Genomic DNA, 144,179 nt, shown 5'->3' on the forward strand with positions numbered 1-144,179 from the left:
ACCTACCACTGGCTGCTACAAACCTCAGTACGCTCCGGGGCAGGGAAGAGGCTGGGGAGGAGGGGTCCCGGGGCTGCGGGTCTCCACCCCCACCCACCCTTGTGGCCTCTATTTACACACTTTTATAGCAAGTGGTGGTCGATTTACGGATGCGCCTATTCGAGATTCGCACTTGAGATTCGGTTCCACCATCAGTACCTCCATTCAAAAGTCCGCCGGGCTCTGCGGCTTCGGCGAGGACCCGCAACCCGGGAGAAGGAGTCCGCAGCGAGCGCGTCCCTTCACGGCGGCCGGCTCTCCGCAGAGAGAACGCTGTGCGGGACAGCGCGGGGACAGCGCCCCAAGGGCCCGCAAACCAGCGGCTTGCTCCAAGAACCAGTGAGATTCAGCCCTGGCGGGTTGTAACCGCTCACCGTCGCCCTGGGTTCCTTCTAGCCGCAACTTGAAGTTCTTTTTGCCCTCTTGAAATAGACTTTCTTCACCTCCTCCCCCCAACAATTTCCTCTGACCTCGGAAAGCGCTATGTGCTTCACTCCACCTTCTGGAGTCAGAAAATTTGGAAAAAGTCCAGCTCCCCTGAAAAGAGGTTTAAGAAACACGGACACAAACTTTGGTGGCTCCCGGTGTACAAAAAGGAAACGAGAAAGTCTCCCCTTGACAAATGGCACTATTTTATATAAAATCAGGTTGAACAGGGCTCCATTCTAAGCAGCTCTCTCCTTTGTACTAGGAATGCAGACGGGCACTCTCCCCTCTGGGTGGGCAAGCGGCCGTCCAGACGTTTCCCGATGTCTCCAGAGGTCAAGCCAGCCTTTGGGCTTCGGGCCCAGCCAGAGCTGCCTGCTTTTCCACTTGTGCCTGAACTTTTAAAGGGACCCTGCAGACCTCGCTCCCCACACCCCGGATCCTGTCTTCTGAGTCTGCATTAATTAGGGGATTGGGAATTGGAGTTGGGGAGCCGGAGTTCACGTCAAAACTGTCAAAGGAATTGGGGGAAAGGAGGAGAGAGAGAGAGAGAGAGAGAGAGAGAGAGAGAGGTGGAGAACTCCACTGCAGGAAAAATGTAAAAATTGTAAAAGGAAAAGGGGGAACTTGAAGCCCAGAAGTCATTGTTTCCTTTATTTCAAAGGGAAAACCTGCCCGATTCTCATCCTTTTGATTGATTAAGGCCCTGAATACCTCGCGGTCCCCGAGTGACAGTTCCTGAATAGATGGGAGCGAATAAAGCGCAGAGCAGAGCGCGGGGCTGGCACTCGGGGGTGTAAAGGAGGCGAGTTCGCTGGCACTTACCAAGTTATAAATAAAAGGCTGTGCACAATGGTACCTTCTCTAAGGACAGACAGTCTTTACAACACTCCTGGCGTCATATCCTGCTGGGGACACTCCAGCTCCTAGCCAAGACTTTGCTCCTTTTATTTTTCCAGCAGTTTAGTCTGAATACCATAATAAATTCCTGAGGACAAACGCTGCAGCCAGCCGGGCAAAACTTGAACATATAGACGCATCTCTGCCGGCGCGTTAAGATCTATACATCGAGGTTTAGGGCTGGGACTTCCCAGAGAGGGTTTTTCAATCAAGAAGACATAGTTTTTCTTCTGTTCTCATCCCCAGCCCTCGACTAGCTGTCCTGGGATCTCCCCACATCTGCTAAAGCTTCACAGTCCCCCTGCCCCAGACGGAGGAGTCCAAAGAGCCGATCAGCACAGCCCGAACTCCTCCTGGGACGAGCTCCACCACGGCGACCCCCCTGACGAGCCTAGGCCGAGGGCCACTGCTCCGAGGGAGGAAGGCTGCACGTACTGGGGGCTCCCAATGCTTTTTTATGGAATTGCGCCCCCTTCGGTGGCAGTAAGGCAAGAGAAATGTGTGTGTGTGTGTGTGTGTGTGTGTGTGTGTGTGTGTGTGAGAGAGAGAGAGAGAGAGAGAGAGCCACATGTAGAAAAACATAGGCACAGACACCCAGAGGGGAACAGAGTCAGAGACAGAGAAAGACACACGGAGTGCAGAGAGAGACAAAGAGGGAAACAGGCGGTCAAGGAGAGAAACACACAGAGTGACAGAGAGACAGGGGCTTCTGCCCGCTCTCAGCAGCTGTCATCTCCCTAGTGCCGTCTCTCTCCGTTTCTACGGCTCTGTCCTCGTCTCCTGGGGAAGGAGCTCAGCGCGGGTCCCCCTGGGGCCGGCCGAGGCCTCGGCACCTCCGGGGATGGGAAGAGAAAGTGGCGGCTGTCGCCCAATCAGCGCGTGTCTCCGCCACCCGGGACGGTCTCCCCGTCGGCCAATCGCAGCTCAGGGCTCCTGACCAAGCTTTGGGTGAAAGAACTAATAAATGCTCCCGAGCCCGGCTCCCGCACTCGGTGTCACGACAGGAGGAGACTCCGGCGGCCGCGCTCCGGCCCCACCCCCTCCCCTGGCTCCGCGCGGCGCCCCGAGACCCCTCCCCCGCGCCCCCAGACTCCCGCGAAACTTCTCCGCCCCGGGCTCGAGACCCCGGACGCAGTGGCCTCCCAGCCTGGTGCCGTCCCAGCCTCTCTCCGGACGAGACGCGAGCAGTGGACTTCCCCGCGGCCCTCCCTCTCTCCGGCCTCTTTGGGGAGGGACTCTCCACGTTCCGGGGAGTTCCCGAGGGTCGCCAGCGCCGCGCTCGCCTTCTTCCCTCGCCTCCACCTGGATATAATTTCCCAGCGAAGCTGCCCCCAGGATGACCACGCTGGCCGGAGCTGTGCCCAGGATGATGCGACCCGGCCCGGGGCAGAACTACCCGCGCAGCGGGTTCCCGCTGGAAGGTAAGCGAGGGCCTGAGCCGCGTCCCGAGCCCGGGGCCGGGGCTGGGCCTGGGCCGCTCGGCCCGACCCGCTGTCCCCGCAGGCTCCCTGGGCGCGCCCGGGGACACTTTCTGGGAACCCCCGCCCCGGGAAGGGACTGTTGGGGCGAGATCTGCACCCGATTTTCTCTCCGTAACCGGAGCGCGTTTCTCTCCGCGAGCCCCTGCCTAGCTCGGCGGCCGGGCCTGCGCCCGTCGGGACCACTTTGCCCTGTTGTTTTGGAAAAGCCGTGGTGGGGAAAGAATGAACCGGCCTCTGAGCACCACAAAGCAACTTCTCCCCAGTTTTGTGCCCCCAAAGACTTCTCAGAATTGTCCCGGCTTTGCCTGTCTTTGCTAAGTTCTGGGAAAATTTGCTTGCCTGAGCAAAGTTGTGGCGGCGAGGCCGTGCGACATCACGCTCGGGACTTTTCGTATTAATTAATTATCTGCGGTTTCCTTCTTCTCAAGCGGCATCTTGAAGTTTCCATGATCCGTTTGGGAAGCTGACTTGGCGTCAGCGTGAAGGTTCCGGCGACCCTGGGGACCCAGGCGGCTTTGCAAGCCCGGGCCTTCCCGGCAGTTTGAGAGGCTGGGGCGCCACCGCCGGCTGCAGGTCCGGTGGCTCTGACCTGTCGCCCTCGGTCCAGAGTAGCATGTAACAACCAGGCCAGGGGGCCTGCGAGCAGGTCCGGCGCGCTCCCGGTCCCGAGACGTAACAGGTGACACGCGCTGCCTCCCGCGGCCTCCTTTCGGGACCCTCTTTGATTCCTGGCTGCTGCACTCTTGGTTCGAACTCCCAAAGGCTGGCAGGCCCTCCGGGTCCCCTTAGACAGGGAGTCTCCCTAGCTGGGCAAGGTTCGGCGCGAGCTGAGTCCCAGAAGGCCGGAGCCTGGGCGAACTCCTGTCGGCCAGGGGGCTGTTCCCGGAGCAAGATACCCTTTCTGTCCGCTGCAGGGTCGCCCGGGGTCCCCAGCGTCGCCACCTTTCCCGGGCCGAAAGGGAAGACAGTTCCTCTGGAACAAGTTACTTTGTCCTGGTTGTTCCCTTCACACAAGATTATGTGGCCCTGAATTGCTTAACACTTTGGACAAATGTGATGGAAAAGGTGGCCTGGGCTGGGAGCTGTGTGTGCGTCTTTCCGGGGCTGAGGCTGAAACATTCGGACTGACTCTCTGTACCCCCGGAATGACTCTCCCTGTGCCTCTCTTTCCGCCTTCTGCCCCCAGTGTCCACCCCCCTCGGCCAGGGCCGGGTCAACCAGCTCGGCGGTGTGTTTATCAACGGCAGGCCGCTGCCCAACCACATCCGCCACAAGATCGTGGAGATGGCCCACCACGGCATCCGGCCCTGCGTCATCTCCCGCCAGCTGCGCGTGTCCCACGGCTGCGTCTCTAAGATCCTGTGCAGGTACCAGGAGACGGGCTCCATCCGTCCCGGGGCCATCGGCGGCAGCAAGCCCAAGGTGAGCAAGGGCGCCGGCTCGGGAAGCTTCTGGGCCAGCTGTCTCCGGGTGAGGGGAGAGCGAGCTGGGGCAAAGGACTGCCCTGTGGGACTCTCCAAGGAGCTCTTTTTCAAGCCTGGGGAGGTGTGCGTGTGCGTGTGCGTGTGCGTGTGCGTGTGCGTGTGTGTGTGTGTGTGTGTGTGTGTGGTGGATTTAGGGGGCATTCAGTTGCTGCCTTAGCCAAGGTTCCTTGATAAACGCTAGGGGAAAACTCCAGCCCTCTTGTAAAGAGGATAGAGCATTTGTTCTTGTGATTTCACTGCCCTGAGTCCTGTAATTCCACAACACATTATTCTAATAGCCGAACACCGAGCTGTGCGCGTCCTGTCCACCTGTTGCTGATCTCATGTACCCAGCTCCCTCCTACTCCACTGCCCTTGACAACACTAATCCAAGGAGCCACTTCTACTGTTTATTTTATTTTTTAAAGTAAATAGTTTCTCTCCCAAATGCCACCCCCAATCCCTTTCAGTCCGAATTGTCTTCAAGCAGTCAAAAAAGCCGGGTGATTTGCTTTCTTTGTAATGAGCCAATGACTTGGCTTTTTGAAAGCAGTTGGGTGCTATCTTCAAATGTTTTTTGGTTCCCTTTTGAAAAGGAAAAACGGAGAGTCCTCCTGGCTGGGGCCGAGTGGGAGAGGGTCACATGGGGTCTGCCCTCCCTTCTGGATGTGAGGAAAAGTCAGTATAATTTTCTGGTGGCCACAGGACAAAAACAAAAGGAGAGTTTTAAAACTTAAGACTCTTGAACATCTTCTTCACCTCCTCCCTCCTCAATGCTCTTGGCAACCTCTCTAAGAATCTTTGGAAGTTCTTTTAATTGGAAAAAAAAAAAAAGAAGTAGTTTCTCAAATTATCCCTATTTAATATTCACGCTACTAATCTTTGCAAACCTAGACGCTCACCTTCTGCATTGCATTTTGCTTCTCACTTAGCTGGAAGCCTGTGCTCCCCTAGAGAGGCAAAAGTTGCACCTCCCACTTGACTTCTCTTGCTTGTTTTTCAAGCACTTCTCTCCTTTTAGTTTCATTTTCGTGTAAGGGTCAGAAAGTGCATCCCCTCCTTTTCATTTACCTGGATTGTCCGAGCTTATCTGGGGGGGAAGGGGGTCCCCGGGTTTCTCCGGGAGAGGATGACTTTCTTTCTGGCCCCAACCGAAAAGGAAACTGCCATAGAGAGTTGGGATTCTTTTGCTAAAAAAGGGGCCCTTCCCAGGGGGTGCCCGAGGGAGCACCCTGCCGGGCTTGGAAGCGGTGGGGGCCGTCCTGCTTGGCCCAGGGGGCTGGGTACCAACACCTGCCTGCCTGTTCTCTTAAAGCAGGTGACAACACCTGACGTGGAGAAGAAAATTGAGGAATACAAGAGAGAGAACCCGGGCATGTTCAGCTGGGAAATTCGAGACAAATTACTCAAGGACGCGGTCTGTGATCGGAACACTGTGCCTTCAGGTACCAGGCCCACTCACGGCTTCCTTAAGCTCGGCCTTCGCTCGCCATTTCCCGGGCTGGCCATTTCAGCGATAATGATCGATCCGGGCTCTCAGGAGGCTGCTCCACCCAGGGCCCTAAACTATTCCCAGACCAGGAGCTTTAGAGGGAAGGATAAACTGTTTGTCTCGGGGTTGACACCGATTCGGAGGTCTCCCCAAAGAGGACTTCCGTCGAGGAAACAGAGCAGGAAACCAGAGGCGGAGGCCGAGCGTTTATTAATATTGATGTTCTCTTTTAAAGAGAAACAAATGTCTTAGTAACCGCGACCGAAGGGAGCTGGGGCCGGGCCCGCTGAGGCTTCGCCGTGTCCGCCGAGGAGCGGAGGTCCCGCCACCCGCCGGCAGTGTCCCCGAGGGTCCCCGGGGCCACCCTGCGCCCCGCGGCAGCCGTGGGCGGGGGAGGGAGCAGCGGGGCGAGCGCAGGCCCAGCGCGAGGGCGAGCGGGAGAGTTTGTTTTTAATTAAACGGAAACTCCGTCCTCCCCCCCCCCCTGCGAGAACGAGTTATTTCAGAGCATGGATTTGTTTACCACGCTGGAATCTGGAAAAAATAAATGGGGAGGAGAGCGCATTTTCTTTTGATTTTTACTATAGGAAACGGTTCTGCAGTTGAAATGGAAACCCTTTAGAGCCTCAAAAAAAAAAAAAAGCTGAATTGCAGGGGAAGGGTCCGCGGCGGTCCTTCCCCCCGGAACGCGAGCCGTGGGGCCCGCCCAGTGCCTTCAGGTGGCGGCGGTGCCGGTGGGGGCGGTGCGGGGTGGGCTGGCCGGGAGTTCTCGCAGGCGGGAGCCCCGCAGCCTGGTCTGCAGAGTCGTGGGGGCGGTGCGGGGTGGGCTGGCCGGGAGTTCTCGCAGACGGGAGCCCCGGAGCCTGGCTGCAGAGTCGAGCAGGGAAGTGCTTCCTGCTGGGAGAGAGGGACGGAGACCGCGGGTCCCGGGCCTCGCCTGTGGGGCGAGCGTCCCCGGCTCCAGCCCCCCTTTTTCTAGATGCTGATTCTGGGGTGGACAGGAGTTTGAATGGGAGGCTGAGGGGATGGGAGGAGGAGGAGGAGGCCCCTGGAAGCAGGAGGAGGCCCAAGCGGGCTGGTCCGGCAGCGGCTCCAGGGCGCGGACTCGGGGTGGGGGGCTCCCACCTGCTCAGCCCCGCGCTTCTCAGGCGTTTGCGCTCCCTCCCTCCTTCCGCCCCCAGTGAGTTCCATCAGCCGCATCTTGAGGAGTAAATTCGGGAAAGGCGAAGAGGAGGAGGTCGACCTGGAGAGGAAGGAGGCCGAGGAGAGCGAGAAGAAGGCGAAGCACAGCATCGACGGCATCCTGAGCGAGCGAGGTGAGCGGCGGCGCGCTGAGGGCCCGCGCCGGGGGGCAGTGGCCTCTGGCGCTGGGGGCCTGGGGGCCGGAGGTCGGCCCAGGCCCGGCTCCTGGAAAGGGCTCCTCCGCTCCTACCCACTGCAGCCGGGGAAGGGCCTGCAAGAGAGAGACGCACTTGCAATCAAAACAAAAATCTCCGTTCTGTTTACTTTGTTTTGCAAATCTTTCTCTAGCATCACCTCCAGCCCCAGGGAGTCTAAAACTTCTAATTGCGCTGTAGGCGCGGGGCCACCGTCTGGCCTTCAGGCGCAGGGGACTCGGCTTCTCCGAGCGGTTGCGAAGGGTGTGTGTGTGTGGGGGGGGGACAAGTCTGGGACCCTCTCGAGGCTGAAGGTAGTTTGCACCCTCTGGAAAGGCCTGGAGTTTCACACGTCAGAGGAGGGAGTGGGGAGAGACAGAGAGACAGAGAGAGAGACTTTGAAAACTCTGATAAGCAGAGAGTCCTCAGAGCTGTCGGCTACCTTATATTTATATAAATATATATATATGTGTGTGTGTGTGTGTGTGTGTGTGTGTGTGTGTGTGTAGGTGCAGGTGGGTTGCTTTTTATTTGTTTTACATTTGTTTTCGAATGCGGCGGGGTTGGATTTTGTGTGTGGGAAATAAAATCCGTCTCAGCGCTGGGTTAGAGACCGAGGGGGTCTGGGTTCTGGGTCCGCAGTGCTGGTCCCCTCTTCGCCGGAGGGAGCAGACCACCTGCTCCTTGTTGGCTTCGACCTATCAGCATCAAGAGAAACTTTCTCCCCCCGATCCCGTAAGTGAAGCCTGCTTCCCTTTCACATGCTGTGAGTCATCTTCTAAAGGCCCCTTCTCCCCGGAAAGAAAGGCAGCCCCTTCCAGCTGAACGAGGGCGGATGGCTGCGCAGAGAGGAGGCTGAGCAGATTCGCGCCTCAGCAGTTTGGCCTCGGGAGTTGTTGCCGCTTCAAATCCGCGAAGGATCCGCCGTCCCTCCGTGCCTGTCCCCCCGGGCACTCCCTTATTCGGGGCTTGGAATTTGAAGGGCTGAGTTTTGAGTTACTCTAGAAGGTCAAGCGACTCTTCAGGTGACCTTGGAGCAGTCACGCACTGGGACCAGCTGGGTCCGTGGCCCTCAGCCAACAGAACTGTGGATGGTCCTTTTTTTTTTTTTTTTTAAAACCTTCCTTGTCCAACCCCTGGGCAGACTGCTGAGCTGTTACAATGCAAAACCTGTACTCAACCTCTAAACGACACAGATTTAGATGTTACAAACCTAAACGGCTGTTTTGGGGGGACAAACAGAAGCCTAGATGCTCTGGCACGGGTAGGCAATCAAGAGATAACACCAGAAACCGTGGCAGGTTGCTCCCCTCCTTTGAAAGCAAGGGGTCTCACACGATCTCAGCCTAAACCCCTCCTTTTATCGGGGTGCCGTTCCTTTTCTAGTCTGAGAAGACACCCCGCTTCTTCCAGGCCTAGATACAGCATGGAGGTGCTGGGGACGGAGGGAAGCAAGAAACCAGCCAGCACAAACCCAGCGGGACCCTTTGGGCAATGGGCCGGGAGCCCAGAGGGTCCCAGCGGCTGGAGAAGGGGGGTGGGGGTGGGGAGAGGCCCAGTTTTGCTACTTGTTGCCCGAGGCGCCGGCGCGGCAGAGGCAGACCCGAGGCTCAATCTTAGCACAGGCAACCGAGGCCCAGGAGACAAAACGCCTCAAATGAGCTGGTCAAACATTTGTACAACTTTTCCAGCTTTTACAAAGAAGGCCTTCTCTACACAATCTACACTTGGAGATGAACTTGGGAGACAAAGCCCGGAGAGTCCATTGAAACTCACACTTTAGCTCGGCTCAGACAAAGCTCCGGCTCGCAGCAGCTTGATGTGAACAAAGGAAGGCAACCTTTTTATAATTCAAGGAGAAAGGAAGAGAAAACAGCCCCACAAAGGGCCGCGAAGAGACATTATGGGCTGGCAATGAGGGATGAATTATTCAATGAGCCCCAATAGCCGCTGCGCCAGGAAGTTTTATGGACTCTCTCCAGCGTGGAAAAAGTGGCCATTTCACCTACAAAATGTTTCTAGTCTTTTGGGCCGTCTAACTGGAACGGCTGCTATTCAAGAGCAATTGCTGCCATTTTAAAAATCAGAGTCTTCTCCCCAGCGGGAGCTGCACCGTGGAAAACATACACGCACACACCTAGGAGGCTGAAGCCTAATTTAATTTGGGGTTGTCAGGCTGATGCAGCGTCCGGCTCTCCACCGCCTCTAGCTCCCTTTCCAGGTGAACCCCGGAGGGCTAGAGAGGCCCAGAGAGAGGACAGTGAAGTGTGGTTTGAAGGGAAGATTAGAAACCTCAAAAAAAAAAAAAAAAAATCCCCTCTATTGTTTGGGCACCAAACGTCACAGGTCACCCCACTTGTAAAAGAGAATGAGTGTTGATAAAGGGTTCTGAGCGCCCTGGCGGAGGAGCAGAAAACTGGCGGGAAGGGGTTCGTGGGAGCCCTGATGAGGGCGGCGCGCTCTTTGGAGGTTCCAGCTTCCTTGTGAGCCCGGAGGGTGCTGCTGCTCCTGGCTTTCTAGGGGCCATCTTTCCGCTGTCCGACGCTAGGAGACAAGGGAGAGGCATCGTGAAAGAGGTCGGAACAGCCTTCGTTCTTTCCAGGGTCTTGTTCTTTCTCCTAGATGCCCCTTATACCTCCCCAACTTGTTCCGCTTGTCCCTCACGCACTCCTAACAGCAGCGCTGCAGGCGGACCGCGTGCGCTCACGCCCGTGCGCCCTCGCTGGGTCCATCCTTCCAACTTCTTTGCGGGTGGGAAAAGGGAGGCTTGCGCGGCCAGGAAACACCCCCCTCCCGGGTCCCAGTCCCTGGCCGACACGGAGATCCGAGCGGGAGCAGCTCAGGGAGCCAAACCCCAATTGCAGCATCAGGAGCTGTGGGTACGGCCCGCGCTCCGGCCACTCAATGGGCGCCTCTGTTCCTCCCCCCGCGCGGCCGAGCGGGCCCGCGGGCGCCGCCACAATGGGCCGCCCCCCATCCTGCGCCCTGCGCCAAAGCGCCGCGCCGCCCCTCCCCTGCGCTCCGGCCGGCTCGCAGCTTAGCTCGCCGGGCTGCAGCCGACTCAATTGCCTCCTTTATGTCCTTCTCACTTTCATCTAGACACAGCCCGCCCTCCCTCCCCTCTCCTCCTTTTTTCCCCCTCTCTCTTGCCTGAGGCTCACATTAGTGAAATTTCTGCAACCTCCCCCCATTTTTTTCTTATTTTAAAGAAAGCCCTTAACACAAAAGCAGTGACTAATCAATAGAAACTGCTCCTTCATCTCCTCTTCTTCCTCCTCCTCCTCCTCCTCCTCCTCCTCCTCCTCCTCCTCCTCCTCCTCCTCCTTTTTCTCCTCCTCCTCCTCCTCCTCCTCCTCCTCCTCCTCCTCCTCCTCCTTCTCCTCTCCCTCCTCCTTTCACTCCTCCTCCAACAGGGTGACGCTTTTCCTGTTTGTGAGTTTTGGGAAACATTTTTGCTCTCTGCCGTAATGGAATTAGAGGACAGATGAGGACTGTAAATGGACACGCGACTGAAAGACTGTCGCTTAAATATTTAGATGCAACGTTACAATTACTGACTTGTTGCAGCGGCTTTGAAGCGGCGCTCGGGGTTGCAGGGGGAGAGAGGCCAGATCGCCAAATTGATGTTTTGATTGGGTCTGGAGATAGACTTTCACAGGACTTTCCCCTATCTATTAATAAAATCACCAGTGAGCGTGGGAGGTTCGCAACCATTTCAAAGGTTGAGCTAGGAGACCCCAAGCACAGGTCGGTTGGAGCCTTATGCTTTTTTCACATCTCTTCCTTCCTTTTTGACATTTATGAAAAACAGTACTGCTTCTTGTGTTTTTTTCTTTTCTTTTTTGATTTGAGAAAGTGAAAATGACAAAAGTCTTGCTCGAGTCCCCACCCGTTCTCTTTGTAAACTGGAGCTCTTCTAAAAGGAAGGAGATCGGCGTTAGTTGTCTAGCGAGGCATAAGATCAAGCAATTAAAAACGCAGAAAAGTTTTGAAAAGTCCTTGAAGTGTTTCGTTTCCAGTGGGATCGTGGAAAGAGCAGCGCCACTAAAATCCAGGGGGAGAAGGCCGCTTCTTGCCTCGAGTTGGCAGGGAAGGACGTTTAGGCGCGAGGCGCGGGGGTGGCGGAGGAATTTCCCACAGATTAAAATCGTGGGGTGTAAGATGTTAGTTTTGAGGCGTCGGAACCTTTGTCAAGTGGACAGCCCCCCTCCCCCCCCCCCAGTCTATTTGGCAGAAGCACGAATTTGACCCCAACGTCGTCTTAAGTCTTCAGAGCAAATTCCATATTTTCCGGAGTCCTTGCTACACTCAACAATACATTTTAAAATGCACGGGGAATATTAGAACTTGAATTAACTTAGAACACACCACGCTGCGTCCTTTGCAAGCGCGTAGCGGTGGCGATTCTCCCGTTGAAACGGGTGAACAAGCAGCAGCGTGAGTTCGGACGTCGGTTTTTCTTACTCGCTGGTCTGTTTTGTCGGGTTGACGGCTCTCTGTTTACTTTCTGGCCTTATTGAAAACATGCTGACTTTCTCATTAATGCTTGAAATCGTATGTTTATTTGGGGACTTGATTTGATTGTTGAGAGCACCGGAACGGGGACGCGGGGGGCTTCAAGTGCGTAATAATCACTGCAGGGTGATTTAGGAGTCCCCAGGGCTGCGCAGTAAACCCGCCGGGGCGGCGAGGCGGAACCGGCCAGCGCGCCTGGGCTCAGGGGAGCGCAATGTGCGGAATCGATCAGGTGGACAGGAGCGTTGCCAGGGCGCCCAGTTTCATCATCCACGGATATAGATGGTTTGAAGACAAAACCAAAATCCTTCCTAGCCTCTTAGCCTCGAAGTGAAATGTTTCAGTTGTACACAAAGTAAATAACCAGTGAAAAGAAAAAGCTGCAACATCAACAGATACACAAGGGGTGTGTGTGTGTGTGTGTGTGTGTGTGTGAGAGAGAGAGAGAGAGAGAGAGAGAGAGAGAGAAAGAAATTAGAAAGAAAGAAAGAAATTAGAAAGAAAGAAAGAAATTAGAAAGAAAGAAAGAAATTGCCCAGGCTGGGGCAGAGAAAGTTCTGTTCGTTGGGTTTCTACAGCAGGTAACTTCTGTATGCGGGTAAATAAAAGATTAGAGAACCATTAAGAATGTAGATACAGAACTAACAAGATACTAAAAAGTAATTAAGCAGTCACTTTAATGCCTTATCTCACTGGTTGCTTTGGGGTTGTTTTACAACTAGGAATTAAAATCTGAAAAGGAAGTTTTCAGCAGCTCTGGCCAAATATTGATTAAGTAGCTGTTTGTTGATACCATTGTTGCGCATTAAAAGGCCGGGATCGCGGCCCCTGGCTGGCCGTCTTCTATTGTGAAAGATTCTTAACCGCTGAGATCAAAGCGGGATCATTGCAACTTATCTGTCTTGGAAAATCCTCCTTTTCCTCTGAAACCTCTAAGGAGGATTGACCAAATTCTCTTTCAGAAATATGAACCGAAACCAGTTAGATGTCGTGGGTTTGTAGAGAAGAGATTCATGGGGTGTTTTTAATTATCCTACGGTGATTTTTTTTGTTTAGAACTTAGGCTAAGATGGCGACTTGATCATCAAATAACTTTTCATTTGCGGGAGGTGGTGGGAGGCCTGGAAGCTACTATCTGCATGTGATAAATTTCTGAATGTGGCAGTTGCACTGGAGTTGCCTTCCTAGCTGTGTTGGTGTAAAGGAAAGACGTCAGACTTTTTATTCGAAGCTAGGTAGGGAATAATTAAATACACAGGAAACCGAGAGTTATAGGGACTACATTTCTCTACATGTGTTTCCATGATTTTTGTCTTCATAGATGTTAGATAAATCTCCTGTATATTTAAAAAATCTCTGTAATGAAATGTGTTTGTGTGTATCGTTTGTGCATCAATAGAGTTTATTTACAAGTCAGTCACCATGAATTATGCTGGCAGCAAACTATATCCAGTTGCACAAAATACACGTTTATTGGTCCAATGAATTGCACTTTCTAGACTCATCAGAGGCTGAGGTAACAGCAGTCTCTGATCATACTCAGCACTGCTGTTGAATGCTAGGGAAAATATTTCCCAGCAGTCTCTGATCATACTCAGTACTGCTGTTGAATGCTAGGGAAAATATTTCCCGGCAGTCTCTGATCATACTCAGTCCTGCTGTTGAATGCTAGGGAAAATATTTCCCAGCAGTCTCTGATCATACTCAGTCCTGCTGTTGAATGCTAGGGAAAATATTTCCCAGCAGTCTCTGATCATACTCAGTCCTGCTGTTGAATGCTAGGGAAAATATTTCCCAGCAGTCTCTGATCATACTCAGCACTGCTGTTGAATGCTAGGGAAAATATTTCCCGGCAGTCTCTGATCATACTCAGTCCTGCTGTTGAATGCTAGGGAAAATATTTCCCGGCAGTCTCTGATCATACTCAGTACTGCTGTTGAATGCTAGGGAAAATATTTCCCGGCAGTCTCTGATCATACTCAGTACTGCTGTTGAATGCTAGGGAAAATATTTCCCAGCAGTCTCTGATCATACTCAGTACTGCTGTTGAATGCTAGGGAAAATATTTCCCGGAATGATTTTTTTTTCTTTGCTGTTGATTATTAGATGATTAGACTTTTTTTTTTTTGGTTTAAGAATTCAATATATTTGTATAGGTTTTTCTTTTTATTATGAGAGCTAAAATTCCTACTAGGGCTTTTTTTGGAAATAGCATCTCTGTGCTTAATTTGCAAATTTCAATGAATCACTTATGGAATTTATGCCAGATCCAGGCTTTGGATATTCAACAGTGCATCATGGATCTGCCTGTATGTGGGACTTCCAGAGTCCCAGCCTCCAATTATGCTAACTTAGGTACTAAATAATTGTGCATTAGACTTCATTTTTATTTCATTTTATTGTCTACTCCTTTTACTCACTCTTGAACAATACGTATCTTGACATACGAAGTGAGAATCATTAGTGGATACTTTCTAATGTTTTCTATTATTATCTCCCAATTAATGGATGATCTACTTATGCTCAGATGTTCTTTCATACAGTCCCCATCCTTGAAGAACAGAGCGACAGCTTGAAATTGGTTAAGCACAAGTGTGAATCAGCTCAGATCTGTCATGGTTACCTTCTCCTGGGTCCAGATGCAGCATCAGAAAGTTCTTTGTTGAATATTCTACACGTATGTGTATATTTCATATACTCACACAGTTGGAGAAATCACTGTGTGTTCATGCACTGCCAGGGAGGACAGCAGAACTGAGCTACAAGTTGGGCCTGATCTCAGTCCCAAGCAAAATAATTGACATAAGAACCAACTTATGTCAATTATATCTCAATAAAAATGAAAAAAAATAGAAAATTGATTTTATTGTTAAAAAAATAGAAAAGAACTGGCTACCTTCGCTGAGGACCTGTTGTGATCAGAGAAAGTGAAAGGGGATTTCAGAACCGCCCTTCTGTTGGAAGATGCACACCAGAGAGTTTCTTGCCCTGTTCCTGCCAGTCTCTGGTAGAGAGAGTGCATGGCTCCGCCTTCAGCTCTACCATGCAGTGTTGGTCAAACACTGAGCTCCAGCAGCATTGAGCTTTCGTTGGAATCTGGACATTTCCCCACTAAGAAAGCTTCTACTCAAATGATCTGTGTTGGGATCATGCTCCTAAATGAACAGAAAATATGTTATTTCCAGATTGTAATTGGAACATGCCCTGTTATCAGAATGTCCATTAACATTCTAAAACCTCTATTTAAAAGGGATGAGTTAGAAACTTTGCCACTCTCACTGGGGAGATGAAAACCATGGGAAGTATTCGTTGAAGACACTTGAGTCATACTGGTTTTATGAATTCTTACCTTCAATGTTTTTATTTTTCTTCCTTTCTAATAAAAACTAAAATACCAAGAAAAGATGAACAGATAATTTCTGCTATGAAAGTGGCCACTTCTTTTTTTTTAAAAAAATTATATCTTAATATAGGACAATGGTGTAAACTTTAGAATTTGATTGGATGCACATTTCGCCTAGAAAGGAACATCCTGAGAAAGAGTTTGACCTTGCACATTACGTCCAGCAAAGTGTGTGGCATTTAACTTTTTTGCTGCAGGATTTTAAGCAAATGACAACAACCACAAAGAATCTCTTCTTTTGGGGATGAAGCAACTTGATCAAAGTAGTCTGAGTGTTTCTGATCTTCGTGCAATGATTGGGAAATGGATCTTTCCCAATACAACAAACCAGAACTCACGACAGGCAGTGACAAACTAGCTGTGTATTTGTCTCCTTAAACCCATTCAGTGATTTCTCAATTCTCATGTACTTTTATTTGGCCAGATTTAGTGCATCTACAGTACAGTAGAATATTAATATTAACTCTTAATTCAAGGAGTCAATTCCATACTCATCCTGGGTTTAATTCCCGTGGATTCCATTTTACAATAGCTGATCAAAATGCTTTGTGACAAGGATGACAGACTCTTCTTGGCTGACCAATATAGGATTAAGAGAGAGGAAATAGCACCGATTTTCAGCATTAAAAAAATTCCAGGAGCATATTGAAACTTCAAATAGTTTAGTTTTATGGAGGCTTAAACGTAAATTTTCAAAATTTTTATAAGCAGAGAGAAGTCATGTTTCTGGAAACAACTGCAGAATTGAATGTACTTGGCCTTATGTCTTTTGATGGAAACAGTGATTAAGTTAGGGTAGACTTGTTAAGCAAGGACAGTTCACTGCTGAGCAATTCATAGCAACATGAAATTGGTTTAGTTTTTGTGCACTTTTGTAGTAAATAGTTACATGGCAACATACAAATGGGCATTTTTAACAGAAAGTCTATATTTGTAGGTTTGTAATTTTTATAGGTATACAAATATGTTAAAAGTGCAGCCATCTAGCCTTATATTTTGCAAACCCTGATATAAAGCGTGACTCAGCCAGTCAGCAGGCACTTGGGCATTGGATGGGAGTATTCATCTCTCCCTTGTTCCTTTATAAAGTCTATCTCTAATTAAAATTTTTTTATTTATTAAAATTTTTTTATATATTGATTTTTAGAGAAAGAAGGGGGAAGTGAAACATCAATTTGTTATTCCACTTATTTATGCTTTCATTGGTTGATTTTTGTATGCGCTCGGACAGAGAATTGGACCCACAACTTTGGTGTATCAGGGTGATGCTGTAACTAACTGAGCTAACCAGCCAGGGCAACATTTTATTTCTAAATAATGAAAGGTTCATTGAGTCTATCTTCAAACATATATTATAAAATTCCCCTAATATTTAAGTATATTATCATGGTTAAGTAAATTTTGGCCAAAGGGTGTGTGCATGTGTGTGTGTCTCTAAATCACCATTACTGAGATTAACCTGAACTAAAGAAAATTAATTGATCCAATTCATTTTATTATAAGAAAAGCAACAGGTTTCTTCTTTCTGAATCTCCACTTGGCCAGTTTCCTGATAGAAGTTCACTAGAGAACGTTAGTATTTCTTGACTGCTCTGCCTTAAACACACCCCAGAGCCCTTTTCCACATCTTTACTTGCCTTATAAGAGCACAGGACCCACAGTAAAAGAGGAATGTTCTTGCATCACTAATTTTGCTTTAAAATTGAGACCATGCACACATCAGGTGCGACACCCTTGAACTTCAGTTTCGACACCTGTAAGACAGGGCATATCATACCAGCTTCCCAGGGGGGCATGAGAATAAATCAGGAAGATGCAAGTTATGTGCAAAGTACACCTATCCTGTGAAAACTCAAAATCTTGGGGAAAAATAATCTTTGAGCATGCAAAAAGTGACCAGCCTACTGGCAGATGGCCTCTGCCCAAGGGCAGCTAGAAGCTTAATTCAGGGCTTAGGAGCAACCGTGGAGACCAACACACACACACACACACACACACACACACACACACACACACACACACAAACCCCCCTGCAGAATTCACTTTTACTAAATAAAAAATAAATTTATAACTAATGTAATAGATCTTATTGATGTAATAGATATGAAAAATAATAAAATTCTAAAAACTTCACTGATATGTCAGACAATATAGGTAGATCAATCACTTTTTTTTCTTAGTTTTATGATGATTACTTTTCTTCCTTAGATTAACCTAGATTTTAAAAAATTCCTCCAAATCAGACTTCTCTTCTTCTCTTTTTTGTTTTCATGGCACGAGATTTCCCCCTCATTCCATCAGAGCTTGACTAACAAGTTGCCTTTTGAAAATAAATTTCGTACACACATTCTCACTCCCGACACCCTGCTGCAGTCCTTCGCTCTGTGGAATCTGTTTTGGGTATGATTTCTCATTACGTCCCTGCTCCAGCCTATTCCATTGTTCTTAAACGGCCTGACAGCTCCGCATAGGACATTGTGTGTGTTTTCTCCTTGTGCACGATTCTTCTTCTTCTTTTATATATATATATATATATATTTTTTTTTTTTAATAATTTTATTTTTTAATGGGGTGACATCAATAAATCAGGATACATATATTCAAAGATAACAAGTCCAGGTTATCTTGTCGTTCAATTATGTTGCATACCCATCACCCAAAGTCAGATTGTCCTCTGTCACCTTCTATCTTGTTTTCTTGTGCACGATTCTTCTTAATCCCTCTCCTTTAAAATTGGACTTGGGAAATATTAAGGATCCTTTCCAATTTGTTAAGCTGGAAGATACATTTCAATGACCTTTCTCTTCAGTTTCCCCCGCTCTCCAGTTTCAAAAGCTTGGGACTTCTGTGTTATTGGGGTGCAAGGTGAGGGTGAAAGAAAGCAGCTAGGCTTGTAAAAGCTTTGGGGTGCTGGGGAACACCCCCACCCCGGTATTTCCCCGTGGAGCAGTGCGACCACTGCAGAGTGCGACCACTGGAGAGAAGGAAGGTTGTTTTCTTATCCCCGCATGCACTGGTCTGACCTGTCTCCGAAATAGGTCAGGCTGGGGCACAGCCAGTTTATGCAGCTGTTGTGGCTTAGGCGTCACAGCAGGCCGCCGGGGCTCCTGGGCCAGCCGGCCCCCAGTGAACTGATAAAAACTCGCTTGTGAGCCATAGGGTCTTCCTTCTGGACTGCGCAGGGCCCCCTGAAGGCTTTTAGCTGCAAGGGAACTCCAGGATTATGGGAGCCGACCCTCAGCCTCAAAAGGGAAGCGTGCTTTATCTGAGGATCACACTGTTGTCGATCCCAATGCTCAAGTGAAATATGTGCTTTGTCAGGTTTTATTCTAAATCATACAGTGTTTTTGACTGGGCAAAAAATTCACTTTGTATATAATTCAGAAGATTTAAGAAGATGTACAGTGGCGAGATTTCTTCTACCTGTGTCCTTCTGTCTCTTGGCTATCTTTCTAGAGTGTCTGTGTATAAACAAGGAATGAATATTTCTCTCCCTTTTAAAGATTTTCTCTCCTTCCCTTTTGCACAGAAAGTAATCTACCTGGGAAACTGTTCTGCGCCCCCTTTTCCCCTCCGCCTCAGACTATCTCTATCTCAGCAACTACTCCATATCAGGGCCAGATGGTCACCTCAGCCTATTTGTATAGCTGCATAGTATTCCATCATGATGGCAAAGATTTATTGAACAACATCAGATGGTTTCCGACCTAACAGTACCATTTGGCACATGTGTGAGTTTACTTGTAAAGTAGTTCCTCCTTAGTAAGGACAAAGGGAATGGCATTTGTAATTTTGATAGCTTTGGTGGAATTTGGGTTCTGTGTCGAGAACAAATGGTAGAGGAATGGTTAATGAGCTTGGAGTCGGAGTGGATTTGCCTGTGGCTACTTGTTCGAGAAAAAAGAGACACTTCTCAAGCACTGTATGTATGTAGAAGCATAGGTTTTGAAATTCCTGCTTAGGAAGATGTCCTGCCAACATTGACTACCTTCTGGAAATTTCTGTAATATTCAGTTATTTCTCCAAATGTAACATTCTCTAAATCCAAAGGAGAGGTTTTCTTTGACTTATTTGCTCTTCTTTTATCCTTTTTTTTCTTGCCTGCCATTTAAACCTCACTTCACCTTCATCAAATATTGTATATTTATGTTAAGCACCCTTACTTAGTTTTCTATCTGTGCCAGAAAAATAATGGAGAGTTTGATAACAATTTAGAGGCAACGTATTCTGATTGTTGAGTTACAAAGGAGAAATTGTCTTTCAGGGTCACCAAAGTAGGCTTGATCTAGTGAGAGGGCAGATTACGAATACACCAAAACATGGTCTTGTATTTCTGATTTCTCAAAAGTGCTGGCCTGACACTGTCGCAGTTTCTTGAGTCCCGTAAAGGCCGACTCTGAACTTTATGAACCTTTCAAGGGCATGTGTCCATTCCCTTCTGTGCACGAAAGACTTCTTATGTTTTTGCACATACCTTGCTTCCCTCAAATCATTTCAGCCTATTATTTTTCTTAAATCCGATGCTTGGGAAGCCAGTTGTCCAAGCTGCCCCATACCTGGCTGAGTAAATTGGAAGTTCGAGTCTGTGAAAATGCGCCAGGACAAACAGTGCTCCAACAACAGAGACAAACAGCCCTCTTCAAATCCTCCCGAGAAAACTGGAGACGTGAACTCCAATAAGTGATTCTAAAGTCAATGTTTCAAGTCATGGGTCTTTCAGAAATAAGAGAATGAGTTAGGGGCTGTGGATTTATTTTTGAAAATCAAAATCTTGGTTTGGTTTTTCTTAAAACAATATAACAGAAAAACAAAAGCAGATCTTTTTTCTTGACTGTGCTGGCGGGGGGGGGGGGCAGCGAGGGTAGAGAGGGGAGCATTGTTCTACCAGGAGGGAGGCAGGAAGACAGTTCTCACGCTAGAACTCCGGTTCTGAGAGGCAGCTAGCTTTGGGGGTTTGGGGTTCTCTCCCTGCCCCCCTCCCGACCTGCTTATGGAAATCTAAAGGAGTTTGGGAATGTAAATAGGCCTGGCTTTAAGACCAGCTGCAAAGAGCTGAGAGGAATTAAAAGCAGCTTCTCCCCTCCCAGTCCTGTGCATCATTTGGATGGAAATCAGGCCCTTAATTTGTGACATCTGATTACTACCTGCAGAAGTATGCGTCTATCCACACAGGGACGGGGGTGTGTGTTGGAGGGAGAGTTAATCCCAACCTGAGAAATTGTGGTTTGTTTGTCAGGAGGCTGGGATGTTCTCAGCAGAAACTTAGACCACGGAAAATGAGTGGGTTTCGGGCTTGCCTCCAAAGCACAACCAAACCAGGTTCTCTGAGAGGTCACACTGTGGTCAGTCGCACAGGTCAAGGGAACCAGCCCGCGGAGGCCTCCTCCTGGGAATGGGCTCCGGGTTGGGGAGCTGCCCTTCTCCTCCTAATTTGTTGATTTGCAACTTTTTAAAATAAAAAGGGATCCATGGACTCGTGGGGCGGCTGGGTGGGGTGGGGGGACGTTTCAACGTTCCATCTCACGATTCCCAAAGTGAATGGGATCTCAGTGTCTGGACTGGTTGGTTAGATTTTGGACACTTTTAGAACTTCTAAAATCCTTCCAGAGCGTTTCTAAAGGGGTTTGGGGGACCCATCCTCTTCAGGAAGCAGAGCACATCACCGGGGTCTCCTCACAGTTTCTCCGGTGGACCGGCAACGCGCCGGAGCAGAATCCGCTCGGGAAGTTCTCCAGCGTGGAAACCTTCCAGGTGGCGGATTTGCTCGGCTTTTCTGCAGACAGGGCATATCCGGGGCTTGTGTGGGCACGACACGCATTCATCAGAGGGCAGTAGGAAGTCACCGTCTTCAGTTTCTCACTGGAAGCCAATGTCTGCTTGTGGTCACTGGCCCTGCCAAGCTCTTACTACTTGCTGAATTTTTGTCTGAAAGAAGGAGGCGAATGGAGGACTGGAGACTCAGCAGCAAGTTAGAAACTGCAGAGCCAGGTCAACAGAAACCCGGGGGAGGCAGGGGCACCGCCAAGCCCTTCTCCCCTGGCCCCTTCCACCCCGTGCCCGTGATATAGGGAATCCATCGGCTCCAGGCAGGGCAGGGTGGACACTCAAGGCCTGGCTTATGTTGGATTCAGCTTCTGGGCTTTTCTCAGTGTCCTTTGGGGGCCTCGATGTCTCTCTGTCTCCTTTTTGCCCGTGGGAGGTGACAGTGGGTATTCTCAGGGCTTTCCTGAGCATAAAACCACGGGGTAGCTGGGAAGACCACTTCATCATGTTTTCATCAGAGGCCTACCGAGTGGTCCATAAAGAGTGGGGACATATAGATGTCCTCCAGGGCTAGGGTAAGCACAGTGCTCACCACCAGGCACAGCCTCAGGTCACGTTGTCTGTCCTTGATAGGAAAATTGAAACTAAGCCTCGGCGTAGGCTTTTATTCCTAAAGGGAAGCTCTCATGCACCTTGGGGAGATGGGGAGAGGAACCATCTCCTTATTACAAAATACCAATGACAGGGAGAATGGAATTGGGTCTGCATCTTGATTTGCTGGCTTCACTTCCATCATTTTATTGAATTACTATAATTTAATGTTACTAGCTTAAACTAACGATTTTCCCCTGAAATGAATCCTTTTTATTCTTTTTTTTTTTTTTTAAATGGAAAACCCAAATTGAATTTGTTAGGAAAGACAATGACTATCTTTCACATTCAAATTTCTGGTACTTGGAAAATCCTTTTGGAAAAAACTCTAGGGAAAATAGAAAGAATTGTCACTTAGACTGTAGTTTATGGGAAATGATGTTACCAGAGCAAATTTGGACTTTTTATTGGGATGGTTGAAAATCTCCCTAGCTCCAGCCCTCCTCCCCCAAACCCTTTGAAACCCCCCCCGCCCACTTTCCTTTCACAAAAGCCTCTATAAGATGACCTTAGCTAAAGTGAGCAAAGGAGGTCAGTCCTGAATGTTGTGCCGTGTCCTTTCCTGTCTCCTCCACCTGTCCTGCTTCCATCTGGTGCACCCTCCTTTTGTGCACCCCAACTACGCACACACACACACACACACACACCACTGAGCCCTATCTCATTCCCATGGTGACCCCTCCCAAAAGGACCTTGGGAGCTAAGAGCTTAGGAAGGAGGATGAATCCTTAATGGTGGAACTCTAGTAACCACGTAGGGAAAATCTTTGGTGGGGGCAAGGCAGAGTTCCTGCTGTCTCTCAGATCCCACCCTGAAGGATCCCATCTTCACTGTGATGGGCAGGACTAGTTCTGCGCCGAGGGAGTGGTTTTCCGGCAAGCATGTTCTTTCAGGTCATGCGTGGTACCTTGCTGAGCTACCCAGAAGGAGGCAAGGATGGTGGGACCTAGGGCCTTGTCCACCACGGGTGGCTTTTCCATACTTCCTGGGAAGCAGGAGAAGGCCCTGGCTTGTGTGCTTTGGGCTTCCTGGCATAGCACAGAGCCAGAAGGAGGACACGAGGGTCTGGGGTGGCCGAGAACTGTAGACAGAGAGGGCACTGTGGGTTCATCTTGCTTCAGAGCTCACAGCCCAGCCCAAGGAGCACACATCTCATCTCAGCTCTCACACTTCTAGTGGCTCCTGGACAGGTGTCAGAGGTCAGAAGAAGTAGGACGAACTTATTCAAAAGGATGAGGGGCAGTGGGCACCCATAATGGGTCCACTGGCTGGAGAGCTTTGGGAAGGCCAGATGCCTAGACTCTCAGTGCTGGGTCCTAGAGAGACTCAGAGACACGTTGCTCTGGTGGGCGTACACCATGAGGGTCCCAGTGAGACAGCCAGGGTTTATTCCACTTGCGACCTATTGGGAAATGAGCTTAGATTCCTGCTCAGCCCCAATGTTGGCACTTAGACCTGAACAATGTTTACAAGTAATGGCGGTGGAGACATCTAGAAACGCCCACTCGTCTCTCAGACTCACTCAGGTGGAGGATGGCGGAGTCACTGCGGCGGTGGGTTTACCAGATAGCCAATGGACCTCCGCTTCCAGGGCCTCTCACCTGTGGACTGTTGCAGGCTTCATGTCGTTGGGTTTTTGCAAAGGTTGCAAAACTAAGATATGTTGGTGTTTATTTCTCAAGAGGGGCGCTCCCTACTTTATAAAAGCCTTAGTCTACACTTTTTGTTCATGGGGGGGGGTATAAGCGAGGAGAGATGGGTTCCCTGGCTAAGGAGGGTGGCCCTGGCACAGCTGTGTGTGAGAGCAAAATAATAACAAACAAGGATAATCATACTCAGTGACCCTCACTAGCGCCTTGGACTTGAGCGTCTCCAGGATGCTCTCATGTTTCATGTCTTACCTGGTTTACTATGGAGCCAAAGTCTGGGTCTGGCATCCCAGAGCTGCTGAGAATTCACCCCGGGGACCCTTGTACAGCACGCAGCCTCAGTCCTGCAGGGACCTCGGTAGAGGGACCCTGGACCGACTCCTCCTGAGAAGACGCGAGGGACGTCCAGCCACGCACTGAACATGGGAAGGTGGGCAAAACCCTTCCATTGTTGGGGCTCTGGTTCCCGCCAATGAAAATGCTTCAGGCCATTTTGAGATGTTTCTGTACATCTCTGAAGCCATTACTGTGACCAGGTGGCTTGTTCTCTCTGGCGCCCGTTCTCTTCCTCTGAGGAACAGTAGCACTGGCGGTGAAGGCTGCAGTCCCTTCCCGCTGGGGCGGGCTGTGGCTGTGGGGGCCACGTCTCTTTGGGGAAATAGTGGGGTCTCCAGGCAGCCAGGCAGTCAGGGCAATGGTGGGAAGCCCAGTGGCCCTAGCACTTCCAGTCTTACCTTCAGGAGGAAGGACGTCCTAGTGCTGGAACAGTGGGGGCGGGAACTGACGCTTGCTGAGCCATCGAACTGGAAGACACGCTGGCTCCTCCCCGTCTGGATGGGGAAATGCGTGCTCTCTTGTACCTCCCGTCCTAGCTGTGCCTTCCAGATGAGAAGGGAAAGGCTTGGAGATCTTGTTTGGAGAGCTTTTCTTAAGATAGAGTTGCTTAAGCAAGACTGTAACAAATCATCGGTGCCTAGACATCTCTCCTGCGCCCGGAGAGGGACACAGGAGATTTTGGTAGCTGAGCAAGTCAAAGCCAGACACTGGGCTGGAAGAGAGAGTCAGACCATGGTGGCTCTGCTTCATCTGATTCTGCTGACGCGTCTTAAACATAAATCAGTAGATGTCAGAAACTCAATTTGACAAACAAGCTTCTTTTTTGCCTCTGACTTAAAACATACACATATATATCAATACTTACCAATAATAATAATAATAATAAAAAAAGACAACTAGTATTTGATTCAATTAATAATTTTTCCCATGCAAAACAGAGTTTGTGAGAAAACTTGTCAAGATTCAACAGGAGATATTACCAAATCTGAAAACTTTTTTCACCAGCACTTTGCTAAGAAGCATTTTAGAAACTTAGACAGAATGGGAGAATTTCTTTTTGTTACATTAAAAATAATTCAAGCTGTTTAGAGAAAATGTTAATATATTCCCCCCTCATTTTTGTACTCTTATCTTTTATGGAGGAAAGTTCTTTAAAAAGTCAACATCTACTACGTATTGACGTTTTAAACATAGACAATGATTCATTCAAGTGCTCTAATTCATAATTGCAAAGACCAAATAATGTAAAATGCATTGCAAAAATTTGTGTTTTGTTTGAGGACATTTTAAAGCATATAAAATACCTACACTAATATTTACAGGCAGAATTTTTCTTATGAATCTGATGTCTGTGGCTCAAATTTCATCGCAGTTTATCTTAAACAAATTGATTTGTGGAACCATGTAAGCAAATATTGCTCCAAAATGTCTACCACTCTTTTAAAACAGAAGCTGAACATTATACAATGAAAACATCAGGCAGAGGAACTATACCCCTTTTTATGTTCCGAATAATAAGTACCACTGTTTACCATATGAAAGAGTTCATTTCTATTTTTCTTAGTGATTATCCTGTACTCAGATCAAATGTATTGCAATTTCGAACCTTGAATGGCAAATCAAAATTTTTATTTGATAAGAAAGTGACTACTTGACCTATAGATTGAAGAAGAAATCTGATCTTAGTTCCTATTAGTCAACATTAGAATTTTTGTTGAGTAACTTCATAGAAATCAAAACAAATCAAATTATTGACTCCCCTTCCCATATCCATAAGCAAATCTTTGACTTATACTGTCACATGAACTGGATTCCAACAGGTTGGAAGAAGTTGTATTTGTGAGAGTTAGGGCATACATTTGTATACCATGGTTTGCATAGCAAGATTACTGTAGGACTTTTAAAACAGCAAGCATTTATAATGCTTTGCCAAGTTTCGGGTGGTGAGCAGTGCTGGATCTCAGTGTTTGATTTCCTCTACTTATTTTTTTTTCATGTTTTTTTAGGAAAGTGCTAGTTGAGATCCAAAGAAGAGTTGTTATTTTGTTTAACTAAATAAAAACATTAAAACATTTTAGGGAATGCAAAAAACCATGTGCTTCAGGTTATAATATTGAGACATCTTGGATATTTTAATAACATTTCCACTCTAAAGTAGCAAAAGCAGACTTATTTGTTTTAACTGCCTTTATAGGAAGGTTACATTTGCTGACTAAAGTAATTTGAACATTTTAGAAGAACTCTTCAACTTTCTAGTGGTGAGACATACACTGTTTTTCATACTACTATTAAAAAGGTGTTTTTAAAAATTTATAGGTAGAATACTATTATGATTATATACAATTGTTTAGAGGGATTTTAAAAGTCAATGTGACTATAAGTTTGTCTGCATAAAAAAACAAAATGAAATCAACAAATGCTAGAGCTAAACTTCAGAATGACATTCCACTGAAATTATTCATATTAACAATGTTTAAAGACTTTGTTTTACAAGTTGTTCTGAATATTGGAGATGAAAAACATCTCTTTAGAATTTGGAGAAAATGAAACCATTGTTATTTGAAAGGAAGACGGACCAGCAGAGCAGAACATGTTCTAGAGAGTTCTTATTCCAAACCTCCTTCCAAACACTAAGAATTCTGTATATTTTATTTCACAAGTCCTTTGTGAAGTTGATTTCTCACATTAGGGTAAAAAAGGTAATTTCCCTAGAAACCAAGTCAATCTCAAACTTGCCGGGCCAATTGCAATTTAGACATGCTTTTATTCAAATGATGGGAATTTTCTAATGAAGAAAATGAATTGAGTAATTAATTTAAGAAATTAGAGCACCCACTTTATTACATTGTAGTTGGATTTTTATTCTATTATAGTCCCAAGAACTGTCAAATTACCCAAAGGAAACAATAACTTTCTCAACAGAAAAAAAGGAAAAGAAAAAAAAAAAACCCACAAAAAGGAAAAGAAAACTTACAAAACAATTGCCCCTGCTAAGCTTTGTGTGGCTTTAAATACAACTGAATATTAATTCTATCAGACCTAGTTGACTTAAAAGCTAGGATGGATCAGGAGCTGATTTTTGGCATTCCTTCATTTTTCCACTCTTTTGTTCACTTGACACACGGCTTTTATACACTGGCTTTGCGGCAACTACCGGCGTGATCGCTGAACAATCTGTTGGAGGAGGGAAGGGCTCCTCCAACCAGCAGCCAGAGTTTTAATTAAATACGGTTCATCCTGTTGGTCTCAAGCAGCTGAAGAAATAGCTATTGGCGTAAAGGTACTAATGAACTTATGTTCGCTGGTGTTAACAGGGCAAAGAACACACACACACACACACACACACACACGCATGCACATGCCCCCTCCCCCATGTGATTATTATTACTTTTAAAGTTAAGAATCACAGCAAAGCGCCAGTGCTGTGATCCGTGGAGCCAGACTCAGTATGGCGTTTTAAGGGACATGCAGGTTGCAGAAATTATTTTGTTTATTAATTCCGGTTACATGTCCTGCCAGAAGGCTAGGAGAGAAAGGAAGGAGAGGTGTAACTTTAAGCACACCCTGATTTGTTCTTATTACATAACAAAAGTCTATTTCTTTATCATGTTATCATTCAGTTAATAAAAATTAGCTACAATAACAGCATCAACTTAAAAACCCCTCAAAGTCCAGGGGATTTTCTTTCACAATGAACATGAATACTGTTCAGAAATACAAACAGTCAAAGGATAACTTTAGGTCTGAAAGAGAAACCTGGCAAGGGTAATTGAATAAGCCTGGGTCCCCTGACTGTGTCATGGTGAGGGCAGTCAACATGTCATAATTAGGTTTATTGAGGGCCATTCCAACAATCTGCTTCTATTCTCCGTGCCTTATTGTCCACAGCTAGGCAAATAGCCAAGGGACAAAAGGAATCAAGTGCTGACAAAACATGAAAGAGGAAAAAGATTTAGCTGCTTTTATCAAAGAAACTGAGAAGGACTTTGTGTAAATAAAATAAGTGACTGGCCAGCCGGCATTTAGGCAATGCCGTTTTCATTAGAATTAATTCTTGACATATTGGAAGAGTTCCAAGGGAAGGATTTCTACTTCTGACAAGTTTAATTTGTAAATTAAAAACAGTTGGTTAAACATGAGCCTCCATCAACAAAACTTAACCAAAGCCATACACGGCAGAGACCTAAGCAGGTGAAAAAGAGAATTACTTTGAAAACAAAGTCTTCCCCCATATTATGCAAATTCTTATTACTTCATAACAAATGTTTCCCATTGAAGCCTACAGCAGAATGTCTGCTCCTAGAGGTTAGTTTAGATCACATTTTTCTCCCCCTTTTAGCCTCTTTAGTTGACATAACACTCCAAGCTGGTTCTTCTGAGAAGTGGTGGCTAGTTCTGACGATGCTGACATATATACATATACATATACATATACATATACATATACATATACATGTGTGTGTATATATATATATATATATTTTTTTTTTTTACAAAGTCAAGCTAATAAAACTTCTGTAAATCTACAGATTTCAGGACAACACACTTTGCTTTTACTTCATTGAAGTTGAGAGCTTCTTCCAAGTGTACTTCTGATTTTCAACCTGGGGGTGGGGGGTGGGGACAGTGGAGACTGTCTCTGCTGTGTTGCCTGAACCAAGTAGTCACCATATCTCAGGCCCGCGGTGTCCGGTGGCAGGGTGGCATGCAGCCCCAGCAGCTTGGCATCACCAGCGATGACGTGGGGCCGTAGACAATCCAGCCGGCCTGTGGACAGGATTTCCTAAGTCTAGGAAAGCCCGTTAGTGAAACAGCTATCTGTGAGGTGGGAACAGCTCTCCTTGTGGCGTTTCTGTGGCTTGCAGCTGAAGCTTCCCTGAGGGGTCCCCACCCCCGAATTTCACAGCACCTTCTTTCAGGTTGCGCATTGGTTGGTGGCTGGAGAAGAGCTTGCTATCCTGGAGGATTTGTTTCTTGAGAATACAAATTGTATTTGGGTATCAAGTGCCCCCTAGTTCTATGGAACGTTACATAAGAAATAAGAAATGTATTAGCTGGGTGGTTCTGGGGGCTAGGCTGTTTAGATGTTAAAACCACATCACTTTACTTCACCTGACAGCAAGGCACATCGGAGATTTACACGACCCGTTCCTGGGCACTTGAAACTAAAGAGAAATAAATGTTCTCATCTCAAAGAAGCATATCATTTCCTCAGATGGCTGGGGTGAAAAACAGTGTCACAGGTGCAAAGCCCGAGACACACGCAAGACAATCGTCCTTACCACTATCATTATCATCAGGATCACATTATTGCTGTGTCCGAATGGAGTTTATCAATGGCTGTATTTACACGAGATGTCGTTTCTGGGGAAGCACTGGAACACATGGTCCAAACACTTTCTTTCTTTCATTTTTTTTCTTTTGTGGATCATTAAGCTGGATTTGCAGTGCCTTGAAGTTTATTCCGCTTGTGGATTTGGGTAAAGAGACCACAATACATTGGACTGCCCACAGTTAATGCTGCACCAGATCTATCCGGTTTTGGAAAGGTGCAACAGCTAAAGGACCGCTGTTTGTCCCAGGCCAGTCTGATTAGCTGTGTGACCAGATGAAACTCACCAGCCATGCTGATCTGGAGTCCTCTGACATGGGGGGGGGCGGTAAAATTGCTGCACTCCCTCAAAGAATTGGGGTGTCCTACTGGCTCTGAACATGTTCAAAGTGCTCAACAAATGTGAAGTAGTTTGCCCATTGCTTTTGTAGTCACCGAGATAAAGACTGGGTAGCCCGATCGATTTGTCTGAAAGCTTTCTCAGATTAATAAGAATTAAGTAGCTCTTCCTGTGGTCAGACCAAAAGACACTGAAATACTTCTGTCTCCAGGACATTTGGGACCTAGATGCTAGGATCACATTGCTTGTGGCTATAATCCCAGCACATGGGGACATATCTAGTTGAAAAGTGGTATGGGAGAAACTGCTTTTAAGGGTTGATTTGGGGCAAAATAAGTCCTTTGATTTTCACATTGTTCCGATGCCTGTCGGCTCATGTCACCAGATTGGAAGGCCGAGGGGCCGGGAAGGAGTTTCCGTGGAAGGGGCTGGAGATTTATGCAGACTGGCTGACTCTCTGACATTTATTTGCTGCCCTTTTCTCACTCTATTTTGGCCACTATGAACCAGATGGACAAGCTCATGGAAAACAAGGCCAGTGAAGAGAGTCCGCTTTTGATTTCTTCAAAGATAAGGGGGAACTTTTTCTCTTTTAAAACAGTCGTGGCAATTTTATGTGCACGAATTCAAAACTGGCAGCTTGCTTCTGGAGACCAGCGGAAACATTCAAACAAGGACCTTCCTTGTTACATCACTGAGAGTAACACAAGCTGTGTTTACCAAGGCAGCCACCAAAGGAAGGTCCAGGCGATGGTCCGAATGTTATGTCTACCAGAGAGGGGCCAACCATCCACTTCGCAGCCGGGCACCAAGGATGCTGTCTGAGTCTGGCTAAGAGGATAATTCACCAGGACTGAAATCCTTCCTTAATCATCAGCCTCTCCCAAAGCAGGATGAGGACCAGGGGAAACAGGGCTTACTATTTCACTCTGTAATCATTTATGATTTGAGCTCTATTTTACCTTACGCTGACCTCGGCCGCTGCTGGCGTGCTCATTCAATGGCTGCAGCTACAGTATTCAAGGAGCCAAACGAGGAGAGTGGCCACTAAGCAGTGATTTCTCTGGGAGAAATGGAAAATATGGCCAACGTGGATAGATAGATAGATATATAGATAGTTAGAAAAATGATGGCTAGATAGATGTGTCTGCTATTTTAGACTCAGTCTGAATTCTCCATGCTGAAAAGAGTGAACCATCAGTAATTCAAGTAGAAATATACACATAAGAAGGAATTATGTCTTGAGCCTTGGGACACCTTTTTTTTTTTTTTTTTTGGTGAAAGTTATATTTTTGTCCCTGCGATTTTAAAGTCATAACGTGTTCCCTCTGTGTTAGCCACGGCCTACTTTATCTCAGGCATGTTGTGAACTCCGGTCCTCAGCATTTCAATGTTGAAATATGGGATTAAAGCGGTGAATGGATTCGCTAATTAAGTGCAGCTTTTTAGACTTTTTTTTTTTTTTAATGCAAGTGTAGGAGGGGCTGTGCCTGTGGCTCTCGCTTTCGCCTTATTATTTATTTATTTTCGGTCGTGGCTGTGTGTAGACTTTTTTTCCCTCCTTTTTGTTTACTCTTGTTTGTTTGGACTAATCACTGCTTAGGGAAAAGTCCTCTCCGGACTGACTGTCTTCCCTTCCCCAAGCCTTCAGCCCGCGGTGACCGTTCAGGCATAAAAACGTGCTTATCTGCAAATGAATGGCAGCTCTTTGCTTCATTAAAGCGCCTTTCTCTTTTGGCACTCGCATTGTGACCCTTTGATATTAATTCAAAGGGCAATTAAAGAATGCGGCCCATCTTTGAAGTGAGGCATTCAGGGCAAGGGTAAGGACGAACCTGGGCCTCTGATGGACTGTGTGTATTCAACAGGCCTTTTCAAGGCAGTTTGAAGTGAGTCAAAGAAAATGGGCAGGAGAAGGTCAAAGAGAAAAAAGGGGCTAAAGAAACAGTCTGTATTTGTTCGGAGTATTAGCCAAGCAAACTGCAAATAGCAACAAAATGAAACAGTTAATAGAGCGGCCAGACAGAGCCATGTCAATCACTTAACTTGAACGCATTAGGCCTACCGAGCTTCCTCCTCCGTGTTACCTAATTATCTTGGGAAAGGCAGTAACTGGAAGTAATGGCATTGTATTTCTTTCTGCTTACTGCCCAGAAAAGGTGATAAATACTCACTGCTCCGTAATTATGCAACATATATACATAAAGGAGTAGGAGGAGGGTGGAAGGGAGTTGGAAGGGGGGCAGGGATGGCATTAAAGTCGAGTTCCTAGTAAAAGGGCCAAATATGGCACAAATATGACATTTTCAAACATTAGCATTCTGGAGGATCACTTAACTCTTTTCATCTGGAGCTGGCTGAAATATGCATGATTTTTTTTTTTTCTTAACAACCCTTAAAGACAAACACGTTTACCCAGCTAGGAACGTTCTTTTTTGTAGGGGGAAAAATTTAGCTTGCAAAAGCTGTGCTCGAATAATAAGGAGGATTTGGCTAGCAGTCCCCTCTGCCCCCATGGAAAGGAGGAGATTCAGAATGAAGTCGGCCACTAGGCTGGCTCCTCTTCGCTGTCCCCATTGTGCCTGGCTGTTGACACACCCTTGGGGGGGGGGGGGTGGCGGCCGGAAAACCCTCCGCTGTAACCTCCCTGGGAGTTACAGATGTTACTTAGAGAGGCGAGTGGAGGAGGTGGGGCTGGGGGCTTGGTTGGAGGCTGGATGGATTTCTGTTAGTGTGGTGAGAACGAATAGTTTTAGATTCCACTTTTATTGGTCATTATAAAAACTAAAAGTTAGACAACATCAACCAAGCACTTCTTTTGAAGGCATGAGCAGTTTAAAAAAAAAGAGTTCGGTACTCTCGCAGGGGAATTAGGGAAGTGACTAGAAAACCCCAAGCACCCATGTAAATGTCTGCAAATAGGTCGACAGACCACATCCGTGAACCGCAGAACCTGGCCGGATTTAAAGGGGCCCCCGAGGACTCTGTTCAGATTATTTGCAACATGGGCTGTTGTAGATTTTTTTGTTTGATGTTGCCTTTTGTGCATAATGGGTTTTGTTTGGAGCAACCAACAGTAATAAATCTGGAGGGTCCGTTATGCAGCGTTTTGACAAACTTCCAGAATGTAGCTATTAATATAAAAGTCTCCGCCTTTGTAAAAAGTCCATATTGAACTAAGTCTTCAATTGCTCTGCTTTTTAACACACGAACCACACCTTTGTACTTTTAAACTTTCTATTCTTTTTTTTTAAATCATAGTCATTTTTTTTATTATTTTTATTTTATTTATTCATTTTAGAGAGGAGAGAGAGAGGGAGGGAGAGAGAGACACACACACACACACAGAGAGAGAGAGAGAGAGAGAGAGAGAGAGAGAGAGAAAGAGACGGGGGGAGGAGCTGGAAGTATCAACTCCCATATGTGCCTTGATCAGGCAAGCCCAGGGTTTCGAACTGGCGACCTCAGCATTTCCAGGTCGACGCTTTATCCACTGCGCCACCACAGGTCAGGCCTAAACTTTCTAATCTTAAAAAAAAAAATCTGATTTTGTCTGGGGAAGTGGGGGGAGATTACCCATAGTGAATTATATACAAAACTAGAAAAACAGATTAGGTGGTTAATGTTTAAATATGTTGAAAACTTCAGCTGTTTAGTATAGTCAATCCATAGTTCTCTCTCCTGTTCTGTGCTTGTTATGACAGAAAAATGTTTGAGGGGCAATGATGCATTTCTGCTACAGAAATAGTCCACAGAACAGTAGCTGCTCAGCTAACAGGAATCCACTGTGTGAATTTATAAATTTCCTTAGGTGTTTTGGTAGAAAAGTGCCACAAAACACTCTGAAAAATAGTAAAAGTGGGCTCTGGCCAGTTGGGTCAGGGGAAGAGCATTGGCCTAGCATGTGGAAGTCTGGGGTTCGATTCCCTGGTTAGGGCACACAGGAGAAGGGACCATCTGCTTCTTTACCCCTCCCACTCCCCTTTTCTCTCCTCCTCTCTCTCTTTTCCTCCCACAGCCATGGCTCAAATGGTTCCGGCAATTTGGACTCAGGCACTAAGTATGGCTCCATGGCCTTGCCTCAGGCGCTGAAATAGCTTGGTTGCTGAGCAATGGAGCAGCCACCCCAGATGGGCAGGGCATTGCCCTGTAGGGGGTTTACCAGGCGATCCCGATAGTCTGTCTCAGCCTCCCTTTCTCTCGCCTCTCACTTAATAAAATAATAATAATAATGGTAATAATAAAAGTGTAATTAAATAATAAAATTGTTAAAAAGGGGGAAACAGGCAATAGAAATAGAACAAGCTAGGGTATTTTCACCAATTGTAACCATGAAACTTTAGAAATAGGACATTGCTTTTTCTCTTGGCATTTTTGAAATATGGTTTCACATTAGTTTTAAAAATACATGGCTCATTTTGACATTCTTTTTTAGAATGACTGAAAACCATAGTATCTGGAAATCTTAAAGAATATGAATGACTTTACGATACTGAAACACTGTTGTGACTTTCCGATCAAAATCAGCTTGACGTGGGCAGGACGACCAGGGGCTTTTGCTTTTCATTGTGCTTTCTCCCTCCTTCACGTTGGTTTGCAAATTTCCACCAGTTTTTACCCTACTTGTCTCTCTTTTTTTTTTTCACTTCCTTTCCCACCCTAACGCTGCTTATTTGTTGTAAGAAGTGATGTCTGGGGAATAGTGAATATGAACTATTAATTTTTCTTTTCGTCTCCCATTTTAAAGTTTGTCCACCTTCCTGAAATATCAGGATCATGTGGCAACCCTAGGTGAGGCTGTAGGTCTGAAGTCAAGATAAATGTTACCGTTTGCTTGGCCAGCACCTTCGTCACCGTAGATGGAAATGGCTGAATCTAGCTTATAGCGTAGAGCAGTAGTTCCTATACTTGTAAACACAGGTTCAATGCCATGTGTTTTTATAGGTTTACAATGCAACAAACCCAATTCTGTCATTCCCTAAACTGCTCCCTAGAGGTACAGAAGGAATTCCCGGAATCCGTTTGATCTTTGGGAACTCATGGTTTCAGGGGTTCACTCAAATCAGGGTTCACAATCAGCGCTTCCAGGGCGGGACAGACGACAACAAAGCAATGGTCGAAAGTAGTGGTTCAACTGTTGTAAGTAGTAGTAATGTAGTTCCAGGTTTATAGCTAAGGACACAGAAGGTTAGAGAGGCTGAGGAACGCAGCTTGTGAAAGGCAGGGCTGGAAATCCAGGTTTGCCTGATTCCAGAACCTGAATGCAGTTTTTTGTTTTTTTGTTTTTTTTTGAGAGAGAGAGAAAAAAATGAGAGAGACAAGAAGGGAGAGAGGGTGAGAAGCAGCCACTTTAGTTGTACCGTGACTGCCTCTCGTACATGCCTAGACCAGGACCAAATCAATGTCCCCCAGTTCAAGCCTGTGATGTTGGGCGTATCACACTAGCGACGTTTGGGCTGAAGTTGGTGAGCTTTGGGCTCATGTGAATGATTCCCTTGCTCAAACCAGTGACCCTGCACTGACCAACCCACGCTCAGAGCTGGCGACCTTGGGGCTTCGAACCAGCGACCCTAGCGTTCTGTTTGGACACTTTATCCACTGTGCCATCACCAGTCAGGCCACAACTTCAACTCTTAGCTTCCAGCCTTATAGCTTCTGAGGAAACAAGTGATATTAAGAGAGTATTGAGGAGGGACCCTGTTCAGGGAGAGTGCCTGCAGTGGGTAAGCCTAGGAAATAGAACCAATAATAGCATTTGCCTCATAAAAAGGTGATAAAAATAATGTGAGAGCATCCATAAGGCACAAGCTCAATTCAGCCAGCACCAGGCATTGTCCTTGTTAGCCTTATTGTGGGGTGTGGCTCTAGATGGGTTTCCCAGGAAGCTGATAAAGCTTAAACTTTTGGGCTTTTATGTGCACGAGCCTCTCTCTGAGAGTGCTAGGAGTTTGTCGAGTGCTGTAGAATGTTCTAGACGAGGCGAGGAAACTGGGATGCAATCAGCGTGTTTCTATGTGAACACTTCTTGTAAATCGCCTGGAGAGATGCACACAGAAGGGAATGCGAATAACATTGTGTCCTTCCCCCCATTCTAAACAAATATTCACTTTGTACATGGATTTTGTATTTGTCAACTGCAATTCTTTTTAAAAGAGAGGGTCGCCCAAGACCCAGGGCAGCTCCTGGCAGCTGCCAGCACTTAGAACGACAGGGAAGGTGTAGAGTCTGGAGAACAGGGCTCCATTTCAAAGTCCGGGTAACAGACCTGTGTGAATACGGAGAGACTTAGACTTGTTCAGAAATCAGTTCAGACTGTATTGTGAGAAACAGACAACAGTCCACAGGAGCCAAGGACACTTGGCTCGGACGCCTACTCTATACTAGTTACTGGAGAGAATGATTACTAAGATACGGCCCTTTCTCTCCAGGAGCCTGTTGTCTGGGGCAGAGGGCAGGGAAGACAGTCACCTAAGCGGATCAGGCTGATCTCATATGTTGCAGTACTTTTAAAAGTCCAGGGCACTTTGGGAATGCATGGGAAGGTCGTCTGGTCATCCTCAGGTCATTGATGCTTCCTGGAGGGGAAGATCTCAGAGCAGAATGTTAGAGGGTGACCAGAAGTTGATCAGTACAAAGAGGACAAATGAGGAGAGGCTTTATATGCAGAGGCAGCAGCATGGGCAGAGGCATGGAGTGGAACACACTGGGTCAGTGTCAGTAGGAATTGGCAAACAGCTGGAGATAAGGAGGTGTCTTGTCACAGAATTACTCAGTCTTTTTTTTTTTTTTGTATCTTTCCGAAGTTAGAAGTGGGGAGGTAGTTACACAGACTCTTGCATGCATCTGACCAGGATCCACCTGGCATGCCCACCAGGGGGTGATGCTCTGCCCATCTGGGGCATTGCTCCACTGTGGCCGGAGCCATTCTAGCACCTGAGGTGGAGGCCATGGAGCTGTCCTCAGCGCCGGGCCAACTTTGGTCCAATGGAGACTTGGCTGCAGGAGGGGAAGAGAGAGATAGAGAGAAAGGAGAGGGGGAAGGGTAGAGAAGCAGATGGGTTCTTCTCCTGTGTGCCCTGGTCGAGAATCGAACCTGGGACTTCCACACGCAGGGCTGACGCTCTCTACTGCTAAGCCAACTGGCCAGGGCTGAATTGTTCTGTCTTTAAAGGCAAACTAAGCCTCTTCCCCCCCCCCCCAATGTTCTGTTAAAAATGAACAAGCAGTAACACAACTACGTTTTCAAAGGCTAGATAAGTCACTTCCCCTGCCCAGTTTTACTGAGATATAATTTACATATAACATTGTGTAAGCTTAAGGTGCACAGTATGTTCACTTGATATACTTATATATTGTAAAGTGTTGACTTGATGCATTAATGTATTGCAAACTGATTACCACCATAATGTTAGCTAACAGCTGTGTCACATCATATTAATATTTCGTTTTTGTGCTGTGAGCATTGAAGATCTACTCTCTTAGCAACATTCAAGAATATAATACAGTATTGTTAAACTATGGTTACTATGCTCTATGTTAGGTCCCCAGAACTTACTCATCTTATAGCTGAAGTTTATACCAGTGGACCAACATCTTCCCGTCCCCTCATTCCACAGTCTTGGGTACCCACCATTCTGGTCTCCATTTCTATGAGTTTGGCTTTTTCAGATTCTATTAAGTGAGATCATACAGTATTTGTCTTTCTGTGTCTGACTCATTCTACTTAGCATAATGCCCTCAAGTTCCATCTACGTTGTTGTAATAGGTAGGTCACTTTAACATTTGTTATTAACTGAGTGTTTTTGAAAAGAAAATGAATTTTATACCCTTGGGTTCTTTTTTATAATGGGACAAAAAGTTCTTGCACTTTGAGTCATCATTTTGCAGGAACATATTTTTGGAAAGAGCCTGTTGAACAGAAATGAGAAGTTCTCTGAAGGGTAGGGACTTGACTAGAACTCTTCTTTTGTGCTTTGTTCAAAGGGGTAAACTGAGCATGGAGTTACAAACTCCTTCATTTCTTTCCTGGTTTCCTTGTGTTTGTCACTATATATTAATTTTTTGAAATTATCATATAGTAAAATAGAATTCTTTGGATTTTTTTTGTATTGAAGTTCATATGACATAAAATTATCCATTTTTTAAAGTGAAAAATTCAGTATCATTGAGTACACTCATAATGTAGTGCAAGCAGCAGTTCTGTCTAGTTCTAACACATTTTCATCAACCCCAAGAGGAAAAACCCTGTGCCCATTAAGCAATTGCTCCCCATTCCTCCACCACCAAGCAACCCTCAGTCTGTGTTGTCTCTAGGGTTTAACTATTCATGTTATTTCATATAAATGGAATTACACAACCTGTGACTTTTTATGTCTGCCTTCTTTCACTTAGCATGATGTTTAAACGTCTATTAGCATCGTAGAATGTATCAGTACTTCATTCCTTTCTATGGCTGACAAATATTCCATTATATGCATATACCATAATGTGTTTATTGATTCATTGATTGGTGGACATTTGGGCTGTTTTCACCATTTGGTTATTATGACTAATGCTGCTATGACTATACTTATATATGTATTTTTTTTGAATATCACATGTATAAATTCATGACATCATTACAATCAGGGTAATATATAGTTTCATCACTTCCTCCACCCTGTCCAAAAATTCCCTTATGCAATCCTTTTGAAATGATAGCCTTCTCCCACCCCTAGATCCTGGCAGTTATTGATCTGTTCTCTACCAATATAACTTCATTCTTTTAAGATTATCATATAAATTGAATCATACAGTATATAACTTTTTGAGACTGGCTTCTTCCACTTAGTATATTTATGTTGAGACTCATCCAAGTCATCAAATGTGTCAGTATTTTATTCCTGCATAGTAGTCTATTGAATGGATGTCCCACCACTTGTTTATCCATTCACCTGTTGAAGAACATTTAGGTTATTGCCAGATTCTGTTCATTATAAACAGAGTTGGTATAGGCATTTGTGTGAAGGTTTTGTGTGAACATAAGTTTTTATTTCTCTAGAGTAAATGCCTGGGGGTGGGATTGCTGGGTCATAAGTTGTTTAACTTTATAAGAAACTGCTAAACTGTTTTCCACAATGGCTGTGCTATTTTGTATCCCGCCAGCAATATATGCAAGTTCCAGTTGCTCTGCATCCGTGCCAGCCCCTGGTGTTGTCAGTATTTTTTACTTTAGCTGGTCTGAATAGATGTGTAGTGATATCTCATTGTGGTTTAATTCCCGTTTCTCTCATGCCTAATGATATTGAACATCTTTTTATGTGTTTATTTGCCAACCAAATAACCATTCGGGTGATGCGTTTGTTCAGTTCTTTGGCTCATTTTAAATTGGTTTGTTTTCTTATTGTTGAATTTATGTGCTAGCGACAACCCTTTTGTCAGATATGTAATTTGCAAATGTTTTCTCCCAGTCTTTATGTCTTTTTGTTCCTTTCACAGTGACTTTTGCAGAACAAAAAAATTTTGATATCCCTGAAGTCTAATTTCAAAATGTTTAATTTTACACTTGTGTATTTTAGTATGTTTAAAAACTTTTTGTCATGAAGATTTTCTCCTATAAAACATAGATTTTACAGTTAAGTCTATGTTCCATTTTCAGTTAATTTCTGCATGTGGTTTTATGTTTTAAGGCAGTGCTGGTTTATTTATTTTTTGCATGGCCATGTCCGATTGTACTAATGCCATTGATTGAAAAGACTATCCTTTCTCCATTGAATTGCATTTATACCTTTGTCAAAATCAACTGACCGTATTTGTGAGTCTGTTTCTGAACTTTATTCTGCTCTATTGATTTATGTCCCTTTCTCTTTGCCAGTATCACAGTGTGTTGATCACTTTAGTTTTGTAGTAATTCTTGAAATCTGGTTATTACCCTAACCTTTTGCAAAATTGTTTTTAGCTGTTCTAGTGCTTCTCTGCATACAGTTTAGAATCTGTTTGTTTCTACCTATAAAAATTCCTGCTGGGAACCGTTTATTTTTTGAAAAGTGTTTTTCTTTGGGTTTGAAGAGTTTCAGAAATTGGAGAGAAAGAAAATGAATCTATTTTTATTACATGCAAAATTAATAACATCATCTACCCCATTGGAGTTGTCATCCGTTACAAATGCTTCCTTTGTATTAGTGCTCAGTTTTAGTGACATGGTTGGCTGTAAGTCAGAGAGGTTGAGCAAAGTCATGTCGACACCAGAGATAAACGTTGAGTGGCCACACATGTTTAACTTGCTTTTCACATTTGTCATGCGACACTCAAAGTCAGTCTCAGAGAACAAGGAAAGCATACAGGACACATTTAATGTATGTTCATGAAGAACAGGTCAACTTGCCCTTGGCTTCTGTATCATTTATTTAATTTATCTAGTTTTAAGCCTTTGGGTCCTTTCAAAAACATCTGCAAATATGCAATATTATAGGCTTTTCAGGCCAATGTTCTGGCCCATGAATTAAAAACTAGGATATCAGGAATTCAGGGAGGGAATTAGAAGGTAGGAAGTTTGGCTTTCCTTTCTGGCTTTGAGTGAAGAAAGAAATCCACTCCCCTGCTCTACCTCCGAGGGGGATAATTAGAAAGACAGTACAATCTTCTTGCTATCTTTTCCTCCTGGTCTACAATTTCATTGCAAACTTCCCGTGAATTTTAATGCCAAGTCCTAATGTTTCATACAAATTAACAAGCATGCCAGGTATTTAGCACGCTTTTTTTCCCTGCCTATTTTCTAACATTTAGATTAGAATTAACATTTAACACTTACACAGTCAATGGGAGTATTATGAAAATGAGCTTAAAGTATAATCAAGGATTCCACCAGTGCCTCTCCAATTTGGCAGTTACTGCCTGTGAAAATCTTGGTGTTTTTAGGGAGGGTGCTAATACCAGTCATCTTGGACAGCTTGGCTGCTAGTTGTATATGCATACTGCTTCTTCTTTTCTTTTTCTTTTCTTTCTTTCTTCTTTCTTTCTTTCTTTCTTCTTTCTTCTTTCCTTTCCTTTCTTTCTTTCCTTTCTTCCCTTCCCTTCCCTTCCCTTCCCTTCCCTTCCCTTCCCTTCCCTTCCCTTCCCTTCCCTTCCCTTCCCTTCCCTTCCCTTCCCTTTCCCCTTCCTTCCTCCCTCCCTCTCCTTTCCCTCCCTCCCTCCCTCCCTCCCTCCCTCCCTCCCTCTCTCTCTCTCTTTCTTTCTTTCATCCAAAATGTGTTTATTAGGATGTGCATTTAGTGCTGCTTCCTTCTGAAGGAGCCCCCTGCTCTCAGCCTTGCCTTTCCTCCTGGGGGCTGACAGAGGACAGTGCAGCAGCCAACACACAGCGCTACCGTGTGTGCATGGCCGAAGACGTGGGGATTTCATAGCACCCTGGACGTTTACCATCCAAGCCATAGGAAGTGGAGCTCTGCACCAGACACTGCTTCTTGCCTTTCCTCTTCTCCATTTCTGGAGAGGGGAGAAGGAGCCCCTTTCCAAGAGGCATGTTGTCATGGGAAGGTCGCCACTGCCACCGCCGGAGAGGGCTCTGTGCCCACCAGCTCTGCCAGGACACTTCAGTTTGTCCACCGAATTCTGGAAGCTTTGAGTTAAAGTCTGTCTATTGCGGGTTACTCCTTAAAAACTGCACGTGGAAGTGAATATCCAAGGGTTACAGCGTCTCGGTTAAATAGATGCGGGAATTCTACATTGAGGTTGCCCTGCACTGAAAGCTGTGGTGCTGAACGCTTGTGGCTCCTTGAGTTCATTTTAATTATTTGTACGAAATCTAGGCGGCTCTGGGTAATTCATCAGTGGTTCCAAGGAAAACACTATTTTTAAATTACTGTTGCCGGAAATACTTTTTGCGTTTCCCATCCTAGCTGTTATGATGTTGAAATATAGCCGTATGTAAATGAAAAGAGAAAAGATGGAGCCAGAGCATTGAACTTCCGATTCTAAGGCAAAACTTCGTACATCGTTTTTGATATTCTCCATTAGGACAAACAAACGAAAACCAGGCAAAAATGCTGGGTTCTGTCACTTTGAAAACAACTCTCTGGCTTTGAAAACTTTCAACAGATACGGGTACCTGCATTTCTCTTTTTCTAAATGCAGCCCATGCTGTTTCCCAGTGTAATTTCTCTGTTTGGACTAGTAGTTATAAACCTCTTTCATTTTGATGTTCTTAATAGATGTTGATGGGGCTAATGCTGTGTCTCGTCTTTGTGTTTGATATAGCATACATTACCTGCAAAACGCTTATTTGCTTTGTACAACCTTTTCGTCTTACCTTTTGATCTAGATATAAAACAGGCAGAAGCAATGTGATTCCTGCCTTCAGTGTAACATGATTCCAGGAATTGGGAATTTCCATTTTAGAATGTATCAGGAAGTGGAGAATGGGCTTATTCAACAATGGTGTTCTGTTGGATAAGTTGTGTTGGTTGCTTCCAAATGTGTGTGTGTATGTGTGCGTGCACGTGTGTGTGTTCATTTAGAAGCAGGAGTAGGATTTTTTCTCTCCCAACACACTACTTTTGGAAGGTAGATCTTAGCTACTGTAGGTGAGATAGAATTTAGAGTAAATTGAGTTTAGGAAATTGAAGTTTCAAGATTAATTTTTTAATATATATAAAAGAGAATCGTAGATGTAAAAACCGCAGGGTTAACTATTTTTTATTGCAGCTCTCTGGTTGAGTCCAGGTTAGTGGCTCCTTCCCAGTGGGTTTGAGACTTTTATCGTGTGTGTTCAATCAGGGCCATGTTGTCAATTCCAGATTTGACCCAAGAGAATAAAACTTAGGGGAGAAAATACCCAACAATTCAGTTATGTCTTTTTTTATAAACTGAATTTTTAATCCACACTTTCGTCAGTGCCCAATAAAAATCAGATTTTAAAAAATATCCTCCATCTGCCTCAAATATTCTCTAATTGCAAACAATATACAGGGTTTAAGAATCAAGTCCAAAGGTTAAAGGTTCTTGCTGGTGAGCCAAAGAGGGAGGAAAGAGGCGTATTGATCCATGTCAATTTCCAGATTCTGGGGTCAGGCTGTCATTCTTAAGAGGAACAAGGCACCTTCAGAAAAGTGTGATTATCAAACAACAGGTCAAAGTTTATCTCTAGGTCAATGAAAAAAGGGGGGAGGGTTGTCATTCAGGTTCTGAATATAAGCTTTGTATTTAAATTAATTTGGGGCAAATACTCATTTTGTAGAAAAATTACACCATTTGGATCTAGTAAATATTATTTAATAATAGAATCAGTAAAATGTTCTAACGTAGATACTATAGAGAAATAATAATGATAAGGCTTCACATACATTATAAATTTAATCTTCACAACAGTGCTATGAGGCAAATATTCACACTTTGCAGATGAACTAAATGAAGCTTAGACACATGAACACCACTTCAAAAGTCATAGTAAGGGGAAGAGAGAGATATTATTACTTCTACCATTATAGTTCCCTCCAAAAATTTGGATGGTGTGGTATTAATTAGTCCTAATTCGATTTAACATCAAATAAAATGTGCTTGAGTGCACACCAGAAAATCAAGTTTGTTTTAGGATGGAAGTGTGTCTCTTGAATATTCCTTTCTCGAAGTGGTTCTTTTCTTCTTCCTTTTTCCCCAGGAGGGTTTGCTGTCCATCCTGTTACAAAGATTCTTCTGTCCCTGCCTGGAGGTCCCCCAGCCAGGGTGGGGCTGCTGCTAGCAGCACAGGGACTTGGCCAGCCACAGCTGACCACTGGGATCCCTAGCATGCACAAAAGGGCCACTTCCTGCCAGACCATGAGCCTTGAGCCACAGGAAGCCCTGACTGGGCCTTGATCTCCTGTAAAGGGCTTGCAATTCTTCAGGACTCTTCATTGCTTTTTTAGGATTATATTGCAGAAGGACATTTCCATCAGTGACTGTTGCATGCCTTCTTATCGGCATTTGAAAAAAATGAAACGAGACAGGTAGTTAATTTGATTACTTTTCTATACAAAAATAAAGGATGTTTTTGAAACCAGGTCTGGAAAGTGGGCAGTGTCTCTGTGGACATCATTGAGAACAGGAATCTCTATAATTAGTGTGATAAAACCTCAGATTATTATTATTTTTTTAAATTGGCAAGCTATGGAAGTTTTCCTTTGTTGGGTAGCTGTGGAGGCAAAAAAAAAAAAGGTTTAGCATAGTGCTAATGTTTTAAACATAACAGTACATAATTAAAATGTAGAAGTGTATTGTTAAAACATAACAGCGTAATTATTAAAACGTAAAAGTGTATTGTTAAACGTATTCATTATGTTTGGCTGTATAAGTTAAAAGGAAAGAAAAACAAAATAGATCCTGAATTACTATGATGTGAAAAATTTAATAGTCAGGCAAAGAGTGTGAGGACTTAGATAAGATCTGAAGGCTGGAAATACTGAGCCATTTATTCAACAAATATCTATCATGTTCCTGTTGAGAAAAGGTGCCTGAAGACAAGCAAGTGAAGAATAGACAGTTTAAAATGTATAGTGGGGAGTTTCCCCTTTGTTTAGTAATTTACACACACACACACACACACACACACGCCTGTTGCATGGTGTGCCTGTGTGTGCCCATTCTGTGAATAGTTTTCAGCATATTATACAGCATATAACTATTACGAGTTGCCTTTACTGTCTCCAATTTGCCTAATAAACAAAACGATCTCATACTTACCGAGTCCCTTCAGTGATGCCCACCGAGCCAGAGTTGAGTGTTGGGTGGCCACACCTGTACTTTTAGAAGGAGTGTTGGTTCCTGTGCTATTTCCACACGGAGAGCCTGGTCATCAGATTCAATGCCCCTCTGTTAGACTGCAGCTGGGTTACGCTCCCCAAAACACATTGTGTCCTGGCAGCAAAACTGTAAGAAAAAAACCCACCCGTCTTCATAGTCGCTTTCTGATTTTTAGGAAAAGGAGGTTGAAAAGATTATTAGTTTAAACGTCGCTGTTACACACAGTCCTTAATTTTGTATTCATGAGAAAATGAGCTTCCTGGATACCAAGTAAAGGAAAGTGAATTTCTTGCTATAGGGAAACCAAAGAGCAGTTTCCAAGTCTCCCGGAGTGGGGCCTGGAGGACGGGAGGGGGTCTTTGTGCCCGGGGGGATTGTCTCGGTGGGAGTGGGGGGGGGAGAGGGAGAGATCAGGGAGGGATCAAGGACGGGCCGCGGTGGGGGGGGGGCTTGGCGAGGCACGGTGGCATTATCCCAGTGGGAGGAGCTCCAGCTGGGATCAACGGATCTGCCAGGCCGTCCTGATCACTTTCCTCCTGACTGGCTGGAGGGAAGAATGGTTTTCTGTGATCAGAGAAAATCCTGCGTTGAACTCTGAAAAAACGCTTCAGAGAATGTGCCTGCCAGCCGGTTCGCCCCCTTGAAACGTGATTGATTCTGGCCCACTCCCAATCCCAGAAGGAAGAAAGAGTCCTTGGGCTCTGAGGCTCACGAGGACAGGGTCTGGCACAGCCTTGGGGAACCCGTTGCTCATGCTCAAGCGTAAGCAGGGCTCCTGCACCTGTAGGGAAGGGTATGACTGCGCATGTCATCACTGCTCAAGGGTGGACCTTTCCCCAAATGCGCTGCAGCAGCCGCAGGGACCTGCTGTGCACTCCGTCAGTTCACCAAGGGGTCCTGCTGCCTATCTACTTGGCGCTTTATGTGGATCAGATCCCCTTAGCACAACACCATGCAAAGCAGGAATTAGTCACCCCTGCTTTGCACAGGCGTCCCCAGAGTTTGGGGAGGTTAAAATATCTGTAGATGGCCATGCCACTAGAAAAACAACAGACCCAGGGTTGGACGCTGGGTCTCTTACTCCAAACTCTAGCCCAGGGATTCACCAACTTCACAAAGCCAAGGAGTTCTACATAAGAGAAACTGAGTTCGTACATGGAAAATGCTCAGAACATTGACTGACATAGTAAATGCTAGGCAAGTATTATGACAATTAATTTCTGGATTCCTTGCTTCGAAGAATATTTCTGTGATCAACATCACGTGATTCTGATTGTGCACATCTGGGGTGAAGCTCAGAAATCATCATTTGGCACACACTTCAGGTGATGGTGATACAATGACTGGCAGATGGCATCCTCATGGAACAGTAATGCTAAGACTTTATCTCCTCATAGGGACTCTCCATTTAGGGGGTCCTGATGCCTTTCCCCCATATCCTTGACATCTTGACTTATGTCGGTGAGGCAGACATTTTCTCCTACATAACCTGGAGTGGGACTACCTCACTCATTCTCAGTGTTAAAATCAGATCCCATAACTCATGTTTTTGAAGACAATACTTTTTCTTTTCCCAATGAAATCTGTAACTGAGTCTGGCTTTTGGACAAAACAAATTCTCCATTTCTCTTAATGTTGCAACTTGTCCAACTGACAGTTAAAATAGAAAGTTTCAGAGTAAACCTTAAATATTTAGGATTCTATGATAAAACAAATCTTAAATGTATGATTCTAACGGAGACGTCTGACATATGATACTGTGGAGTGTTATGAAAATAAGATCTCTAGGAGATCTTAGACTAGGGGTAGACTCAGGGATGCGTTTCAGAGGCGCCTTTGTGATAAAATAATACTAAGGGACTCTGGGAAACCCAGATTTCCAAAGGACATCTAAGAGACCTCGAATTTCAAACCTTCAGGGTCAATTTATATGCCTGAAGCATTGGACTTTAGGAATCATGTCAGGACAGAGAAGCAGCTTTCAGTACAACAAAACCAACCTAAATGTAAGGAGAGAAAAAGACTGAGAAAATGGAAGGTGAAAAGCAAAAGGACTGTGATAGGTACTGTTGCCCCACGCCCCCACCCCTACCCCAGCCAGGCAAGTAACAGCCACTGAACACAAAATGGGATTAGATAGCCAACCATTATCTGGTTGGCCATCTAAACTGTCTGACTGAAAACTTAAAGTGAAACTCTCCACTAAAAAAAAAATTGCAATTGGCATTTCCTGGAGATTGGATGTCAGATTGTTTCTTTTTAAAAGATTGATATTTGCTAGACTGATCTCTGTTTACCTGTTTGAATATTGAGCTTTGCCCAAAGCTGGACATGTACCCGGGTAGGCACTAAATAAGCATTTGGTGAATAAATTAATGTGGAATTAGAGACAGATTTTGTGGTGAGGTTATTAAAAATATTGATCTTTTTCCCCCCAGGGAAAAATAAAACATGGGCCTAAATATATACACTGCTCAAAAAATGAAGGGATGTTTTCTAGCTTCATATTCATTCTGAAGTATCCTCTAATTTTTGTGAGCAGTGTATAAGGTGCAGGTCCTATCCTGTTACCCAGACTCTAGTGCAGGGGTCCCCAAACTATGGCCCGCGGGCCGCATGCGGCCCCCTGAGGCCATTTATCTGGCCCCCGCCGCACTTCCGGAAGGGGCACCTCTTTCATTGGTGGTCAGTGAGAGGAGCATCCGCATCCTGTGCTCCTGGAGTACTGTATGTGGCGGTGCCGCAAAGCGCTGAGTCGCTCACATACAGTACTACTTCCGGTGACGCTGGATGTACGCGTCACGGCTCCGGAAGCGCGTCATATCACTTGTTATGGCTAGCAGTGACAAGTATGGAACCGGACATTGACCATCTCATTAACCAAAAGCAGGCTCATAGTTCCCATTGAAATACTGGTCAGTTTGTTGATTTAAATTTACTTGTTTTTTATTTTAAATATTGTATTTGTCCCCGTTTTATTTTTTTACTTTAAAATAAGATCTGTGCAGTGTGCATAGGGATTTGTTCATAGTTTTTTTATAGTCCGGCCCTCCAACGGTCTGAGGGACAGGGAACTGGCCCCCTGTGTAAAAAGTTTGGGGACCCCTGCTCTAGTGGTATCTTTGACAACTTGTTTTCTTGCTGTTTCTGGTGGTGCACCATCTAGGGCAGTGGTTCTCAACCTTTCTAATGCCGTGACCCTGCAATACAGTTCCTCATGTTGCGGTGACCCCAAACCAAAAAATAATTTTGGTGGCTACTTCATAACTGTAATTTTGCTACAGTTATGATTCAGAATGTAAATACCTGATATGCATTATGTATTTTCCGATGCTTTAGGCGACCCCGCTGGGGTCACTACCCACAGGTTGAAAACCGCTGATCTAGGGTTTATCCTTATAGACAGGGTCTTGCTTAGTGTCAAGTTTTGGATCCTGATTTATACCCCAGAATGAATGTCTTTAGCATTTGAGAAAGTTACCGTGCCAATATCAAACCAGGATATACATTTTATACTTTAACACTATAACTTACTTTCACTTTATATTTTTACTCCACATTTTCTAAAGTCTGTTCACACCCCAGTGAATTTTTCCCTCATAATCACTTGTGGATTATTGTCACTCTTTTACTGATGAGGAAGCCGAGAGTCACACAGTTTAGGTAACTCGCCTAACTTAATGTCTGGGTTGAGACCAAAATCTTGGGAACAGAATACCAGTCCTTTATTTTGTCTCACTTCTATAATCGTTACCCTGTTTTCCGAATAGGTAAATTTACTGCCCTGGTGGTGGATATTAAGTTAAAAAGATTGGAGTGGCGTTTGGGACATGAGGATTTAGGACTGGGCAATAAGGTGATGCTGTGGTTCCAGCGTTTCTGTGGTGTAACCAGTCACTTATGTCAGAGGTCACTGAGCTCATGGCATAGAGATCCAAGACTATCCAAGAGTCCAGAATCAAAGCAAGGGTCACTATGAAGCTCACTTAGCAGCAAGACTTTAGGCTACCTGGAAAACTGTTGTCCAGTGGAAAGAGTGTCCTGGTTTTCTGTCTCCTTGTGAACTGAGAGGTAGCTAGGCCCTGGGTATAATTAATCTATGAATTATGTTTGAAACCTGCTTTATGAAGTTGAGTGACATCACAGAGAGGTGATCCCTCCTGGGAGAAAATTGCCCGCAACCCTGGCTTCATTCACACCTGGCCATAGGAGTGACCGCAGCAGGGACAGGGGGAGGCATCCCTCTATCCACGCTGCACAGGGGTTGGGACTTGCATCACACTGTGGAAAGATGAGAGTTTGGGCTCTATATTTTGCCTGCCCTCGAATGATGATGGTGATGGGCTTCGGTGGTGACAGGAAATGTGGGGATGAAGTTTGGTAAGGAATTTGTAAGCACGAACATTTACAGGAGGAAGATAGAATGCCGTATCCACCTCTACTTTATACTAGCTATGTAACTCTGTGCCTCAGTGTTTTCATCTGTAACATGGAGGGGGGTAATAATAGTATTAATTTGAAGATTAGATGAATGAAATCACCTAAAGATGCTTGATGAGGTACCTGGTACATAGTAAGTACCCCTAAAAATCTGGCTATTGTATAGACCAGGAAAATTTGTTTTCTGTAAAAGGCTATGAAGTGAAAATTTTTTGTTTGATGAGCCATTGGTCTCTGTTACAACTACTCAGCTCGCCTTATAGTATGTATGTAGCCATAAAGAATACATAAATGAATGAGTGTGGCTACGTTTCCATAAACTTGATTTATGGACACTAAGATTTTATTTAGTTTTTATGTGTTGATGTTACTCCATTAAAATAATTTTTTCCCAGCCACGTAAAAATGTGAAAACCGTTCTTAGATTACAGGGCTTGCAAAGAGAGGGAGTGGGCTGTGTTTGGCTGACTCGGGTACAGACCTTCTTATCTTCAATTTGGAAGTATGAGTTTATTTTCTGCACTACGTCTATGTTTGTGGCGATTCTGTTATTAAAGTTTCACTGGCAATTTCTGGTATGCAGACAAATAGGTGAGAGTGTGTTGACCATCTTCCGCATTCACCAGAGATGAGCTAGACCCACACATTGGAATGTTTTTTAGAAGACAATGAAACTGATGCAGGTGGTAGCCCTTTAAAAGCAAATATGTATTTTTAACTTTGGGGAGTCTTGGCAAAATCAGTTCAAAATTTAATGTTTGATAAATATTTCTCAAATGTTAGTGTGTTTGAATTGCTGAGATAAGTTAAAATTAGTGTGATTTATTGAAAAATGTGAAAGAATAGAAAGAAATTTAGTCCCCAAATGAGTCATTTGGGATAAAATTGTGTGAGGTCCTATGTCATGTTCAGATTTTGAGAGATATCAGATGACAATAATGCCACATTTTAGATGCAAGTAAAGAAGAAATGCAAGGAAATATTTTGGTAAGTGAAGTTCTAATGCCCTTGTTGTTGAATTTAAGCGAAAACATTATTTGGGGGGGTAATTTTGTAGTTGCCCCCATTTCTCCTACTTCAACTTCTAGGGTATTCTATCTGGCCTAAATCTGGTGCAAGCCCCCCTTTTTATAACATTTTTTCCAAGTTTTTGTAGTGCAAATATTTCCTATAGAAGATACTTCAAAGTTAATTAATATGCATGGACTTTTGTGGTGTTCATGATTATTACTCTGATTTTTTTCAAGTTTAGAAGGGAGCATCTTTTTGACACAAAAAGATTTCACATGCTGACTAGTATTGAATTGACTCAAGGTTGTTTACAAATTCCCATAAAAGTACCCCCGCTGTTTGGCAGTACTTCTCAATTATTACAAAAGTAACATATAACCATTGCAGAAAAAAAATAATTAAAATAGAATTTCACAAGTTGGTTTGAGGCCTAATGAATGTCAGGAATATGCGTGTGGAGGAATCACACTCATGGTGGTGTTTTCGTGAGAGTATCACCACACTATTGAGATCCCTAAGATATGTCCCAGGTTCCCAAGATATTTCTTGAAGGTTACAAAACAAAGGAAAAGGGCTTTCCATATTTACTGAGATTCTCTGAACTACCCATGACCTGTATGTCTCCATTATCTCCATTATTACAATTTGTAGGATCGCTTTACTTATCAACTGAGAGAGTGACTACCTCTGCAGTTTGATTTCAGTGGAATTGGGGAAGAAACCCCCAAGAAAGACTTTATAGAGAATTTGTCATCAGGGATATTGTTTGACTTGCTTGTCCCTGCTATTTGGGGGTGGGTAGAATGGGATGCCATTGGTGTTCTTTAGGGACATTTACATTGTATTCATTGCAGGAAAGGTGTGAATATAGAAAGAGAATGTCTTCCTCTAGTGTATTGCACTAAGGACCGTAGTTTTGCTAGGCTCATGAGTAGAAAGAGGATTCACAGTGAAGCCAACTTCAGAGTTCTGACCAGGAAGGATTTTTTTCCAGATCCCTGCAAAGAGCCCCAACAGTGTGTCACATTGCATATGCTTTTTGTAAAATATGCAAAAGTGAGTTAGTTTTGTGTTCTTTTTTTAAAGCAACCCCTCCCCCCAAACTATAAACGCTTCGGGCCCCATAGATCATAGATTTGCTTCTGGGTCTGTATTTTTAGTCTGGGATTTATTCAGACATTTTTGGGAGTGGAAAAGAAACACATGTTTGTTTTCAGCTGTGTACAACTCTGGAAGTTGAGAGTAAATCTTTCCGAAGGCCTGAGATTGAAGAAGAAGTTGTGAAAAGGACAGGTTTTCTCAGGGAGAGGGTAGTGAAGCTGAGAGAGGAATGGTACTGATGGTGCCTTCCTGTATTCAAAGAAAATCAGGGAGTTTGAGAAAAAAAGTGGCAAGCGTCTTCAGTTGATCAGAGAAGAACCTCATAGAGTTATGCTGTCATTTTCTGTAGAAAGTGAAAGGCTCAATATAATTCCTCTTTAATATAATATTGTTCAAGAAAGTTTATTTAATTGGTGTAAAGTTGTCTGTTTAACTACAATATGGTGGTGATGATGATAAAAACATACGTGTTATGTGAATGTTGAACTTTACTAAACACTTGCACATATTTGCTCTCATTGGTAACTGTTGAAACCAAGAAAGGATGTCTTTATCTATGGCTTGTGGATGCCTCCCAAACTGGAATCCTATGAAAAACCGAGGTAGAATGGTCTCCATGCTTCTCTCAGTCATTCTTTCCTTATGTTGTAATAAAGCCATGACATCATCAGGCAATTTTTCTTCTTTTGTGAATTTTTCAACATCACAGGAGGCTAAATAACCATTGAATGTTGACATATGAAGCCATTTCTCTTAGAATGGCCTCTGATTTTCTGACTTGCAAAACTACTCAATCGGCAAGCAAAGAGCCAAGTCCCCTCAAAATCTGCTCTAAGTCAGGTGGTGTTCGCATTCGTTAGATTTGTCCATATGAATTTACTAATGGCTTTGCTGATGCCTGACTGGCCCTTTAAATGAAAAAGTGCCAATGGGACACACAATGAAATGTATATCAATTCAAGGAAGCAGTCAATCAGAGAAATCAGGTGTGGTTGTAGAGAGAGTTGACCTAAAAGTTTCCTCAATATTTCAATTAAAAGGGTAGAGCCCTGGCCAGTTGGCTCAATGGTAGAGCGTTGGCCTGGTGTGCAGAAGTCCCCGGTTCGATTCCCGGCCAGGGCACACAGGAGAAGTGCCCATCTGCTTCTCCACCCCTCCCCCTTTCCTTCCTCTCTGTCTCTCTCTTCCCCTCCTGCAGCTGAGGCTCCACTGGAGCAAAGATGGCCTGGGCGCTGGGGATGGCTCCTTGGCCTCTGCCCCAGGCGCTAGAATGGCTCTGGTCGCGACAGAGCGAAGCCCCGGAGGGGCAGAGCATCGCCCCCTGGTGGGCAGAGCGTCGCCCCCTGGTGGGCGTGCCGGGTGGATCCCGGTCGGGCGCATGCGGGAGTCTGACTGTCTCTCCCCGTTTCCGGCTTCAGAAAAATACAGAAAAAAAAAATTGGCATAATTAAAAAAAAAAAAAAGGGTAGAGGCTAAATGTATGAAAAAATATGAAGTGTTTTTGCAGTTCAGAGAAGGAGGACTATTTATGCTTGGGAGGCTCAGGGAAGGTCTGTGGAAAGGTTTTGAGACTTATGCATGACACTGTGCAAAGATGGGCACACAGGGCTTTTGAAAGTTAAGATATGACCAATCCTTTGTCCATTTTGGCAAGCACAGGGTATTCTGGGAAGTAGATTTGTCCACTGCAATGAAAACTTCAAATTCCACATGGTGAACTCTTAGCAGGTTTTTGTTTACATGGTCAACTGTACATTAATTAAGATGTATTCTACATCTTAAAGCTGATTTACTCAGGATTATATTAATTATTATTTCTTGTAAGTATTGCTTATTAATGATTAATATTTAAATACGCATGTTACACGAGTAAAGGCATTTTTGAATGATATCTAGAAAGAATTTTTATGAATTTTTAGAGTGAAGATTGATGGTTACCTACTTAACTCAGAAATGTAATTGGTTTGCAGAAACTGTGGGCAAGCCCTTATAAATATTCAAGGGTCAACTTTATTTTAAAAACAAAGATTGTGATGTCTAACTCACAGAGTTGTTTTAAAGATCAGAAACAAAAACAGCATCATATCATGGTTAGATGTAATAGAATGGTTGAGATGCTGAACATTTATTTATTTTTCCTCTGGGCACAATTCTTGGGTCTAAATTATTTCATCTTGCTTCATTAATTTTTGCATATCAGTTGAAGGAGGACTCTATTTACCATAGCTGATTGGAAAATGGATGTCAGTTCACCCACAGATCCACAGAAAATTCAAAATTCAAGTGAGATGACAGTGTGATAAAGAGGACAGAACTAGAATCTAAAATGTGAAGATCTAGGTTTGAGATTTAGCTGTGCCGCTAACACGCCAGGTAATGACCGACGTATGATTTCATCCGTTTGAAACTCAGTTATTATTATTATTTTTAATCTGTAAGGTAAAGTGTGGTCTGATGATCTTTGAAGTGATTTCCAGCTTTACAATTCTATGCTAAGCAGCAGCACATTTAACACAAAACATGAACATTGACAGCAAGTAGTGAGGACATTTTAAACAGAGACATAGTCTTAATTTTTCCTCCTGCAGTTCGCAGTGTTAATTACCTGGGATGTCCTCTTCCTGCCTTCACTTGGGTTTCTTCTGTTGGTTTTTTTCTCTAGTCCTCTTTACTGACGCTCAGGCATCCCCACATCTACTCTCTTCTGGCTTCTTCTATCAGGAAGAATTTGAACGCCTTTTAAAGGTCCCCTCTTACTTAGTGGCAGCCTGGTTAGAAATGGGGATGAGGATTTGGGAGGGATGGTCAGTAAAGACAACCATGTCTGATGCCTCAGGCCTTTGACAAGCTTTCTTAAAACAGTGACTTAATTATTGTGAAAGTAGAGAGAAAGCTATATGAGCATGGCTTCAATGTTTGTTTGAATGAATCGTATTTCTGCGTTATGGGTCTGGCAATGAGAGTATATGTCAATTATCTCGGTCCTCACATAGAGAGATGGGCAAATGCTTGTATTTGCACACTCAAATATATCTACAAGTGTATATTAGCAAATTGGGAGAAGTAATGTTACATAATTGCAGAACTCAAGTTAATTTTGACAACACTTCCAACCAATTTTCTTGTTATTACTAAGACAACGAAGACAAATTCATTTGAATACGTGCTGGAGAGAGTTTTAAAAAAACTCATATTTGGTTAATAACATACCAGAATAAAATAATGAAAAACACAGTAGATGATGTTTTATTGAATCGCACACTTGAAACTTTAGCACAAATTCAATTAGAAAATAAATATTTTTAAAAAAGAAAAACAGTAGATGAGTTTGGCCATTCTATACTGAACTTTTGATCCATTCATCTATCCATCCATCCATCCATCCACCCACCCACCCATGCACCCATCCATTTATATAATCTCTCTAATTTAAAATCAATAGCAATTTGAATTCTGGGACTATCACTGTTCTTTGTTTTTAGACACTGTCCAAATTTTATTTTATAATATAATGTACTTTTTATAATATGAAAACAAAAGCACAGACACAAATAAAATATAAAGTATTTTTTGTTCAATAAACTTTTTCTAGGCTTGAGTTTGAATCAAACTGGCAACAGTCTTTAAATGTTGGCATTTGTCACGATCTATACTGATGGGGTGATATCCAGTTAAAATCACTAGCTAATGTGGGTAGGAAGAAATGAGTAGGACTATCTTCTGATTGCATCTAGGAGGGCCCTTAATTTATTCAAAGTTACTAAGGATCAATGACATGTTTTCAGAACCTCATCCACTCCCCCCTCCCCACTCTAGTCATCTGAGAAGACTTTCTTAACTCAAAAAACCAAAAAATTGTCAATAGAGTCTTTTGGAGAAAGAAATGCCTGGAGTCAGCCCACTGACTCTGAAATCACCTGTTGCATTATGACTCTTCTTTGCTAAGGAGGAAAGATGACCCTCTTCTGTTTTTTTTCTCTTCTGTCCTTTTCCCTCTTACTTGCCCCTACTAAACACTTCCTTATTTATTTCCCTTCAGTTCTGCTAGATTGTTCCTGAAAAGGCTATGTGGAGAGGCAAGCCAGTTATCCAATAAATCATGTAGAAACTGCTACTGAGGAAACTCTTGATATTCTTTTTCTTTAGTTAGGTGCCTGGTATATTCACAACATGGACTGTTGTCACTAAACAAAGTGACCAGATGATAAATTGCTCAAAACTGTACTTAGGTTTCTTATATAAATACATGCTTAAGGGAGAGGCCAAGTAGTCTTTTATTTTTTAATTTATTGATTTTGGGGTGGGGAGAGAGATCAATTTGTTGTTCTACTTATTTATGCATTTATGCATTCAGTGGTTGATTCTTGCACATGCCCTGACTGAGAATCAAACCTGCGACCTTGGTGTATAGGGACCACACTCTAACCAACTAAGCCACTGGGCCAGAATTAATTTCTTTTAGGCTTGTTGCTGGATTTTGTTAAACTCAGCCTTCTTGCTTAAGCTCTGAGGTATTTGGCAGCACAGACTTTACTTTTGTAGCCACCTTAATCATTGATCCCTCAGCACAGACATGCCTGGGGCCAAAAGAGTAGAGGACCCTATCCTACATTTTGGATTTTTAAGGGTATTGATATAGAGCAAGAGCTGAATATTCTTTTAAGTGGATACATATTTATTAGCTGATTATCAGGATTGTCAGAAGAGGATGCAGATGGGAGATTGGATGATGTCTTTATTTCACAAATTTGGAAACTTCTGCAAATATCTTCAAAGTTTGGGTGGTCATTTTCCTCTCTTGGTCTTAGAATATAAAGAACATTTCTTCGCCCCTTTATTCCTTTACGCCTGCTGGGGTGGAATGGGATGTAGATAAAGGGATGTAGAGGCAGCTGCTTTCGCTGAGGATTCATTTGGGGCTGGGAGCTGTTCTGTGCTTTCCAGACCATCTCCTTTCCTTCAAACCGGCCTCTGAAGCAGATGTTTCAAAGCAAACGGTACTAATGAAAAAACTGGTTCAGAGGGCTAGGCCTTCTGCCCCCAGTCGGAAAGGAAGTGGACAGGTGGGTGTGTGGAGTAGATCCGCCCGTCTCCCGAGCTGAAGGTCTTCCACCGTGACGTCCCGCCTCGTCTGCCCCAACCTCTGGGATCACGTCTTCTGAGTTCCATGGCGACTGTTGCTTAGGCACAAAGAGAAGCAAACCAAATTTCAAAAAGCAGCTGTTCCTATCCAAAGACGGTGATAAATCATTGACATCATCTGCTTAGCCATCTCAACGGGTTCGCCAGTTCCCCTGGAGAGGTCTGGTGGGATAGGACACTAATGGGAAAGCCAGCCTCCTGGACCTGAGCTTCATCCCTTTGCACGAGGAAGGGGAGAAGTCACACTCTCTTCTTTTTTATTACCCCTCTCCTCCCAGACTCTAGAGGAGGACTTCTCACACAGTAGGTAGCCCATGAATGATTCCTGCTGACCACGGCCTTGAAGCTGTCACTGACTCCTCTGCCCGTGAGAATTAGCTCAGCCCTCTCCGTTGCCCCTGGGAGCCTGGCCTCTTTCCTTGATGGTCACTGGTCACCTCTTTCCATCTCTCAACAAGCAATAATTGAGCCAGATAAGAACTGGATTTTCAAAGCAAACTCCCTGCTCTGCTCCTTTGCTTCCCTGTGGAACCCAACAGAAAACGCAAAGCGGAGGAGCGGTCCCGAAATGCCATGTGGGAGGTGTCGGTTAAAGCGGTGACGAATTAATTTGATCTCTGAATTCAAGATCACAGGCGCACAGGATCTATGGCTCTGTTATTTAGTAAATAATGTATCGAGGTTTTTCGGCCTTGAGAGGCTGTTTAATCTCCCCGTTGCTGCAGGGCAGGACTGGATTATCTTCTGTCTGTACCGACCCTCTCCTTCGCTTCCGTGGAACGAGCGCTGGCGTGGGAGCCAGGCGAGGCGATTTGAGTGTTCCTTCCGGAGTTTAAGCTCCACAGAGTACTCATATTTGCACCTGTGACACCATGGACAACTTCAGCCACCTCCTTGGGACTCAGAATTGTTTACTGAGGCTCTGGCTGGCTGGGTCTGTAGAGAAAGTGTCGGCTCGTGGCACCGAGGTCTCAGGTTCGACCCCTGGTCAGAGCACGGACAGGAAGCAATCAGTGAGAGCACATCTAAATGGAACAACTAAGTGGCACAACGACTTGATGTGGGTTTTTTTTCTCTCTCTTTCCCTTCTTTTTCTCAATATATGAAAATGTTTTTAAAAATTGTTTAATGAAAGACGAAAGATTTGGGGCCACCCTACTTGCTCTGATGGGTTTCAGCTATAAAATAAAGGGTTGTTTCCAATGATCTGCCATTCTGCACATGCTTTGCTCTGGCCCTGTAGGTCTCTTAGTCATTTATCTTTTTACCTTCTTATGTAGGTTTCTGGCTCCAAAAGTATAGCAGTATTTAACTTTCTTCTTAAATCTGCCTTTCTTCAGTTTTCCGAACATCTCCCGTCATGCTAATCCGGGCAGACTATAGTTGTGGATAAAGCCAGGTGGGGTGCTCTTGTCTTAACAAAGGTGGCTAAAGCGTTGTTGTTCTTTATCTCCGAAAGGCTCTCTGTGTAACCTGTTCCCTCTTTATGTATTGAGCCTTGGCTTATTTGTTGGCTTAAAACGTGACTGATGCACACAATAGGAAAAGCATTGGATAGTGGAAAGGCAAGTCGAAGGCAGGGTGGCTCTTTGTCTTAGGCAGTTGTGTCACGAGCCTAATTGTGTCACAGTGAAAGCTTGGTAAATACAGCTAAAGTTTACATTTCATAGCAGAAGTTTTTCTTAGTAACTGTAGGTAACATGATTTTCGCATTCACTAACCACCTCTGAAAGTGTCACTCACCTTTTACGGTCATGTTTTTTACAACTGATTTACCGGGTTGACTGTGACATCCGAGTCCTGGCACTGTAGACCAGGAAGAGAAAAGAATGTGGCAATATTGCCCACAGATTTTCTTCCAACCCACACCAGTCCTGTTCCTCAAATGACAATGTCTATGAGATTGTCTATTTGATATTATAGGCAATCTTATATTTGGGCAAACTCTCTGACTTCTCATGGAATAAGTATGTTACATTACTCTCTGGGCCTCATTTTTTTTCTCATCTGTAAAATGGGGGTGACAGTACCCCTCCCAATAGAGAAGGGACTGAAAGGATGCAGGAGGCAGGGCTTGGCCACAGCAAGGTGCCTGCGAGTCAGTGAACCCTGGCTCTCCTCCATCGCCGTGACTGTTATTGGTTTCATTTTGCCCAGAATGTTGAGGGAACCACCTCAAGCAAGGCTTTGAGAGAACCATGCTCTGCTGCTGGTTAACCAGCTTACACAGAAAACTTTCCAGAGATAAGTTATTCTCCATGGCAGCGGATGAACCACCCCGCTCCCCATACTGAGCCACATTTGGTTTTAATTCAGACACGGTAACAAAAACACAAGCTAAATCTCCTCATAAAGCTAGTCTTTTGCAAACGTGGTTTTTCTTTCTCCAGTAAAAAAGTATTTTTCCAAAAGAGGAAGGTAAATATGTTTGGGAAAGAGAAATGGCCAGATACAATTATTTCTTAAACTACTTATTTTTTTTTTATTCTGATAACCTTGAGGAAATTAATGCAATCAACCCAGGATGAGAACATTTCTGAGATTCTATAGTTCTGAATCAATATGGTACAAATGGAATAAGGTACATAATTACTACATGGAACATAATCTGGTCTCCTTCATAGGGGTTTCCCCCCATTCATAACATCTTAGAAATGTATATTTAATCGTGAGTGATTAGAAATGCTTACTGTTCTTTCAAAATTGTTTGCACTGTGTCGATTTCCCCTCCCGTAACTCAATTCCATTGAATATCTATGAGTTGTCACATTTTTAGTAAGTAATAAGTGTGTCAAGCTGTGCTGACAAAATGTCCCAACATAACTGTTAATGAGCATTGTCATTTTAAGAATGAAGCAGTTTGGCTAACGATTTATGTCTTATAACGCAGCACTTGGGGCAGCTGTATGATTTGTCTCCTTAGCAAGTCAAGTAATTTCTTTAACAAAATGTTAAGCACAGATGGGCCATAAGCTGTCAGTTAACTATTATTGTGTCTGCATCTGCTTGCTTTCAATGCACTGTTTTATGTATTCAGTCAGTTACTTAGCTGCAGCTCTGTGAAAAGCGAACCTACTCCGATTGGCAAATAAAATGTTCATTTGTCTCTTCTTCCTATTGTTTTGTTTTGGTAACACATGTCAGCAGCTCAATTACCCAGTTCATTAACAGCTCCCGAAGGACACGATGGCCAGCCCGCTGATAAGAGCAGCAATTGTGGCGCATATGGTGAATAATAGCCTCTCTCTTGGCAATTGTAAATAAAAGTCACTTGGCCTTTTTCCTTTCACGGAACTACTGTTTTCCTGTTCCCTTTCAGTGTGCAAATTACCTTTCTTTGCCCCCTGCAACCCAACCCCACCCCACCAAGCCAGAACCCAGAGACCTGAGCCTCCCTTCCCCTGGCTAGACCTCTCTGCCTCTTCACTTTAATTAGGACTGACTTTTAAGCTCTTGAGGGGGGTAAGTTCTTATCAGGGGAGAGACTATTCTTAGAAAGCTGTTAGCTGATTAATTAGTTAACTAATCAGTTTTCCTAATTGAATAGCAACACATTTTCTTGGGGCTTTCCACTCTTTTTCTCTTTGAAATGCTCTGGTGGCGGTTACCATGGAGTTTAAAGAAGCCATTAAAAAAATCTGCAAATCGAAATTATTTGCAGGGGTGGGGAAAAGAAGTGTGAGACTTCAGCTGTGTACTTGACGAGGAGGACTCAGGGTGTGAAAGGAATGCTTGCGACACACGGACGTTTCAAAATGAAGGGTCTCAAGGAGGCACTGGGTTAATTTGGGTCAGCGTCAGGGACCCTCAGCCAGTATCATCCCTCCTTGACGCTAAGCCTTTGGAAGGAGATGCCCAAACAGACCGTTTGGCTGGGATTCCGCCGCTCCCCTCGCAAAATGTTGCTTGTGTCAAGGGAAAGAGAAAGGGCACAGGGATGTTTTTATTTAAACACACCAGTAAATACTGCTACTAAAAATAGTCACCAGTGCAGTTGTCATGCAGGAAGGAGAAATAAGCGTTTTTGTGTGTTTTTTTTTTTTTTTAAGCTTCATTGTTACAAAGGAAGCCTTTCAAGTGACTAATAGGAAGGGGTGACGGGCAGAGCCCCATCCAGAGGAGGCTGTTCCATCCACCGTGCACCTGAAACTCAGCCAGGGGGGCCCGGGGTGTTTGGGGCCGCGCAACCCAAAGCCTGGGAGGCAGCTTGGCGGCTCCGCCGGCCTCGGCGTGGCAGCCCTTATCTGAAACACACACCGATGGTCCACGTCGGGCATTTAAAATCAGTGCCGGCGAGCGAGCAGAGGCGGCCGGCCATATTCATAAGCAATCTGTACTCGCCTCCCAGGGCAGCGGGCACTCGGGGAGTTGTTGAGTGTCAGGGTTTATTTGTGCTATTTTGATTAGCCCCAACCTGGCAGGAGCTTATTTTCCTTCTAATGACCCCGTGCTGGGAGAAGGCGGTTTCCGAGGGAAGGGCTTGGGTCAGAGGGGAGAGGAAGAGCGGGACATTTCTCCAGCCCCCGAATGGGAGCTGCGGGCCAGGGACCAGAGGCGGCACATGGCTGGAGGCGCTTCATTCCCTTTAGTGTTCTTAAAATCACCTTCGAGAAAGCCAGGCCATCCTTGCCATACATTGTCCTACATTCTTTTTTTTTTTTTTTGTATTTGCTAAAGATTGCTGTGCAGGCAATAAAAATTAAACAAGAACTCCCACCCCCAAATAGACCACAGATTCATTTTTCCTAATTTATCCACGAACCAAAGAATGCTTCCTCAACTCCTGGTTCTGAATGAGGAATTCTGGGACCTTCAGTTTATTACTTGATCGAGGTTCAGGCTGCCCAGACTTTCCAGACGGATCTAAGAATTTGGTTGTAAATCTTGGGCTTGTCCCTTACAGCGTGTATCTGTCTTTTCTCGACAAATACACTGCTTGCAAAAATTAGGGAATCAGGGACTCGAGTACTTACAGCCTTTTGTATAGTATAGTGCATTTTCACCAATGAAATAAGAGTTGGTTTTGCATCTCATTTACATAACCGAACAACTTTCTTTGACTTGTCGTTTGCTTTTCTGATGTTCTTGTTTCATAAAAAAAAAAAGACTTTTTATCTCTTTGTATTCATTTTGAAATATTCACTAATTTTTGAAATATCCCCTAATTATAGTTACACACACACACACACACACACACAATTTTAAACCACAGAAAAACAATGTCACCGTTTACTTCTTGGCTTGTGAATTAATGTGGAAGAGAAGTTTCCAGGTGCTGAAGTCCTCTCAACTGGATTGGATTAACCCCTACTGTGCATCCATTTTAACCTCCCCCCTCCCTCTTCTGGAAGAAAAAAAAAAAACCAACCTCCCTTTTCTCATCCACTCCGGCTTTCTTTGTGTCTCTGCTCCCTGCCAGGCAGGTGTCAGAGCGCTGAATGAGGGTAAATGCCCCGTTGATGGATTCCACAGATGGAGCGTGGAAATCGGTAGAATAGGCTTCAGCCACAGGCCATTTCTTGGGATCCAACAAAAGCCTCCAAATAAGTCAACAAAAATCCCAAAGATCACAAAGGGAAAATGTCATTTGTCATTTACTCTGGGTCTGTGAGGGAATATCAGTCTTGCTTCACCCTGGCTCTCACCCGAGTAAACACGAGAGAGGTCATTCACATCTCTCTCAGTGTAAAGGGCTACTTCAGATCAGAAAACGGTTAGTTGTCCCATTGTCCTGTTCATGTTGAATTGTGAAACTCACAAACACAGGAGACATTGTGCAATTAGCCAAGGAGGTACATCAGACTTGGAGCTGACCTGTTAAAGACTTCACAGGAGAGTACCTGTGAAGTACCCTTCAATTCAGACACGGGGTGAAAGCACTTCATGGACCTCTCAGGAATGATTTCTTATTTATTTCTAGCCTTTATTTAAAAAAAAATCATTGGAACCCAGCTTTGGAAAGTCTAGCTCAGCTTTGGACAGTCTATGCTGACAGGTCTAGCTCAGAAAGATTAGTACAAACGAAAAGACCATCTGATGTGGTCTGAGGCCATCTTAAAGGACAGATGACTGAGGACGTTGAGCCCTGATGCCTGCAGAGAGACCCCCCCAAAAAAAACCTCTTCTGTGTCTGTAAGTCACATTGTATTATATTTGGGGCAAACCCAGAGTTTAAATGGTTGTCATGTTTTGATTCTCTAATTATTCAAATGAAAGGTCTTGCTGAGAAGAAAGACAATGTCCTAGATTTATGCTTGTGAATTATTCTGTTTCTCCATTTTTTGCCTGTCTCCTGTCTCTGAATTATATTGGTCTGGAAACCAATAATTATAGAATTCCACATGACTAAATCCCTGTAAAATTGAGGTAAGATCTCATGTATAATAGTATTAACCAGGATGAATGTTTTCTGAGGTTACAGAAGAGGTCACAAAGGGTTAACTGACAAAGACATACCCCTTAATTCTGTAATTCCTTCTTTAATTAAACGTCATGGTTGGTCCGCTGGTGGTAATACTTCTACCTTCTCCTCCCAGTTTGATTTGTTTCCAAAGAAAGAATTTGTAGTGCTGTGGGGGTATGATCGTTGCTTATGTTTGATCCTTTTTGCATATGTGTTTGTGTTTGGACTGACAATGTTCATTTTCTCAAAGTTATTCTTGGGAGTTAATATGAAGTCATTGGGATAACCGGCTTCCGAGATCTAAAGTTAGCCTGAGATAGAAGAAGAAGAAATGAACTTGCTTATAGAACACAGAGTGGAAACACTCAGGCACCTGGTGAGAGCTGACATTTCCCCCTGACCACTGGGGTTTCTACTGAATAACTTGTGAATATTCAACAGATTTCAAGTGATACTCCCCCCACTTTTATCTGAAACAAATTTGAAAGACGGATGTAAATACCCTAAATAAATATTGACTGTATACTGTACTACAAAGTTTTCAAAATGCATCATGGTGGCGAGGGAGGGATGAGGGAACAGATGGAGCCCAGAGTATTTCAGAGCAGTGAGACTGCTTTGTGTCCCACTGTGAGGGTAGATACACAGCATTCTCCATTAGTTAAAACCCATAAAACTGTCCGACAGAAAAGGGAAATCCCGGTGTAAACTAGACTTTAGTTGATAATAATGTATAAATACTGGTGTGTCAAGGGTAATAAAAGTACCACATTAATGCAAGAGGTTGATAATAAAGGAAAGAGTGGGGGAGGGGCGAAGAGAAGCGGTATATACAAACTTTGTACTTTCTCTGATTTTTTTTAAACCTAGAACTGCTGTAAAAATAAGTTATATTATTTAAAAAATTTGAGGTTCCTTTACAACCCTTGATAGCCTTTCATTAAGGTATATAAATAAATAAATAAATAAATAAATAAATAAATGGAAGGCTTTAATAAAGTATAAAACGAGTGATCAATTGAACCATTTGTGAACAATAGTATGTTTTAGCTTGACCTTGGATCTTAGGACCGAGGGCCTGTGATGGTTCTTACTGGAGACTGCTAATGGTCAGACTGACTGCTTTGATTTCCTACACTCATTCATTATCTTGGCAAATGAACTCATCTTTTAGCACTTTATTGTCGTTTAATAAGTATATTTTGAATATATAGAGCTCTATGTACATTTGTTGAATTGAATTCAACTAGAAAATTGTTTGATTTTGTTTACAGGGGTGAGTAAAAGTAGGTTTGTAGTTGCTCATATGGAAAAAAAATACAAGTAAATAGTACAGTTATTAATAAATGATAATACATTCTGTGTGCTCACAACTGTAAACCTACTTTTGCTCACTCCCTGTATAATATTGATCAAACTGTTGTATTTCTGTAAATTTTATTTGGTTCTGGGAAGTTTTTGAAAATTTGAGACACAGCAATAGTGGTAATCAGTTAAATGATATACATTGGAATTTCTGTTTTGGTTTGTTTCTGGTATTTCTCTTCAAAAGGACCGTGTGTGTGTGTGTGTGTGTGTGTGTGTGTGAGAGAGAGAGAGAGAGAGAGAGAGAGAGAGAGAGAGATATAAAAGAAATCAACACCTATTTTGGGCACACCAGGTTGGACAAGAGCAAGAGTATGTTCTCTAAAGTCCCACAGACCTGGATCAAATCTTAGCTTGCCTTACATGACCTGAACAGGTGCTCTTAGTCTCAGTTTCCTTTTTCTGTACTATAGGGGGAGCTTTTACTTCACAGGGTTTTTGTTTAGTTACCTTGAGAAGGAGAGAAATCCTCATCCTCTTGGTAAGGTTTGCTTCAGGTTCATTGGTGACACTGAGTTAAATTAATGTGTAAGAGAATGAATTGTGAGAAGCTTTCAGTAAGGAAGCCCTAACTTTCAAAGTTGGATTAGAATATGGATTGGAATATGCAATTTAAAGCAATAATATTTCCACTTAAAAGGCCATGTATTATATATTGATACGGATTTTCTAATAATAACTATTCTGGAATTTGAAATTGGGGGACTAATATCTCCAATAAATAATAAAGCAAACTTTGTGAAGGCATGTGTAGAATGTGATTAAGTGACTTAAAAGTAATTGAATAATCTCTCCTTAATAATAAGGGTGGATAGTTGAAATAGTCTTAAGAAATTATACTACTGAAGAGATTATATTTAATCTAGTTGCCAGTTCCTGTCAATTTATTGCTAATTCAGATAACTGTCTTAATAATGCTGCTTGCAATGTCCAAGTCATAGCACTAGATATTCTGTACAGAAAAACACATACTTTCTTTTTGTGGAGCTGTCTTTGGTTAGTATTTAGCAAGATAAATTACATTGTATCTAGTATCCAGTTTGTTCTAATATCTTGAGTCAAGTTGAATATGTAAAATTGATGGACTTCTACGAAATTATTTCCTTTGTGCTATGAAAACGGGATTTAAGTTTTAGATTTATTTTTGGTAAAAAATAAATAATTCAAGTTCAGGACATTGTGGATCTTGTTCTGCGTAAATAGGAATTTTAGTTTCATTGAGTAATATAAGAAATAGTAGTATTTCCATCTTTAGAACTAAACTAATATTTCTTAGCTGGTAGGTTGATTTTCGGTTGCTGACTTAACATATTTTCAAGCCCATGTCCTTTTGGGGTTTACAGATGGGGAAAAGTTAGAATTCACTTGCAAATTTGTGGCTGCATATTGCCAAAAATGATCTGTTGGTTCAGATCTTTTTCCCCAGAAAATCAGGAAAATTATTTCCTCTGTATCTTTTGAAATGATGCTATGGGGAGGCTTTCCTAGTTAGATACCAACTTTAGATTGCTTTTGAGCAAAACAGACTAGAAATAAAAGCAGTGATTAGTTAGCTCATTACAGAAAATTTTATTTTCACTGGTAAAGATTATCCTATTGAACTTTTAGGTAGTTTGAATCTTTTTAACCACCAGCTGTTTATTTGTGGTTCTTTATTTATTTTTTTTAAAATCACAATCTTTTTTGGGGAACAAAAATAATAATTATTCCCAGATAAAAAGCAGGTATGCAAATACTTGTGAGAACTTCCAAATAATTTGAGAGGATTCACAGCACCCCCTCCCCCCCTCAGAGTTCATGTAAACAGATGTTGGGAGACTCATAAAAGCAGAATAGCCATCTAAGAGCGTAAGAGTGGCAGAGAAATCAGTGTTAGTTCAAAACTTGAATGTGACCTGGCACAGTCATTTACCCCACATGCTTTCACCGAGCACCTACAATGTCCCCAGGCTTTCGGCAGTGAACAAGGCAGAGAAGAGCCTCGAGCTCCTAGAGTTTAGATTCGGGGGGATGTTGACTGTTAAGGTGAAACATAGTGGCCTTGACCCTCAGAATTAATTCTTGCTGGTACTAAGCAGCCTCTTTTCTTCAGGAACGAGAGATGATCTTGATTAATTGACCTGACAGTGCATGGCACATCATATTTACGTGGGGGGATTTAATAACCCTGGAGACTCCCAAAGGAAACATGAAAATTTCCACATACTATTAGCCTAATGGGGTCAGAGGAAGAGAAAGTACAAGTCAAGATTTAAGGCTGTCAGAGGCAGGGGTAGCTTTTGGTCAGTCTCTAAATGCTGTTGAATTTTCACCTGATTTCACGTGGGAAAGTACAGTCAGGGCGTTCTAGACCAGCAGCATAAAAGGAAAACATTTTATGAAAATTTATTGTCCTCTGAGAGAAATCAACAGTTTTTTATTTAATATTTATAATTTCAAAATACATATGTGGAAAAACAATTTTAAAAATAATTTTTTTTTTTTTTTTTTGTATTTGGGAATTTTGAGAGGGAAAAGAATAATTAACCTAGAATATTCTGTAGAGGTGGTTCTCAAAGTGTCATACAAGATCAGTAAAATGAACATTCGTTCCCATGGAATGTGTTGGAAATGCAAATTCTCAGAACTCACCCCAGAAGGACAGATCAGAAACCTGCAGCAGAGGGGAGAGCAGTCCGTGTGTTAACCAGTTTTTCAGATGGCTGTGATGCTCCGGAAGTCTGAGAACCATTGTTCTACAATTAAGCATGAATGATTGCTCTTTTAATTTGGTTCATATTTACAAACACACGCACATGCAAGTTGCATTGGGAGCTGTTGAAGTTTATAACGCAGTACATGGTGTATTTCTCTGCATGTTAATACTCCTTTAAAAGGAAAACCTATTTTCTTTCTTTGTTTTTTTTTTGTATTTTTCTTAAGTTGGAAACAGGGAGGCAGTCAGACAGACTCCCGCATGTGCCCGACCGGATTCCACCCAGCATGCCCACCAGGGGGCGATGCTCTGCCCATCTGGGGCATCGCCTGCCGCAACCAGGGCCATTCTAGCTCCTGAGGCAGAGGCCACACAGCCATCCTCAGCGCCCGGGCCAACTTTGCTCCAGTGGAGCCTTGGCTGCGGGAGGGGAAGAGAGAGACAGAGAGGAAGGAGAGGGGGAGGGGTGGAGAAGCAGATGGGTGCTTCTCCTGTGTGCCCTGGCCAGGAATCGAACCTGGGACTCCTGCGTGCCAGGCCGATGCTCTACCACTGAGCCAACCGGCCAGGGCCAGAAAACCTATTTTCTTTTTTAAACGTAATACTGAAATATCAAAAAATTAATACTAAAATGTCCTAAAATAATTCATTTATATTAAGCTCGACCATTCTATACTAAATTTGATAACGTAATTGAAAAACCGAGCACAATGTCTAACACACAGTAGATGCCTTGTTTATTATAGTTCTCTTTTGCTTTTATACACAAGTAAGTACTTTTTAAATCTGTCATGTATACATGAATTCACTCTCTTTATTTCATGGTATTTGAATATTAATGTGTATAAGTATTAAAATATTAGAAAACTTGGAATTATACTTATGGGTTATTTTGGACGTGGACCTTTTGGGCCGCATATGAGTTATACCGAAGTAGAATGGAATTTTAGATTTCTGTAGGGCAGAGGCCAGTTTGAGCTGCAGATAAAAGAGAATGGGTAGCATAGGGGACATTGCATTTTCACATCCCTTCTCGTGCCACCTGTCTTTCCCGGGGAACACCGGGCCGGCTGAGAGGGCGCTGACATCAATCACTTGCAGTGTTCTGGTTTTCCGTCCTCGTTTGCGGAGTGCGCACTTCTGCCCCTTTCCCGAAGAGAACCCCAGTTCCCCGGGACTTGGCAGAGCACGTTTGCGTGTGCTCCGGAGCAGAGCTGCTCAGGTTCCTGTGCGATACGTAGAATCGCCTTCTCGTGGCCCTCGGCCATTGCCCCAGTGTCCAGGGCCGCTGAGAGGGCCGCTCTCCCGCCCCGAGCCCTGTGCCTGCTGCACCTCAAACCTCACATCCTCTCTCCAGAGCCCGACAGCTGCTCCGTGACCGTCACAACTTACAGACGCCCTATTGTGTCAGTAACCCGAATTCCTATCTAATTTCCCAGCGCCTTTCCTCTTTCCTAGGAAGCTGCACACATATCTGGAAAGTCTCCCTCCCAGATGCATGCTAATACAGGCGAATTCAGCCCTGGCCGGTTGGCTCAGTGGTAGAGCGTCGGCCTGGCATGCGGAAGTCCCGGGTTCGATTCCTGGCCAGGGCACATAGGAGAAGCGCCCATCTGCTTCTCCACCCCTCCCCCTCTCCTTCCTCTCTGTCTCTCTCTTCCCCTCCTGCAGCCGAGGCTCCATTGGAGCAAAGATGGCCCGGGCGCTGGGGATGGCTCCTTGGCCTCTGCCCCAGGCGCTGGAGTGGCTCTGGTCGCGACAGAGTGACGCCCCGGAGGGGCAGAGCATCGCCCCCTGGTGGGCGTGCTGGGCGGATCCCCGTTGGGCGCATGCGGGAGTCTGTCTGACTGTCTCTCCCCGTTTCTAGCTTCAGAAAAATACAAAAAAAAAAAAAAAAAAGAGAGAGAGAATACAGGCGAATTCAAGCTTTGTTAGGAGGGGATGGCAGCGGGCTGGCTTTAGGGGCCGCTCTGTGCAGTTGCCCGGTCCCAGCCCCAGAAGGGCCCTGTGCTTGGTTTTATGCTCTGTTGCTCTGTTGTCATCTTGAAGAGTTGAAACATGGGGTCCCACGTTTTCATTTTGCTCTGAGGTCCTCAAAGGAGGCGTAGTGGGGCCGCTGCCGGCCACTCGGCAGAGACCCAGAACTTCAGCTTAGGGACAGCTTGCTGGACGATGCCTGCTTCTTCCTGAATTTATTCTTCAGATTTGTATCAACGGTTTCTGTAGTCTTCTCGATGGTATTTCCCAATATTTGCTAACGAGGCATTTAAACACGATTGTTCTTAGAGGAGAGGTAGGTAGAGTCTATAAATTTGTAGGAAACCTCCAATAGATTACTGTTACTGCCTGTTTAGACGCTAAGTCCATTTTTGATTATTTACTTTTAAAAAATCGCTTTTGTTCACAGATTTCCTGGGTGTAAAAAGTGGGTGAAAGTTGATCAGAAACCCAATTAAATGTGACTCATTCTTTAGACGTGAATTAAATTGCTCATTAAATGTTAAGGATGAGAGTCATAAAAATGGTCTTAGGACCTGTCTCTCTTTTCTAAGAGTTCACAATGGACCTGGAATAACAGACACAAAGAGCCATGATATCGGCCTGTGGGGCTTAGAGGTAGTAGGGTACGGGAAGAGTTTAAATACCATTTCTTTTCTTTTTTTTTTTTTTTCTTTTCTGAAGCTGGAAACCGGGAGAGACAGTCAGACAGACTCCCGCATGCGCCTGACCGGGATCCACCCGGCACGCCCACCAGGGGGCGATGCTCTGCCCCTCCGGGGCGTCGCTCTGCCACGACCAGAGCCACTCCAGCGCCTGGGGCAGAGGCCAAGGAGCCATACCCAGCGCTCGGGCCATCTTTGCTCCAATGGAGCCCTGGCTGCGGGAGGGGAAGAGAAAGACAGAGAGGAAGGAGGGGATGGGGGTGGAGAAGCAGATGGGCGCTTCTCCTATGTGCCCTGGCCGGGAATCGAACCCGGGTCCCCCGCACGCCAGGCGGACGCTCTACCGCTGAGCCAACCGGCCAGGGCTAAATACCATTTCATAACATCATACTGCGAGGAGGGGCTTGGTGTTCACGACAGACATTAGGAATGTACTTTAGACTGGGACCTGAATCGTTAGCCTTGCTTTCTGATTTGTTTTATGGTTCACGTTTTATCTCTCTCCTCCCCACTCATGCCCTTAGCCTCAGCCCCCCAGTCGGACGAAGGCTCTGACATTGACTCTGAACCCGACTTGCCGCTCAAGAGGAAGCAGCGCAGGAGCCGCACCACCTTCACGGCCGAGCAGCTTGAAGAACTGGAACGCGCTTTTGAGAGGACCCACTACCCGGATATCTACACCCGAGAGGAACTGGCCCAGCGGGCGAAGCTCACCGAGGCCCGAGTGCAGGTACCGACACCCCTACGCCCCTACGCCCCGTCCTGCCTCAAGTCAGGCGGGAAACTCAAAAGGGTCTTCTCCTTTAAAGCAAGTTTAAACCAAGAAAACAGATCTATTCACCGTGGGGCTTCGTGAATTGTAGCCTCTAGCATAATAAAGTTCCCTCCTTTCTCTCTGGTGCCTTTTCTTTATATTTTACTTTGTCGTGATAACAATAGCACGATCTCTCCCTTTTTTTTTCTCTTTGTATTTGCCTGATTCAACCTCCCCCACCCCATCTCTTCTGTTTTAGGCATGTCTACTTAGCAGTATCTTACTTTGCTAACCAGTCGGAAAATTGTTTGTTTTTTTCTTCCTTCTCTTAATAGGTTGGTAAGTCCAATTAAATTTGTGATGGATATGTTTGCCTTCTTTTCTGTCATGTTGTCTGATACAAGTATTTTATATGTGTAGATTGAAAAATGTGATCTATTGGCTGTCTTTGAATTCGTCGCAATTTTGGTATTTATGAAAATGTGCTTTGTCACTCTAGAATTTGGTTATACTTGGAAAATACGATGATATCTGACTATATCAATTGGGACATACAGAAGTGTGTTAATTTCTGTTTTCACTCCTCATTTCGGGAATCCTAATTATGTTCCGGTGATTATATGGACTTTGAATTATATGGACTGAATGAATCCACTTACTCATCATTAAAACCCTGTATGGGTAGTATTAGTATCCCCAGTTTATTTATGAGTATTCTGATAACTACCCAAGGTTATAATCATGCTTAAACGGTAGAGCTCATTGGATTTCACATACCCCCTCTCCATGGTCTTTAAATTATGAAGACCACAAAGGCGTAGAAGGTAAAATCCTTCCTCCAATGCTTGTAACTGTCTAGAAGCATTTCAAATAACCATATGTAAGGCCACCATCACAGCTGCCTGGCTCTTGCAGGTTCACATTTGATCCAGACAGACAGTGATGAAACTGTGGAGCCAAAAACTGGCGGGCCATTTCCTTTATTCTAGACTTGCACTCGGCAAGCGAGTAAAAACACACAGCTTCCCTTTCCATTCAGGGCTCCCAAAGCCACTGACTCATCCAAGTTTCCGAGAATCAAAGGCTCCCACCTCTTTGCCTCCACTTTGGCTGCCTCCTCTTCCCCATGTGGCCTCTCTCTCTCCCCTGGTCCCTCTCTCTAAAACGGCCTCCTAGCTCCTCCTTTTAAAACCTTTTGGTGGGACAACCCCCTCCTCCAGCACACGTTAGCATAACCAAGCCTCTTCCCAAGCAAGAAGGGCAATTAGCTGTATCACGTGAGGGCAGTGGCCATCTTTAACAGAGTGAACAAACTATATCTTATCTGCCCGATACCATAGGATTTTAGGAAGAGTTGAAATTATCTTTTGAACTCTTCTGTGTACAGCTGACCTTGAACAAGATGAGAGTTCGTGGTGCTGACCCACGAGTGACTGAAAATCTGTATATAACTCTTGACTCTCAAAAAACTTACTTGCCTATCAGTGTCCATGGGAGATTGATCTCAGGGCACCCCATATAAATTAAAACCTGAGGATGCTCAGTCCTCTGCACCTGCAGACTGTGACTGTGAGTCGAAAATGCTATAGATATTTACTAAAAAAAAAAAATCTGCGTGTACGGATCCATGCAGTTCCTACCTGTGTTGTTCAAGAGTCAACTGTACTCAGAACCCTCTGGAAAAGGCTTCTTTGCTGTGAAATTTTTCTACTGAGTGATAGAATGCTCTTTTCATCATTAACGGTGAGCTTTCTGCTCCAGGTAGTAAAGCACTGTTTGAGAGATTATAAATGTCGTAAGGTATGGCGGAACTCCTTACTGCCCCAGAAGTTGTTACTTTATTTGTCAATGTTGTGTTATCCTAGATACTTAACTTTCATAATCAGAGTGAGGCTGGGAGCTCAGCAGTGCACTAGCCAGTTGATATGGTCTCTAGAGTGATCAATACTTTCTTCTGTGTGGCTGATTACCTCTGCTGTCACAGAGTTTTACAGCAACAACTTTTCCCAGGCTGCAGATCTTAGTCAGAGGATTTGTCTTATTCAATTTGACTTTCCATGTCATCAGTAGTGCTAGGAAAGTCAAGAAATGCTGAGATGAATTAAGACAAGTCTTTTTAAAAGCTACAACCTATTATAGATAATAAAATAAACATGCAAATAATGTTAAAAACAAAGTAGACGTGATAAGTATTATAAGAAAGAAACAAAATTCAGTGGGAGTTGAAATGAGGAAAGGATGAGATCTCGTTGGAGTAAACTAAAGAGGCTCATGGGGAAGAAAGATTTAAGATGGACTTTGGAAGTGAAATAGTTATTCATGGGACAGAGCAGGTGGGGACAGTATACTAGTAAGAGGGAATAATAGGAGCAAAAGCACAGAGAGTTGGAGGCACATAGGTTACATGGCAGGTGACCTTTCAGTTCACTCATGTGGAGGAAACAGTGAATAGTTCAGTTCGGTTGGAGGGTAAGGAGTGGTCAGTGACAGGAAGGGATATGGCTGGAAATCTAGGCTGAGGACACCCTGTGGAAGGCTTGGGTTTTGGGCTCGGACATTCACCCTTGATGTGACAGGTAAGGGAGGCTGTGGGTATGAAACAGGTCAGCGTCAGTGAGAATGGAATGGGAAGTGAAGTGGGGAAAGGTATTCAGAGGTAGAGTGTAGGCAACGGATTGCAATGGGGCGGGGAGGTGGGCCGAAGAGTGAGTGAGGGTAAGGATCACAGATACACCAGTTTATGGTATAGGTATTTTCAGCTGGTGCTATTCAGTCCTTGCACCTGTTACACTGGGATACAGAGTTTCTTTCCAGAAATGACCACCTCTAACCACACATCATGATACTATGTATACATAAATATATTATTACATAATAACATTGTATACATATAATGTTATATATAACAATGCTACCCTTGTTGTATACGTCAAATCTATTTTGCTTTTATTTATAGTTCATGATTACCTGGCTTAAATGTGAAGTTAAGCTCATTCATTGTGCCATTGTTTCAGCATTGAGTGCCCACTGTATTCCAAGATTGAGGTCACTATACTCCACGGTGGGCCAAGCCCCCATTCTGGGTCTGTCCTTAACTTAGGTTCTGTATCAGCTCTGAACTCAGAGTCAAAAAATGAACATTGATTTTTAAAGAACTCAAACAAAGAGAGGGATGGAAAACTGAAAAGAGTGTTCAACATCTCTCTATTTCACTCCTGCCTTTACCAAAGAGGAGGACAGGGGACAGAATAAATTCGTAGCCCATGCAGCGTGTACAGTGCCTGGCATTTGCATCAGGCTCAACGACTGTCAAAGGAGAATAAGAACGGCCCATTAACTTCCAGAGGACATGGGATCAAACCAATAAAGAGTGGTTCATATTTTTTCTATACAGTGACCTCCTCTCCAAAGCAGGGCCCTCATTAACTTAACAGCTGTCCTAATGTGGCTTTAACCCGGTGACTCTTTACATTCCTTATGGCTTCATTAGTTCCCTTGAGACACATCATGTCCTGCACCACAGCTATGATCTACAGCCTAACAAATTCCCTACAATACCTAGCATATGGATCTTTGACTTCACTCAGCAGGAAAAAGAAGGGCGTAGTTCATCACTGATTAAAATGCCAGAACAAAATAGTTTTTTGAAGGATCTGGAAAAGCAGTAGCAAGGTCAGCTCAGTTTGAGTGATAGCAAGAAAGTGTGAGTTAGTTTAATGTGGGGCATCTGGGAAAACCAAACACGAAACCAAAAAAAGAACAACAACAACAACAAACACTTTTCATTTCACTTTCTTTTCCTGAGAAAGAAGTATTTCTAAACTCTTTTGGCTGGAGATGAGACTAAAGCTATAATAACTTAAGCCTTTGTCAGGATTTCAGAAAAGTTTGTTTGGACAGTAGCTGTGTTGTGCTTATCATAGCCAAATGTAAGCGAGCGATCTAAGAATTGTTGGACACCAAAGACTGATTTGCTTGATTTACTTCCTGAGTAGCTCTTATTTTGGAAATAGTCACAAGCGTTCAAGTTTTGTGGGAAGAATGACTTGCAAATATGAATGATGTGCAAAAACTTAAGTAAATATTGTATCTAAGAACTCCGTGAAGCAGGGGAGAACCATTTTCTTTCACCACCAAGAAAATGAAAGACGGGAAAGGCCGTTGCTTGTAGAAGTAGTATTTAACTAGGAGTCAGAGGATGTGGGTTTGGGTCTTAGTTTATGAAAAGCAAGTCACTTAATTCTGCTATAATTCCGGTGTGCTTCCCTTTTCTTGTTTATTTGTTTGTTTGTTTTATTTTGAAATTTGAGGTAGGTTAGATGAGGTGATCTCAGTCTGGGACTGCGGATGACCAGAAAAATCATGGTTGACTTCAGGAGACTTGAGATTTGTACACAAAATTTTGTGCCTTTGCTTCTCTCTCTCTCTCGTTCTCTCTCTCTCTCTCTCTCTCTCTCTCTCTTTCTCTCTCTCTCTGTACAGGGCATTAACTAGGGTAAGGGCCCCTGCCTTTTATCATATTTTCAAATACCACTCTCACTGTTTGTTTCATTCCCCAATTACAAACTATTGGAATGCGCGATCTCTTAGGACTCAGCTAGCATCAGTCATTTGGAATTCTCAGGGAAGCTCAATGGTGATTTAAAGCCATCTAAGCTGTACAGTTCAGAAGCTAAGATAGGCATGGAATAGTTGACTGTAAACTCCACAATGAAGCAAACATATGACCATCCTGCAGTTTCCTGCAGGAGCTGGCTCTTGGAACACATAAAGATGTAGCTGAGAATGCTTTCGTGTGCGTCCCTGCTCCGCAGACACTCGGAGCCTGCTGGTATTTCTCCCGCAACTTTTGCTCATCGTCACCCAGCCTGCTGGTCACACAGGGGTCAAAGCTAGATGGCCACAATGATAGGGGGCTGGGAGGGTGCGAAGTAAACGAGAAGGTCCAGGGGAAGGAGTGGTTTGTCCTGAACTTATCTACTTGGAAAGTCCTGTATTTGGCATGATAGCATTAGACATCACTGAATCTAGGCTTTAATCAAGCATTTTATAATCTTGTTATGAATTCTGTTTCTAAGGATTACATATCACATTCTTTTCTGCCCTCATTTTCAAATTGCATGTGAAATAACCCATCTGGAATAATGTAAGTTAGGTTGCTTTGAGGACCACACCAAAAATGCGAACCAGTGATTTATGGATGGGCAAAATTAGGCTTACAGCATGGGACAATTAGCACTAATCCATGAAACTTGGAAGCAGATTTAACCTACATCTCCATTCAAGCCAAACTGGCTTTCAGTGATTTGAGGTGTTATTTGAGCACTTCCCTGTTGGCTCATGGGCATAAAAGGCTTTGGCTGTGGACCATAGAGTTAAGAAACAAAGCAAGGCTTTAATTCTTGGGTTTCTTAGAGGCGGCAGGGAGACATTTTTACTTAATAGCTAATGTTTATTAAACACTTAATATCTCTTAGGTATTCTTTTAAGAGCTTTGTGATTCTTTTAAGAGCTTCTTTCGTGATTCATTATCCTTTTCCCCCTTAGTTACTGTGATGTTATGGGGATCTTTTGGTAAATTTAAATTTTGCTTTAAAAAGTCATTGGACCCTGTGCTACTTCAGAAACGGATCTAAAGATTGTTTCCGAAAGGCATGAATGTAGCTTTGTGGAAGGCTCTGCAGAGAGACAAGGAGGGGAGAGATTGGGGCCGATGAAAATAAACCAGCCTGCAGGCCATTAAATGAAGTAAGACCACCAGGGAAAGTCGCTCAGTTAAAGATGGGGTGATAACAGTCCCCCAGGATAATTGCATTTAGATAGTTTGGGTATTTAAAATGAGGGTCATGTCAAAGACAACTTTTTTTTTTCTGTTAAAAATAGGAGATATGTCTTTTATGAGTTTCAAAGTATAGAGAAAGCAAAGATCCGTTCTCAACTTTTGGATTTGATCGCTGGAAGGTCTTCGTCGAAAACGGTGATGTACATTTCCTCCCGTGCCACTTCCATTGGCAGACTCAGCTATTTTCCAGAGAGGCAGATGGTGAACAAGGGCCAGGTGATGGCAAATTTGGTTAAATGGTCAGAGATAGGCAGTCCTCAACACGCCCTGGTTGTCTCAACAATAGCCTGCTGGATTGATTTAGCCCACATTTAAAGAACATTTGAGTTCCTTCCTTTAGCAAACTCTTGAATCTCCTGTTGAAGTTTCATTTTTCAGTAAAGATTTGCTTCCCCATGATTTCTCTTCATCTTTTATTGTATTGTAAATATAAGAACTTTTTAAAAATTTTTATTATTTTGTTTTATTTTTTTGAAGTGAGAAGCGGGGGTGGGGGGGGGACGGCAGACAGACTCCCACATGCGCCCGACCGGGATCCACCCAGCACGCCCACCAGGGGGCAATGCTCTGCCCATCTGGGGCGTTGCTCTGTTGCATCCAGAGCCATTCTAGCGCCTGAAGCAGAGGCCATGAAGCCATCCTCAGCACCCAGGCCAACTTTGCTCCAATGGAGCCTTGGCTGCAGGAGGGGAAGAGAGAGATAAAGAAGAGGGGAGAGGGGGAAGAAGCAGATGGGTGCTTCTCCTGTGGTACCCTGACCAGGAACCAAACCCGGGACTTCTGCATGCTGGATGGATGCTCTACCGCTTAACCAACCAGCCAGGGCCTATAAGAACTTTTAAATCCAACTCCTGGTGGGTGTCTTCAAAATTTTCTATCATTTTGGACTAAAGAAAACAAAACCCCAGAAACTTGATCCTCCTCATTTTTCAGATTTGATCATTTAAAGGTATTTGTAGAAAATGATGATGTATCTTGTTATTTGGGGAAAGATTTTTTTAAAGACTTTATTTATTCAATTTTTAGAGAGGAGAGAGAGAGAGAGAAAGAGTGAGAGACAGAAGGGGGGAGGAGCAGAAAGCATCAACTCCCATATGTGCCTTGACCAGGCAAGCCCAGGGTTTTGAACCGGTGACCTCAGTGTTCCAGGTCGACGCTTTATCCACTGCGCCACCAAAGGTCAGGCCAGTTTTCTTTTTTAAATAGGTTATGGATGCCTGACCTGTGGTGGTGCAGTGGATAAAGCGTCGACCTGGAATGCTGAGGTCGCCAGTTCAAAACCCTGAGATTACCCAGTCAAGGCACATATGGGAGTTGATGCTTCCTGCGCCTCCCCTCTTCTCTCTCTCTCTCTCTACTCTTTCTCTCCTCTCTAAAATGAATAAATAAAGTCTTAAAAAATAAATAGATTATGGAAGAGTTAAAATGAACTTAAACTAAAAGTAAATTGATGGAGTGATCAAGCATAACTATCCACTGGATAAATCAGACTTGGCTTACTTATCTAAAGGTTACAGAAGGAAGTTGTCACAGAGATAACGGCAACATGCTCTGATAACAATGGACGTGCAGGCTTCTGAGCTTTTCATGCACTATCTCACCAGTACGACTGAGAAGAGCATGTCTGAATGATTGTGGTCGCATCCGAACTTCTGGAAATTCAACTCTTCTCCCAGCCTGGTACATAAAGCCAGATCCACCGTGGGTAGGGCGGTCTAGCCGGCTGTGAGGGCCACTTCACCTGAGCCAGGTGGCAGTGTTAATCTCCAAGTTTTACGCTATAAAGTAAGATCACAGTGTGTGGTACGGTAGAATACACTCAGGCATGAATACGGCCCTCATTCCTTACCCTCAGCCTCCTCAGGCTAACACAGCTCTTCCAAACACTTCTCTGGAAACGGGCTTCTTACCCTGGTGCCTCTGGGAGTCACAGGGTCAGACGCCGAGATCTGCGCTGAGAGAACACAATGGATGCAGACCCCAAATAGAGCTCTGTTTGTGGGTTCTATTATCCCAGGTGGCGGTCTAGTAAGTTAAGGAAAACTCTAATTCATGTATGTATCAGCATGGGAAAATATTGACTAGCCTTTTTGTTGTTGTTGTTGCTGTTGGAGACTTAAGGAGCATTAAATGTTAGCATTTTGAGGATGTTCAAACAGCTCTCCTTAACGGTATCTAGCGACATGCCCAGAGAAGTCTAACCCGTGTTTCAGAGCTCGGGGGTAGAGCAAAAGTTTAAGCCGATGCCTTGGCAAAATATTTGTTAAATTGGGCTTTCTTGCTCCAGGAAGGAGGAACCCCACCCTCCACTCTTTTGAAAAGTTTTACAGCTTAAAAAAATTACAGACAAGTTGTACAATTGCTAACTTCAATGTATAAGGAAATCAAGTCTCGTCTTTTGTTAGACATGCTGTCACCTGTTTAGTCGCCACCATGTGGAGTCACTTCCTGTGGAAACCATGCCCGAGCTTTAAAATGAGTTGAAACTCTGTCTCCGCTCTTGACTTTTCCTGAACCTCTGCATTTTTTTTTTGGTATTTTTATGAAGCTGGAAACGGGGAGAGACAGTCAGACAGAATCCCGCATGCGCCCGACCGGGATCCACTCGGCACGCCCACCAGGGGCCACGCTCTGCCCACCAGGGGGCGGTGCTCTGCCCCTCCGGGGCGTCGCTCTGCCGCGACCAGAGCCACTCTAGCGCCTGGGGCAGAGGCCAAGGAGCCATCCCCAGTGCCCGGGCCATCTTTGCTCCAATGGAGCCTTGGCTGCGGGAGGGGAAGAGAGAGACAGAGAGGAAGGAGGCGGGGGGTGGAGAAGCAAATGGGCGCTTCTCCTATGTGCCCTGGCCGAGAATTGAACCCCGGTCCCCCGCAGGCCAGGCCGACACACTACCGCTGAGCCAACCCGCCAGGGCCTGAACCTCTGCATTTTGCAAACACAGAGCTTCTCACTCCAGTGAGCAGTTACTTTGGTGCCTTGATGATGCCGAGTTCTGTGAGGACGGTGCTGTTAGCTAGTAGAGTGCGGGGGTCCTGTCTTTCCGTACCATCTTATTCTCCCCGGACCCCCCCCCCCCCAAACCCGGGTACAATGCTTGCTCCATGTTAAGTTTTCAATGAACTTTAGATCCAGGAATTGGCAGATTGCTAGTTGGTAGAAATCCTTTCTCATTTGGGGGGCAACATCTCATGTGCACTCTGGAAAAATCATTCCAGGTTCTATATTTGAAGAGCTGAGCAAGGTCATGGGGCCCCTCAAACACCTTAGAGTATAATTTCTCAATATTTTAGGTGTTCAGGTACATTTCTTGCCCCTAGTGTTGCCATTTCTTGCTAGCTGTTCATACAAAGTACTTGGGCATTAAATTCCTTATTGGCTAAAATTTTACTATCTTATGCCTAGTTTTTCTGAACGTACCTGGTTAGCCTAGTAGTGCCTGGCACAGAGTATTATAGGTGCTTAGCGCTGTTGTGGAAAGACATAATAAACTAATTATTTAAGTGATCCCCTCAGATGACATGCTCCCACTTCCTGAAACACCTCTTTAGCATTTATTTCTCCTGAGATCAGTACACTGTCTCACACTTGGAAAGGGATGGTAAAATGGCTCCATTTATCGTTTTGGTCAATGTATATAATTGTCCAGGAACTATGCCCATAATGACCATAGAAATACAGAGACAGACTGATAAGCATATAAAATACAAGGGTTAGTACAACAGGCAAGTCCAAATTAGGGCATACGGTATGTTGTGTGCGGACCGGAGGCTCATGAGTCCTCCTCAGAAAGTATGGAGGTGGGAGGGCGTTGGTGTGACAGTGGGCAGTTTCTGTGGTTCCCATTCCTGCCTAGCCATCCCTGCCCACGGCCATCACTGGGTTCGTGGGGGCTCTGCAAGACCGCAGAGGCCCTTAAACCCCTCTGTGACCCCTGGCATTTACTTTCCTTTTCCCCCTGACAATGCAACACCAACAGTGGAGAGCTCTCACTTCTCTTTGCCCTGTCAGTAAGAAGCCTTTAATCTGTGTTAGCATGAAAAATTCATTAAGAATGTACTATTATTTCATCAGTGAAATCCTCAAATTTTAAATTAAATCCATAGGTCTGGTTTAGCAACCGCCGTGCAAGATGGAGGAAGCAAGCTGGGGCCAATCAACTGATGGCTTTCAACCATCTCATTCCGGGGGGATTCCCTCCCACTGCCATGCCCACCTTGCCAACATACCAGCTGTCGGAGACCTCGTACCAGCCCACCGCTATTCCACAAGGTAGGAGAAAAGGCTTCCCAGCGTTCAGATGGAACCCCTGATAGCGTTCCCTGCTGCTGATTTTAAGGAAGCCATGATGACCTTGTTTCTGCTTGTCTGTTAATGACAAGACATCAGGTTGTCCTGAATGTACCAGTCAACATTTCGGGAACATGTTGGTTCTGGGCCATATCTGTATCTTGAGAAAGATTGTGTTGTAATATAATCCTGTTTCAGTATTTGACAACAAGACAAAGAAACGAAAATATGGTTTCTAAAAAATTGCATATTTTCTAACAACATATGCAATTTGCTTTTCTTGCATTAAAATTTTACCTTTTCGTTTGTACTGTAGTGTGCAGCTTACTGAAGTTGTGTGATGGGTGCTAAGTGCAGGAGTAATGGAGGGAAGGTGAACTTTGATAAAGCCACGGTTTGTTGGCACAAAGAGGTGAATGGGATAACTAGGACACAATTATTTTAGATTATGAAAAATAGCATTCTAGGCTTTCGAAACTATACTATTGTGCTAATCCTTAGGTGCTTTGAAAATACATTCGCTAAAGAAATTTGAGACTTGCAACTCTTACCTGGGTTCATTCATATGTTGATTAATAACATTCACTACCCAAACAGGTTTGTTAGCATTGTTAATGTGATTTCTGAATTCCTACTCTGGGAGAGTTTGTCATGAGACTATATAAGTATGTAACTTGCACACATGCCTGGAGATACCCTCGTGTTAAGAAATGCAGTTGGAAACGAACATCTGGTCTGACCAGTAGATCCTCCCGATGGCTTGGTGATGGGGAACTTTTGCATTGACCTTTCTGTACTGGTCTACAAAGGAACTTGATGGCCGACCGTCTTCTTCATTGCAGCCGTGTCAGATCCCAGCAGCACGGTGCACAGACCTCAGCCGCTTCCCCCGAGCACTGTACACCAAAGCACTCTTCCTTCGAACCCGGACAGCAGCTCCGCCTACTGCCTCCCCAGCACCAGGCACGGATTTTCCAGCTATACAGACAGCTTTGTGCCTCCGTCCGGGCCCTCCAACCCCATGAACCCCGCCATTGGCAATGGCCTTTCACCTCAGGTCAGTCCCGTGTTTCCAGACAGATGATTTGCTGTATACCAGAACCAAATAGTCAATTCCCCGAGGCGGTGGTATAATGAATTGCCAAATTTAAACCATAATGTATTCTTTATACAAGCCACATGATTTCAGTTTCCTAGTTTCCTCTCTTTAGCCTTCCTACAGGCTGCATCCAAAGTTGCAGCTTAGACTTAAAAATTCATATAATGTCATCATGAAGCTTCTATGTTTATACCTAGTTGTCAAGGTGTTTGTCAGCCGGTCTTTGGGTAAGAAACTCACACGCATTTAAAAAATAATGGTATTTGGTCAGCTGTGAGGGTTGTGATCAAAAGCAACGAATAAAGCACCAGATTTTATAAAATAATTGAGAGGAAGCAAGCAAGTTGTGTGGGGAGAGACCCAGCTTGATGACCAGAGAACTCTGGGATGAATGAGTCATAAACGCAAAAATCAGGAGAATTGCTGCTCTTTGGGAATATAGAGATATTTGAATGTTGTAATTGTTTTTCTAATTTGCATTGGACTATGAGCTTTTCTTGAGAGAGCATATTAATAAATTGCCTTGATAATTGCATGTCAGAGGGTTGGTTAAATTTCCTACATGTGGCATCTGTCTGAGGTTGACATTATTAGCAATTGTTTAAATACAGATCACTTGATTTTATTAGAGAGCTCTTGGCCCAGGTGGCGGAGGAGAGCTGCCCGCTAAATTTGGAGGAATGTCACAAAGGGGTGGCAATCTATAATTGCAATCGAGAATCTCTTCTGGGCTGAGAGTGAGAGTTTTAACAGCTTTATCTTTCTTTAGCCCCCTTTTTCCTCCCGGTGGTTAGAAAAACAGAGAGAAGCTCAGAATGACACAAATGAAAAGTGAAAAGACAATTATAGTCAATTACACACTAATCACTGACTATCACCGCTGCCTAAGCACCAAGAGGGCATTCTAATAGGCAGAAAATGAGATTTTAATGGCACAAAGGGTGGCCAAAATAACGACTCATATATCTTTGCCTTCTTCGTTTTCTTCAACTTGTGGTTTGCATCTTGGGAGTGGAGTTCCTGGGCTCTGCACAACAGTGATAACTCTGAACGGCTACACAGTTCAAAGCCGTTGCAGTTGAAAAGAATGAATAGTAAAGGCAATGAAATAAACATTTCTGCCTAAAGGCAAAAGTTCATAAATCCTTTTTTGTAACAGTAAATGTAATTAAGTTTCATAGATTCCTATAGCACATTCTGGGATTTAAAAAAAAAAAAAAAAAAAAGGAGGTGGCTTTAAACCTCAGCCGAAAATAACAAAATGAAAACAATGAACATGCTTCCTACAGGACTTTAGTGCATTTGATTTCCAAGCGCTGGCATTTGTGAATGTGATTTTGCATGAAAATCGTGAGCTTGTACGGATAGATACATCTTTAAAACGCCCAGATTTAGAGCATAGAAACGTCTTCCACAGTTTAGAAGTAACCTCAGAAGTAGTTATCCCTGTTGTTTTTTTTAACATAAGTGGTTTGGGGCCATGGAAAAGCTTTTGATGAACATGCTTTGGTTGAAAGTTTTAATAAAAGTAAACTTCAAGCCTAACCGCTTCTGTAAGATGAGACCCAAAGGATTCCCTCAGCATTTCTCAGGGTTCAATCATAGTAAATGTGAATGACACAAATCTGTATTCTATAAATGAAATGGCTGGGTTTTTTTTTTATAAGTGTCTCACCGTGTATGTTCTAATAAGTACATTTTATTGTATTATATACATGTTACAAAAGTGGGATTATTAGCACTTGATCTTGAAACTGTTAATCCTTGATTTTCAAGAAGCCTGGCTGTGCGTCCAGTGTTGGCGGTAGGGTGGGAAACATGCCAATGTCAGGCAATGGAAAATTCCACAGGCAACTTTTCCTGTATTTCTTTACTATGTTTGTACATATTATGTTCATTTTTTCCTTAAGACATTGCAAATATCCAGGATATTTTGCATTGCTATCGTACATTTCTGGCTCAAACCACCAGCAAGAATCCATGTTGTCCTCATTCTGGTAGCATCCCCAAAGAGTTAGAAAAGAAACAAATCACACGAAGCTTCTCATTTCCTCACACAAAAGTGAAGGATGAAAGACAGTGAGTGAATCCGTAAGTATTTTTGCCAAACATCACTACAAAATGAGAGAGTAGAACACTTGGGAATTAGAACTCAGATTTCTATAGCTTTTGGGATTCATCACTTTTTTGGGAATGCTTCTATTCAAGCAAGAGGTGGGGGTACCTTACTTTTGATTGTCTGGCTTTGCTGGAAAATAGTATGAAGAAAATTTGAAGAAAAGAGCCCACATCAAACAGCCTGCTTTACCTGTAAACTTACATAGAGAAAAGGTGGTGACTCTAGTGTAACTGCTTGTTTTATAGAACAGCTTATTGTTATGTGGAACCATGTAATATTAAAATGAAACTAACCCTATAATTCCCATTTCTCCTTTTCCTTTCACAATTTCACTTCCTCTGCCTCTGTCTGGACATCTGAAACACAGACACATCAACTGAGCCTCAGAGACATGTGTTCTGACAGTAAAGGAATTGGGACCGGAACCCAAGAGTCTTGGCTTTTGGTCTAGATCATGTCCATTTTAGTCACTTCACAGTTGGATGCAGAGGAAATAGGTTTCATGAAAAATAGAGGCTGAGGCTTGAGTCATATTTTAAAATTATTCTGTAGAAACTAGTTTTCTAAACAGTTTGGGCTTCTGGGTAATGGACACTTTTGTGCTAATACATTCTTTTACTTTTTTTTTTTTTTTGCTTTATACACTTTTCCCATTAATCTTTTAACTTCTACTAATAATCTGTATGCTTATTGTTGAATATGGAAATATTTTTTAAAGTGTCTTTAGAGTAGAAAAATAATTATTCTGGGCAACCACTGTTAATATTTTTGCCTATTTTGGATCTTATGATTTTTTAAAAAATATACCAGAGATGGTATAACTTTGCAACTTGTCTTTTCTCTATCTTTACATTTCATCACAGGCCTTTCTCCGCCTATTAATTTAAATTGAGTCAAAACTAAAGTTAAGTTATTATGATCAACATCGTAAATCTCTTCAGTGGAGGCTATCTGATATGTGAAAAGTATTTTTGCATTTTATTTGACATTTTTCCCAATTGAAACTGATAGATTATTTGCCATTATTTTTTTTTAAAAAATTATTAATATTTTTAATTTTTTTTATTAAGTGAGAATCAGGGAAACAGACAGACTCCCCTCATGCGCCCCAACCAGAATCCACCCGGCAACCCCCGTCTGGGGCTGATGTTCTGCCCGTCTGGGGCTGCTGCTCTGTTGCTCTGCAACCAATCTATTTTAGAACCCAAGGCAAGGCCATGAGCCATCCTCAGCACCGGGGTCCAACATGCTTGAACCATTCCAGCCATGGCTGGGGAAGGGGACAAGAGGAGGGGTGGAGAAGCAGATGATCACTTCTCCTGTGTGCCTGTGCCCTGACTGGGAATCGAACCTGGGGCTTCTACACGCCGGGCCAATGCTCGATTGCTGAATCAACCGGTCAGGGCCGATTATTTGCCATTCAAACTCGAAATTCATGAGTTAGAACGTGTGCAGACTTGTACAATGGGCCTTCCAGGTTTTGGTCTAGGAATTAAGAGACACCATGACTGACACATCATTTCTCTCTGTGTTTGGACTGTATGGCCTTTCTGTGGGGGTTCCTAACACAGCTGCCCCCTCAGCAAAGATTCTTTTAAAGCTTGAAATCAAAGTCATTAGCCGAATTACGTTTGTTAGATGCCCTCAGTCCTTCTCTCGGGGAAGGTCTCAGCTTCGAGAGAGAGGGGTTCGTGAAGCAGGGCCTCAGGAAGGTCACACCTGTTCGGCTGCTGAGACTGGAGCCGCAATGGACTGTCATGACCGTATGACATTATAAATCTCGGAATCCTGGCAAAAATTCTTAGAAACTTTGTTCCTATCTTTGCTCAAGTTCTGAAAGGGAATCAGTAGCTATCTCCAAGGAATAGTCCCACTTAACTTACGAAAAAACTGAGGCCAGTGCACACAATTATGGAAACGACAGGAGAGTTCTTGCTGGATCTGAGAGCCAAACCTCTCTCTCTTCCGGTTGTTACTGATTCTTCTATACACAGAAACTAGGCACTTCACTTGCTGAGAATGCCCAATATCCTGGAAAGTTCTCCATGGGCTCTGGCACTGATACGCAACCTGGATTTCCTGTAGGCGTGGCTGAAAGCTTTCATAATTGGAGGGTTTGGCTTCCCCTCCCCTCAAAGACTGGAAGTGTCAGGGAATTTGAGGCGAGAGAGAGTCTCAGTGATGGGTAAGGAAGAGGGTAGGCTAATGGCTTCAACGTTTTCTCCTGTCTCTGAATTGTGTTCCGTTTGAACTACATAACCCTTTTAGGAGATGGGGTTTCTACAATGAATGACAAAAACACCCTATGAGAGGAAAACCATTCAGCTCTAGAGAGCAATGCCCCGGACCCCCCTGGCAGTAGCTGCCTGTTTTGGAAAGGTAACGTCCTCTTGGTGTGAGACGAGAGAGAATGAACACAGGGAGCCCAGATAGAATGTCACCAGCACCTTCCTCCTTGTGCAGGAGAAAAGAAGGAAAGTTGACTTGGACTGCGGAATGCCAAAGAAATATTACCAGACTCTCAAGACGTGAGACTAATTTACATGTTCTTCTAATTAATGTTCTTTGGGAGAGACACAACCCTCAGACTCCCCTACCCCCAAATTCACGCAGCCAAACCCAACACGCAAGCCCTATTACATGAACAACCTTTTTATCATTTCACGCCCCACACCCACACAACTTCCACAAACTCCACAGTTTTCGGTGACAGCTTCTAATGATTTCTTGAGTGACATACTATATCAGCGGGTTACATGGTTTTTAGGAAGTATTTTTTAAATTGTTATGTAGATTATAAAAAATGGGCCAACTTGGCTGCGTTTAGGGTTCATCAACCATTGCAAATGATTCTTCAAATGTTTTGGGTTTGGTAAAACCTAAAACACATTTTTACCAAGCACTTTTCCTCCTTAATTTTTCAAACTGTGTATTTTAGGGAAAATTTGATCCATATGGTTTTGATTCATTTACTCATATCATTGACATTTTTTTTTTCTTACGGAGCCATTTGATATCCAAGAAGATTTCTGAGCCTTTCTTTAGTTCATTTTAAACCTTTCCCTCCTTAGAAAGCGGAAGTCCTCTTTGCAGCCTCAGCGGCTATAAATTTTGAGGAGTCTCTCAATCCAGCAATACTTAAGAATACATTTGGTATAAAGCTGGATTATTATGAACACATTTTATGTTTAGAGCAGATGGGCAGGTTTTTGTTTCTGGTTTAGGAGTGAAACAAATGACAAAATAAGAAAATAGGCTTCCATTACCAAAAAAAAAAAAAGTTTTGTTTTAGAGAATGTTTAACTGTTATTAATAAATCCCCATGGTAAGAACTATGCTCGGAAGCCGCATTTCAAAGTTAGTCCAGGTCTTGGCTAAGATGTAATTGAATAACCAGTACACCTGTCCTATTTCATGGGTAATCTACTGAGGAAAGAAAGAAAGAAAAAACAGCTCGTAAAGATTTGTGTACCAAGCTTGAACATGCTCTAATGTTTGCTCACCACGCAGCAACTCAAGAACAAAGAGTAGGTCTGCAGACCTCATCAAGTTTATCGACCATTCATCTGTGAAGTCTGGTTGAACCATCACAGCTTTGTCGGGATGAGGCACACAGTCTTGGAAATGAACTCAAGAAAGAGCCGAGAGATCTTTATATATATTAACGTTAATGGCAGAAGACGCCAGGCTCGTCTTTTGTTCTTATTCACATTTCACAAAAGAAAACCTTTAACTCAACCACCCCTCCAGTTGCTTTTAAAGAATAATATTGAAATCGAGATTATTAGTGTGTAATGTATGTAAATTGCATATTTGGTGTCAGCTACGCTGATTAGGCAGCTTCTCCATTTCATGCATATATGTATTAGACTCTTGTGGTTCCATCTCCAATTAGATTTCAATTGCGCAGCACAGTTTCTTTTGACAAACATTTGTTAATCCTGAAACTTATTAGGGAGAAGCATTTAAGTGTTAATATGTGTACACAAAACTCGAGGCTGCTTTTGATTTTGCTTGTCTTTTTTTTGGACCACAGTGTTTGCAATTATCTCAAATACTTTAGCTGCAGGCAAGATGGTGGTTCTTTGTTCATGGAAGGTGTAAGGGCTCGCTATGTGTCAGCTTGTTAGGTGGAAGGGGCATAGTCACTAAGAGTGGATGTGATGGATACTTTTTGGTTTCATATCGAGAGACAATCTTTTTCACTGTGGCCTGGTCATTCCTTGACCTTCTCTTATGTTGTTGGAACACATAAGAACAGTAAGATTTTCCCTGGTAGCAAAGCCAGCTTCTGGACATTTTGGGACATGCATCCAGAAGCCACTGGATACCAGGTCAAGGGCTTTGTCCATTTCACACACAAGTCACAGGTCTTGTGCCTTCAGCCTACTTTTATCCCTGTGCAGAACCCGACAAGTAGGTGGCCTGCCACCAGCCATTTCTCATTAGAGCCACTTCCTTTTCTTTACACTTTCCAGAAATTCATCTGTGGAAGTAAAAAGAGTGATTTTTTATTTAATTTTAAAAATTTATTTTAGAGAAAAAGAGAGAGAGAGAAAAAGAGAGAGAGAGAGAGAGAGAGAGAGAGAAATATCTGTCATTCTATTTATTTATGCATTCATTGGCTGACTCTTGGATGTGCCCTGACCGGGAATCCAACCCACAACCTTGGCTTATCAGGACGACTCTGTACCCAACTGAGCTAACTGGCCAGGGCTTAAAAAGAAGCGATCTTGATTAAAGGGATTGGAGAGGTGTCCAACAAAGCTTGGATAGAGAGACATTCTGTCCAACAATGGGAAGCCTTTCCAAAGTTTCAGTCTTTCTGTTTCATTTCTAAAGTAGTTCATGAGCTCAAAAATCAGGGCTGCCGATGCTCGTCATGTTCACGAAGGCTCAGGGATGTTTATGACCATAAACGGGCTCATTTCAGCGACACCGAAATAACCATTGGCCATTTGTGCGTTTCCATTCTGCCATGTTAGGTTTTTAGATGTTCTCTCTGCGGTGAAAACATGGCTGTTAATCCATTTGTTGAACCGATGCAGACTGTAATTGACTTGGTGCCATTGGTTTTTCCCCAAAGGCTGTGGTTGCTACCCTTTCAGCATGTGAGGAGAGCCCTGGTTTATGTCAGCTCTAGCCACAGTCTTTTGAGTTAGTTACAGAGTGGAAGAATTGTGAGAGAAGCAACGACTTGGCCAAAATCTCCCTTTTAAAGAGAAGGAGGGAGCAGCAGCAGCTGAAATGAGTCACAAGAAAACCTTTCTTGCTGACTTAATAAAAATTTTTTTTTGATGTCTGCTGAATTGCTTTAAATAGAAATTCCGTCATCTACTTTCCCCTGTACATTAGACAAATCGAAAGCAACAACCCTATCGTTTTTAGGTCCTCTTGAATTCCTTTAGCCATTGAGGAGAAAAAAAATTGAGTGTAATTGCTCGGTCTATAGCTAAACTACTAGAATAAAAGTTTTTCTTTGTACTCAATCACACACGGTAAAGCTGTGCTGGATTCTAGTGGTCTGAATCAACCCTTTATATGGGGTTGGAATGCTATGTAAAGCTTTTAATTTATTACTGCATTTGCAAGACGGCGATATCTACAGAAATCTGAATACTTGCATATTTATTCCATTAGGGGCTGAATGTGTACTTTGTACTGCAGATGCAGAAGACTGGATTCAGTCATTAGTTGTGTACTATTTTTGTTGTTGTTTTTCCCCCTGTAAAGAATCTCTCTGTGCAAAATAGTCTGGGTTTCATCAGAGGCGTATATTCTATAATGTACGGAATAATATTTAAAAATTACTCTTGCCATTTTACTAGAGTTCAGCAAAACTAGAATTTCGAAGATAAGTGTGTGATTGCTATTGTCCCTGCTGATCAATGGGAAAGGCAAATTGGGAGACCCTTGGCAATTGTGCTCTATGTAGACATCAAGTGTATAATCACAGGGTAGCATTGCTACCTTGAAGGGACTATTTCTTTTTTTTTTAATATTTTTTTTATTTTTTATTTTTTTTATTTTATTTATTCATTTTTAGAGAGGAGAGAGACAGAGGAGAGAGAGAGACAGAGAGAGAGAGAAAGGGGAGGAGCTGGAAGCATCAACTCCCATATGTGCCTTGACCAGGCAAGCCCAGGGTTTCGAACCGGCGACCTCAGCATTTCCAGGTCGACGCTTTATCCACTGCACCACCACAGGTCAGGCTTGAAGGGACTATTTCTTAGCTGTGAGGTGACAGTGCAGCTAGTCCTCGATGCTGAACTAACAAAGGAGGTAGACATTATTTAAAGAAATCATTATCTTTTTTTTTCCTGAAAAAATACTGTCTCATTTTATGCAGGTTGCATTAAAAAAGTTGAATTAAATATCCATTTCCCCCTTTGACTGTGAGTTTCTAGAAGAATGATAGCAGGTCATTATCATCTCTGAATACCCAGAAATCAGACAACATCTCATAATAAAGGCTTATTGCCCAAAGTGGGCTCCTTGCACAGTGGTTTTGGGGAAAAACAATTCTGAATCAACAGTTTGATAGATGTTACAAATTATATCCCTTCATCTTTCAGTGTCAGTATACACTGGCTTACTAAAGGCTCTGAGCAGGCTTGCAGAATGGAAACGTGTTTGTGTAAGTCGGATTTTCTAACTTAACTTTGGAACCCTTTTGTTGAGTATCAAACTAGAAATTTTGAGGAACATATTCTTGGAATTGCTGAATGAAAGAGCACAGAGGTGGAGACTCAACTCATGACACATTTATTTCTAAAATGGTTCCCTTGATTTTTTCACAAGTGAATGCATCTTTATATGAAATATCTGATATTAGCATCTGCTTCAACACACTGTCATCCCTCTGTATAATAACTTAGCAAGGAAAGAGTAATTTTAAAGAAGAAGCTATAAACTTTTTAATAGTGTTTATTTAGATAAGGCAGACAAGGAGGTAAAGGAAAGAAAGAGAATTCCTGTGTAGTGGATTGAATTGTTTGCAGTGTGGGTGTAACTCATCCATCTGAACAAGGAGTCCCAAGGTCAAAGGCACTAGACACAAATACTAACCAGACCCTTACTAGCTGTGTGTATTCAGACAAGTTGCTTAAACTATCTTAGCTTCTCTTTCATCTTCTTGTTAGTCTTGGAAGATACTAAAAAAAGAATTGTCTTATAGAGTGATGCTAAGAAATACAGTAACTAGAAAGTTTAAATGCTTTTCAATAAAGTAATAATATTATTATTTCATTTTTTTTACTTAAAAATGTATGAACCTGTGGCAAAAAATATATACTTTTGTTTGTCCTTGACAACGAGCAAATGTGGAAACTGAGTAATAGCAAAGAAAGACAGTTTCTTGGTGTATTTCTGAAGTACTTTTAGGTACTATTCCACTGAGACATATCAAAGAACTAAGGACTTATATTGGTATGCATTCAAAATGCAATCATTGTAATATGCCTGTGATATGATAGTCCCCAAAATATGATGTATAGAAATTGGTTTTGTCTGAGTAAGTCAGATCACAATAACATGAGACTCCACTACAGTGAACACAAGAGTCAACAGTTCTTTCATTCCATGAGGCTGAGTGTGGAGAGGAGAGAGTTTTATCCCATTGTTTTCCTTTTTTTTTACTCTTGTTTTCATTTATTGAAATACAATATCATTTATATTGAATGCATTTTAAAAAAATACACAGTCCACCTTTTATAATATTAGATACTGGATAAACTAGAAGCATTCTACTTACTTACCTCAATGGCAGGAGACTCAGATGAATTTCTCACCAGCAAAGGTTAAAAGGAGCTAAAACAATAGGTACGGTAGAAAGGTTTTAGTAGGTAAGGGACACTCTAAGTAATTTTGAGTTAATTGATTGGGAAGCATTCTTTTAATCACTGAATCACGGAGACTCCATTTCATCTGATCTGTAGAAGCAGACTTAGTTTCTGTAGATGAGAGACCTGTGTAAGTGGCCTTCCTGTCTGTAGCCAGCCTACATGAAGTTGCCTGTGCAATGGGAGGCATAGCCACTGCCTAATTTATGATCAAGGACACAAGTACATTTTCAAGTGAAAAAGCAACCCAACATCTTCATTAGTTCTGTGCCCCTGGAACTGGGTAAGGAAAGGAATTAAGGTGGATAAGATTTTAGCTTAGTGGCATTGTAGCTTCCGGTTCCCAGAAGACTGTATGCTCAGGTGTTAACACAAATCTGTCCAGTGGCTGCACATTTCCCTGCATCTGCAACGCATGCTTATTCTTCCTGGTGAAACCAACCAGAATACATTTCCTAAGGGACAGGTTTGTTCTCGGCATCTACTCATTAAATCAGTATCACTTGGTCTGTTCAGTTGGCTCTTTTCACTATCCTAAGGAAGTACCTTCCTTCACCTGAAGAGAAGGAAAGAGATGCTTCTTTTCTATAATCTTCAGGCATTTAGTAGGTGGAATCTGATGACTATGACTTTGGGCAGTCACAGACATATTTGCCTCCTTTCCACATAGTCTAGAAGAAAGAAGAAGTCTTCTTGTTGAGCTGGGCAACTGGTTTCCTCCCTTAGTAGTCTGGACTATCTGCCCTCCGGGTCGTGAGGGTTTTGAGTGAAAGGGAAATTTCAGTGGAGTGGGAACACAGTGGAGCCTAATATCCCTTTGGCTCAGAGGGGCCGAGTTGAGTCCTTTCTTTCTATTTATTTATTTTTATTTTTTTGTATTTTTTGAAGGTGGAAATGGGAGGCAGTCAGACAGACTCCCGCATGTGCCCAACTGGGATCTACCCGGCATGCCCACCAGGGGGCAATGCTCTGCCCATCTGGGGCATTGCTCTGTTGTAACCAGAGCCGTTCTAGTGCCTGAGGCAGAGGCCATAGAGCCATCCCCAGCGCCTGGGCCAACTTTGCTCCAATGGAGCCTTGGCTGCGGGAGGGGAAGAGAGAGAGAGGAAGGAGAGGGGGAGGGGTGGAGAAGCAGATGGGTGCTTCTCCTGTGTGCCTTGCCAGGAATCGAACCTAGGACTCTTGCCGACGCTCTACCACTGAGCCAACCGGCTAGGGCTGAGTCCTTTCTTTCTAAAAGGGAACTTGAATTTCTAGTTCATGACAAGGTCTATTTATTTATTTATTTATTTGTGAATCTCAGACAGAGCTGGGCAGTTAAGGTTCAGCAAGATTTGTGTTTATGAATGGTCATCTCGGGGAATGAATCCCTCATATCCTTGAATGCAGGTTTAGTTTATGGGCAATTAGAGATAAAGTTTGAAACGCCATCTCATCGAAGTATTGTGAGATGCCCAAACACAGAACTTTTCCCTTTCCATATTGGGAATTTTAGGCCCCAAAGGGTCAATTAATATTTAACAAACGTGTCCTGAAGTTGTCATGAAATTAAACCAAGATATATGTTTGATTTTCCACAGTCATGTTTTCAGACAGGTTTTTGAAACGATGATAGGTTTGAGTGCTACCCTTTCAGAGGGCTACTGTGGTGGGGAGAAATGTCCTGAGCTGAGAGGAGTTAACAGCAGGTAATGCCATTCCTCCCAGAAAGAGTTTGAGACTCTGTATGCTAAGTGATGAATGAGGGTGTCTGACCCACATCTGTTTTACATTAGAATGGAACATTGCCCTGACATCGTTAGGAGCATTTGTCAAGATTCCCTGGACAGAGCTTCTGTAAATTACATGCTGCAAATGTGTCAGGGTCAGATAAGAGGGTATCATTAACTCCTGCAAGTTTACTCAGGGCTCTGTCAGCCCATCTCTGTATGCTAACAGCCAACAATTTTCCTGGAGCCGTTTTGTTATATTTTTCATTCATAGAAGAAAAAAGTCTATGGATGCTGTACCCCCACCCCCCCAATATCGCACATGTTCTTTTCTCATAAATCATATTAATTGTAGACATGGTCACAAAGCATATTAAATGCAGGCATGCGTAAATGAATTAAAACATATGAGAATTTTATTACGGCCCATGGTGGGTCTAACATAGTCATATACCAAATGTATTAACTGCCATACTTTTTCATTTAGGTGGAATAAGCTTTTTCTTAATGGGCTTTATTTTATTGATAATAGATGGATGTAATTGTTCATTATTAGCTAGAAGTAAATTATGCATACTATGTATATGTATTGGTATGCACATATATCCAGATATGCATTTTGTGAACTTTGTCTTCTAGGCTAATTCTTTGCCTTGAGTTCTATTTGAGGCATCAGTCCCTAAGGAATATTGCTACCCATTGAACAGTTTAGCTCTGGTGTGAAATAGATATTCTAAAGAATTGGTAAAATAGGAGTGATTCTGTAATCGGTCGCAGGACTGGTGGTGAAAGCATGAGTTCCTTAGTTTAATTGAGACAGTACTTACTGTGCTCTTCACGAATACAACTCGAAAACATGTGCAGCATCTGAACCACACTTGTCTGGTCCTCACACTCTTTTCAGCATGAATTAAACATGGCTACTTGTAAAATGTGAGCTAATGATTAAAATAAGAAGAAAATAAGGGTGTATTTAGCTGGACATTTTCTAGACACTGGGTCTCTCTCTGGTTAGGTAAAGGTCAGCCCTGCCCTTCCCATAACTTGGGTCTGGGTGAGAAGGTCACCATACTTACCTTCAGAGAAACTTCTGCCTTCAGGCAACTTCCCTCTTATAGCTTTCAAACAGACAGGGGCAAAAATCTAATTATTAGATGCTAATCAACTGCAGGATAATTCCTAAGGCATTTGAATCTGAAGACAATGTTTTCTGGGAAGTCTCTGCTGTTCAAATATAGGCTTTTCAGCCTCAAAGGTTCAGTCACTGAGATTTAACCACTAGATGACTTCAGTAGTGCTCATATGACAAAAATCCTTTGGATAAACACTCATATATATATATATTCCGGAAATAATTATATTCAAATAAAAACATATATAGTCAGTAAACTTTTGAGGGATGAGTAGAAGTTTTTGAAATAACCCTTTATATCATACAAAGCTGTAATTCACAGTGATCTTCTGAAAAGCGATTAAATGTATTTTGTTAAATGTTAAATCAGAAGAACACCTGGTGATTTAACAACAACACAAAATAAGGGCATAAACCAGGATTTCTGCTAACAAAAAAAAAAAAAAAAAAGAAGTGTTTTGATGTACACTGTAATTTGTTAAATCGTTTTTAGATTTCTAAAAAACTCAGAGCACTTTGAACCGATGGCAAGACCATCATGCTTATGACAATACAAATATTTTCCAGACACATTGTTTAAATGTGAATCTTAGTTTAGCCTGTAGGTTTAGTCTTTTATATTTAATCTTCACAATAAGAAAATTAATGCAATAGAAATACGGCATGAAGCAATTGTAAAGAGTAAGCTTTTCCTGAACCATATAATCTTTCAATCAAGATATAAACAACCTATTTGGAATTTTGAAATTTAAGAAGAAGTTGAAGGAAGTCTTCAGAAAATGTCTCTAATAATATGAATGACTAAAGAATTGGCTGGGTTAGCTGATGATTCTAAGGCTTTGAATTTGTTTATGAAGGTTATCCATAAAGCAATTTATAAACGTTGTCTGGGAACTGTTTTTGGAGGTAACAATTTAGAAATATACTTCATAGATTTTTTTTTTTCAGGCACCTCACCTAAAAGTTGTACTCAAGCAAAAATAAAAACTAAGTTCTTGTCCACTTTCCTTTCTTAAAGGACAGGACAAATATTTTCATTAAAAGACAACTCTTTTCCTTGCCTCGTATCTCCTAGATACATTTGGCATTTAATAATGTGCTCAGTGTTCCATGGACAGAATTGAGTAGCCCTGAGTTTGTTTTTGTTTTTCCTTTGAAAGAGTTGGTGGAAGTCAGGCAATTGTGTTCCTCCCACCCCCAAATTTTAAAAAAATCAGGCCAAATGCCATCCCCATAGCAGAAATAACTTACTAATGGTTTATGAAGGAAAAAGAAATATACTTTGCAACAAATTAAGATTTTATTTTATGTTTTGAATGACAATATCTCTAGGAAAAACGTATACAGAAGAAATCGTGACAGTATTTTAAAAGAGAAAATATGACTGGAAGACGTTTCATAAACCGATTGGGGGAGTTTTAAGAAGTTCGCTTACCAACTTCTTTGTGTAGCAGAAAAAACTATTCATAGCTGCCCTGGAGCCACACGAAATACAAAGTAGTTTTTAAAGAAATGGACGTAAAAGTGTAATGGGACCCATCCATAGAGATTTGAGGTTTTAAATTATGTTAGGGAAAAGTAATGCATTTTGCACTTACATATTCCCTATTTTTTCCAACAGAGATTTCACTTTTAATTTTAAAATTACGAGTTATTAAAAGAGGCAGATTTCTCTTTCAATCTTGCCGACGTGAAATATTGGAATACAAATTGCATTCGTTGTAATTATTTATTAATTTCAATTTCAGACCAAATGTAGAAAAATAACAGTGCGTCTTTCCCCGTCCTCATACAATTCCTGAGAAACCAGTCACGGCTACAATACGTGACGATCACTGTGGACATAAGAGTTTGTGGGAGAATGTCTATTTCTTGGGCTCTACTGGGGAAGTCAGTGGGACCAAAGATAATTGCTCCCTGGTCCTCTTAATTTCCTCACATTAGCCATTGCAAGTTTCGGACTGCTGAGCTAAGAGCTATTGCTAAAGAAGGAGCTGTCACTGGCTTCCCATGTGTGACAAGTGGCAATACTGACAGGGGGACCCAACAAGCAGCTCTTCTGCTTTGCTCACCCAGCAGCCGTCCTTTCTGATTGGGTCATACTCCCGGATGTCTTAAAGACGCTGTGCCCTGGAATCTTCCTATCACCCTAGAATATGGCCCTAGCAGATATCTCCATCCTCCAATAGATTATATTTCAAGGACTTAGATGTAAATCCTGTCTTGGCTTGGCATTTTTTTTTTCTAATTCAGCAACTGCAAAAAGTTGCCCCGCAAACATCTTAAGCTGAATTTTGCTTATAGGAAGGATTCATTTCTCCTCTTTAAGAATCTTCATGGTTTTTTCCCCCCATGGTCAAAGTTATTGCTGCCTTCAAAGTTATGCAAACAAGAAATGTATGGCAGAGGATTAAAGAAAAAGTTTATCACAAAAATGTACATATAGCTCATGGGAGAGTGTGCATGTTCTGAATAAAATTCTGCTTTTACTTTCCAAATATAACTGTATGTAGAGTATTCCATTTCTTCCTTAAAGTGAGATCCCGTTAACTGAGTTTCAAGAATGTATATCTTCATGAAAGATGATATTAATTTAAAATATGTTTTCTTTTTATCTAGTGCCACTAGATAATTTTCTTCTCTAGATTGATAGTTACAAATTTCTCTATGCTTTTATTCCCCGTATTACTTAGCACAGCTCATTTATAGCAAAATATTTGTACCATGTGTCATTATCTCCCTTTTATTATTAGAGAAAAAAATCACATTTTTAAATATTTTAATTTTCCCTATGTATTCTTGCCCGTTGGGCAAGAGGAGGTACTTCTGGTTTAAAAAGAGTACATTTGGCATCGAACATCTTCTGATTTAAAGACTCTTTTTTTTCTAATAGATATACATAATTTTGTCTTGAAATAAAAGATTTAATAAATTAGTATATCAATTGAAACCTATGAATTTTCCAAGGGTGCACCGTAGAATTATATATATAAGCTTAAAGTAAGGCAAAAAAAGAAAAAAAAAACACATGTAGTTGGAAGAACATTTAGGAAATAACTTTAATGCATTCTAAGTTATGTTCAACCTTTTAAAATGAGAAAATAAAGTACATAACTTGCTATAAACTGATAAACTGTTGGGTAGGTCCCCTGAGAGAGTCACAGGTGCTGGTGGCTTTCTATTCTACGGGAGCTCTGAATCCTTACTGCTTCCTAGTTTATTTTGTGATTTTCATTTCCCCCCCAATCGCCAATAAAACAAAACTGTGTTCTGTTACATATGATGGTTTTTCAGAATATACATTATTTTTAGAGCTTTTTATAAAGATATTTCACCATGGAGGTCAAGAAAATCTAAGAATGGCTTTAATAGTCGAATATTACGACAAAAAAAGTGGAGACGGGTCAACTCACAGAAGATGATTCTTCCCTTTCTTTCTCTCTCTCTCTCCTCTCTTGGGGCTCACTGAAGCTGGGTCAGTTTAAAGCCTTATTTCCAGAAGATTTTGTTTAGCTGGGAGGATTATGCAAACCCTTCCCGAAGGGGATTGTGGCCTCCTTGTTTTTTTGGAATCGAATTTCCGATGCTTTCTGGGATGCAAGTCTAGTCTCTCCCTCCTGCTTACTGGAACCCCCAGATCCCGGCGGTCTGAATCTCCTTGGAGGCTCCCGAGGCCCCGAGGCAGGCATTGGGTTTCATGGCTACCCCTCCTCCTGCTCTTCTGTGTGCACTTGAGGCTTCCCTTCCTTCAAACCCTGTAACACACACACGGGACTATTATGGCCCCACGGTGCCCTCGTGGGCCCCCGGTTTGCATCCTGTGCAAGCAGGTGCTATTTGGTTAGCACATGGTTAGCACTTCCCCCGGCAGTGAATGTTTTCCACAGTTGCTCTTTGAGCCCCTGCCACTGAATTGTATGAACTTGAGAAAAATCACTTCCTCACTCGTGTGACAGGTTTCCAGCTGCAAAATTAATTATCCACTTACTTCTGAAACAGGGTGTCGTAAGGGTCAGCGAGCTTGAGTTTGTGAAACGTTGCCCGTGCTAATCTGGAAGTGGTTCCGTGATCACAGTTCTGTTTTTCTTTCAAAGTTCTCTTGCTCTTTAGGGCTCTTTACAAAACGGAATGGACTTTTTTTTTTTTTTTAAAATAACGTGTTTGCATTTCATTCCAGGCTTTTCTTTCCATTTAACACTTAGTCATATGAAATGTTAGTTCGGAGAAGAAGTGGAAGAATAAAGCAACGGAAACAGTTTCTTGGAGAATCACTTGTCATGAATGACTTAATTAATTTGTTCGTTTGTTCGTTCGTTTATTCCCCAATAGGTGCTAAGCACTCTGTTAGGTGCTGGGCATGTAAAGGTCAGTTGATCATTCGGTCATTCCCCTCAAATCTCTCGTAAGTCAGTGTAGGTGACAGAAGCAATGAATACAGGGGAAGAGGAGGGAGAGAGGTACAAGAGCATCAGGAACGAAGCAGTTATTTCCAGTTACTGAAGGACGCCCGAGAGAGAGAGGAACTTTTTCGAGAGGGAACACTTTGGAAAAAAACCCCAAAAACCCAACAACACAGAGATCTCAAAATGCAGGAAAAGAATTTTATTTGAATTCATTTGACTTTTGGAAAAAATAAGCAAAAGCCTGTTTAAAATCACACGTGAAACAGATGTAATAGATGAGTAGACATTATTCTCTGTGAAGATGTAATTTCTTCCTCGCTCAGTCCCTGCATCCCTGTGTCCATGTGTCCCTTCTTCCTGTCTCCTTCTTTGAAACCCTGGTATGATCACGAAGTGCATGTGGTATCTCTCCCTTTTTGCCCTCCTTTTCCTTCTTTCTTATTCTTTTCCCTTCCTCCCCCTATCCCCTTCCCTTTCCTTTTTTCTGAAACTGCAGTCAGATGTTATCATTGACCATGATGTCATATCCCTGCTGCTTGGAATCGAGGTCACTGACTTATGGACAGTTCTGTAACAGATTTCCAGAGAAATAAAAATGGGACTTTTCCAGTTATTTTGTCAGCGATAGACTGTGATCTGGTCTTCCTCACATTCTCACATCTTCCTAATCTGCTTGTTTATTTTAGGTAATGGGACTCCTCACCAACCATGGCGGGGTACCCCATCAGCCCCAGACGGATTATGCTCTCTCCCCTCTCACGGGGGGCCTGGAACCTACCACCACGGTGTCGGCCAGCTGCAGTCAGAGACTAGACCACATGAAGAGCTTGGACAGTCTGCCAACCTCTCAGTCTTATTGTCCACCCACCTACAGCACCACGGGCTACAGTATGGACCCTGTCACAGGCTACCAATATGGACAGTATGGACAAAGTAAGCTTTGGACTTTCTAGGGCATATTTACTCCTGGAAGGGTAAAAAAAATTCCAACTCTTCCTTAAGAAAGGGGAGGTGGTGGACAGATTCAGCCTTGTATCCCAGGATCAACTTTGTACAAAGCCCACTGACTGTTCCAGCAAGGACCCGCTTGTGTAATTATTTTCTTAACTGATGTCAACAACATCTTGCGGTTATTAATTGCTGAGATGTGAAACCTGATTGCCACTAGGTAAAACACAAGGGTTGGCCAAAATGAAATAACCCCTGGCATTAGAAACACATGTTCTTAATGAGGTCAGCTCAAGGATCATATGGAGTATAATCCCAAAGACACAGAGTTGTGTCAAACTTGTCTCAGGAATACAAATATTAGTCCCGATCCTTTGATACCACCGTATTAAATACGACATTGTCAGCCTGTGTCTGATTTTGCCCCTTGCCGTGAATTGTCCCGGAATGACCTGAAAGCTGTGTGTGTTTCCCTACAGGTGCCTTTCATTATCTCAAGCCCGATATTGCGTAAGTGGACTGTCCACTTGGAGCTAAAGCTGGCCCTGCTTCCGGTCTCCACAGCTGAGACATGAAGAATCTTCTCAGAAAAAAAATCACCCTTTTGGGGGGCAGTCTCGACAGAAGACAAAGGAGAACGATTGATTTTCTTTCTCCAGTAGTTGGTTTCAAATTAATTTGAACATGCTGGACTAAAGCAGTGGAGAAAAGGAAGACCCAGAACAATAAAGACAAATGCAACATTTTAAGGCAATGATTTAACATGTCTACATATCAAATATCCCAACTCTGTAGTGCTGATGATCAAGGAGCTAAAACATTCCATTTGTGTGTGTGTGCCTGCATGTGTGCGTGTGTGTGTGTGTGTGTGTGTGTGTGTGTGTGAGATTTATCTGGACTGCTTTGGGCAAGCAGAATGTTCTAAAATATAGCCAGAGAATTCTCTTAAGTTAAACATGATTGATGTCCGATGCTGACACTTCTACAACTCTTCAACTGCTCACTTCATGGAGCAGAAACGAACGGAGGAATCCTTGAGTTTTACACACTGGAAATTGATATAAAAATAAATGCCATCGTTTTTAGGAAGTTAGACTAGATGTAAAGGACCTCCTAAATAAATTATTTGTTATCTTATCCTCATTTGTACCTTCAGTTGTTACTAAATGTCCCGGAAGGACACGTCTTGCTAACAGGACACGGGATAACCGGAAGAAAAGCTGGTTTTCTTTCCCAGTGTGGGAGAGGTGTGTGCCATTTTCCCAACTCACGTTCATGTGGAAGCCAACCCAGGCAGGGATGGAGGGGTGGAGAAATGAGGTGCATTCCCACAGCTGCTTCTCAGTGTGCAATACTGTGTACCTCACGGAGGCTTTGGCAACGGCCAGGGTCATAGAAACAGAATCAGAACTATATTTTTGCAGGTGCTTTTATTTTCGCAGCCCATGATGCATTGTGGTCGAATGCTGTGATGCTCGCCATTTGCTGGACAACCAACACCCGCTTGCTCCTTTTGACTAGAGAGCATGTTGGAGAGTAATGCTTTGAACATGACTACGTTTACATTCTTTAATAGGAAAGGCAGGGCAAGAACAGAAATGTCCACGTGGCTCTCATGTATCTTTAAATTATACAATAATATCCACTATTCAGAGATTATAGGAACTGAGGTTTACATACGTTTGTGTGGTGACATTTTAGAATGTCAATAAATTTTTTTTTGAGCTGTAAAGAGGAACAAGAAGGGGTAAGGCAGTGTTATTTATTTCTTTCTGTTCTCGGAACCATGAACGAGGTAGGCACAAATACATTCCCTTTAGAGTCAAGAGCTATGACGTAGTGAGTAGTGAGATTAGACGTAGTACGGAGTTTAGTTCATACATTGGTCTTAGAGGGTGGTGGATGGAGAGAAGTTCTATCTTTGTGTTGCAGCCTCAGCCAACAACAATGTGTTGTAAAAATGTCTTTCATGTAAAAAAGTGCAGTAAATATTTACTATTTATAATGAATAAACAGTTATGAAAACTTGCCCAACACTGCTTTTTTGGGAGGGAACTGGTGAATATAGTATTAATAAAAACTTGGACATGGGAGTCCAACAAAAAATATACTTTACTTCTGATGGTGGCTTTTTGAGTAGATTCTAACCTGGTTAAAAGAAGTTACAGTACCCACAATAGCATTTCCCTGAAGACGCTTGGTTGGACATAATTCTATGGATTGATGTTGGTATTTTCATCGATGTGGAATCTGGACGAAGCCCCTCAGGCCCCCCCCCCCCTCAGTGCTGACACATCCCTTCCATCACTTGGAAGCATGCTTCCCCCCCCAGCACCTGACTGCATCGCCATCTTCAGCTGTCATCTCCACTGACATTTTTTTCTCAAAAACTATTTTATTTATTTTATTTTAGAAGTTTTCTTCACTCTTCATGAAAAACATTACGCCTATTTCATTCATTTTTTCCCTTCCTTCCTCCATTCCCTCCCTCCCTCCCTCCCTTCCTTCCTCCTTCTTTCCTTCCTTCCTTCCTTCCTTCCTTCCTTCCTTCCTTCCTTCCTTCCTTCCTTCCTTCCTTCCTTCCCTTTGACACTTATTTAAATGCTTGTCTATTGAGAGTCTAAATGTGCCATTATTGGTATCTGGCACTGATGATACAGCTGTGCTTAAAACCTAGTGGGTAAGAATGAGGAGTGAACATAAAGTTACCCTAAACCATGAGGACCGTTTTTGATCAGATAAATAATCATGAGATTCTAAGTGTTACTTGTATTGACTTATTTATTTCTGCCAATATCTTGTACGTAACCAATGATGACATTAGCATCCCTCTTTCTCAGAGAAGGAAACTGAAGCATGCATTTCTTACCTGAGATTACCCAGTGGCGGAGCTGGGACCTGAATGCAGGCGACGTGATCCCAGACCCTGTCTTACTTACACTCACACTCCTCCGTGTCCCCAGGTCCAGACTGTTGCGGGAGTACCTTACACAAAGATCTCCGGGAGCAGCGTTCAACTCGGTAGCAAACTTGGCTATAGCCATGCATGGCTATTTAAGTTTAAAACAATTAAAAGTAAATGAAACAAAAAAGTGAGTTCCTCAGTTGCACGAGCCACATCCCAAGTGTGCAACAGCCCAAAGCTCCTATATATAGGACTGGGTAGATAGAGCGCATTCCCATCATCACACAAAGTTCTGTGAGTCGGCGCTGGCTTGAAAAAGCATGTGAATTCAACTTTTAAAAACTCCAAGGACTTGAAATGTATGCAGTAGGTAAAATTTTCCAAACTCTTTAAATGCCTAAGGTCTTTTTAGCTCACACGCTTATTCTTTCAGTCTACTACATTGCCTTTTTTCCTGACAATTATTTCTTCCAAAACTATTATAAGAAAAGGAAAAGAAGGCAGTCCCACTTATTTTTCTTGTCTTGTTTAATCACAGAATCCTGTAAGGCAAGCATTTTTAGCTCCAATTTACAGATGTGTAGACTGAGGTCTACAGTTCATCCATTTGGCCAGGGTTACACATAGCTAGCAGCAGAAGCAGGATTTGACTTCTACTCCAGCTAGCGGCTGAAATTGTTTCTCTTTTTGCCTTTCTAAATGCTGCCTGTGCTATTCACTTCATTATGTCAACCTATCCGCACGCCAAACTCAAAAAAACAGGCATTAAAAACCCCCCGGCCCTGGCCGGTTGGCTCAGTGGTAGAGCGTCGGCCTGGCGTGCAAGAGTTCTGGGTTCGATTCCCGGCCAAGGCACACAGGAGAAGCGCCCATCTGCTTCTCCACCCCACCCCCTCTCCTTCCTCTCTGTCTCTCTCTTCCCCTCCCGCAGCCAAGGCTCCATTGGAGCAAAAGATGGCCCGGGCACTAGGGATGGCTCCTTGGCCTCTGCCCCAAGCGCTGGAAGGCTCTGGTCTCAGCAGAGCGACGCCCCGGAGGGGCAGAGCATTGCCCCCTGGTGGGCAGAGCTTCACCCCTGGTGGGCGTGCCAGGTGGATCCCGGTCTGGCGCATGCAGGAGTCTGTCTGACTGTCTCTCCCCGTTTCCAGCTTCAGAAAAAACAAAACAAAACAAAAAAACAAAAAAAACCCCAAAACTTCCAGTACACGAGAGAAACTACCAGGACGTGGGATTATGCAACAGCAACTGATCTTATGTATCACTTTCTGTTCCCTCTTGATCTCAGAACTTGCCACGTGTGGCTCCTGTCTCTTTGTGATACACATCTTTGTGCCCTTTTATTTCTGCACGCTGCTGAGAGCTGTTGCTCCGCTCATAGTTCTCTTATTGAAAGTCTCTGTTGCCTTTTGTTCCCTAATTTTTGATCATTTGTTCCTAATTTTATTTTTTTCTTTATGTATAAAATCCACCTCCAAGGGAATGAGGAATCTGACTTCCCTGGTTCTAATCCCAGTTGGCTCCTTACTTTCTTCCTCTGGGACAAGCAGCAGCCCTAAGGACATTGAGCGCTTGGTGTTCAACTGGACCTCAGCATGATTGTGTCTGGAGGGTTCCCCTTTGTCCACACAGTTGTACAATCGAATTGGTAAAGTTAAAGGTAAAAATGGAAAATCGAAACTTCAAATCCTTAACTAATGGCTGGGACGATGTCAACAGCAGTCATTCTTCAGCAGTGATAGGTGCCATATTTCACATCCATGATGGGAACAGCCATATTGTTTTAGGCTTTGAATTAGCCCAAGTTGGAAATGTATTTTCACATACGTTTGGGATATCTGGGGAACATCCTGTGTTAGAAGGAATCTTCCTTAGTGCTGGTGTATATAAATAGCATAATGGACCCAGTCACTGACTCATAGCTGTGAGTTTAGAAAGAGCCTTAAATAGGGGAAGGGATGGATTCATCAGCACCCTTTGTGCGAGGATGCTACGGAAGAATCACTACTCAAACTAAATACATAATTCCCACACAGAACCAGAACCAACATCTCTATAGGATCAACATCTACTTGGGGGATGAAGACTCAACCATTCAGATAAATTTTGGTGTTTTATCATTTATGGATAAGGAGAGCTGGTGTGTAACATTGAGGGGGCAGCATGGTGACGAGGGACAGTATTTCTGCAAAGAGATCCACAAAGCCAGTCTCGGTCCCAGACAGGCGCGCATGGCTCTGGAGTTGGTGTTAGACGCTGTATGAGAGAAAAGGACAACACAGAGCGAGGCTCAGGCTTCTTGCCAGATGCCAGTGATAAAAGCTAGGTCTATCATTTTTATAGAGCCACTCTTGGTTATTGCTGACCGTCGTATCCCATCCTGTCTGACCCAAGAGGGGCACTTAGTACTTGCCTGTTGAATAAAAGCGTTAATAAATGAGTGAAAAGTGACTCTATACTCTGTCCCTACATGATCTTCTGAAGAAGTTCATCCTTAAGGGTGTGTGCATTGGGGTCGACAAAGGTGATATTGCAATAATTCCCAGGGTTCCCAGCCATTTAGGTCATGAACCAGAGGTACACAGATGGTCTTGACTAGACTGGTGCAAAGCCTCAGGGAAGAAGGGAGAGGCAGGAGGTCTAACAAGTCACTGAAAAGCCCTATTTCTGTGTTTCTGACTGATGCAGATGGCACAAGGTTTTGATTTTTGGGCTCCACCACTGGGGAGACTTAGAGCAGAAAAGAGGAATAGTTGGTTGGTTTATTAGCTTAGAACTCTGGTTTTCAGTCCTGACTTTATAGTAGTTGGAGGAGCAACAATGAGCAGACGAATGCTTGGGTGCACCCAGACTGCTGGACTCAGAATCCACAGAGATGGAGGGATGTCGAAGCTAGAACTCAGGGAGAAGTCTTTGGCTGCATTGAGGCCATGCCCAAGGCATCAGTGAGCTTTCTGGGACCTGAAGCCATAGTGACCGTCACTTAGCACAGCAGAGCTGAGAGAGGGAAGTCACTTTGGAATAGGAAAACACTTGAGCCTGCCTCATCTTCCCCAAAACTTCGCCACCACCAGCTAGCTGTTGACCCAGAGGGAGAGAGGGACCAGCAGAGCAGTGATGCTGGGTAAGGATGAACCATGGGATTCCTGCTCTGTGGACACGTGCTCCAATCCCATTGCATCCCCGGCAGGAGGTCCCAAAACCCCACCACACAAATGTCAGCAGGGCCGGGGCTTGTCCCCAAGAAGTGTGTTGACATCTTGTTCCTTGGGCTCGTGTAATCCTGTGGCATTCGGGAGAGTTTTAATCATGGAACTGAAAATGCAGCTGTACTTTGATCCTGCTCCACATCCAGGAAGCTGAGCATGTGGACTGCTCCCGAGCCTTGGAAATAAGCTCCCAGAGCACTAGCTCTTTCTGCTGCTTGCAGAGAGAGGGAGCGAGGCTGTGCTTTTCCTTTCCTAATTAATTGATGTGTGCAATACTTATCAAGCTCCTCCTGTGTGCTGGGCAGCTGGGCTGTGATGGGCACTGAGACAAGATGGTTCTTGCTGTTAGAAGGCCGCACCTCCGAATGAGCTGGACCCAAGGAGAGAGGGCAGTGGACACTTGTCCAAAAAAGTGACCCTGGAGATGACGTTAGCATAATGGCGTGGTAGGAAGCGATACCAATAAATCTCCCCCAAAACTCAACAAGATCTTCAACCAGAAACAGAAAAACCTATCATTGGAGCCTCCAGATGTTTCACAATACACCCGAAGGTACGGTCAAGTGAAAAATTGGCTAAATATATAATCAAACCCCGAAGGAAATAGGGAGTAAGAAATGCTCCATTTTCCTCACTAACCTAAACAGGGCTGCTTTCACTTGGAACTGAAAGTATAGAAACTGAGGCAGGCAAAGGGGGTGAATAGATCCAGGCCGCGGCACAAACGACCGAACCAGGCTGTGCAACGGAGATCCAAGCCGAGGAAAAACTGTGCCTGTGGCAACCCAGTCAATACAAGCTTACACTCGAGCCAAACCCAAACAAAGAAAGACAAGTGAGGCAGCCATTTTTCCTGATCTCCTGGTCGGTGTGCGCAGGTAGTGGGTGAGAGATTCCTCCCAGCACCTCAGGATTGGGAGCCCGTGTTATCCCACAGAAGGGCAGAGTCAGGGGCCTTTGTGTGGGCCAAAAGCGGAATCTCCAGGCTGCCCCAGCACCCTGAAAAAGCCGCTCATGGGGAGGGAGTGAGAGCCAATTCCAACGCTGGAACTTTTCCATGAGGGCGGGGGTTTCACTCAGAGTGTGAGACTGCTGGCCTGATATCCTGGTCTGCGCGCAGATAGTGAGTGAGAGTTTCCTCCAAGCGCCCCAGGAGTGGGCACCCACCCGTGTTACCGGACAGAGTGGCAGAGCCAGAGGTCTTTGAGTGGGCAGAAGTCCCGCCTGATTATGCTAGCAGCTCTGACTGACTGAGCCTTACCCAGAGTCCTGTGCTGAGTGGGAATAGAGTGGGGAGTTGCCAGCTCTTTGAGCATCTTACTATCTAGGCAGAGGCAGCAGCAACCCCATAGCTGGATTATCAGGCTACTAATTGAGGAAGGAAAGACTAGGAGAAAGGCTCCAGGAACACGGACTCTCTCACTGTCGGAGCCTATAAATGCTAATGAGCCTTGACTGCCAACGAGACTGAAGCACAATACATGACATTGCCATAGAGACTTATCAACTGCAAACCTCTACCTGAGCATGCCAAAGGGGCAGAACCCGGGGTACAGAGTCACTGACCAGGAAGAGGGAGAGAAAAGAAAAAGCAAGAAGATAACCTCTCAAAATCAAGAATAATCTGCGACTTTATAACCTATCCCATTTTATTATATTTGTTCGTTTGTTTCTCTTATCTTCATTCTTTTTTTTTTAATTTTTATTTTATTTATTCATTTTAGAGAGGAGAGAGACAGAGAGAGAGAGAGAGAGAGAGAGAGGAGAGAGAGACAGGGGGGAGGAGCTAGAAGCATCAACTCCCATATGTGCCCTGACCAGGCAAGCCCACGGTTTAAAACCGGTGACTTCAGCATTTCCAGGTTGACACTTTATCCACTGCGCCACCACAGGCCAGGCTCTTATCTTCATTCTTGATTTTTTTTTCCTCCTCCAATTTGGTCGTTTAACTCTCTGCCGGTCTTACTCTCTCCTCTCCTTGAACTACACTACCCATAAGTGTTACATCTCCCATTATCTTTTCTTTCCTCTTCCTTTCTCTCTATGAGGGTTGCACTCCAAAACCCTTAACTCTCTCTCTCTCTCTCTTTCTCCTCTTTTTTCTTTTTTCTTCTTTTAGTGGTTCCATCTTTTTTCTCTCTCTCTCTTTCTTTTCTCCCTCTATATTAGTTTCTTCCTTTCTCCTTTACATCTCCTCTCATTCAAACCTCAATAATGAAAAAATTATCTTATCTGGACTCAAACTTATGTTTGTGGCATTTTGGGTTTTTTTTACTTCACCTTTTTAACTCACTAGCAGTGCTCCCATCCCTGGCTCTCCATTTTATCTAGTTCTTGTTCTACTAAATACAATAGTAATTTTTTAATTTGTCCCCCCCATTTTCCTGTTTCCCTCTTATTCCTCTCATCATAACTCTTAGTCAACCAACACCTAAAAGCAAATCATTTTATTCTTGACCCAAATTTTTTCCTTATTTGCTTTTTGTGGGTCCATACCCTCTTTTTTTCTGTTTTTTTTTTTGCCCCTTTATTACTTCTCCCCAATTCAGGCCCTCCAGTACAGGCATTGTTTGTTCTATTTAGTACAATATAATTCACAATTCACCACAAGATTTTCTCAAGAAAGAGGGGAGAGGAGAGGAGAGGAAAAAAGGAGGGGGGGAATAATTTCCTTTTTTTATTTTTTATTTTATTTTATTTATCTTTATTTAATTATTAATTTTTTTAAAAAACAACTCTTTTCGATTTTTTATTTTTATTTTTAACTTTTTATTCTCTATTAAATCTTATTAATACTATCAACAAAACCACCCTTAGATGCCATTAAGGAAGAGAAAATCGAATATCATGGATACAAAAGAAAGAGAGGTAACACAGATAGATGAGGAAAAATCTATGGAGAAAAAATTTAATATATTGGAAACCTTGGAGTTAAACGACAGAGAATTTAAAATAGAAATCCTAAAAATACTCAGAGATATACAAGAGAACACAGAAAGGCAATTTAGGGAGCTCAGAAAACAACTCAATGAACACAAAGAATATATTTCCAAGGAAATTGAAACTATAAAAGCAAATCAAACAGAGATGAAAAACTCAATACACGAGCTGAAAAAATGAGATAACAAGCTTAGCTAATAGAACAGGCCAGATAGAAGGTAGAATTGGTGAAATAGAAGACAAGCAACTTGAGGCACAACAAAGAGAAGAAGAAAGAGACTCAAAAATTAAAAAAAATGAGATAGCCCTACAGCAATTATCTGACTCCATCAAAAAGAATAACATAAGAATAATAGGTATATCAGAGGGAGAAGAGAGAGAAAATGGAATGGAGAACATATTCAAACAAATAATAGATGAGAACTTCCCAAGCCTGTGGAAAGAACTAAAGCCTCAAATTCAAGAAGCAAACAGAACTCTGAGTTTTCTTAACCCCAACAAATCTACTCCAAGGCACATCATAATGAAATTGGCACAAACCAATGGCAAAGAAAAAATTCTCAAGGCAGCCAGGGAAAAGAAGAATACAAAGGAATATAAAGGAAGGCCCATTAGATTATCATCAGATTTCTCAACAGAAACTCTACAAGCTAGATGAGAGTGGACCCCAATATTTAAAGTCCTGAAAGAGAGGAACTTTCAGCCACGAATACTATACCCATCAAAGCTATCCTTCAAATATGAAGGAGAAATAAAAACATTCACAGATACAGAAAAGATGAGGAAATTTATCATCAGAAAACCCCCACTCCAGGAACTACTAAAGGGGGTTCTCAAATCAGATACAAAGAACAAAAAAAAAAAAAAAAAAAAAAACAAAAACAAAGCCACAAGTAAAAGCTCCAAGAAGAACACAATAAAACCAAATTTAAACTGTGACAACAACAAAAAGAAAGGGGGAGGAGAGGATGGAGATTAACAGTAGCAAAGGACAATGGAGTGCAAAAGTACTCACAAAATAGTGCGCTACAAAGAACAGGGTAGGAACCCTTTTCATTACTTAAAGGTAACGACCATTGAAAAAATCACCACAGAAGGAACATGATTTAAAAAAGATAGCAACAGAGGAAAGATGTATGAAATACAACCAAATAAAAACAAAAGATAGAAAGATAAAAGAGAAGGATCAAACAAGACACAAAACTAACAGAAAGCAATCTATAAAATGGCAATAGGGAACTCACAAGTGTCAATAATTACACTAAATGTAAACAATATTAAACTCACCAATAAAAAGGCACAGAGTAGCAGAATGAATTAAAAAAGAAAATCCAACTGTATGCTGCCTACAAGAAACTCATCTAAGTAACGAGGATAAAAACAAATTCAAAGTGAAAGGTTGGAAAACAATATTCCAAGCAAATAACATCCAAAAAAAGCAGGCGTAGCAATACTCATATCTGATAATGCTGATTACAAGACAGCAAAAGTACTCAAAGACAAAAATGGCCATTTCATAATGGCTAAGGGGACACTGAATCAAGAAGATATAACAATTCTTAATATATATGCACCAAACCAAGGAGCACCAAAATATATAAGACAGCTACTTATTGACCTTAAAACAAAAACTGACAAAAATACAATCATACTTGGAGACCTCAATACACCGCTGACGGCTCTAGATCGGTCATCCAAACAGAGAATCAACAAAGATATAGTGGCCTTAAACAAAACCCTAGAGCACCTGGATATGATAGACATTTACAGGACATTTCATCCCAAAGTGACTCAGTATACTTTTTTCTCCAGTGTACATGGATCATTCTCAAGAATTGACCATATGTTGGGCCACAAAAACAACATCAGCAAATTCAGAAAAATCGAAGTTGTACCAAGCATATTTTCTGATCATAAAGCCTTGAAACTAGAATTCAACTGCAAAAAAGAGGAGAAAAAAATCCCACAAAAATGTGGAAACTGAACAACATACTTTTAAAAAATGAATGGGTCAAAGAAGAAATAAGTGCAGAGGTCAAAAGATATATACAGACTAATGAAAATGACAATACAACATATCAGAATCTATGGGATGCAGCAAAAGCAGTGATAAGAGAAAAGTTCATATCACTTCAGGCATATATGAACAAACAAGAGAGAGCCCAAGTGAACCACTTAACTTCACAACTTAAGGAACTAGAAAAAGAAGAACAAAGACAACCCAAAACCAGCCGAAGAAAGAAGATAATAAAAATCAGAGCAGAAATAAATGAAATAGAGAACAGAAAAACTATAGAAAAAATTAATAGAACAAGGAGCTGGTTCTTTGAAAAGATCAACAAAATTGACAAACCCTTGGCAAGACTTACCAAGGAAAAAAGAGAAAGAACTCATATAAACAAAATCCAAAATGAAAGAGGAGAAATCACCACGGACACCGTAGATATAAAAAGAATTACTGTAGAATATTATGAAAAACTTTATGCCACTAAATTCAACAACCTAGAAGAAATGGATAAATTCCTAGAACAATACAACCTTCCTAGACTGAGTCAAGAAGAAGCAGAAAGCCTAAACAGACCTATTAGTAGAGAAGAAATAGAAAAACCATTAAAAACCTCGCCCAAAATAAAAGTCCAGGCCCTGACGGCTATACCAGCTAATTTTATCAAACATTCAAAGAAGACTTGGTTCCTATTCTACTGAAAGTCTTCCAAAAAATTGAAGAAGAAGCAATACTTCCAAACACATTTTTTTTTTCTTTTTTTCATTTTTCTGAAGCTGGAAACAGGGAGAGACAGTCAGACAGACTCCCACATGCGCCCGACCGGGATCCACCCGGCACGCCCACCAGGGGCGGTGCTCTGCCCCCAGGGGGCGATGCTCTGCCCATCCTGGGCGTCGCCATATTGCGACCAGAGCCACTCTAGCACCTGAGGCAGAGGCCACAGAGCCATGCCCAGCGCCCGGGCCATCTTTGCTCCAATGGAGCCTTGGCTGCGGGAGGGGAAGTGAGAGACAGAGAGGAAAGCGCGGCGAAGGGGTGGAGAAGCAAATGGGCGCTTCTCCTATGTGCCCTGGCCGGGAATCGAACCCGGGTTCCAAACACATTTTATGAGGCCAACATAACCCTCATACCAAAACCAGGCAAGGATGGCACAAAAAAAGAAAACTACAGACCAATATCTCTAATGAATACAGATGCTAAAATACTAAACAAAATACTAGCAAATCAAATACAACAACATATTAAAAAAATAATACATCATGATCAAGTGGGATTCATCCCAGAATCTCAAGGTTGGTTCAACATACGTAAAACGGTTAACGTAATACACCATATCACCAAAACAAAGAACAAAAACTACATGATCTTATCAATAGATGCAGAAAAGGCTTTTGATAAAATACAACACAATTTTATTTTTATTTCAATAAAATGGGTATAGAAGGAAAATATCTCAACATGATAAAGGCCATATATGATAAACCATCAGCTAACATCATATTAAATGGCACAAAACTGAATGAAGGCTTTCCCCCTTAAATCAAGAACAAGACAGGGTTGTCCACTCTCTCCACTCTTATTTAATGTGATACTAGAGGTTCTAGCCAGAGCAATCAGACAAGACAAAGAAATAAAAGGCATCCATATCGGAAAAGGAGAAGTAAAGGTATCACTTTTTGCAGATGATATGATCCTATACATCGAAAACCCCAAAGAATCCACAAAAAGGCTACTAGAAACAATAAGCCAATACAGTAAGGTTGCAGGATACAAAATTAACATACAAAAGTCAATAGCCTTTCTGTATGCCAACAATGAAACATTTGAGAATGAACTCAAAAGAATAATCCCCTTCACGATTGCAACAACAAAAAAAATACCTAGGAATAAACATAACAAAGAATGTAAAGGACTTATACAATGAAAACTATAAACAATTGTTAAGGGAAATCGAAAAAGATGTAATGAGATGGAAGAATATTCCTTGTTCTTGGTTAGGAAGAATAAATATAATCAAGATGGCCATATTACCCAAAGCAATATACAAATTTAATGCAATTCCTATCAAAATTCCAATGACATTTTTTAAAGAAATGGAGCAAAAAATCATCAGATTTATATGGAACTATAAAAAACCCCAAATAGCCAAAGCAATCCTAAAGAAAAAGAATGAAGCTGGGGGCATTACAATACCTGACTTCAAACTATATTTTAGGGCCACGACAATCAAAACAGCATGGTATTGGCAGAAAAATAGACACTCAGACCAATGGAACAGAATAGAAAACCCAGAAATAAAACCACATAGATATAGTCAAATAATTTTTGATAAAGGGGCCAACAGCACACAATGGAGAAAAGAAAGCCTCTTCAATAAATGGTGCTGGGAAAACTGGAAAGCCACATGCAAAAGAATGAAACTGGACTACAGTTTGTGCCCCTGTACTAAAATTAACTCAAAATGGATCAAAGATCTAAACATAAGACCTGAAACAATTAAGTACATAGAAGAAGACATAGGTACTCAACTCATGGACCTGGGTTTTAAAGAGCATTTTATGAATTTGACTCCAAAGGCAAGAGAAATGAAGGCAAAAATTAATGAATGGGACTACATCAGACTAAGAAGTTTTTACTCAGCAAGAGAAACTGATAACAAAATAAACAGACAGCCAACTATATGGGAAATGATATTTTCAAACAACAGCTCAGATAAGGGCCTAATATCCAAAATATACAAAGAACTCATAAAACTCAACAACAAACAAACAAACAAACAATCCAATAAAAAAATGGGAAGAGGACATGAACAGACACTTCTCCCAGGAAGAAATACCAATGGCCATCAGATATATGAAAAGATGCTCATCTTCTTTAGTTATTAGAGAAATGCAAATCAAAACTGCAATGAGATACCACCTCACACCTGTTAGATTAGCTAGTATTAACAAGACAGGTAATAGCAAATGTTGGAGAGGCTGTGGAGAAAAAGGAACCCTCATACACTGTTGGTGGGAATGTAAAGTAGTACAACCAATATGGAAGAAAGTATGGTGGTTCCTCAAAAAACTGAAAATAGAACTACCTTATTACCCAGCAATCCCTCTACTGTGTATATACCCCCAAAACTCAGAAACATTGATATGTAAAGACACATGCAGCCCCATGTTCATTGCAGCATTGTTCACAGTGGCCAGGACATGGAAACAACCAAAAAGCCCGTCAATAGATGACTGGATAAAGAAGATGTGGCACATATACACTATGGAATACTACTCAGCCATAAGAAATGATGACATCAGATCATTTACAGCAAAATGGTGGGATCTTGATAACATTATACGAAGTGAAATAAGTAAATCAGAAAAAACCAGAAACTGCATTATTTTATACGTAGGTGGGACGTAAAAGTGAGACTAAGAGACATTGATAAGAGTGTGGTGGTTACGGGGGGAGGGGGGAGAGAGAGAGGGAAAGGAGGAGGGAGAGGGGCACAAAGAAAACTAGATAGAAGGTGACAGAGGACAATCTGACTTTGGGTGATGGGTATGCAACATAATTGAATGACAAGATAACCTGGACATGTTATCTTTGAATATACGTATTCTGATTTATTGATGTTGCCCCATTAAAAAAATAAAATTATTAAAATTAAAAAAAAAAGTGACCCTGGAACTGAACCTCTAGGAAGAAATAGAGAGTTCCTGGGAAGATGCATTTTTATATGCTACCAGCTGTGGGGGTGGCCAGATGAAAGAAGCCAGGGGGTCAGACAGCAGCTAGGCCTCCCACATTCTCCCACAAGATGGGTCCCCGGCCACGGGAGAGCTGCTGCGGGGTAAGGCGGGAGCTTCCTGGAACCTGGCAAGAGAGAGTCCTGTGGAGCAGGAGGCTCCGAGAGTGGCCTCTGATGAAGGGACAGGCACCCAGGGGCAGCCAGAAGGGCAGTGAGGCGAGGGGACTCTGCCAGCTCCTGCCAGGGCTCCCCTCGGCTGAGCCCCCGTAGAAGCCAAAAGGCACCAAGCCAAGCACGCGGGTCTGTACAGCAGTCCCCTACACAGAGCAGGCAGGGGAGGGTGGACAGGGGTCTCAGAGGGCCCACCAATTATATGAAGGGTTAAGTTTTTTGTTTCACAGTCTCTTTCTGTTATTCCTGACTTTTCAGTAAAAAGCTCTTGTCCTTAAGCAATGAAGGAAGGGTATATGCCCAAGGGATGGGGAAGTGGTGAGACCTCAGCAGACGCTGCCCGAGGGAGGCCGATGTGGGGAGGGTACGAGGTCTCGTGCACAGCTGCCACCGAAGGCCAGGTGGCTGACCACGAGGGTTCTGTGATAACTGTGTAAGATGTACACACCTGCCAAGCATTCCCTGAGCTGTTTGGAGGAATCTGGTCAAAGGTACGACTTCTTTGGGTTAAACAGTATGGGTGTTTGCAGTCTAGGAAAGTGAGACTGTTCTTTTATAGTTACGGAATAATCTTCCACAGTTCCAGGAGGCCCAGAACCTCAGACTTGCCCATACAAACAGTTTCATAACTACATATTTTCAACTTGTCTACCTCTTCCAAGGTTCAACTTTCCAGAAGATAAGGACAATATCTTGGTTATTTTTGTGTTTCTAACTTTATTTTATTTATTGTCAACCTGCTTCACATGGTTATTGAGTGGAATCAAATGGTTGTTTACCATTTACACTTGTTTATTATGCAGCACAATAATAGTTCTTTATACCTTAAATATAATAGATTCACTTGTTTTCAGTTGTAATTGATTGAAATTCTTAATTCTATTCTTGTGTGCTTTTCTGTTTACAGTTAACCAATAATGTAAGGCCTGTTGACAGATTGATTGTGGAGGGTAAGGGGAGGAAGAGTCTGGAGTAATTTCTAGAATTATTGCCTGGGTGATGGGCTTGATGGTAGTTCTCTTCGCCACGGTCAGGAACGCAGGAGGAAGAGGGGTAGGTGGGGAGAAGTGAATGTGTTTCTTTTTGGGTATAACTGGCTCATGGGGAAGTGTCTCTGAGATGTCCAAGGGAGACTGTCCCATTGGTGGCTGACACATAAATCTGCAGTTAGGAAGTGATAGTTGCTGGAGATATTTGTTTGGGAGTCATAGAGGGATTGGTAAAGGATTGAGATTTAACCAGGTTCATAGGCTGAGAATAGGCTAATGCCATGAGAGATTCTTGTGGGTTGAATTGTGCTCCTCCCACTCCCAATAAATACGCCCAAGTCCTAACTCTTCATACCTGTGAATGTGGCCTCATTTGAAAATAGGGTCCCTGCAGGTGTTATGAAGATGTAAGTTCAGGTGCGGTCACCCTGGAGTAGGGTGGGCCCGTCATCCAATAGGACTGATGTCCTTATGGAAAGAGAAGAAGAGACTCACACAGACACATGTGAGGACAGGGAGTGAGATGCTGCAGCTACACATGAAGGGCCAGCGAGGATGGCCAGGTGCCACCAGAAGCTCGGAGAGGCATGGGACATACTCCCTTGGTGCTCTCAGGAGGAGCCAACCTGCCAGCCCTTTGCACTTCTAGAATCATAACCAGATGACAATATATTTTTTTCTTCTTTTCCAAGTGAGAGGAGGGGAGATAAAGAGACGGACTTCCACATCTGCTCCATCCAACTGGGATCTACCTGGCTACCCCCGCCTGGGGCCAATGCTCTGCCCATCTGAGACCATGCTCATAACAGAGCTGTTTTTAGCATCTGAGGTGGAGGCTCCATGGAGCCATCCTTAGCGCCTGGGCCAATACACTCAAACCAATAGAGCCATGGCTGTGGGAGAGAAAGAGAGAGAGAGAGAGAGAGAGAGAGGAGGGGTGAGGGGTGGAGAAGCAGATGAGCACTTTTCCTGTGTGCCCTGACTGGGAATTGAACCTGGGACATCCACACACCGGGCCGACACTCTACCACTGAAACAACCAGCCAGGGCTGAGTTTTAAGCCATCAAACGTGGGTGCTTTGCTACAGCTGCCTTAGGAAACTAGTATAGAGATGTTGGGAATGCAGAAGAAAAAAGAGGACAAGAATGGAGGTAAGCCTGTCCTGGCAGAGTCAGAAGGGGATGAGTGAGATTTAGAGGGACTGACTTTTCCAGGACAAAGAACATACTTTTAAATCTTGACTACCTAAATAAGGGAAGTAGGGAAGAGGACGAACTTGCTTGCAGGTGGAAGAGGAGGCCACAAAGCTGTGGCCAGGAGGAGGCAGGCACTTCCAGCGGCCGCAGGGGAGCAGTAAGCACTCTGTCTTGGGACACAGAGAGGATGTGGAGCCACGTGAGTGCCCAGATGAGGCTGGAGCGATTTTCTTTAGCTGTGCTTTGTGCCTCAAGCGTAGTGAACAAACTGACTGGAGATGAGACTGATTTTGGGGGGAAAGGATTTGTAGCCACTCCTGCTAGGAGTGAGTGGTGGAAATGCCACAGAGGCTGGTCTTGCAGGGCCTTGAGGGACATTGTAAGGGTTTTCTCCTACGGGCATGGGAGGCTACTAGACCAGGGTTTGAAAGTGGGGAGAAACACAACCTAGACTACATTGTTGGGAAGATCATTTTGGAGAGCTGCTTTGGTGTTTGGGACAGTAACTGAGATGGAACCACTGCATGTCGCAGAAGAGATGACCTCGTCTCCTCCCAGGGATTCTGTGGATCTGCTGAAAAAGGACCCCAGCTGCCAGAATTGACAGGGTTCTGAAGTAGAGGGACATTCTGAGACAACCCTTCTTCTACTCTTTTGCGCCATCTAAGTCCTTAAAAATGACACATCATTGTGAAAGGAGTGGACTTTGAAGCCTAATGCGATAGAACTTTCAGACTACACACCTAGGTTTTAAATTCCCGATTGGCAATTCAAATTGTTTTACTAGCTGGTGCTTTGGATAAGTTATCTAATTTCTCTAAACAAACTTCAAATTCTGAAAAGAAAGAAAAATGGTGGTGTTTCCTTTATTGGGTTCTACTGAGGGTTAAATTTTATCTTGCAATATACCTGGCCAATGGTGAGCCATCAATAAATATTAGTTATTAATGCCATTATTTAATCATGTTAACCATAGTATGCAGATTATAAAATGTGTTTCCAGTCTTATAAACCTGCACAATAATCTAGTCAAGTTACTAAAATAATGGAGGGTTTATTTATTTATTTTTAATTTATTTTTAAATATAGTTTACATAAACAAAAAGATTATTTTTAATGACCATAAATGGAGAAGTCACAAAATTGCTCTTTTATGTGAACATAATATATCAAGAAGATGGATGCATAGTTTCTTTCTTTGCCATATAGGGCCATACTTTTTCATTGGCTCCCTTGTACCACTGAGAGTCCAAAACTAATGAGACTGGAAGCAGAAACAAGAAAATAATAAGCTGACCTCTGCTCCAATAAACCTTTACTGATGGTGCCTTATTTATCACTGAAACATTTTTTTAATTTTTATTTTTTTTCATTGATTGGAGAGAGTGAGAGAGGAAGGGTGAGGAGAGAGATGCATTAACTTGTTGTTCCATGATTTAGTTGTGCACCCACTGATCGCTTCTCTTATGTGCTCTGATGGGGGATGGAACTCGCGACCTCAGTGCGCCCCGTCAGCCCTTTGGACTTCTAGAACCAGAACTATTCGGGGTCCTCTTTTGGATTGGTCAGCCATTCCAAGTTTTAAGCATTGCCTTAATATTTGGGGGGGAAAAGACATCTTGACTATGAGAACTATGATAACTTACAAATTATAATCTAGCAGCTAAATGGATTTTATACCTTTTGAATAATTTATTAAAGAAAAAGTGTTAATTATGGCAACCTGAGGATACCATGCCTTATGGCTGTACAGATGAATTGTAACTGGATGCTTTTTCTAATGATAAACAGTTAAATTGTGTTTCAGACAGCTGGTAACTAGAAGATTTTCAGGCAAAAAAAAAAAAAAAAAAAAGAAAGAAAGAAAGAAAGAAAGAAAGAAAGAAAGAAAGAAAGAAAGAAAAGAAATTGGCTGAATTCCTACACATACATAGCATTGTATAAAACCCCATTGTCTAAATGACTAATATCACACCACAGGAAATCAGCACTCTGGCCTAAATGTCTTCCAGTCCGTGGAAATACAGTGTATCTTATCCAGTTACTCAGTCTGTGTCATGGAATATGAAAGTAGACCAGGAAAGACACATCCCACTTGACCTTTGCAGAATGATTTAATAAAGTTAGCTTGATACAAAAATAAAAAAGAGTAATTGCTGATAAAAGCGGAATTGTGGCTTCCTTCTTTCAGATCCTCCTTTCTTTGGAAACACTTCACAGGCTTTATTAACTCTTTAATGTTGTTGAAATTGGTGGTGTTTGTCCCTGAGGCCATGTTACCCACCCTGGAGTTGGGTTCCGTTAGAGGAGAGATTCCCCACCTCCCAGGTTTTCATCTCCTTTCAGCACTGGTCTTGATATCTTTGTATAATTAGCCAAATGTGCTTTCAATTGTTTCTACGTGTGTAGACATTTCACTCCTTTTACTGCTATCTTGATTGATGTTTGATGGAGTCCATTTTCAGCGGGTGGCTTCCCCACTTAGAGAGGTGCCAACGTTTGCTGCTGTCTCCACTTAGAATTCTATCGGTTCCATGTGCAGGTGTAACTGAATATGGTCCCTCACTCTCTTGGTGAAAGCAGGCCCTCCTGGGTTTTCGACTGAGGACTCTATTACCCCATAGCTTTAGCTGCTGTGATGTGTTTATTTCATGGGGCTATTCTGATGTAAAAGGAAATATAGGCCTACTCGAGAATATTTGGAGACTATGGAGACGTTTAAAGGAATTTCTCAGTGCTTTTAGAACTATCATTATAATTGCAACCATCAGGTGAAGTGACTTCTTCCCAGAGCCCTCTCTGACCTCCCACACTTGTCACCCAGTCCTCCCCATGACATCACATGGCTTTTGTTTTCATCAGAGCCCACATCATCACCTGATCTCCTTTTGCTCATTTATCTGTTTGTGTTAATTACGAGTGTGGGGACCTTGTCTATCTTATGTAATGGTACTTCCCTTTTGCCTATAATTGCCTGGGACATATTTGTTCCTCAGTAAATATTTGTTTAATTAATGAATGGACCAATTTGTTATTTTAGAACACATTTCCTCCCTTAATATTTAAAAATACTAAAACGTTTGAATGTAATTGCTAGGTTTATGTTTCTTTATTCTTTGGATTTCTACATTGTGTCAGTCAGGAAAGGCAGGGCAATACTGCCTTAATAGTCAACCTCAGCTCTCAGTGGTTTAAGGTAACAAAGGTGGGGTTCTCATTTTCTGCTGTGCAGTGTGGATTGGCAGGAGAACGCAGCTCATTCAGCCAGATTTTCCAAGTTGTTGGTATGTAGTTGTTTGTATATATATTTTTTACAATCCCTTGTAGTCAGTCATTACTTTTCCTCTTGCATTTTTGGTTTTATTTATTTTGGTCTTCTCTCATTTTTTTTTTCGTGATGAGTTTGGTTAAAGGTTTGTCAATCTTGTTTATCTTTTCAAAGGACCAGCTCTTGGTTTCATTGATCTTTTGTATTGTTTTTCTCAGACTCTATTTCATTTATTTCTGCTCTGATCCTTATTATTTCCTTTTTTTCTATCCACTGAAGCTTTGTTTGTTTTTCTTTCTGTAATTCCTTTAAGTGTAAAGCTGAATTGTTTATTTAAGTTTTTTCAGTCCTGGCTGGTTTGCTCAGTGGTGGAGTGTCAGCCCGGCATGTGGAAGTCCCAGGTTCGATTCCTAGTCAGGACACACTGGAGAAGTGACCACCTGCTTCTCTCCACTTCGCCCCTCTAACTCTTTCTCTCTCTCCTTTTCCCTTCCCACAGCCATGGCTCAAATAGTTCAAGCAAAGTTGACCTTGGGTCCTGAGGATGGCTCCTTGGCCTTGCCTCAGGCTCTAAAATAGCTCAATTGCCAAGCAATGGATCAGAGGCCCAGATGGGCAGAACATCACCTGGTAGGAGGCTTGCTGGGTGCATCCGAGCTGGGGCACATGTGGGAGTCTATCTCTGCCTCCCTGCATCTCACTTAATAAAAACTAAAAAAATTTTTTTCTTGTTTTTTTTTTTTTTTTTTTTTTTGAGATGGGCTTGTAGTTCTATGAATTTTCCTCTTAGTACTGCTTTTCCTGTGTCCGATAGATTTTGGGTTGTTGTGTTCTTCCTTTCATTTGTTTCAAGATATTTTTTATTTCTTCCTTGATGTTATTGTTAACCCAATCATTGTTTGGTAACAGGTTATTTAGCCTGCATTTATTTGTGTGTTTTCCAGTTTTTTTCTTGTGATTGATTCCTAGTTTCATACTACTATGGTCAGAGAAGATGCTTGATATGATTTCAGTCTTCTTAAATTTATTGAGGTTTGCTTTGTGTCTTATCATGTGGTCTTTGTAAAAAATATTTCATGTGCACTTAAAAAGAATGTTTATTTGGCTGCATTAGGGTGAAATGCTCTGAAAGTATAAGTTAAATCCATCTGATCTAGGTAACTGTTTTCTTGCTGATTTTTTGTCTGGAAGATCTATCCATTAATGTCAGTGGTGTGTTAATATCCTCTATTATAACTGATTTACTGTTGCTCTCTGCTGTTATGTCCATCAAGATTTGCTTTATATATTTAGGTGCTCCTATGTTGGGTGTCTAAATGTTTATAAGAGTTAGCTCCTGTTATTGGATGGCTTCCTTTATCATTATGTAGTGTCCTTGATTGTCTCTTACTATAGCCTTTTTTAAAAGTCTTTTTGTCATATATTATTGCTACTCAAACTTCTTTTTCATTTCTGTTTTCAGGAAATATCTCTTTCCATCCTTTTATTTTTAGTCTGTGTGTATCTTTCATTCTGCTGTGGGTCTCTTATAGACAGCATATATCTGGGTCTTGTTTTCTTTTTTGTTTTTTGTGTAATTTATTACAAACTAGCCAATAATCTCCTATAATGATGACACACACAAAAATGAACAACAGCAAAGATGCTTAGCTACTTGTTTCATGTAATGGCCAATATAACTGTGGACAATGTAGAAACCTCAGAAAGTCCAGAAAGGAAGTCCAGGAGGCTGTTATCAAGGATATTAAAGGACTATGTCACATCTCTGAGCAAAGGCCTAAGAAGTCTACACGACCATTTGAAAGAGTTTGTTTTTGATTTCCCAAGGACAGTCGAGGCCTTCTTCCACCCAGCTTATAAAGAGGGATTATAGTCTAAGCTTTTTATGGAGGGCTGAGGGGAGCAGTAGCTGACTGACTGAAAGAGAATGAGGTCAAAGGCTAGATTCTTTCTACAAAGGAAAAGACAGCCAGAAGGCAGTGGCCGTAGGTCAGGAAGACTCTATCTAGACAAATTTCCCAAAATTTTGGCTTTGTTTGGCTATCCATAAAGAAAATATAGCTCTCTCTCCTAGATCCTTTAACCAGCCCTCAGATGCATGCATATAACAACCTTTCATGTCCTAAAGCAGGGGTCGGGAACCTTTTTGGCTGAGGGAGCCATGAACGCCACATATTTTAAAATGTAATTCCATGAGAGCCATAAAACAACCCATGTACCTTACGCATTATCCAATAAAAATTTGGTGTTGTCCCAGAGGACAGCTGTGATTGGCTCCAGCCACTCGCAACCATAAACATGAGCAGTAGGAAATGAATGGATTGTAACACATGAGACTGTTTTATATTTTTAATGTTATTATTATTTTTTATTAAAGATTTGTCTGTGAGCCAGATGCAGCCATCAAAAGAGCCACATCTGGCTTGTGAGCCATAGGTTCCCAACCCCTGTACTAAAGCATCACTCCCCATCCTATTGGAACGAGGTAGGGAGACTCCTGAGAAGGTGGCCTCTGGTACTTGGGTTCCAAAGAATATTCTGCTTAAGGCTCTGAAGCACCTTATGAACCTGCTTCTGCTCACAATAGATATTAATTGGGTAAAGGATTAACATGGCTCATTTCTAGAAGGTACCTTGTTCAGTGTTAATGCTTTGTTCTCACTGCAGCTACACAAAACCAGTGGATTCTACTCAAGGGCAAGTCTGAATTCTACTTTGTGTGCTCCTGCTCTGGCTATAATTCAACCCAGACTACAGGACTCAGTGATACTTTATAGGCCCAAAGGACTACTTAGCTAGCCAGGGATAAGCTCCTGGTCCCCTAAACTTGTTTTTCTAATAATTGGTAGATATGGGTCCAACTGGATAGCATGTGGTTCGGAGATGGGTAGACATGGATTAAGGGCTAGAGGAATATCTACCAAGAATGGCTAACACTCAGAAATGTCTGTCCCTCTCACTTTATGATGGGTCTTGTTTTCTTATCCATGAGGCTACCCTATGTTTTTTAATTGGAGCATTTAATCTATTTACATTTAAAGTAATTATTGATAGGTCCATATTTATTGCCATTTTATTCTTTTGACTATGTACCTCTGAGGGTTTTTTTCCCCCCTTCTTTTTCTTAAATGAGCCTGTTAACATTTCTTGTAATACTGGTTTGGTGGTAAGATTTTTCCTCAGTTACTCTTCAGTTGGTTATTCAGGTTGATTATTCGATATTTCAGTTTTAATTCCATTTTGGTCCTGGGAAGAAGTGAGTGTAACTTCCATCTAATTTGTTGCCATCTTAGATCCTCTCTCTGCTTTATGTTTTAGAGCTTCTAAGTTATTTGATTTTCTTATTTCTTAAAGCAATTAACATTTGGCAATTAAAAAGATCTGTAGTCAAAGAAGAAAAGAAAAGAAACCCAATATGTTTAGTTTTAGGTTACCTGGTGTGCAGATAACCACCACTGACCACAACAACAACAACAAAAAAACAAATACGAAAGGAAATATGTCCATGGAAAAAATATTTAAAAATTGCTATAAATTCATGAAGAATAAATAAATGGTCAGATATACTTATTTAATAATAAAATGAATATTCTTTTTTAAGATGTATAAGATCAATTTTATCAAATATGTACAACCTGAAACACCTTCTACATTTTAAAGTGAATTTAAATATTAATTCCCAATATCAAAATCATATAACAAAAGAAGCCAAAAAGATAGCAATATACAAAGACCATTATTAAATGTTCCTCCGTGACAGTGTTGGCTACCAGGTTTTACTCTATCAGAGACTTAAACACAGAACCTAGGGCACTGATCAAATAGAAACCCAGAAATGAAAGGGAATTTCATGACTTCATTATCGTCGACTCTGCTCTCTTAGCCTGGGGTTTTGTTCCACGAGCAAATGAAGAATTCGATTCTAGAAAGCAGTGGGGTGTTGCAGCAGACATGCGACTACAGTGCTATCGCTTCTGTTCTGATCTTGCTCAAGTTCATCAGGGAAAATTAATCGTGGCAGCTTATTCAGTGACTAAATCTTGATATTTTTCTGGCTTAATTCATAACATAACTGTAAGCTATTGCTCCGTGTTTATATTTCCCATCCATTTCTCACATTTCCAAAGCATGCTGATATGTGATCCGGGCAGTTTAGCTACCATAATTGGCATTTTTCTTGGGCCAAAAGGAAACAAATTCCTTATTCTCCATACTTTTTTAATTTCTGAAAAACAACAAGTAACATGGTTAATCCTCTTTTTGATCTTTTTTTTTTCCTTTTGAATTTTCCTTATTTCTTTCCCTCTTTTAATCTTTTACTCTTTTTAATCTTCTCATTTTGCCCCACCCCTTTTATTTGACTTCTCATAATGTATTTCCTTAAAAGAATGGGTCCAGTCTATGGAAATGGGTCTTTAGAGTCTGTTCAAAGAGCCATTATCCACATTTAGAGGCCCCACTATTTCCTTAAAGAATTTTGGTGCAGCATTTGCCAACATGTCCCAACAGACTATCTTTCAGAGTATTAATAGAACATAAATCTTGTGGACCAAATAATACTGAATGAAATTATTTCTTGTGATGAAAAGTTTTGAAAAATTGGATTTGTCATCTTCCGCATCTATAAGACAAAAGATTACCTTAACAGCTCAGAAAAGTTGGCAATTGATTTAACAAACCATTTAGCTTTTTGAATCAGAAGTCTTCCATATCCACCCTTTTCTTTCATTTCAGTTAGATTGCTTTGGCGACCGTGATGGTGGTAGAGGGACAGGAAGGTTCAGATACAGGCACTGTTGAAGAATTAAGCTGTATTTTCTTGTGCAATGACGTTGCTCATGTATAAGGCACACTTTTAACAATTGCCAATAGTTTGGAAAGAAGGGAATGAAAGTCAGGGAAATTAAAAACCAAAAACATATAGACCTTCTATATAACTTAAAAGACTGATTTAAAATGAGTTGCCTATTTCTTGTATAAGTTGCATTTTTAAAACACACTCATAAGATGTTTGGCTGCTGGTCTAATATTACACCTTTCTCTTTCATCTTTCTTTTTACTACAAACCCTTAATGACAAATGCAGGCAAGCCAGTGATACTGATATACCATGAGCTTAGCATGTGAATTAGTCATCAGACAATCAGTTCAGGGGTCAGGCTTAGAGAAACAGTGCAAAGTTTGCAAAATGTAGGTCGACAGAGGTGCTCTCCACTTCAAAGGGGGTGTGCTGGGCCGTGCGAATTCGGATCCCGGGCAGAAACAGCTGGGATTGTCGTTTGTCCAGAGATGGAAGGTTTGTGTGTGTTTGAGCATGTTTGTAACTGAGATAGGATTTCACTACTTTGTAGAACAACAATTTACTTTAGATGGCTGTGCTGCTAAAACACTATAAGAAGTTTGAGTCCACAGAAGCCCGGGTCACTCATATTAAGCAAGGGAACATGATCCAGGACAAACCACACTCAAAAGTCATCTGAAATTTCCCCACGCCATTGACTTGCCCAGGATAGTTCAGGATTTCATTTTCTGTGAAACTTATTAAATGATATCTTTTTTTTTGGGAAGGGGTGTAATAAAGTTAGAATACGGTTTTAGTTTTGTTTGTTTGGAAAGGCTAATGAAAATATTTAATTTGGAGTCAACTCTGAACAAAGTCAACTCTGAACATTTCAGATTATGCATTTTCTTTCTCTTTTTAACGTCAAATCAATGAAACGAGAGGTATGATTCAGATTTGTATTTAAAAATAATGTGTACTAAACCAATGTGTCCTTTTCAGCTTCGATTTATTTTTCTTATTAAAAAAGAGAAGTCAAGCCTGCATGCTACCCTAATATGAAAACTTGTTTTAATTAAAGTTGCAACGAACATTACATTTGTATTCAGTCTGCAAGTGCATTTCAGTTTCAGTTTTAGGAATGAGTTTTCTTTGGGTTTTAGGGCAAATCATGATCAAGGGGCTAGAATTCAGCAAGTAGAGAAGTCGCTGCCTTCCAGAGGAGGAAGAAAAGGAGGAAATCAAGAGGACACCAGCTTGATCTGATGTCAAAGTTACCCCTTTTTAAAATTCTTGAGGAAGGCTGTCTTAGGAAATCAAGAGAACTGGCTTCTCGCATCTTGCTGAGGTTTTCAACTACTGGAAAGAAAACTGGAAGGCTAAGTAAAAAAAACGCTACAGAAGAGGGGGGAAAAAAATCCAAAATGCAAACCATATGACAATGTCTATTTCTTCATTTTCTTTGTCATGTTGTTTTGCTCTTTCCTGGCATTAACTGTCCTTTTGGGTTATAGTTGCTCCAAGAAAGTCATTTCAAAGAAAGATCTTTACCAGTTCAGTGGCAGCGAGCACTGAAACGAGACTGAGACCCGTCCATGGCAGAGAAGTAGTACTTTGAAGACAAACGTGTTCTTTGAAACAGGGATACTGTGTTAAATTGTTGTGGGAGCTCCTATCTCATGGAGGTTGTAGATACCTTACTCAGTTAATTCCAGCCTGATAAGCCAAAAATTGCCTCATCTCAGATAATGCTTGAAGCAAAAGGAAAAGGACCCACATTCTAAAACACTTAGTTACAAAAGGACGTTGGAGGAGCAACATAACTTAAAATGATTTTTCTCCTCTTACAAGTTGGTATTCACATGCCGCTAATTTATCATGGGGCATGAGTAATGGAATTTTTTGTTTTTGTTTTGTTTTTTGGTTCTGTTCTTTTAAATTAGGGGCAGAAAAAAGAAGAAAAAGTATTTGAATCAAATGGTAAATGGTTCCTAGGAATTTGTCACTTATGATGTTATCTGGCTAGAAGACCATGGGTTTTTGCTTTCGCTGGGAATGAACTCCGGGAGTGTGTGCGGCATAGCAGAACATGTTTCCCCTTGCTTATGAGCTAATACCACTGAACATGGCAGTGTAGCAAGCCCTTCCCTGCCCCCACCCGCACCTGATTGAGTTCATATGCAACGGGGAAATTATTAGCACAACATCTGCAGAACATAATTATAGTGCTGTTTTATATCCTTTTACTGGGAAACTAGTAGTTGAAAGCTAACATTTTTTCCTTTCCATGACTTGAAAACATTCATAAATCTTACAACACTAGTGTTTCTCTGATTTTCATTGGTAGCCATTAATAGTCATTTATTTCCACAGGTTATTTCCATGAATGTAAAAAAAAAAAATATTTTTTATGCTAATTAAGTTAAGGCAATGGCACAGTATATTTAATGTGTATTTATTTATAATTATGAGATTGTCTAGCTCTTTTTGTCAATAATTTCTTTGACATTATAGACTAATGTAGAGACCTTTTGGGTTTGTTTTGATATCACAATTTTCAGTGGCACTCTTGAAAGGGTTATAAGAATGGTAACATCATCAGTATTAATAGATGTTACATTGCAAACGCTATTAATAAATAAGGATGGTTTCCACCATCTGTGAAAGTATCCCAGTTATTATGTTGTGGCCAATTTATGCTACTATACTATAAATTCATTAACTGAGTATCTATTATGTGACAGATACAAATCTAGGAGCCAGGAATATAAAGATACAGAAACCAAAGTGCTTCCCTTCATGGAGATTCCATTCTAGTAGAAGGGACAGACACTAAGAAGTACCAGGTCAAGTTGTAATGGTAAGAAGAAAAATCAAGCAGGATAAGAGGTGAGGATTGGGGGTACTGTTTGAGGTACAAGGTTAGACCCAGTGTGTCTGGGCTGGTGGTATTTGAGCAGGCTTGAATGACGAGAAAGGGTTAGAAATGTGATGATCGGAGGCAAGGAGATTCTTAGGGATAAGGATCAGAAAGGGTGAGGCCAATGCAAAGGGAACTACACGGCACATGAGAGGGAAGGCGTGGGAGAGAAAGGGGCCGACATGAGTCTGGGAGGGCAGGACAGGTCCAGATCATGCAAGGCCTTGTTGGTCACGGTAAGATCACTAGATTTTATTCTAAGCATAAAGGAGAGGCATGGGAGGGTTTTGATTTTAAAGGAGCGCTCTGGCTGTTGTGTGAAGCATAGACTTTAGGGAGGCAGGAGTGGAGTCAGGGAGGCCAGGGAGGAAGTTCCAGGTGTGGAATGTTGGGTCTTGAGACCTGTGGCTGCTTGTATAACCGTGCAGGTGGTGCGCAGGCTAGAATTACCAGACAAACCCGGTTCGGCTCCGTCATTCTTCTGTGGATCAGTTCTGTGCAGAATCCAGATTCAATTTTGTTTAATCATAGTGTGATCTTGAGCCGTACATAATTAGGATGTGAAATCATCCATATTGATGAGGAACATGATTTTAGATCATAAAATTGTTATTCATTCTTTTAGTGCAATGGCTCTAATGGGTAGGATCTTTGGCATATTATCACTATTCGTTTTTCAAATGTGATGGAGTCATTTAGGGGAAACAGAAATACATTAGATGGATAAGATTGACATGAGAAATGAAGGATAAATAACCAAGTACCAATTTTGGAGAATAGTTTGCAATAAATTTATTAAATCATTATTATTGCAAAATAAGAAATCCTCAAAACTTTAGCAAGGAACGTTATCTCAGCTGGACTAATCATAGTTCTACCCTGTAATTGCTTTTTCTTAAGCTCTAAAATATAATATGGATACAAAGAAAAAACCAAAATGAATGCCCAGCTTAGACACCATCTTACCCCCGCCCCGTCTAATACTTGCACTTCCTCTGTAATCCCTCCCCAGGTCAGGGAGCAATGGGAGGAATATCTTTCACTGTGTGATTCTTCTCCAGTTGAAATGTTCTTTAACCAACTCCCAGTGTAACAGTTGACTTTGTTTGGATGAACGCCTGCCCTTTTTGCTGATTTTGTTTTCGGTGTTTCCCTCTGTGGCTCCCTGGCCTGTTTGGGTTCCCGAGCTGCTGAGAGCCGGAGGCAAGGATGGAGCCACTGATGCCTCTAGGCAAGCTCATGAGAGCTCAAGCGAACCCTGCCAGGGAACAAGAGTGGCTGGTGAGGCAGAAGCCAGGCATAATGTGGCTTCGGCTCAAGCCCAGCTTCAAGCGGATCCCACATGGAACTCTGGAGAATGAATGACACCCGGAGTTGTCCCACCTTGAAGAAAAGGGACAGGCCTTTCTGTAGGGCTCTAACCACCCTGATAATCCTCCGGTGAAGGGTATAGCCATGAACTATTAGCTCTCATCTCAACCTGGCGTTGGGGGCCCACTGTGTCTGCTACAATTAAGATCTAGCTTCCTGTGTCAAGTGTTTTTCTTCCCTGCATATACATTTACCTGCATCCAAAGGTTCCATGTGCACAGAACGCACATACAAGTATGCAGGTACACCTAAGCATTTATGTACACATGTATCTTTATAATGTATGTATGTATTATGCACCTGTGTATGTGTATGCTTATAAATACCTGCCTGTTTATTTTTGTGCTTTTCCCCACTCCGCTTTTGAGCTTTCTAGACAGACCTGTGGTATAGGTAGGTAGGCAGCTTAAAAAGGAGTGAGGCAAAGATTTGGCTGCTGGATATAGAGTCTGGAGACTCCCGTGACTTCTATTAAGAAGACGCTCCTATGAGAGTTGGTACATTGATGCCTGGGATGGATGGTGGGATGGGAGTCTTCCCAGGCAGGTTGAGGGGGCCATGGGTTCCTGAAGAAGGCAGAGCCCTGGGACTTGTGAGTGTGAACCAAATGGGCAGGAAGCAGCCATTTCTATGCATAAGTCACTTCTAAGTCAGACTTTCTCTAAGAGGCAATTGCTTGTTTTGGAAATTTGTGGTATCTCATATTTTGAGGCTTAAAATGAGAGCTATTCATTGGGTTGTGGTGTGGGTAAATGTGGGGGCCCCAGGAGCAACTGAGTGATGGAGTAATTAATGTCTCAAGGTCAATTTCATCTTTAAGATTTGCAGTTCCGTGATCTCCCTTTGATTTTTTTTTCTTTCTGTAGTAAAACTTGTTATAGAAGTGTTGGGAGTTCTATGGACCTTTTTATGAGAGCTTCAAGTCAATAAAAAGCACCATTGAAGGTCTTTTGACAGTGTACATTATTTAGCTCAAATGTGTATTTAAATTTTTTCTGATGATATTGTATAGATGCTTGTGACATCTGAAGCCCCCTCCCCCCCAGAACTCCTTTAATACTTGAATGTATTAGTTAATTATCTGTAACTTGCTATGCATGGAATCCCATGTTCCCTATCCAAATGGGTGAACAGAGAAGAAAAATACAGGCAAAGGCACCGCTTCTTTGGTTTTCTACTTTTAAAGAATTGTCAAACCCTCTTTGTTTCCTCGCTCAGCATGGACCCTGCGGCAGAAATGATGGTAATTTTAGCAAAGGGTGATACGCAAGGAGGCCAAATCCAGGAGGTCACTGACCTCTGGCTTCTGTAAGTGCAGAGCTTCTATTTTGGGAGAGCAGTGTCTGTGATGGTCCCTGGTCATCCGCAGATCTGACGGCACGAGGTGTCCCAGTCAGCCTCCAGCCTCATTTTCCTACCAGCTTTCTTGAGACCAAACGCAAGTAAGGTCCAAGTGGTCCTGACGTTCTTTTACTGCACGTCTGCGGTCCTGTTTCTGCCATATTCTCACATAATTTAGGGTATTTTGTTAATGTGCGTTTATATATCATATATACCTCTTCACTGAAGACTGCTGAAAATTTCTAGCTTATTTTGGTGTGTTGGTTTTCTTTTAGGTTTTTTTTTTTTTTTTCTTTTTTTTGCCGTTTGACCCAGGTCCTGACTTCTGAATTTCGTGAGAGATGCTTGTTTGAATCTCCATAAAGGACGTAAAGAAAATCTATAATTTTTTTTTTTCCCCTTCAGGCTTTAGGGCTCCAGAGTTTTAACTTTCTGGCTATTGGGCAAGAGCTATGATCTCGTAATGGAGGATCAGCTCATATTTAATAGACTTTTAGTGTTTGAAGCTCGCTGAAATTATAAGCTGTCATCATGTAAGAAATGTCAGCAGCCAGCAATGTCTTTAATCCAGCATGAAACTGGGGCAGCATGTGTACTTTTAAGGGCTCTTGGGAAAAGGCGACTTTTTAAACACATACGTGTGATCAATTAGAAAATGGTAGCTTCTAGAACCTAGAAGCTAACTTTTAGGCATGTGACATGAGATAATGCCTTCCCAAAGAATGGGTCTATTGAGGCAACAAGATGGCCCCGTTTCCCACGACTAGAAGACACAGCACAGTGTTTGTGATCACATGGCTTCATAAGTACATTTCACGGCTGAGCGTGTGGGGCTGGGATTGTGGGGACGCAGTTTTCGTAGTTTGAAACTGCCAAGGCGCAGGACGGGTTTTCTCCTGTGGTTTGAGACATGTCCTCAGACACCGCTGCCCTCCTTCTCCTCAAAGCAAATATGCTGTCAGTGAAGAGTGTGCGGTTCCCAGGACCTAGCTGCCGAGAAAAAGAGTCACAAGTCTGATTTCCTAGGACAGGAAATGGCAAAAGTTTTTCTGTGAAAGGTCGTAGAAGAAACATTGTAAGTTTTGTAGGCTAAGAGGTAAAATCAAAGATATTAGGTAATTATATATATATATATATATATATCTAGAGAGAAAATGTTTTTCACAAAATTTTATTGACAAGATGAAAAATATAATAAAAACAATAATCATTGTGTACAGTTCTTTTAAGGTGTATTTAGTAAAGAGAAAACATTTTTTGGTTTTTTTTGGAGGAGGGTAACGTTTTACTTAATTGGAGTTCAAAGTTACTTGTCCACCATCAAATCAATTGTAAATGTTCATCTGTAGAATTCATACTTAGCTGCTGGGCCAGACAGAAACAGGTGGAATTCCGGGTCTGGCCCCCTGGCCATCTGCTAGCAGGACCTATATTAAGCACTACTCTCTGGGGACTGGGTCTGGGTTTACTTTTTCTGTTTAAGGAGGCATAACAGCCATAGAGAAATACTGTATAGAGATTTAAGAATGTGTATGTAGCAAAAGTTGCAGTGTACCGCCACAATTATTATTAATATCATTATTATTTTGAATTTAAGAAGTATGATGCTGCCTGTGTATTCTCATGGTGATAGATTCTAACTCCCTTCTTTTCCAATGAGTGGGTCCATTCCAGGACGCCATGGCCTTTGGCTGTATATACTATTGTGTATTTCTTAAAAATTTTAAATTGTCTACCACATGTGTGGTGCTGGGAAGACAGTGGTGAGGAGTGACAGATCCCACCCTTAGGAGCTTGTGTCTGAGTGAACAGTTGAACAGCTAACATCTGATGGGCGTCTACCAGTGAGCCATGACTAGCCTATTGTATTTGGTTCCCACAATAACTGATGTCCTGCTTTTATCCTCATTTATAGGTGGGAAGTAGAGTTTAAAGTCATAGCTAATGATAACTGAGTACTTGCTATGTGCAAAACTTGGCTCTAAGTGCTTGATAGGAATCACCTCATTTAACCTCAATTCTACCAGTTGGTAGCATTGTCCTCATTTTACAGATGTGAAAAGTGAGGCATGAAGAGGCAAAGAGCTGTCTGGTCAGAGGCAGAGCTGGGATTCAAACCCAGGAAGTACGTTCTCTAGCACCCCAGACATTTCACATTATGCTTTTCCTAATCTTGGAAAGATTGTTACTTGCCCAAGATCATACAGGTGGTAAATAGCAAAACTGAGATTTGAACTTCAGGAGCCTGACTCCAGAACCTTTTGCATCTACTGCCTGTACCTACTGGTCCCCAGGTTTTTGGGTTAGCCACTGGGTTAGATCGCTCATTCATGAATGAGTTGGTTCCAGGGTAACGGAGGGAAGTGGAGTTCATTCAGCAGTTGAGAAAGCAGGAAGTTGTGATGACAGTGCCCCATTTCCACACTATTTCCCAGTGGGCGGAGGGGAGGCAGTCACACAGGACGAGCGTGAATCAGGGAGGCTTGGCTGACCTGCTCATTTCCTCACTGATGTTGGGTAAGTCACAACCACTCTAATCCTTGATTTCCTTAACTGTAAAATGGAGCTAAAAAGACTTCTCTGGAAAGAAATTCAGTGAGAAAGTGTTGAAAACATTCTTGTTCTCTGTGATGCTAAGTTTCTGGGTCAGCGTGGCTGGGCTATAGTACTGTGAATTAATCAAACATCAATCAAGATGCTGGCATGAGATGCGAAGGTATTTCCCAGATGTGGTTAACATCTGCCATCAGTTGACGTTAAGTAAAGGCGATCACCCTTGATAATGTGGGTGGGCTTCTTCCAATCCATTGAAGACCTTGAGAACAAACACTGAGATTCCCCAAAGAAGAAATTACACCCCAAGACTGCAGCATAGACACCCTGTCTGAGTCTCCAGCCTGCCCACCTGCCCTCCGACCCCCACATCTTCTAATAGGCAACTCAGACACGGCCAGCAGGTAACCACAGCTGTAGATGTCCTGAGGCCCAGAGAAAAACTTTTAAACCTTGATACAAATGATTGAAGTACCCACATTTACTTTCCCTTAGCCTACACATTTTCAGGCCGGCCAAATAAAAGCACGCCTACCTTTGAATTTCATTCCAATTACGAAGTGTATGAGCAGTGCAATTTTCTTCGAGCAGGTCTGCTGTGGTGGAAATACAGATATGGTTCCATCATCAAACAGCCCTATGTGCTGATTAAAGGAGAACGCCACGGTGAATTGAGAGACGTTTTAACCACTATATCTAATTACAAAGAAGAACATGTTACTTACCAAAAATTCGAATGTGTTCCATAATAAAAAACAAGGGCAATTAACAATCAAACAAGCAACTGCTTTCTTGACAGGCAGATGACACAGAACAGAACTAAGGAAAGGCAGAAAGGTTCCTCTTGGCGAGGAAAGCTGAGATGTCTCTTTAAATTGCAAGGTAAGATCCAAAAAAGCATATGACTTTGTGGTTGTAAGGCCAGGGAGGGCCTCAGGAAGTGCGGGGATTGCTACGCGTGGTTCTGAATTATTGGGGCAAAGTTCTATTGAACTTTAAAATGCGGGAGGGCTGACACATATTTATAAGTTCTCAGAAATTTTGATATAAAAGTCACTTTCTTTTTTCCTACATAGGTTTTCTTGGAAATAAACAAGTATTTATTTTTAAAAAATGCCTATTTAAATTTATGTATTTCTTTACTGTATTATCCTTTAGATATTTTGTTTCATATTCAGAACTCCATAGTCCGGCCTCTTGACTGTCTCACAGGGATTTGTATGGTTATTAAACTTAACATCCATAAATTATCAAGAGGTCTGGGGATGAAGTCCTAAAATAGTTGAAAAATTCTTAGTAAGTCCAATTCTTTCCTCTTACATTAAAGAATGTGTAATGTATTTTTTTCCTGGTCATATGATTGCTACTTTCTCTCACAGTCATTCTTTTTTTTTTTTTTTTTGTGACAGAGACAGAGAGAGGGACAGATAGAGACAGCCAGACAGGAAGGGAGAGAGATGAGAAGCATTAATTCTTTGTTGCGGCACCTTAGTTGTTCATTGATTGCTTTCTCACATGTGCTTTGACTGGGGGGCTACAGCAGACTGAGTGACCCCTTGCTCGAGCCAGCAACCTTGGGCTCAAGCTGGCGAGCCTTGCTCAAACCAGAAGAGCCCGTGCTCAAGCTGGTGACTTTGGGTTTTCAAACCCGGGTCCTCTGCGTCTCAGTCCGCAGCTCTATCCACTGCGCCACTGCCTGATCAGGCCCTCACAGACATTCTTGATAAGTCTGAGAATAGACTAATGGACTTATCACTGTCAACCCTGGGAGTGGACCCTTTATACCCAGTCCGTGGTCGCTGTGGACAAAGAGTGTGTAGGAAGGCTCAGCGTTAGCCATGACTGTCTTGGCCAGAGGCCCTGGTTTGCAAACAGCATGCATAGGAGTCACCTGAAGAGCTTGCTCAAAACGCAAAACCCTGGTTGCAACTCCATAGATTCTCAGCCAGGAGTTCTGGGTGAATTCACAGTCTTCACCAGCACCCTCGGTGACCTAGAGTCGAGTAGTTCCTGACCACATTTAAAAAAATACTCATCAGGACTGGAGTTATCCTCCTTTCCTATTTTTTATTTTCTTTTTTTACTTGTAACCCCTAGAGGGGTAAATGCTTGCACACCCACACTTAACATTAATTTATAAGCTGTATACTGATCTAAATTTTTTTTAAGCAAGAGAGAGAGAGAGAGAGACAGACAGACAGACAGACAGAAAAGGAGAGAGATGAGAAGCATCACTCATAGTTACGGCACCTTAGTTATTCATTGATGGCTTTCTCATATGTGCCTTGACCTGAGGGCTCCAGCTGAGCCAGTGACCCCTTGCTCAAGCCAGTGACCTTGGGCTCAAGCCAGTGACCATGGGGTCATGTCTATGATCCCACATTCAAGCTGGCAACCCCGTGCTCAAGCTGGTGAGCCCATGCTCAAGCTGGAAGAGCTGGAGCTCAAACTGAAGACCTCTGGGTTTCAAACCTGGGTCCTCAGCATCCCAGTCCAACACTCTATCCACTGTGCCACCGCCTGGTCAAGCTGATCTAACTTTTTATATATATACACATTCTGTGTATGATAAAACAAATGTAAGAATGGAGGCTAAGCATTTTAGGATGCTCTCAAGAAGAAACAAATAATATTTTATAAATATTAGAACTTTGTTTTATCCATTATTATATATACTCGTTTTTTCTCACTAGAATATTAATATATTTAACTCTTTGCTATTATTAATGGCATTTTAATAAGATCAGTGTGATAAGCCACACCCCATTGTTTTTAAAATATAGGTTAAATATTTTATGTAGCAGTAACTTAACAATCTGTCTCAAAGTTCAGTTTATTTTTATTTTTGGTTATAACAGATTTTATAGCTGAAAATAAATACCTTTCAAAGATACACAGATTCAAATGAAAGATGTCTATCCGTAGCTGGACTTTTAAAACTGATACTTATTTTTAAATTTTGTTCATCAATCATGCTTAGTAATATTTGGCTGATAAACTTGATGTTCTCTGATGCCATTTAGTTTTTTTTTGTTTTTCTTTTTTTTTTTTCTTTGTATTTTTCCAAAGCTGGAAACGGGGAGAGACAGTCAGACAGACTCCCGCATGCGCCCGACCGGGATCCACCCGGGACGCCCACCAGGGGTGACGCTCTGCCCACCAGGAGGCGATGCTCTGCCCCTCCGGGGTGTTGCTCTGTTGCGACCAGAGCCACTCCAGCGCCTGGGGCAGAGGCCGAAGAGCCATCCCCAGCGCCCGGGCCATCTTTGCTCCAATGGAGCCTTGGCTGCGGGAGGGGAAGAGAGAGACAGAGAGGAAGGAGCGGGGGGGTGGAGAAGCAGATGGGCGCTTCTCCTGTGTGCCCTGGCCGGAAATCGAACCCAGGACCCCTTGCACGCCAGGCCGACGCTCTACCACTGAGCCAACTGGCCAGGGCATTTTTCATTTTTCAAATTAATTAGAATATGTTAAGTTTTAAAGTAATTTAAGAAAACCTTTAAAATTGTTTATTTGGAAAATTTAACAACAGGTTAGAAAGTTCTCTCCCAGGTTTTGGGCACAGTTCTTGGTTTTACAGTGACATACAGTTTTTCCATCCATAGGTCATTGAACAGCGAAGATGTTTCTAAATTTCTGTTTTCCCATGCTTGAAATTCATAGCTTAAATTACTCTCCAAAAGCAATATGATTCTTCAGTTATTATTATACTATCACTTTATGGGATAGGTGAAATTTAAATATATTGATAAATATATACAGATAATATAGATTTGCCAGTTAGCATAGAACTGAAAATTACTAATCATCGCAGAAAATATTGACAGATTTGGAACACTTGTGTTACAGTAAAAGGAAAATACATAAATCTTTCTTGAGTTGGAAAACATTCACGATTCCTTTACTAAGGGATAAGCAGGGAACCTCTGTGGCACCGGAGATTTTCATAATTACTCCTGCTCGTGACAGAGCGTGACGAGCATTCTGCCTTGGAAAAGTGCCCTGTGTTTGCTAAGCTGGCATGTCGATGTGTCCTGTGAGCTCTGCCGGCTTGCACTCCTGTGTGGCAATAGCTCTTGAGTGGGACAGCAAGTGCGTTTCAAGTACAGTGATATCTCTGTAATCTTAGCTTGGAATTGTTTTTTTTTTTGTGTGTGTGTGTGTGTGCCAAACAAGCATATTTTTTGCCTCTTATTATTATGCAAGAAACCTCAAAAGTGACTTCAAGACATCATCTATTAAGTCTCAGAGAAATTTTGTCCAGCCCTGACTCTCACATGACTTTAAAAATTGCTGAAAAATGTCAAAGTTGGGATTCTATGTCCTTGATGCTGAGGTTTGAAATGCCTGGCTCATCGTGATGATTGAAACCACCCCTTAAATAATGGCACAGGGCACATCCTACACACTGAGGTTGAGGCCATGGTTTGGTATAGTGGATAGAATCTCATAATTCAAAGGGTTTTGATAAAGTCTCATTTTGCTGGTCACTCTTTTGACAGATTCGACTAGATTGTCATTGTTCTTTACTGATGTGACCCCAAAGAGCTTGTATTGGGACATGGAGAAGTCTACATTCTGCTCCCCCCCCTTTTTTTTTTATAAATTGTTCACTTGAACTTCGAGTATATGTATTATATTCAATGCGTCTTTCTTTCCAGATTTTTTTTTAAATTCACTTGTCCATTTTGTTACTTAATTCAGTTAGAATCAGATAAAAGCACTTCTCAAACGGCCTCGTCGGGCCCTTGTAAAGTGCAGAATTTCCCAGTAGTTTTCACGTGAACGCAGGAGAGCAGGTGCACGGTCAGGCCCCACTGTGTGAGGGGCGTTCTGCCCCTCCCTCAGTCACCCCAGGTACTATGCACAAGTGGCATGCAGGCCGGGGGAGGGCACGAACGCCAACCCACGTTACATTTTAAGAAAGCATACTTGATCTTTTTTACTAATATAAAATGTAAGTAGCAGGTCTGAAATCGTCTTCCTCCACCCCAGTAACCACGTGAGCATCCCCAGCGGTGAGCTCTGCCACTCTTTGGAGAGGACAACTATGGAGGACAACTGGGATGCTGTTCACAGAGGCAGGACAGAAGGCTGCGCATGTCCAACCCGCACCCTCCAGACGCATCTCCGGCCATGTGTATGCTGATGCCTAGTGCAGAGCACTCGACACTTGTCCCGGTGAACTGCGTGTGCGTGTGCTTCCATCCTCCCGACATGCTGGCAGAGGACACACTGCGTTCTACATTTCTTTACAGTGTTGCAGATTATTATAAATTACCCAGTAAGAATATTCTTCCTAAAAGTGTCTATTGACCTATTATGATTTGAAGATGACATATCAGAAATTCCAGTGATGGTGGTGTGTAGAGCCTTCATCTCTCCCAATAGATGGGACTGCGTGTTCTCCGAATGTGGGACCATGTGTCCCGTCTGCTGCCTTGTCCCACTGCACAGAGATGAGCACACAGTAGGCATCCAGGAAATAAAAGAACAGAATTAATGAAAGAATGAGCAGGTAAGTGCTTACCCCTTCCCTGGCCTTGGGTTATTTTCTTACCCTGTTTTCCTGTTGCACCGATTTATTTGTATTTCTTTCTTCTTGTGTTTTGTGTATATTTGTAAGCTGCCTTAAATTAAATAGTAGCCAGATGATTTGTCCTATGTATTACAATGACAGGTCTCTCAGTGCTATTGAATGCTAGGTGTTTTGCTAAGTACCTCATAGAACTTGCTTATTTAGTTCTCACACAACCCCCTGAGGTAGGTATGGCTAGTGCTATCCCACAGCAAAAACGAGGCTTGAAAAAGTCAGGTAACTTGCTCAAAGTCACACTGATGAAGTTGCAGTTTTGGATTTCAATTCTGATCTACCTCTTTTCATAGCTTGTGCTTTGAGGGTGTTTAGAATGGACTTACCACAAGACTGCTTAAAAGTTTGGGGGGGGAGGATAAAGTAGTAAAACTTTTTTATTGTTTTGCGAATTCATGTTCTTATAACAGGGGAAGTGTTCTTGGATATGTTGTTCTGAAATGCTTTTTAAGGTTTTCTTAGCATTTGGACCAAGTTGCAACGCCTCACCTTACGTAGGTTCCCAATGTAATATCTGACCTGATGTTATCACTTGCAATTTTATTTATCTGTGAAAACAAATCATTTAATTTTGTTTAAGATATATTTCAAAATCAGTCTTGGTTATATAACTGGGCTTGTCATGGTATGGGAAAACTAAAAATTCATCCTTAATTTAATATGTAAATCAAACACCGAGTCCATAGACCTGGACAGAAGCAAATACTTCTGTCCAAATCCATATGTTCCAAATCTGGGTGTAAAGAATTGTTCAGCTTCTGAGCATGCGCTTTTATTGATAAGATTATTTTGAATGCTACAAGAGTCTTATGGAAACAATTTTTCTTTTTCTTTTTCAAAAGTCTGCCATTCATCCCAGTTTTCTTCCATATAAATAGCTTCTTGTTTTGAGAAAAAGGAACCTCCATCTTTTCTCCATCCTTCCCCACCTCCTCGAAATGTGAAATCATCTATAAGCTTTCAGCGTGTTGCTGTGGAAATGACTCACGCTGGGAGCATTCCGTGGTAATAGCCGCAGCCGCATTCCGCAGGCATTAAGTGCGCATGGATTACTGCAGCCCGATGCTCCGCGCAGTCCGCACCTCTCCTGCTGCTGTGTGGCAACAGCGTATCGGATGTCACAATCTTCCCAAATCCCGGGAGACACACCTCCACCCAGGCCTAGGTGATTTCAAGGCAAATCCTGTGTTTTATTGTGTGTGCGTGTTTAGATGAAACTCTAAGCCATTACAAACAAGCTCATAATCTCTCCAGTAGGTTCTGAAGGGTTGTACCATGGAGATTAGCCTTTCTTGTGTACACGTGTTTGCAAACCCGAAGGAGACACCAAAACTAGTATCTTCAATGTATCTTGAAAACTTGAGTCCTCTGCCGTCCCCCAAATCTTCATACTGGATCTCTTGTAAAGGTGCACAGGGTTAAAAAACATCTAAGTCGAGGTTAAGTATGGCTCTTTGAAAAAGAAATCTAATTACAGATACGCGATTTCATGAGTGGTAGAAATGGGTCTCACTTGAGCAACTGTTTTCCGAACACGTCTTCTGTGAAATTTGCCTGAGGCGGAATCCAGTCTCTCATTTATTTTAAGTACTTGTAAATAGCAGTTTCCCTGGGTTAGGATTCATGTGACTTATCACACGAGAAACAAAAAGGATAAAGATGAGTTTTGTGGGGGAAGCCCCATTTCTCTAGTTATTCCTTTAAAAACATGTTTTCAGATGGCTAGAGGGGCAATTGAGCATCCGCAGAAACGGTTAAGTTCTTATTTGGAATTCCACGGGAAACAAGAAATCTGCAGACCGAGGCTCCGGCCTAAAATGTCATGGTTGGACCATGACTTCCGAGGGGCGCGCTCTTCACGGCCGTTCCTTGTTTGCCTTTCTTCAATGCGTGCTTATGCCCAGAGGCTGTTTGTAATGGGAGGATTTTAAGAAATTCATAAATTTAAAACACCGCACACATACAAAATTCTTTAGGAGTGTGTCATTCTAAAACTTTCCCCCAATTCACATCACGTAAAACAGCATCCTAGCCGTCTCTTTGTAAGAGTCTGTGTTATGTTTAATTTTCATTGATCTTTATACCGCAATTCTAGGTAATATCACGAGTAGAGCAATATAAATTGGCCATCTGAATTTAAATGGCCCCAAGACTCATTTTTTTTCATGTTTATTGCTTTGAAATAAATAAACCTCAAATTTAATTTCAGAGCCTACATAGTCTAAAGAAATAATGCAAATTCGTAAGCCTTGACAAGAAAATTTTAACATGGACATTTAAAAAAGTGTTTATGTGATATGAAGTAACTTTCTTTGTATATAAAAGAAATATAGATTCTTCAAAGAGCAACTGTCTGATCCCCAAGAACTGAGTTCATTGAGGTTAAATTGTGTTCAGAGAGTTTAAGGTAGAAAAGAAATAAAGGGAGATTAGAGATCTCCTTCTGGCAGGAAGAGGCTCATTTCCAGGGGAGAAACCCCTGAAACCCAGAAAATACGTTCCAGATTCAAATCTGATAAATGCATGTGTTCTATGTGGACACTGCACTTCTGCCGCGGAGAGAAATTTGGGGCCAGATTTTTTCCACTTACTGCACAGGATGCCCCAAATATATGTGAGAACACATTTTAAATTTAAAGACATGAAATATGTTGTTTTGTTTAACAAGAATGATCTCCTTCTATAAAGTCAACCTTTCAAACATTGCAAACCCCCAATTAAGATGTAGAAGAAACCCAGAAACACCAAGCAGGGATGAGTCTCTGCTAAGCCAAGAGGAAAAGGTTCTTAAAATTCAAGAAGGAGGTGAAGATACCTGATCCAGGGGTCCTTAAGCTTTTTTGGGTTGTTGGTTTTGTTTGTTTGTTTGTTTTTCGTTTTTTTTTTTTTTTTTTTTTTTTTTGCCACTGACCCTTCAACAATCAGGTAAATGGATCCTGTCTCAGAATATTGTTTCTAAATGCCACAAAACAAAATGCATAGAATTGCAAAGAAAACTAATGATGTAAAATAAAATATTGATCAAAATATTTAAAAAACACTAAATTGTGACCTAGTAATATTTGTTTTTCTCTCTTCCTTCCTTCCTCTCTATCTTTCTTTCTTTCTTTTATTTTTAGGGAGAGGAAGGGAGACAGACTCTCACATATGCCCCAACCCAGATCCACCCAGCAACCCCCCTAGGGGGCAATGCTCTGCCCATCTGGGACCCATGCTCTGTTGCAACCAGAGCCTTTTTTAGTGCCTGAGGCAGAGGCCATAGAGCCATCCTCAGTGTCTGGGACCAACTTGCTCTAACCAAGCCTTGGCTGCAGGAGGGAAGGAGGAGAGAGGGGGGGGGATGAGAGTGGGAGGGGTGGAGAAGCAGATGGGCACTTCTCTTGTGTGCCCTGACCGGGAATTGAACCTGGGACTTGCACACTCCGAGCCAACGCTCTACCACTGAGCCAACCGTCCAGGGCCTACTTGTGTTTTTATTAATGCATTGAATACCAAAAATTAGTAAGAGGCTTGAAGAGAAATTTTGTTTTGAAGAAGGCATGAGAATAAATGGTACATCGAGATATCTGCAGTCATAATGTGATCTGAAAATATCTGTGATTTCTATTGGTGACAATGTCATAGAAACTGCTAATAATACTGTACTTTGTTGAAGGAAATGTTAGATTTTAGTTAGAGGTTAGTGACTCTGAAGATATTATTTCTTTCTATTCAACTTCACAAACCTCTCTGAGATCTACTGAAAAGCCCCTTCAGGACTGTGGACCCCGGGTTTGGAAGATCTGCTCTAAAGTCAAAGTGTAAGACCATGTTCACACATATATTGTTCAACGGGCTTGACTTTGATCAAGATTTAGCCTAATATGTTGGTCATCTCAGTAAGTGGGTAGTGCTTACCACATGGGTATTTACTCCAAGGATGTAAAAGATCAGAAAACCAACAACTGGCACATAGTTGCTTTGCTTAACTTGAGGCTATTTCTTTAAAAGTACAAGAAGAACGACATCTCCTCTTTAAAGACCCATACCATGAAAGTTTGTCCCACTTAGCATATAATTATACAGGATGAGGCAAAAAATAAGTTTAAGGTTGTGAGTATGCCAAACTTAGTTTACTCTTGTATTATTATTTATTAATTATTATATTATTTTCCACTTGAACAACTATAAACTTAACTTTTGCCTAACCCATTAGTCTGTCGAACAGCACCATTTGTTTTATATTTTTGTTTAACTTTTTATGTGGGTATAGCTGAGCAAAACATTATTGCAGATTCTTCAAGGGAAGGGGTACACTTTTACTTATTTGTTTATTTTATTTCATTTTATATATTTTTTAAGTGAGAGGAGTGGAAATAGAGACACTCCTGCATGCACGGAGTGGGACCCACCCGGCAACCCCTGTCTGGGAAATACACCAAGATAGTCTCAGCACCTGAAGCTGATGCTCAGACCAACCAAGCTATCTATCCTCCGTGCCCAGGGCCAACACTCAAACCAATCAAGCCACTGACTGAGAGAGGGCAAGAGAGAGAGAGAGAAGTGAGAGAGAAAGGGGAAGAGAAGCCGATGGTTTTCATGTGTGCCCTGACTGGGGATCCAACCTGGGACATCCACACTCCAGGCTGACACTCAATCCAGAGAGCCAACTGACCAGGGCCTGTCTATTTTTATATTTAGAAAATGTCTAGCAAAGAGCGAAGCACAGAGCCGAAACAGTACTAGCAGGCTGAAAGCAAAGACAGGCTACAGAATACCAATACCCGCAGTGCACGTCTTAAACATCTTTCCCCAGGGAAGCCAGAAGTTATTTAGGTTTTTACCCCATTCACCCTTCCACTCTTTTGAGAAATGAAAAATTGTAAGGACAAGATGACAAATGGCAACAGTAAGTTATTCCACAGAAAAGTTGTGAGTTTTGCGATACCTTATCATGATGATTAGGAATAGAGGGTTTTGTCCAGCTACGTGCCAACTCCATGCCACGTCTTCTCTCTAGGGCCACCCAGCATTGATTTTATGCCCCTGTGCCAGGGAACTGACTGCTTTCTGAGTTCATTCATTTTTGGGTAATAAATCGTCTTGCTGTTGGGAAGCACATCCCCAGAATGAGGAATATTTTGGCTCCCCCCCCCCTTTTTAATGAAATCTTTATGAGTACCAAGAGGAAAAAATTTTGCCCTGAAGGTCTCTGTCTGAAGATGGGAGAAAAGAGAAAAAGACATTGATTCTCACTGTAGCCACAACTAAAATGATGGCAGCAAAATAACATTTAACGATCCCATGTGACCGAGCCACCATTTTTTGAAAAGAAGCTTCTGTTGCAGAGTTTACATGTGACAAGTCTGGAGTCAGGCATAACAGCCTTGAATTCTGGTTATAACTTCATGAACTGTCATACATTACTTAAAGCTTTTTTTAAGCTTCACGTTCTTTCCTGAAAAGTGGCAATAATAACATTTGTCTGATGGAATTTCTAGTGGAAATCAAATACGATAGTGCAAGAACATGATCAGTTCCATAGTTAGTATATTAGTAGGAATTCTTTCAGCTGCAGTGAATGGGGAAATCCAAATTAAAATCGCTCAAGCCATAGGGGAATATGTTATCCCATCAAATAAGAGGTTTAGAAGTAAGGAATTTTCAGGTTTGACTCAGAGAATAGAACCACGCCACCAGAGATCTAGGCTTTGTTCATCTTCCTGCTTTTTCCACCAGTGCTTTGTAGTATATGGTGTTGGACAAGTCATCTACCCTTTCAAACCTCAGTTTTCACATCTACAAAATGGAGGTGAATAATTATGCCTTTCTCGTCATGTTCCTTCTATCCTCAAGCTTGTCAATATGGCCAGGGAGCTTCAAGCATCATGTGCTTACATAATAAGCCCCACAGCAAGTCTCCTCTTTCCTCTCATTGTTCAAGATGCTTCATATGCCCATTTCAAAGACCAGTCATTGGAAAAGGGGTTGGGATTACTATAACTGATTTAAGTAAATCAGATTTTACCTCTTGGGACTAGAGAGGATCACTCCCATTTCTTCCCAGGGGATGACCACCTTATTACTGAACAAAATTATGGTTCTATTAACAAGAAAAAAGTGAAAGATATAGCCATCTGTGTCTGCTAAATTACCCTTTACATACTACATTATTATAAAATCAAGAAAGAGGTAGGATTGCAGTGCTGTGGCTATAACATGACTCAACCAATTCCTTAATGTTGAGATCCTAAGATCATATACATCATTTAGGCTTTCTTTTTATTGTTATTATTTATTGATTTTTAGAGAGAGGGAAGGGGTGGAGGAGCAGTAAGCATCAACTCATAGT

The 144,179-nt window shown here is 42.5% G+C and overlaps 1 protein-coding gene and 1 pseudogene across 2 annotated transcripts; one reads left to right on the top strand and one right to left on the bottom strand.

Moving 5' to 3' along the window:
* Positions 1-2,443: 2,443 nt before the first annotated feature.
* On the top strand, positions 2,444-100,850 carry PAX3 (paired box 3). 2 transcript variants are annotated; one of them, XM_066279687.1, is made up of 9 exons: positions 2,444-2,786; positions 4,033-4,268; positions 5,625-5,754; positions 6,983-7,117; positions 69,265-69,470; positions 79,440-79,605; positions 80,466-80,680; positions 98,613-98,859; positions 99,354-100,850. In XM_066279687.1, exons 1-9 carry the CDS (start codon positions 2,702-2,704, stop codon positions 99,386-99,388), a joined length of 1,455 nt encoding a protein of 484 aa, XP_066135784.1. In that variant the 5' UTR covers positions 2,444-2,701; the 3' UTR covers positions 99,389-100,850. The 2 variants fall into 2 exon arrangements, with proteins under 2 accessions (XP_066135784.1, XP_066135785.1); XM_066279688.1 differs by having other exon boundaries at positions 5,628-5,754.
* On the bottom strand, positions 40,413-40,666 carry LOC136338541 (small ribosomal subunit protein eS27-like; annotated as a pseudogene).
* Positions 100,851-144,179: the final 43,329 nt, after the last annotated feature.

Source organism: Saccopteryx bilineata, chromosome 5 (assembly GCF_036850765.1).
Source record: "Saccopteryx bilineata isolate mSacBil1 chromosome 5, mSacBil1_pri_phased_curated, whole genome shotgun sequence".
Classification (NCBI taxonomy): Eukaryota; Metazoa; Chordata; class Mammalia; order Chiroptera; family Emballonuridae; genus Saccopteryx; species Saccopteryx bilineata.

Coding starts and splice junctions, on each gene's coding strand:
- PAX3 (XM_066279687.1), top strand. CDS start 2,702: ATGACCACGCTGGCCGGAGCTGTGCCCAGGATGATGCGACCCGGCCCG. Junction 69,471..79,439: donor TCACCGAGGCCCGAGTGCAG/GTACCGACACCC, acceptor TTAAATCCATAG/GTCTGGTTTAGCAACCGCCG. Junction 98,860..99,353: donor ATATGGACAGTATGGACAAA/GTAAGCTTTGGA, acceptor GTTTCCCTACAG/GTGCCTTTCATTATCTCAAG.